A 106298-nucleotide genomic window follows, 5' to 3' on the forward strand; every position below is an offset into this window, starting at 1 on the left:
ATTCTAGTGTAAAAAAAAAAAAAACATCTGGAAGATCACAAGTTGCTCACCTCTGATGGAGACCCATTGGGTTGAAGGACAATTTAAACTGTACAGTATGAATGCGAAGTGTGCACTTGTAGGAGGTGGCCTACGACTGCAATTCCAAGTTCAACCCTAGCAAGGAAGCATCTGAAACTTGCAGCTATAGTGTGTGACAAGCATAACAGAACAGGCAGTGCCTCCTCTGCAGGGCCACCCTTTAATAAGTCTCAGATTGGGTTCAGATGCCACAGTAACCCACTTTGGGTTAAATGAGCCCATTGTGGATCATTTGACCCATCATGATTTATTGTGTAGTCTGGCAAGATTTAACCTACGGTGGCTTATTTTCCTGAAAGAATCCACTGTGATAACCCAGTTTGCAAAGTTGGTTCTCGTGTTGTCTGTTGGGCGCCATGGGTTAAGTGGCTCCCCCAGAGAGTCACGTGGCAAGAGCGGTCCAGATTGCTGCCAGGCAACCCTCTAATGAAAACAGAAGAAAGTGGCTCTACGACATATGTCTATATAGTTTTTTAAAAAATTGTAGCACCTACTGTTGTGTGGCAAGACACAATGGGCTATTATTATTATTATTATTTATTTATATAGCACCATCAATGTATTCTAAAATAAACTTGTGTGAAGCTTATTAAGCCATCGTGGACTAAAGTGACTTCCAAATGCAACCCTCAATCTAAATTTTAGCTCCAAATCACTTAACTGCCTTGTTAAACATCTTGTGGGAGGGAAAACAAAAACGCACATGTCTGATAATAGGAGTTAAACTCTTTATTCCATTCAGAGGCATCTGGCAAGTGAAGCTGCATTGGGGGCACATTACAGAGGAGAAATGATCAATACTTTTGCGAATACTGAAGTCATTTACAGAATCACATCCTAGCTATTTCCAAGTACTCCAAATTACCAAGTCTCAATTGAAAGTAAAAGACATGATTTTACCACACTAAAGTCTACAAATTTAAGAGAAATGACAATATTTAAATCAGCAGATGTAAATGCAGCACTTATTTTGTAAAATAAAACTGTAAAATAAAACAAATCAATCTTTCTCCAATATTAAGGGGGAAAATATTGGATTCAGACAACAAAAATTCACACTATGACCTTCTCATACTTCAGTAAAGTCAGGTTGCTTACCTGTAACTGTAGTTCTTCGAGTGGTCATCTGTGCATCACACTGATGGGCTCTGCGCCTGCGCTGAGCTTCATTCGGGAAACTTCCATAGCCTAGAGTTTTGGCGGGAACCCTGTTCCTTCTGCGCATATCCCCAGGGGTTCCCGCCCACCTCTTCAGTTCCTAAGTGACCGACATTGTGGCCAACTCAGTACTGAGAGGAAAAAAACATTCATAGCATACACTATTTGAAGAGATACCTTAATATACACCAGTGGGGAAGGAGGGTGGGTCGTGTGAATGCACAGATGACCACTCGAAGAACTACAGTTACAGGTAAGCAACCTGACTTTCTTCTTCGTGGTCTCTGTGCATCACACTGATGGGCGACTAGCAAGCTGACATACCTTGGAGGTGGGTTGGTGTTCTCAGCGAAGAATCTCTGAAAGGACGGCTCGACCAAATGTGCAGTCTTGCCTGGCACGAACATCGAGACGATAATGTTTTACAAATGTAGAAGGGTTTGCCCATGTAGCTGCTTTGCAGAGGGTTGGGAGTGAAACTCCTCTCCCAAATGCTACCGACGTGGCGACTGCTCTTGTCGAATGTGACCTGACCTGTATCGGGACAGGTAGCTTTTCAATGTCATATGCCAACTTTATAGTGTTAACAACCCAGGAAGCGAGTCTCTGGGACGAGATTGCTGAACCTTTGGATTTTCCACTATAGGACACGAATAGCCTCGGTGTAGTTCTAATAGGTGCTGTTCTTTCTTTATAAAAAGCCAAAGCCCTACGGACATCCAGCGAATGCAGAGTGGATTCAAGCGGCGTCGATGGAGCTGGAAAAAAAGATGGAAGGATGATATCTTGTCCTAGATGAAAGTCTGATACCACCTTAGGTAGGAATGCCACGTCGGGGTGGAGCACTGCCTTGTCCTTATGGAATACTAGATAAGGTGAATCTATTCTTAGCGCAGTTAGTTCACCCGCCCTTCTAGCTGACGTAATTGCCACCAAAAAGGCTAATTTGAAAGACAAAAGTCTGAGATCGGTAGTTGCAAGTGGTTCAAAGGGGGATTTTGTGAGAGCATGAAGGACCACAGACAAACTCCATGCAGGGACTATAGATCTAGACATCCCAGATGTGTTACGTAGGCCCTTCAGGAAACTTTTCACGAGTGGGTGAGATGAAAGAGGGTAGACGTTTGTATGTCTTTGATATGCCGCAATGGCTGATAAATAGACCCTTATGGAGGTAAGTTTAAGTCCAGATTGATGGAGCGAATATAGGAACTCCAGGACCTGAGGTACTGAGGCTGTCAGTGGTTGAAAATTTTTATTTTGGGCGAAGAGTGAAAAACTCTTCCACTTAGCTAAATAGGAACGGCGTGTAGCTGGTTTTCTGGATTCAGTTATTATTTGACGTATCGGTTCAGGTAAGGAGGAGTAATCTAACGTATGATCCTCCAGGCAGTTAATCGTGTTGTTTGAACATTCGGGTGCCTGATTTGTCCTTGGTGTGTTGTCAGGAGATCTGGCAGTTGAGGCAGTTTGCGATACCGGTCGGATAGGAGAAGTAGCTTGGTGAACCATGGTTGGCGGGGCCACCAAGGGGCTATAAGGATGCAATTTGTATTGTCCTCCTCTATCTTTGTTAGGACTCTGGTAATGAGTGGAATGGGGGGGAAAATGTAGAATAGAGTTCCCTCCCACTTGATGGTGAATGCATCTCCTATAGAGTTTGGGCTGTTGCCGGCGCGGCTGCAGAATTGTGCACACACTGCATTGTCGTCTGTAGCGAAGAGGTCTATCGTAGGGCGTCCCCATTGAGTAAACAGGCTGTTGACGATGTCGCGATGAAGCATCCACTCGTGGGTGTTTGGTGACGTGCGGCTTAGCAGGTCGGCCACTGTGTTGTCTAGTCCGGCTACGTGTATGGCTGTGATATGAATGTGGTGTCTGATGCACCAGGTCCATATCCTCTTGGTGAGGTGAAGGAGACGGCTGGACCGTGTTCCTCCTTGTTTGTTTAAGTAAAAGACAGCTGTGGTGTTGTCTGATTCTACTGTGATGTGCTGATGTTGTAGAGTCATTACGAAGGATTTCAAGGCCTTTTCTATTGCTAGGAGCTCTAGGTAGTTGATGTGGTTCATTGCTTCTGACTTTGTCCATAGAGCTTGTACCTTGAGTGGACCACAGTGCGCTCCCCAGCCGGAGAGTGAGGCATCTGTGGTTACTGTTTTGGTTGTATGCGGCTTTTTGAAGGGAACTCCTTCTGTGAGGTTGTGTATATTTTCCCACCAAAATAGGGAAGCCTTTATTTTGTGAGGAATTTGAAGTGTGGTGCGTTGATCGTCTAATTGGTTGTTGAAATTGCGAATGAACCATTGTTGGAGGTCCCTCATGTGGAGTCTTGCGAAAAAGAGGACGGCTGTTGTTGCTGACATATAACCTAACAGTTTTTGGATCTGGTGAGCGGATGCTGTGGTGCATCTTCGCAACCTTCTGGCAAGGGATGATAGCGTTATGGCTCTTTGTATGGGAAGAGACGCCCTGCTGTGCACGGAATCTAATTTTATGCCGATGAATCTGATGGTGCGCGTGGGTTGAAGGACAGACTTTTCTGTGTTCACACATAGGCCAAGGTTGAACAATATTCGCAACGTCGTAGAGAGATGTTGTTGGAGCTGATGATGCGTTTTGGCGACCAAGAGCCAGTCGTCTATGTATGGATAGACCTGTATGGCTAGAGTTCTGAGGTGTGCGCATACGGTCGCCATACATTTTGTAAATACTCTTGGTGCTGTGGCCAAGCCAAAGGGAAGTACTAGGAATTGGTAAAAGTTTTTCCCTATTGCGAAGCGGAGGTAAGGTTGACTGTCCTCTCGTATCGAGATGTGAAAATAGGCATCCCTGAGGTCTATGGTGACGAACCAGTCTCCTTGTGAGAGAAGCGGAATGATGGATGAGAGGGTGACCATTCTGAACTTTTGGGTTGTTATAAAGAAGTTTACATCTCTGAGGTCTAATATGGGTCTGAGGCCACCATCTTTTTTGGGAACTGTGAAATATCGGGAGTAAAACCCCCCGAGTATTTCGTTTTGAGATAGGTGTCTGATGGCTCCTTTTTGCAATAGAGCATTGACCTCGTTTTTGAGCACTGTGGATGGAGTTGTCAACTTTATTCCAGAGAAAGGAGGGAGGGTATCGAATTCGATTGAATAGCCTGTCTGTATTATTTTGAGTACCCATTTGTCTGTTGTGATCTCTTCCCAGGCGTGAAAGAAGTTGGAAAGGTGACCGTCGAAGTGGACCGTCGTTGAATCGTGAGTTTGATGCTGGCAGTCAAAGACGCTTAGTTTTTTGGAAGTCCTGACGTTTGCGATATGAGGGAAATTTTCCAGTTGAGTAATGGGGTCGTCTAGGTTGTTGTGACTGTTGCTGTTGTTGTCGAAAGGGGCGGTCCTGCAAGAAACGTGTCTGAGGTTGGTACTGTTGACGGTACCAGCGACGTTGCCTGGGAAATTGTTGTAAAGGGGTTAAGCCCATCTTTTTTGCAGTTGTTCTGGCTTTTTGGACGGAATCCATAGTTTCGTCCGTCTTAGCATGGAAGAGACCAACCCCGTCAAAGGGAAGGTCTTCTATTCTTGAACGTGCCTCTTGCGACAAGGTTGTGGACCTGAGCCAGGCATGTCTGCGAAGGGCAATAGCAGCCATCATAGTTCTGGTGCCACAGTCAGTCTGGTGCCTTGCAGAATGTATTTGGTGTTTTGCCATATTAGAAGCCTCAGCCTGAAAAATTCTGGCCAGGTCTCTGCGGTCATCTGGAAGTTCATCGCATAGAGACCCTACCTTCTCCCATAAAAATAACTGATAGCGAGCCATAGCTGCTTGGTAATTCGCTACTCTCATGGTGAGCGATGCAGAAGTGTATACTCTTCGTCCCATGAGGTCGAGTCTTCGACCTTCTTTATCCACAGGGGAGGCATGTATTCTTTGTGACCGTCCCTGTGACGACTCAACGATGATAGAGTTGGGTGCAGGGTGTTTCATAAGGAAGGGAACGTCCCCTTCCTGTACTTTGTACATGTTTTCCAGACGTTTAGAGGCTGGGATCATGGATGATGGATTAGTCCATGCTAGTTGCGCTGTCTCTAGTAAGGTTGGTAAGTATGGTATAGAAACCAGTGTAGGATTTTCAGCAGTCACAGCATCGAAGACTGGGTCTTTGGGTCTTTCGATCTGCTGTTGGGATTCTAGACCTAACGTTCTGGCCATGCGGAGAATATGCTCTGCAAAACTTACAACGTCTTCAGGTGGGGAGGGCGGCTCTTTTGATGCTACCTCTGCATCCGGTGACGGAGTTGAGGGCGTGATCGAAAGGGCTGATAACGAATCAGATTGGTAGTCATCGTCGGTAGGGGAGTCGCGCTCAGTATGCCGTAAAGCGAGGTTTGTGTCTGCGCATGGCGATAACGGGCGGCTCGGTATCGAGTGTGTCGATGTGCGTTGTCTCGGTCCCGATGGTGGTGGTGTTCGTCGGTATCGAGATGTCTCGGTCTCGGTACGGCGCCTATGTCTAGGTGGTGACGGTGAGGCATGTCGATACGGAGCCATGTCCGCTCGGTGTCCGTGTCTCGGTGGCGAAGGAGAGATGCGTCGGTAAGCTGTAGGCGGGTAATCACGGTATCGACGTGAGTCCTGTTCATAGCGGTGTGGGCGGTAGTGTTCCCAATCTAAGTATTCCCGTCCTCTGGTACGGGAGTACTGGGAAGATCTATCCCAGTCTGAACGGGGAGATCTAGATCTATGGTCGCGATGGCGATTCTCGTAGATCTGTGTTTCTCCTTGGGCGGAGTTTAGAGGCTCCAAGTGGCTTGGCGGGGCTGTTAGTATAGCCGGCTCTGCCATGGTTGGTGGTGACAGATCCACCAGCTCTCCTTCGGAGACCGAAGCGTTTGGTACCGAGGTAGGTGGTGGTACTGAAGCGTTCGGTATCGAGGTCGGTGGTGGTACCGACGGTGATAATCGAAGTGGTGCTGGTGATTCTCTCGGTCCCGAAATGGTTGCCGATGGAGATGGCAGTGTTATTGGAACGTCTAGAGATTGCGGTTCCAATTGTTTTCTTTTCTTTTTCTTTTGCAATTCGATGTTTTTAGTCTTTTTGGTCCTTTTAGGGTGTTTACTAGTTATTGTTGGTGGTTTAGGCGCGGTAAAAACAACCGGCCTAGTAGGTGAGACTTGAATTATATTCAAATCCATCGCGTCTCCTCGGTCAGGGGTTGCTGTAGGTCCCTTTTTGGTAGCGTTAGAAGGCGTGTCTACTGCTCTTAGGGCTCTGTCCCAAAGTAAGGATCTGAGGCGGTCTGCTCTGTGTTTTCTAGTTTGTTTAGTAAATGCCATACAGTGGTGGCAAGATTCCACTTTATGTCCCTCGCCTAAACATAAAACGCAGAGAGAGTGCCCGTCAGTGGGAGGAAGTTTACTCCCACATCGGACACATTTTCTAAAAGGGGCCTTAACGGCCATGCGGCAAGGCCCGGCGATCAAGGATCGCCGGAAGTAAGAACGCGAGTAAATAAAACGCAAAACAGATAGAGGAAAGATTAGAATATAGAAAGAGGAGATGAATAAAATAGAACAAATAGAATAATAAGATTTTTTTTTTTTTTTTTTTTAAACTCTAGGAGGTCTGACGAAACGGAGAGATCCCGAGGTGAAGTTGCCACAATGGCGGTCAAAGAAGAACTGAAGAGGTGGGCGGGAACCCCTGGGGATATGCGCAGAAGGAACAGGGTTCCCGCCAAAACTCTAGGCTATGGAAGTTTCCCGAATGAAGCTCAGCGCAGGCGCAGAGCCCATCAGTGTGATGCACAGAGACCACGAAGAAGAATTGTAAGTTATTGTAAGAAGAAGAAAAAAATCTCCTAAAGATTAGGTAAAGTATTGTCCAAAAAAACAAAAAAAAACACTTCTGCTTTTTTCCTTCTGCTAAACTACAACATAAATTTGTGGTTTTTAAACCAATTAGTAAAGAAATGATGCAGTAAAAAAAGAAGAAGAAAAAAGAACAGACCATTTTTCAAAAGTTATCTAACCTGTACAACAACAATCTTTGGGAAAATGATCTATTCTATGTAGAAATGCCTCTATTTTCATATCAATCTAAGAGGTAGATCAACAAAATGGTGAAACAAAGTTTTGTTTTTGCTAATTGTGCCCCTCAAATCAGTGCAGCGTAGCAGTTCCAATCTTCTCATGCACAGAAACATCACAAACAAAAGGGTCCGAGGTAATAGCATGGCTTGCGCACACGGGTAGGCCCATGCACGCACAGCAGTCTTTATGCACCATGTGTTGCCACATTGTTAAAACTGAGGTAGACTGAAGTTTATTGTAGAAACTTGAATGCATATTACCACAATCATGATTCAAATTACATTCTGAAATTAAAAAAATAAATTTGGTAAATCTCCTGCAATCCCTGCCTTTTGATACAAGTTTTCTCCCTCCTTTTTTTGTGGTTGGTTGCAGAACGTGCATAAATCCTGCTGTATCTATTTCATAAGCCAAGCTTGAGGTTGTATTAATTCATTTTTTTATTTTTTAAAAAACCTTTGAAGTGGCTTAGTCTGGCCCTTAGTAGCGGCTGGATATGTAAACTTAGCCTTTCATTACCTTTAAACGGGATCAAACAATGTCTGATCTCTCCTCCCCTGCCCAATATCATGGTAACTGAAAACAGTATGAAGCAATCTCCTGGAGAGCAGGGAACCCATGCCTCCAAACGGCTCTAGCAGATCAAGCATCCTATCAAACTGAAGATGAAGCTTGCTCTTTGAAACAGAATGGTAAAGTACAAATGGGCTGCAAATGTTTAAGTGTAGCATTAGTAGGTAGGTAGTGATGGTCAAAGGCACAAAGGGTTCATGCATTCAATCAAGTAGTATAAGAGAAAAAAAAGTCCAGTCTCCAAAAGACTTTCTAAAATTTACCCCCCAGCCTCTTGCCATCACTTCCTTGTTCTGTTCCCAACAAAGTACCATCAAACTTTTTCATCCCATCCTAAAAGAAAAAACAATGGCATTGCTACTATCAGAATGTTGGCATTTGTTTAGGTATCGTTTGAACATTCACTGATTTCCCCCCACCCCAAACAAATGATTGTGTTGACACCCTCAGATATAATCCGAGACTATATTTTTCCATCTTACTCCTGTCAGCCAGCAGCTAGAAGCAATCTACTATATATCTTCCACCTCAATAAATTCTGTAGTACTCCTGGCTGTTGGCTGATCAAATTTTACTTTTTTTAAAAAAATAAAATGCTCAAGAACTATTAGCTTTATAAAGTATACAAAATACCAAAGGAAAAAAAGAAAAGCAAAAAAAGGAACAATTTCTTACTTGAGGTATTAAATGCCTGAGGTAGTTTAGTAAAATGCATATTTATCTTTTCATGCCCTGGCCAACACCATTGAACGCTTCCCTTAGTTTATACATGGCAGTGTTATGTAAAAATGCAACCAAATGTAAAAGAAATGCCACTTGGTTAACATTGGGAGTAACACTTAACCTCTTTGTCAATGCCCTTGTTCTAAACCCCAAACCCTAACCCATAATCCCACCCTTCAATTGTCTTTTCTTCTTTTACAAGTGGACCTAGAAGAGCAATGCCTTTTCTTTTTAAACCAGTGAACTCAAAAGAGAAAGCTTCATTAAACCAAGTTCTAAAATTGCTGGGGAATAGTAAGAACAATAAAAGAAGACTAACACGTTTATGTTAAACTGTGAGAATAGAACAAAAGGGAAGTGAAGGGGTCCTTAGTTTAAAGCTGGGTTTTCAAAAGTAAGAGAGCCTAAAGAATACATTCTCGGAGACAGCATATGCCACCTGCGGCCTGGTCCTCAAACAAATGACTGGATTGGTGAAACTTCTGCATATTATTCCAACAGGTGCCCAGAACCTGTCCGTTACAGTCTCTCTCTTTGGTCGGGCCTCTGTCTCCGAAGGGTCTTTTCCTAAACCTTTATTTTCGTCTCTGTTGAGGCTGTCCACTTTGCGCTGTCTTTTGTTGCTGTTGCTGCCTTCTTACCTGAGCCAGTATTTCCTGAATTTTTCGCTGGGCAAGCTGCAGGCAAAGTAGTTGTTTTTAAGTGCCAGTGTTCACATGTCATGTTAAGATAAGACTTTCATACCTTTTTCTTCCCTGCACCCCGCTCCCCACACTTCAGTTTCTCAAATGCATTTTGGACTGTAAAAACCCTAAGAATTCTATGTAGACACAACAGATAGCAGATCTGCTTTCTGAAAAATGTTGCCATAAATTATTTAAATTGTTATGATGAAAACGTTTTTAGCCTACTGAATAAAAAATACCAGAACATACAGCAAACCAAGCAAACCAAATTACTAATTCACAAAAGACCAAATGACTATATCAAAATGAGCCTTTGCCTGCTGAAAGACATCAAGGGGCCAGGAAAGAATTCAAGATTTATTATTTTTTTAAAAAATATATATTGATAGTCCTAGTAATATTTGAACTAGCAAAAAATATTTCCCCCTCTTTTTCGTCTTATCAGGACTATGAAGGGAATGGGGACAATTATTAAAACGTATCTGGTGGGAAATTTCATGCTAACTTGTTAAGGCTGCAATCCTATTGGCCCTGGGACAGCGCGACAGAGACAGAGTTCTAGCCATGGAGAAGATCTGATTTTGGACTCCACCCCCCTCCCTGACCCCATAGACCTTTCTGCAGCCCTTCTCTCTCTGACATTGGAGTGGAGGGAAATGGGCAGATCAAGGAAGGCTCAGGATATGAAAGTGCTCAAGTCCTTCCAACCTTCTGCCATTTCCCCAACACAGGGGAACATTTAGACCAGCCAGGAACTGGTCTAAATGTTTCCCTGCTGCTGCTCACAATGAGAGCGAAATAGCTACAGAAAAACTGGGAGGAAAAAAGCAACGAATGCCACTCTTCCCTCCATGAGGAAATAAGATTGCTCTGTTACTAGAGATAAATGGACTTCATTAAATCCATTCCATCTCTGTTTTGTGGATTATCAGGGGTCTTTTGTTCTGTCATTTGCTAATTGACAGAATTATCTGCGCAGAATGATCAAACAATTAAAAACTGAAAGGACTCTGTATCCATAATATAGAAACATCAACCTACCTGGCATGCATAGAAATGGCCAGTAATTTTCACAACCACCTGATCATTTTCATCTGGTGTCTGGTCACGAGGAACAACAACTTCTGCACTTGTCAAATTCTGAAGCTCATTTACCTGTTTTTAAAAAACAAAAACTAAAATCATTGCACTGGCCTACCATACTTTATATCAAATATATCCAAAAGATATATTTTATATTATTCAACTTTTCTTCAGCTACTTGCCGTTTTGCCTCCTTTACCAATAACTCTGCCAGCAGCATAGGATGGCACTTTTATATGAGCTTCAAGTTTCACTTCTTCTTTAGGTCCAAAGAAATTTTCTTCCTTAAGTTTCCCATAGATTCTTCCTTGAGCCTTTGAAAAATATATGCCAACAAAATAAGTCAGACGCTAAATTCAAATCTTTTGTAAAAACAACATGAAACACATGAGATGCTACAGAAAACTGTGCCCAATGTACAAATCAGAGAGATTGGGTGAAAGAGACATTTCCCTGATTATTCCACTTGATCCTCCCTCCCCCATGTTTTTACTTATCAAAACAGCAGATGATATCTGATACAACTTTGATATTAAGTATTAGAATGTAAACGTTTCTGCATATTACTACAATGGTTACTAGAAAATGTTGCATGTTTATGGAAACCAGTCATGAAACCACCTCAGGGGTATTCACTGAATTAATTTGCCATAATGTTATTAATACACATGGCAAGCAAGCCAGTAAGACACGGATCAATGGAAGCCTAAGACAGTATCATTGAACAAAGTTTGTCCTCAGAGAGTACAAAAGTTTTTTAACATTGCAGAGATAATCTCCTACTTGAATGCAGTACCTTGAGACACTAAGTAGTACATTTAACGGTGAGATGGTCATAGTGAAGTACTATGGCTACATTCTGCTGTGCTACACACAGCAATCTCTATTATCCAAACCTTAATTATCCAATACTTAAATTTCCAGGGCCTGAGGCAGTACAATAATTATGGTTAATTCAGAAAAAACCTGCACAGGCAGATATTGGATTAGAGGATTTGGTTGTACTCTGGCTATTTTACTAAGTCAACTTGTATAGTTTTGACACTGCTTTCTGAATTTAAAAGAGTAGGTTGCCCAAATATCGCCACACATTTAAGCCTTTATAAGTCACAATGACTGGGTGTTATTCCGGGCATGCAGCTATTTTCCATTTCTAACTCATGTCATCCAAAATTCTGTTTGGGACTTTTAAGCCCATTATTTGTTTTAGAAGTTACAATCAGACTACTGATGGGATTTGTCTTGCCAGCAATTAGATCAATGTGGTCAGGCTATGTTCAGAAATGTGGCAATCCCACAAGTGCCCTTGCGAGTGCACAGAGCCATGCTCACATGGAAGCATTTTATGTTATCTGAACTGTCATCTCCAACTGAGGACTGTAAATAACACTGCCACATTTCCCCAATTGTGGCAACCCCATTTTTAAAAACTGCCATGGTTCATTCTGCTTACATTTATAGTTGCGTAACTGGCACACACAACATCAGACACAAACACACACCTTATTCTAACAGTGAGATGGACAGTTAGGGTTCGCATCTCCAGTGAATATTCTTTTCTTTTACTTCAACTATAATGACATTTAAGGTAGCACAGCTGTCCCAAGAAAGGTAAGAACCAGATGCAGCCTGTAGTGATGCATCTCCAATTACAAAAATGAATTAAGAACCTTAGAACATAGTACCTTGAACTGTGCCTCTGGTGGTCCAGTGATTATCACCATTCTCAGCTTGGCATCTGGTCCTTCAGCAGGTGCAATCTAAAACACAAGTGACAGATTTAAAAGTTGTTTGGATTTCCCCCCACACATTGGCTGGGTTCACACATTGCACTAACCCATAGTGGGTGGCAAGCTATGCTGGCTAAGTAGTTATGCAAACAACCTACTGCGCTCATGTCAGACAATGAGGCAAACAAGCTAAATAGAATAGTTTATTTCACCACCCCTCCTCCTCCTGCCCAGTTGGGCAGGTAACCCAGCTTCCTTTGAGGTTGGAATAGAGATCGCTTGAGAGGAGAACAGCAGCAGCGTTCTTGTCTGCTCTTTACTGCAGGTGGTGGGTTCTCAGGGTGATTTATTTTTTTTTGGGGGGGGGAATAACCCACCATTGTGGGGGGAGAGAGAGATCCCAAACAACACACTAACCCATCATGGGTTGTTCTGGAAAATAAACCATCATAGGTTAGCGTGTTGTGTGAACCCAGTTACTTTGATGAATAATAGGATTGGGGTTTTATCAAGGGAACACACATACAACCCTGAAATTCAAACACAAGTGCACTTGTTATATTAAGTGGAAATTCATGTTAATATTTTCCTATACATTGTGAGTTTGGGGACACAATCATTAGTGGTAGGTAGGTTTTTTAAATTTAAAAGAAGAGCTGTATTGCATCACTGCTTGTAGTCAAACTTACTTCTGTTTAAGTGTATTTGATTACAGTCTAGGCTATACCACTTTCCTGGGAAAAGGAAATGGAGGAAGTTGAAAAGTGAGATGAAGCTTTTGCAAGATTCTGTAGTATCGCTAGAACTCAGGGGAGGAATGGGGTGGTGGGGTTGGGGGAAGAGTCTGGAGATAAGATCTCTTATCAGAGATACACTGTTTGGCATATTGAAATCACTTGAAAGAATCCTTAATCATAAATGGAGAGATAAAAATTTTAACCAATCCCCTCAACTCCATAAAACCCAAACCACTTCTACTGCTGTGGAGCTGTTGCTAATTTGATGCCAAGTCTTCTCTTTATTCAGCAGTCAAAGGAAGACCCTGTGGCTGCTGATGCTGAAATATATTAAGACAGCAGAAGTCTAGACAGTGGACTTCTCAAATGGTAAAACTATTTGCTTTTCTTTATTTTGAACATTTGAAGCATCATGAGAACAATTAAGTTGCTTTCATGTTTTCCCATTAAAATCTCATTTTCAACTCTGTGCAATATGGCAAAATAAGCATCAATTCAAAACCGTGGCCTAGAGGTTTAAACCATGTTAAGAACAAACATCATCTAAAAACCATGACCACCAAGGTGGTGGGGGCTTTGAAGCTTATATTTCACCCCCTCGAAGAACTTTTAGAAACATGTTTGTAATTATCTTGTCTCTGAAGGAGTAAGATCCTTTCCGTAAACAACAGGCACTGTTTACTATTTTATATTCAGAGCAGGGTGTCTAAGGTAGACACAGCACTGTACCTGTAGAAACTTGCTGCAACAGTCATGAAGATTGGGAATATTTGAAGTTGATCAGTTTAATGTTACCTTAATAGATGCACCTGCAAAACGAGAAAGTTGTTTGATGTGTTGCCCCTGCTTGCCGATAATGGCTCCCACTGCTAACGCTGGAATGAACAGATGAACAGTCTCAGATTCTGGCTGTTGCTAGGGTAGGGAAAGAAAAAAAATGGGCAGGCAGTGAACAATCCGAATAGTAGCGATCAAGCTGTAACACCACAGTTGAAAGCATATTCCCTATTTCTCAGCACCATGCATAGTTGAGTAACTGCTTTGTAGAAAAGGAAAACAAAAGAGAAATTCACTGGATTGGATCCACATGTTCCTTCTGCAGCAGAAGCTCTCCCTGAGCAGAGTCCTACTCAGGACCCTCCAACTGGTGGGAAGGCGAACCTGCCAATTCTCTCCTCTCTCAGCAGCCCCAAGAACATCTCCCAGGCTGTTCCAGCTTGGAGCAGATTTGGTGGGGGACATAGGGGAATTGATGAGAATGAGTCCTCCAACAATCTGGCAGTGGAAATGGCTCTGCTGGATCAGAAACCTTCCATAGATGGAAAGAGTCTTTATGTCCTGGATGCAACCCAGTGTAAAACCGCAAGATTTCCAACAGTAGCAATTCTAAAATTTTATTTTTAAGGACTACTCATACTGAGTTTGAAAGACACCACAAAGCAAAGCTTTAGCATTACACAATGAACTGCAAGGATTCTAGTGAAGCCCATTGTGTAGGATTGTGTAAAACTTGGGATTCTCTTAGCAATTCCATAACAATTAGTACATTAAATACAAGATCAAGAGTTTTTAAAGACTGTGGATTACACATATAAAATACTAGTCACTAAGCGTGGTTTTAAAAACACAATTTAAGTCAAATGCCTAATGCAAGGTGACTACATGGTAACATGAAATTAAAATATTTACAGAGTTTTAAAACGACAAGTTTTAAAGCTGAGAATGAGCCGCGGCTAGAGAAGAATGCTAAAAGCAACAAAAAAAGCTTTCTTCAGGTATGTGTAGAGTAAAAGACGGAGGAAAGAAATGGTGGTTCTACTGCTTAATGAGGATGACAAATTGTTTACAAACAACAAAGAAAAAGGCTGAAATGCTGAATTCCTACTTTGGCTCAGTCTTCTCCCAAAAGCTGATCTATGACCCCCTTGGCAAAAGTGAAGTACAAACGGAAGGGGAAGGATTGTAGTTTGAGATTGATTAACAAATGGTCAAGGAACACCTAATTTCATTGAACAAGTTCAAATTTCCAGGGCCCAATGAACTGCATCCTAGAGTAATGAAGGAGCTGGCAGAAGAACTCTCAGAAACACTGCCTATTATCTTTGCAAAATCATGGAAGACGGGGTGATGTTCCAGACAGCTTGAGGAGGGCTAATGTCCCTATCTTCAAAAATGGCAACCACAAGGAACCTGGTAACTATAGATAAGTTAGATTTTTTTACCTGTTTTCAATGGAATTTGAGAATAGACAGCCATAGATAAATGCCATTGGTTGAGCCAAATACGATTTTGGGGCTAGCTTACCAAAGTTTCCTCAAACATCCTCAAACTGTCCTGCAGTTTGTGCATGTCCTCTGATTATGCACCATATAGTGCTGTCTGTGAGTAGATTGGATTGTAAGAATAGTAGTTTTCTATGTCAGTGTCAACTGTCAATAAGCAGAGTATGAATGTAGCTACTACATTGTCCCAATTTAACTTCTGGCAGTACTGCATTGTTTAAAGGACAGTCTTCTAAGAATAGGTTATCTTAAGGCCTGTTCTCATGATACTGCTTGTTACATTTAAAAGATGGCCACTCCCACATACTTATGAAAATAAATCATACATCCATATGGTCCATGACAGACCTGTAAGTACTGAAAATTTTGAAGTACTTTTGCAAGCACATGAGACAAATGCATGTTGTGGTCTATAGCCATGGTGGGTGAATAATCCTGTCTTTTGGACAGAAGTTCGGATTAGTTGGCTTTTTAGTCAGTACAACCCTTTCAAATCTATGATTGTTAAAGTACCAATCTGTGTTGGCAAAAAAGAACACAACTTCTTATTACTAGCATGTCAATTCTATAAAGAACATTGCTTTCTGACAATGCCAAAAGCTGCTCTGTCTCTTCAGTGGGTGTGACATCTTTATGAAGGGTGAAGATATTTAAATATAGGTGTACTGACTTTCAGTAGCATAATACAACTGAAAGTAAGTCCACCAAGAGATCTGCACCAAAGCAAAATTAATTATAGGGTGAAGTGAAGTAGCCAGTAATTGAGCATAGAGGAATATTTAGTATGAGAAATAGTATCTGGAAACCCAGTGCATCTTCAGGCTATATATAGTGCAGACGGAACCAAGAGTGACTTGAATCTGTCTTGGAATTGGCTTATAAGGGCGCTATTCTGTTCTTTGATATAGCAATAATTAATTCATTTACATTGACCTAGGGCAGAATTCAATGGGGTGCTTATGCTCCTGATGATTTTCTTACAACCCACCAATTCCATTGCACAAGCCACCCACAACGTTTGTGCAATGGCGATTTAGCGTTTCCAGGGCAGTTCAAAACTACTGTAAATAATTGTTTCTGGAAGGAGGCAGTTTGGCAGAGCTCATACAAGGGTGCTCTGCTGACTTGCCTCCTTCCAGAAACTAGGATTTCTGCTGGTTTCTGAGCTTCCTCTAGGAAGTGCTACATCTCCCTTGCCTAAGTGGTGGGTTCTGGCGGTGCAACTCCACAAGTGGGAACCACCACTTGTGGAAGGGAATCAGAAGGGATGGAAGCATCCTGTTGGATTCTGCCCCTGGTTTACACATAACAAGATGCCATTGTGGATGAATTTTCCTGTGGGGCTTCTTGCTGGTACCGCCCCCCCATTTTGGAAATTCAAAGTTGTGGCAAGGGCGCTTGTGTTATGCGGGAACCTGGCCAGGGTGGGTTGTAAGGGTTGTTAACGAGCCACCCAGAACGTATGGCTGTGGGCGGCTTGTTAGCCACCCCAACAACTCTTCCTGGCTAGGTTTGCCCCCCCACCCATTTTGAAAATGGCAGCCAGTACTGCAATGAGAAGCTTTGCAGGAAAATTCACCCATTATAGCTTCCCGTTATGTGTGAACTAGCCCATGTTTTGAGATGTTAGTTTGATGCCTTTATACCAGTCTTATACTTCCATTCCTACCCACTCATGGAAAGTTCACTCAAAACAAGTTGATTTTTCAGATATTTATTATCTCTCTCTACACTCAGTTGCAATTTCTAAAACAAATTGAAGCCATCTTTTAAAATAATTCAAGATCTTTACTGAAGTCAGATTATGCCTAAACAAATGACTTCAATTGTATTTTTTTAAAAGCACAAAGAACCCCAAATTACAAGGAAAACTGTGAAGCACCCCCCTTTTCCATGCTGCATCCACTGTAAGTATCAAGAAAAAAGCAGTCAGAGCCACTATAGCCAGGAATACAGTTTTAAAAGAGCCGTCCTTCTCTAAAGCTGCCAGTTGATTCATTCAACAGATGATCTTTCCCTGATTATTATTATTATTATTATTAGCATTTTTATACCGCCCAATAGCCGAAGCTCCCTGGGCGGTTTACAAAAACTAAAACAATTCAAAGTGTAAAACAAACAGTATAAAAACATGATATAAAATACACATTAAAACGAATTAAAACATACCATTCATGATTAAAACATCCTGAAAACATACTTAAATTTCGCTGGATAAGCCTGCCGGAATAGATCAGTCTTTATTGCTTTTTTAAATTCTAAAAGACTGTCAAGTTGACGAATCTCCTCCGGCAGGCCATTCCACAGTCTGGGAGCAGCAGAAGAGAAGGTCCTCTGGGTAACAGTTGTTAATCTAGTTTTTGCTAGCTGAAGTGGATTCTTCCAAGAGGACCTGAGTGTGCGTGGTGGATTGTACGGGAGAAGGTGATCCCGCAGGTAGCCTGAACCCAAACCATGTAGGGCTTTAAAGGTAATAACCAACACTTTGTACTTCGCCCGGAAACTAATCGGAAGCCAGTGAAGAGATTTTAAAACTGGTGTAATGTGGTCACCCCTAGGTGTACCAGTGACCAGCCTGGCTGCGATATTTTGGACTAATTGAAGTTTCCGGACTAGGCACAGAGGTAGCCCCATGTAGAGCGCATTACAGAAGTCAAGCCTCGAAGTTACCAGTGCGTGCACTACCGTCTTTAAGTCTTCTGACTCTAGGAAGGGGCGCAGCTGGCGTATCAGCCGAAGCTGATAGTAGGCACTCCTGGCAGTTGCATCTATCTGGGCCGTCATTTGGAGCGATGGATCCAGAAGCACCCCCAAGCTGTGAACACAGTCTTTCAGGGGGAGTGTAACCCCATCCAGAACCGGTTGACACACTGATGCTTTTAATAGGCCAGTTCACAGGTTAAACAACCATGCGCTGTCGGGGACAGGTAGGAGAGAGTGGGCATGCTCCTTGCAGTGCCCCAGCTATTTCCACTTTTAATCAACAACCTTCTGGTTTTTATCAACAACATTTTCTTCACTATGGTGGTGATTGTGCTTGCTCTTTATACTGATTTTGCAACAATCTTGAACGCCAAGCCTGCATCAGATCAAAAGGATATCCTTACCAGCCTGATCTAGATTCTAGACTTTGTCCCTGAAACTTTGTCCCTCTTGCCTAACCCCACAAAAACTTCTAGCCAAAATTAATCTTGGAATTAAATGTGTTTGAAGCTGCAAGTATGATGCTGAAGAATGTTAGCTCCTATCACAAATAATTAAAAGTAGTAATTGGGTGGAGGCCATTATCCTGAGCTTTGTCACCATGCCATGCAGTACTCCTGCTCTTTCTTGAATTCAAAGTAGTCTCTGGAAACTTCATATCATTTTCACAACAGAAGAATTAGAGTACTTTTATATTAAACACTTCCCTTCTTTGGTCTCCAGAATGCTCTTAGAAGGTCATGCACTGCATAATTCAAGCCCCAATCATATCCAAACCAAACTTTTAAAAATCTCATGTTAAAAACTCCTTTTGATGAACAGTGTCTGGCAGGAATAAGCAATATTTTACTCATTTAACACATTTTGAAAACACTCCTTCAAACACAATGCATGAACAGCACATGCTTTTAATACTAGTTAAAAAGCATTATAGTAAAGTATACCTACAATAAAAGGACAATGGTAGAGTTTAATAATTTCAACTTCATGTTTAACAAGATGTATAAGGACAGGCATCTCATAGATCAATCCCAGGACTCCATTTTATTTATTTAGGGAGCAATCTATGGCCCCTAAACAGCGCCTGGGGGACCATAGGGTATTTTGGATTCCTGGATCTGAGGTCAGAAACAGCACTTTGACCTTGGATCCAGGGTTCCATATTCCCTGCCCGCTTCCCCCGTAGCTGGCCCAGGGTGAACCATGCCGGCTGTCTTTCTGAGATCACAAAAGTGAAAAAGCCTATCTAGTTAAAATACAGAGCAGGAGGTGCAGTGGAGGTGACAATTGCCTCCACTGCAACTCCCACTCTGTACCAGATGCTCATAAGCCTCCGAATTCCAAGGGCTGATTTCATAGGATTGTGCCTTTAAAACATTTCTTGGCCATCTTTCAGGGCAGAAGCTCCCTACATTCATTGTTGATCCATATGGTCATATCCTTAACATATTTGCCACTCTTCCCAGTCATCTAATAAAAAGGTGAGTCATCTACCCAAGTAAGCATTTTGCATGCATTCTCATTCAGTTCTTGTTTATATATTGCTCAATGACCTCTCAGATGAGAACACATGCTGAGAGATAGCCTAGTTCCCCACTACAACCTAATGAAAAGCCAGATTATAAATTCCCAGTCACAGCTACTAGTGATCCAACATGTGAATGGACAACAGCTATAACCAACCATCTACAACACAAAATGACAGCTAATTACCCCAAATGGAGGGTATGAAGAGGCAGCAGCAGCTGAAGCAACACCCACTGTGGGAGGTGGTATCCCTGAAGAAGAAGGTGGGAATAGACCCAAGGCGTTCAGATTTAATCCTGGAATTAAATGTGCTTGAAGCTGCAATGACATAAGAGATAGTTAAGCTGTACCACTTATTAAAAATATTACAATCTTAAATAAAGATACCTTTCTTGTTCAGGGGGCAAATTTTAAAACGTTTAGCCTAGACTGACAGTTAACCCTGCTAATAATTCTTTTTTTAAAAAAAGTTTGACGTTTGTCACTATTCTGCTAGAAGGAACCTATTCCTGCAGTGGCACAACAGCAGTGGAAGCCTAAACCCATACAATTGCTTATTAGGGCATCCTGTGATGACTCAGAGAAGGATGAAGGTCCCTTGCCTGCAAGAACTGCTGTAGCAAAGGTCTTAAAGCAGGGGGAAAGTGCTCAGCCAAGAAATAGAAAATTCACGTGATTTTACCAAATTGTGATCACATTCTCTTTTGAAGCCTTGAAGATTGAGAGCTTTTTTTCTTTTTCTTTTTAAAGATGAAAGTTATAGGATGTTGCTTTTTTACGTGAAATACCAAATGTAAATGCTTTTACAAAGTAGTCAGGGGATACATGCAACAATCATACGGGGAAGAGCATTTTTCATGGACTGGTTGAGCAATCTCACCGTGAATGAATAAAATCAGGTTTGGTGCTTGCATGTCTTTAACGTTTATGTTCTGACCAAGCCTTACCACCAGAAAAGACAATTGTGCATAGCTTTCTTTGTGAAGCTGATGGCAGGGGGTTCATCCCTCACCTGCATGCCTCCTTCCAATTATCATATCTGGAGGAGGATCAGAAATATGGCCAACTTAAACCCCGACATAAGAAACGTACTTACATTCATAGCAGCAATATCATTTTCATACGACTCCCTGATTTTCTTCATTATTTCTTCCTCTGCCTTGGCACATGTTTCAATACTGCCTTTAACTGTAATGGTCCTTTCTGGATTATATAGCGTCAAGTCCTGCAATCTACAAAGCAGAAAGCAGTAAAGTGATATGCATGTAATGGGTAGTACTTACAGCTGAAACAGAAAGTAAATTATATCTAGAGGGCTTCAGGTTTACAGTCTGTCGGATGTACAAAACCCAGAAAAGCAGTACCACTATAAAGGAAACAGACTCCTCTATCCTTTACAGGAGTGGCAAGCCAAAGAGAGATGAGTGACAACAGGTTGCTCTCCTTTCTTCCAAAGGTATTCTGTTATTCTTTGGAAAAGGACAAGAGACTAAAGGGTCTGTCTGCTGCTGAACAGGGTTACGGAATTTTTTACAGAATCCTGTGCCCAGAGAGCACAACTATGGGGTGAAATTTATTTTATTAGCAATTTTATTGTGATGAACAAGGGTTGAGATTCAGATGTACTTGGTGACCTTATGCATGTCTTCTAGGGATGCTTGCATCAGTGGCTGTAGACACAGTGGTTCCCTGCAGAGGATATGGGAGGATTTCTTCTAATACAGCCTGTTTCTGTACTGATAAACAAGCACAACCCATCCCCTCATCTAATAGCCCAATGAGGCTTTAGAAACCTTCTTAATCTGAACTAACAAGATGCATCTAAAGCCAGAAGTGTGTCTGAGATAGATCCACAGCAGTCTATTAGCATCCGAGGTGTACCAAGCCTTCTCCCAACGATTGGGATAGAAGCCAGGAAGATGAAGTCCTTGGGATTTGAAAAACACAGAACATTCAACGCAAAGCACAGACAGATCTGTCTGAATGACCACTCTGTCCTTGTGAAAAACATGCACCTTAAGGCATGAGGTTTACAGCTCTGAGATTCTCTGAGCCAATGTAAAGAACTAAACTTTGAGGGTTAGGAACATAAAGGACAGGGTGCAGATGGGCTCTTGAGGAAAAACGCCATGTAAATAGCTGTTTCCCTGAAACACAGTTAGGATGGCGAGACAAAACTAAGATAGCCTTCTCCTTCACCCTTGAACTTAGGGCAGAAAATGGCATAACTCCCAGGGATGTTTGGATTGACCAAGAGTTCCCCTTAGCAGGCAAGTTAAGCTTCCTTAATAATGGTAGAGATTGGTTTTCTGGGAAAGGGGCTGTGCCATTTTTCTCTCAGCTCTGCTTCAAAAATAAATATATATTTAAAAATATCCAGGAAGGTGTAAATTTCACCCTAGGGAAAAGTCCTTCTGCCCCCTTGAGCAGGCACTGACCCATACTGTGAATTCCAATACTTTTAAGTGCCTTGATTAAGACAGGCGAGAATAAGGCTAGGAAACAACATCATGCTCACAAACACCAGTTTTGGGCACTTTTCTTGGTACCCTTCGAGGTGCCTTAGCCTCCCACGTTTTTTTGCTAGCAGTTGAGATTGTCAAAGCAAGTTGACTATATGTGAGTCTCAGAGACATTCTTAGAATGTGCATTGTGCAATGGATTACAAGTGTGCAATGGTGCCTCATTGCTGGGAGAGGCAGCTGGGAACACTTGTTTAGTATATTAGGACTTCACCTGTGCCTTGAAGTTGGACTTTTGGGCAGGTTACTCGTCCTTTGTGACAGACCATGCCAGCCATTTTGTGGTTGTGTCCAGGCCAGTTTCTCAAACTGCCAAATGTGCCCACAGGCCCCCAAAGTTCGCCTACTCCTGGGCTAGAAGTTATCTTTGGGAAAGTAACAACAGGCATCTCTCTCTTCCTCCATCAACCTCTCCAGTCAACTCAACATAGCCTGCATTGTTGACATTGTCATTATGTATTGTGGCCTGAAGAGACATATCCCCCCACCCCCACGGATGGATGACAGCATGAAAAGCAGTCTCTTTCTTCCCTGAGTATACCATGATCATGCCTGCAGGCACACACACAGGGATCCTCAACAAGGCTGGTTCCTGACTTCTCAAACATCTTTTTTTGTCCCATCTCCCTTTCTGCTAATTAATCTGTCCATAAAAATGCAAGATAAAAAGACATACAGAAAAAAAGAGGAGGAAAAGCTTGAACATTCAGTGACTCTGTTATATAGAGCCACCAAGGAAACAGACCAAAAAAAAAAAAAAATGGTATGAGTGCAGTTAACACTAGCTTTCAGAAAATCCTGTTGACCATTAAACTAGTTCCAATAAGGACATCATTTTGAAGTTACATGCTGCTCAAAACATGTTTTATGCTATCCTCTGACAAAAGTAGATTTGGTTGTTGATTTATGGACCTGCTCTTTGAATTGTTTTAGCTTTGCTGTTGATACCTAGAAGATGAAACTCTTAATGCATTATCTACACACACACACACACACACTAACATGCACCATTTAGCAATGAAATCATTGAACACTTACGGAGATATTGTGATTTTAGTGTCTGTGTCCTGTTCAATTTTCTTCAAATTCCGTCCTTCTTTACCAATAAGTCGGCCAACAAAATTGTTATGTGCTAGTATCTTCAAGGGGATTTCTTCTGTACTGTAACCAGTCCACAGAAATGTATGAATTCAGAGTCTCATAATTCACTATCAGCCAGAAATTTAGTTGAATCATTTCTCAATGAGTCAGGCAGAGATAGCTTTAACTATATAATCCTGATGCCCTCAAACTGTCATGATAAAATGGCTCAAAATCAAGAAAAAAAATGTTGATTTCTTCAAGTATAATTATTAGTATTAAACATAGCTAATGATAAGCCTGTTTTGCAGAAGGAATGTTTCTGCTGTTTCCTTGACCCTAAAGCCACTTTCCTTTGCACCTTGTAGCCACAGATTCTTTCCAACTCTGGCCAAGAATGGAAGCAGCCTGCATCAGTTAGGCTTCATATATTCCCTATCTCCAAAGAAAGCTTCTGTCTTCTTTTCTACCTGATAGCCACAGACTGTCTGGATTACAATTTATCAGGGTAGGGGGAGAAAGAGTAAAGAATGAGTTTGTTTGTATGTATGCACTCCTTTACACACCAACAACTACACTAGCTCCTTCAGCTTTGGTTACTATTTGTCACAATAGAGCTTAAGGAAGGCGAACACCGACATAATCCCACTTTCTACTTTATAAGGTAAAAGGTGGGGAAAAGAGAAGGTTGCCCTCCCACATCCTTCTTTCACATATACAAGATGGATTCTTATGTTATAGGGAGTAACATGGCTTTTGCATCTCCCGAGGTTCCTGCAAAGCTGCCCCAGTAACACAGGAGTGTTAACAACCAAAGAGGAGTTAAGTTTAATGCCTTTCCTTTTCCTGATCAGATTTCTACTTCGCCCACCTAGATTCTGTCTTCCTATGTTACTGAAAGGGTATGGGATGGAAGCACAGTCCTATGGTAATAAAGCATTTGGCCCAGGGACTACAACTTTGCTAAAGTGATTCTAAGCAATCTAAACAATCCATTTTCTACACATGGGCACATTAAAATGATAGCTTGTGTTAGACTTTTGTTTTCTCATAAAATAATTTTAATTAGCTTCAATTGTCATAACAAATGCACTCATTTTCAATTATATTTGTGTTGATGCTCAAATACAACATGCAAAACTGTTATTTTGCTTCTCAGTCATTAATTGTTTATACTATATCATTGGTAGGTGGACTGGGAATGATCCCCTGAATGCCTGGTACTGAAGAATATGGACATTATTGTTCCTTACATATGTTTTATTTCCTATTTCCAAGTGTTAGACTTTCTTTTGTTTTCTTTTTTGAAACTACACAAAACAGGAACTGAGAAGTGAAACAAAGAGCTTTGCCCTTCTATTTTGGAACTGCCCATCAACTACTTCCATCAGCTATTTTATCTTACAAACAAACCTAGCACAAGGATCAAGACCTGACATTCCTATAGGATCATCTACTGTTTTATTGTTGTTAATTATCTATTTCAGATTTACTATTTCAAAAACTTATACATTCGTAATAAAACATTCTTTACTCACAATTTAGTATCTTGAGCTTCCTTCTGCATTATCTCCATGATAATTTTGCAAGCAGTTGAGCACCCTTCTGGAGTAGAATGGATTGTAATTGGTTTTTCAGCAGCACCTGCATTTTCTTTACGATGAATATCAATTCTGGAAAGAAAGAAAGAAAGAATTTATTTATTTTTTTGCAATTTTCAGGGAGCAGTTCCACGTTCTGAACTAGCAGATCACAATTGACTATGAACCAGCATAAAACAACTTGTGGCCTGGTTATGAATATACATACCCCATTCATACCAAAAGATGCATCCAGTCCATTCAACGGGGCCCATATGTATATTGCAATGCAGATGGGGATAGCCATTTGCTATCAGCTGTGAATGCACGAAGGATACATCTGTATATAGATCTTCTCTGCTAGATCAGGCCAATGACAACTTCTGGAGAAGACAATTATATTTAACTTTCTGTAACCATCCAAATTCCATAGGATGGATCTAGGATCTGCCTTGTGCAAGAAGAAATGGCTTTCTGCAAGAGGAAGTGCTGTTTGCTCAATTTGGGGGGATATCACCTCTGCCCACACCACAGCTCACCTAATCAAGCAGGGTCTCCTGACACTGGGCCTGTTCAGAAGACACCTTAAAACATGGCTTTAACCATGGTGGTTAAGCCAGAAAGCCAGGCCGTGTTCAGAAGACACCTTAAACCATGGCTTTAACCATGGTGAATAAGGCTTTTTGCTTTATTCACCAAGGTTAAAGCCATAGTTTAAGGTGTCTTCTGAATGGGGCCTCTGAGTGGCATTTCCAGGGGGATGGAGAAGCTGTCATAAAGAGGAGTCAACTGTCATGAAGAGGAGTCAACTTCTGCCAGTGCAGTTGACCTGGTGTAAATCTGGATCGAACCCATATAAATCATATTCACCCACTACCATAGGACTACATTGCTAAATATGATAACTTCAAAGGAGTTTGGACAACTTCATTAAGGATTATAACCAGGCAGTGTTTACATCTTGCTGCACCTTCCTGCAAGCTCTTTCCTCTATTGCAAGTGCCAACAGAAAAATCCTAGTCCAGGACGAGATCTACTGCAAGCAGGTTAAAACACTTTATATGGAATGTGTCATGGGCCCCAACGGTTGTCAAAAATGTTATAAACCAGTTTAAAGCAGTAGTGTAGATCCTGCCCTGGTCGGATGCTTGTTACTTGTCTTAATGTTAGTACCACTGTTTCTCTAGCAGATCTACTAATTCAGGAAGTGTCATCTTTCAGTTCTGCAGCAACAACTAACTCTAGAGCACCAGCATAGCTCAGTGAATAAAAAGGTGCTTTACTTGGATTCAAAAGAAATAGACAGCAACTCCCAAAAGCTATTATCACAAAATGGATGTCAATATAAGCAATGAAATGCAGAGATTTCACTTGCATCAGTGAATGCTAACTAAAGGCAAAACATAGCTCGATACTACAGCTTGCTCCAACGTAAGATAGTACAGAGTTAAAATATAGTCTCAAGATTTCATTTGACAACTTCCCTATGCTTAGTTTTAATGGGAATACATTACAACCCACATTGTCCCAGTCCAGTCATCATACTGCCAGGTCAAACCATAGTTGAAAATTGCCAAGCACGCTGTAGGGTTTGCTATGTTCCTCCTCTTACAGACAAATTTCACATTTTATTTTATTATTTATTAAATTTATATCATGCCTTTCTCAAAAATAAAAATTTGGTGCTCAAGGCTGTTAACACTAATAAAATTGAGATTAAAACAGAAATGTAACTATAAAGCAACATAAAACTTAATAAATTAAAAATACGATAGAAGAAAAAATATCATCCAAACCATTACCACCTCTTTCAGCAACAGGATCAACTTTCATGCCAAAGGCTTGCCTGAATAAAAATGTCTTTCCCTGCTGGAGAAAGGGCAATCTAGTCACCCTCAGCAAGGAGTTCCAAAGACCGGGAGAAGCCACTGAGAAAACCCTCTCTTGTGTTCCTACCAAACATGCTTATGATGGCAGCAGGACCTAGAGAACTGCTTCCCTAGAAGATCCTAAAACCTTGGCAGGTTCGTATGGGAGAATGTGGTCTTTCAGGTAGCCTGGTGCCAAATCATATAAGGTTTTATAGGTCATAATCAGCACTTAGAATTGTGCCCAGAAACAAATCAGTAGCCAATGAAGCTGTTGTTGTAACAAGGGAGTCATGTGCTCTCTGTCTTCAGCCCCAGTTGACATCTTGCCTCAGCATTCTGGACCAGATGAAATTTCTGAGCACTTCTTCAAAGACAGTCCCACATTGAGCACATTCCAGTAGTCCAAACAGACTAGAACATGTGTCACTGTGGCCAGAACAGACATTTCTAAGCCTGGGCACAGTTGGAACAGTAACTACAGTTATGTAAATGTACTCCTGGCCATTGCCAAAGGATCCAGGTTCGTGGCTGAATCCCGGAGTATGCTCAAACTGTGTCTTCAAGGGGTGTGTAACCTCATCCAGCATCAGTTGAACACCTATTGCCTCATCTGCCCTTTGACTAACCAGGAGAACCTCTGTCTTGTCTAGGTTAGGCTTCAATATGTTCACCCTCATCTAGTCCATCATAGACATCAGACAATGATTTAGATATAGAATAGCTTCCTTGGATTGAAATGGAAAGGAGAGATAGGGTTGGGTGTCATCAGCATGTCACTGAATCCCCAAACTCCAAACAACCTCTCCCAATAGTTATGTTAATTAGCATGGAGGCCAAGATATAATCCTGAGGGACACCACAGGCCAACAGGTACAGCATAAAATAGGCGTCCCCCAGAACCACCTTCTGAAATAACCCCCTTCAAGAAGGACCAAATGCAGCATAGAACAGTGCCTCCAAGTCCCATTCCAGAGAAATGCCTCAGAAGATATGCAGGTTGCTTACCTGTAACTGTAGTTCTTCGAGTGGTCATCTATGCATTCACACATATGGGCTTTGCGCCTGCGCAGAGACCAGACCGGAATCTCCAATAGCTTAGGGAAACGCTTTTGGGCGGAAACCCCTCCCCCACGCTATCGCGCATGTCCACGGGGTTCCCGCCCTTCCCTCAGTTTACAGGAGTCCGACATTGTGCCCCCATAAACATGAGTGTAATTCATTAAAGAGGATAAAATAAATCCATAGTCAATCATGTCATTATTAAATATCACACCACCAAGAGGGGATGGTGGGTGGGTTGTGTGAATGCATAGATGACCACTCGAAGAACTACAGTTACAGGTAAGCAACCTGCATTTCTTCATCGTGGTCTCTATGCATCACACATATGGGCGAGTAACAAGCTCACATACCTTTGGAGGTGGGTTGGTGTACTATTTCAACACTTCCGAGAGCACCGCCCTTCCAAATGAACAGTCATGTCTGGATCGAGTGTCCAAGCTATAATGCTTGACAAATGTAGAAGGGGTGGACCAAGTCGCAGCCTTACAAACGTCCTGAAGTGGAACACCCCTGCTGAAGGCCACCGACGTCGACATCGCTCTGGTTGAATGAGCTGTCACAGGTCGATGTATCTCTAGTTTAGAGATAGAGTAGGCAAGTTCAATTGTCTCTACTATCCAGCGTGACAATCGCTGGCATGACACCGGGAGTCCCTTATAAGGCTCACCATAACATACAAACAATTGTTTGGATTTTCTAAATCCTTCAGTTCTAGCTCTATAAAAAGAGAGAGCTCTTCTAACGTCCAACATGTGGAGAGCAGTGTCTGTAGGCGTTGTGGGGTTTGGAAAAAAGGCTGGCAAAATAATGTCCTGAGCCAAGTGAAAAGGCGTCACAACCTTTGGTAAAAAAGATGGGTCTGTACGCAACACAACCTTGTCATTGTGAAAAATTGTATAAGGAGCATCTATCCTTAGAGCTTTAAGCTCACCTGCACGCCTTGCTGAAGTTATGGCCACCAAGAACACAGTCTTGAGAGTTAAAAGTCTTAAGTTCGTTGTAGCCATAGGCTCAAAGGGTTTTCTTGTCAATGCATGGAGCACAACCGACAAGCTCCACGACGGTACGATATTTCTAGAGGTTGGTATGGTGTTTCTCAAACCCCTTAAAAATTCCTTGGATGTAGGATGGGAGAAGGGGGAGAACCCTTCTACACCTTCATGAAAGGCAGTGATGGCAGCTAAATGAACCCTGATGGACGAAAGTCCTAAGCCTCCTTTGAACAGTGAGAGTAGGTATTCTAGAATCACAGAGACGGGACAAGTCTCAGCGATGTGATTCATTTGCAGTGCAAACTTAGAAAACCTACGCCATTTAGCAGCATACGATTTCCTTGTCGAAGGTTTCCTCGATGCAGTCAAAATACTGTGTACCGTCAATTGTTCGATACCGGAGGTTATGGTACTATTCTCCATGCCGTCATCTTGAGTGTCGAGAGGTCTGGGTGTCGAACTCTGCCTTGGTGTCGAGACAGAAGGTTCGGTATCGATGGTAGCTCGATGTAGTCCCTTCTCGACAGTCGAAGAGCATGAGGGAACCATGGTTGTCGAGGCCACCACGGCGCGATCAGAATACAGTTTGTGCCGTCTGTTCTTATCTTGGCCACGACTTTTGTTAGGAGTGGGAAAGGTGGGAAGATGTATAATAGTCCCCCCGTCCAAGTTCTTGCGAAAGCGTCTCCTAGCGAGTTCCTTCCGCTTCCTGCTCTGCTGCAGAATTTGGTACAGACTGCGTTTTCTGCAGTGGCAAAGACATCGACGGCCGGATCGCCCCAATACCGAAAGAGGTTGTTTCTTACTTCGGTATCGAGCTCCCATTCGTGGTTGACATGGAAGGACCTGCTTAGGGAGTCCGCTACGATGTTCTCCTTCCCCGCTACGTGGATCGCAGTCAGGTAAGTCTGTCTCTTTATGCACCAGTTCCAAATCCTGAGTGCAGAACGGGTTAAGGGGTATGACCTCGTTCCCCCTTGCCTGTTTATGTAGCAGACAACAGTGGTGTTGTCTGTTGCAATCAGAACGTCTTTGCCCTCGATGATCTGGGCAAACGCTTTCAAAGCATTTTCCACAGCCAAGAGTTCCAGATGATTGATATGATCCCCTTTCTGCCGAGGGGACCATCGACCTTGGACGGTGAGCGAATTGCAGTGAGCTCCCCATCCATCGAGAGAAGCATCTGTCGTGATGGTAAGCGATGGTGCTCCTTGCTGAAAAGGAATCCCTTCCAGGAGGTTTCCCATCGAAAGCCACCATTTCAACGACGCCCGAACCTGACTCGGTATCGAAAGGTAAGTCCTGCGAGCGTTGCGTCGAAGATCGAAGGTCTTCAAGAACCACCCTTGAAGAATCCTCATTCGCAATCGGGCGAATCTGATGACAGCGGTAGTCGCCGCCATCAAACCCAGCAATCGTTGGATTGTCCATGCCGAAGGTCTTGCTTGGGTTTCGACATCGAGAATCAGGTCTCGAAGTGTTTTTGCCCTCGCTAACGGGAGGTAAGCCCTTCCATCTCGAGACGACAGAGTCACTCCTATGAAGTCTATCGTTCGCTGAGGAGTCAGTATAGATTTTTCCTGATTGACCCACAGGCCAAGGGATTCTAAAAGTTCTAGAGTCGTGGTTATATTCTCCTGGAGCGTGTGACTGTCCTCCGCAACCAGGAGCCAGTCGTCTATGTATGGATAAACATGTATTTCCTTCTTTCGCAGGTGGGCACACACAACAGCCATCACCTTCGTGAAGACCCTCGGTGCCGTCGCGAGGCCGAAAGGGAGGACGTTGAATTGGAACTGCTCGACGCCGATGGAGAAACGTAGGTAAGTTCGATGCGACTTCCTGATGGCGATGTGGAAATACGCATCCTTCAGGTCTACTACCGCGAACCAAACCCCTGTATGCAACAGTTGGAGGATAGAAGTGACTGTTGTCATACGAAACTTCCTTGGGGTGATGTATTTGTTCAGTTGTCTTAAGTCCAAGATCGGTCGAAGACCTCCATCTCTCTTCGGGACCGTGAAGTAACGGGAGAAAAATCCCTGGTTGAGCTCCTCTGTAGGTACGGGAGAAATGGCTCCCTTCGATAGTAAGGTCTGTACCTCGAGCAGTAGAGGAGGGGATGGTGCTGTTATCTTCACTCCCGAAGAGAAAGGAAGGGCATCGAATTCGATGGCGTAACCCGTCTTGATGATAGTGAGCACCCAGGAGTCGGATGTTATGAACTCCCATTGATGGTACTTGGGTGCTAGACGGTCTGTAAAGGGTAGTAGGCCTGGTACGGAGAAGTCAAAGCCGCTGCCTTTTTGAGAAATCCGGCTGATGTCTGCCTTGTTGGTACCGACCTTGATAAGGTCTCTTTCTCTGCATCTGATGTTGCTGTTTTGGAGGTTGCTTGTCAAACTGGGGACGCTGTTGGATCTGCTGGTACGGTTGTCTAGTCCAGCGCCTTTGCTTAAATTGTGGTTGGGGTTGTGAGAAACCCATCTTTTTGGCAGTTGTGCGAGCCTTGTATATCGAATCTAAGGACTCGTCGGTCTTATTGTTGAATAGCCCCTCTCCGTCGAACGGCAGACTCTCTATTCTAGTTTTAGTCTCATTTGTCAAGTTGGCTGACCTCAACCAAGCGTGACGTCGAAGGGCTATAGAACCCATCATCGACTTGGAGTGGGAGTCCGTTTGATGTTTTGCAGAATTGAGCTGCAGATGGGCTATTGCAGTTGCTTCGGTATGGAAAATCCTCGCCAACTCCCTCTTATCTTCGGGCAGATGGTCAGAGAGAGAGTTTAATTTTTCTAGGATGAATATTTGATACCTGGCCATAGTTGCCTCGTACGCAGAGGTTCTTATTCCCAAAGAAGACGAGGCATACACCTTTCTGCCGAGATAGTCTAATTTTCTGCCTTCTCTGTCGGTAGGAGCTGAATGCACTTTCTGTGATCTTCCCTGGGCAGATTCCACGATTATCGAATTAGGTTTTGGGTGTTGGAATAGAAACTCGGCATTGGTTTCCTTGACTTTATACATTGACTCCAATCTTTTAGATGTCGACTGCGCTGCACACGGATTTTTCCAGGAGATCTGTGCAGTCCTCCGTAGTGTAGGAGGGAAGGGAATCGCGATGGTCGAGCTAGATTCCGTTCGAGTTACATCGTAGATTGGGTCATCATCAATCTCTGTTGGCTGATCGATGTCGAGACCTAAGGACTTGGCCATTCGGAGTACCTGGTCAGAGAATTTCCCCACATCCTCTGAGGCGGAGACAGGTTCATTACTATTTACAATATCGTCAGGTGAAGGCATAGATGGGGTTACAGACACTATAGAGTCTGAATCAGACCTATAGTCCTCATCAGGAGACTCTTGAGCCGCCCGCACCGTTTGATGCACTGGCTGCAAAGCTCGTTCATGTTGAGGTGAGGGCGCAACAACAGTTGCAGTCGGTATCGACCGGTGTTCAGTACGCTCAGCCCTGCTATCACGGCTGCGAGGTGTATAGGATCGAGGGTCTGGCGGAATTTGCAAGACTCTTGAATTTGGAGGAGGCTGTGCAAAATGCTCATATCGTCTGCGCTCAGACAGATAATATTCCTGAGGCCGATAATACTCCCAATCATAAGGGTAGTCCCGTTGATACTCAGAGTATTGAGATACTCGATCCAAGTCCGGGCCAGGAGATCGGTGTTGCCGACGTGGAACAAGCCTAGTCGAGTCTTCCAGCTCAGTCGTGCAAGGTACCTGAGCCGATGGTATGGAAGCAACCGAAACGGAATCCCGAATTTCACCCTCCGACATCGAACTCCTCGCCGCCGGTAACGGTGCTGGTAGCGGCAATTGCGTCGATACCGAAGTCGGCGCCGACCTGGTAGGCTCGGCGGGTATCGAAGATAGGGTATCGACCCTCGAGGTGGAGCATTTTTCTGCATCCTTCCTCTTTTTCTTCTTTTTCTTTAGCTGTTCCGCCGATTTAGGGGTCCGAGCCTTTTTTGAAATCTTCTTGGCTGCGGAAACCGCTAGGGATCGGCCTGGCGTCAGGGGTATGGCCCTGTTATCCGCCATCAACTCCTCACCAATAACGACTGATTGGACTTCTGGGCTAAGAGGTTTTTCCATTGCCCTTGAGGAGTGTTGCTCCTTACGCTTATGAGGCGAAGGTTCAGTTGCTCGCAGAGCTTTTTCCCACAGTATAGACCGCAGTCTATCTGATCTATTTTTCCGTGTTTGTTTGGTAAACGCCATACAATGGTGGCACTGTTGAACCTTGTGCGCTTCACCCAAACACAACACACACAGGGAATGGCCGTCCTTGGGTGGCAATTTAGCGCCACATTTAACGCACTTCCTGAAGGGGGCCCTTACGGCCATGCGCCTCAGGCGCCGAAAGCGATCAAAGATCGCTGGAAAAAAGAGTAGGAAACAACAATAATATATATATATAATTTTTTTTTTTTTTTTTTTTTTTTTAGATAGACAAGAAAAAGAAGAACAGCGCAGAAAAAAGAGTCAGATAGCGAAGCAAAAAAGGTAAGTACTACACAAGCTGGAGAGAACACGGTTTCTACGTCTGTGCACGATGGCGGACGACGAAAAACTGAGGGAAGGGCGGGAACCCCGTGGACATGCGCGATAGCGTGGGGGAGGGGTTTCCGCCCAAAAGCGTTTCCCTAAGCTATTGGAGATTCCGGTCTGGTCTCTGCGCAGGCGCAAAGCCCATATGTGTGATGCATAGAGACCACGATGAAGAAACCATAGTCACCAAGACATCCAGCAGATCTAGCAGGGACGTACTTGCAGTGTCACTGGTTCAGTGTTACTTCTATTAAATCCCTGGTTCAGTATTACCATCTGAACTGGCAGAACTACAGTTACTACTAATCACAGCTAGTTTCTAAGTCAGGCATTGACCTTCTAACCCTCGTTTTAATCTAAGGTAGTCAGATTTTTTTAAAATCAGCTATATTAAAAGTCCCATAAAAATAACCTAGTTTAAAAAGATGCCCTAGTGTAAGACAACCATTAAAATCTACATTCAATCTTTTAAAATTGAATTCATGATATTAAGTTGAAGTTCACTTTGCTAAATAAAAGAATGAATTGGGGCAAAACATGTGTGACAAGCCAAATTCTTGGGCTTATAGCCTCCGAAATATCTCTTTCCTCCAATCTCTTTACATGCCCAGCTCCATGATGGCTGAACTGGGAAACTGTGGCTTAAATCACTCCTTTCAAACCACAATATGCAGCCAGGATCAGTCCCTGGCTTGTTCGGAGCCCTTAAACCCAATTTTCCAGTCCATTGTCATGGGAAACTGTAATTTAAGAAACTAAACTAAATTAGCTTTGCTGCAGCCAAGCATGCATGCAAGAATAAGAGGAAGAACACAGGCACACAACTAAGGTTTACAACCCTTAAGGCAAGAAGGAAATTGCTTAACAATTTTAGGCAAAATTAACTCAGAGATCTCAAAATGTTTTCAGATGAGAGACTCTGCTTAATTAGAACAGATCTTTGCTATCAACTAGATCAGGCATGGGAAATTTGTTATGTCTCGGGGCCACACTGATGATCTGAAATTGTTCAGGAGCTGTACATACAGTATGCTTTTCCCCATTCTTCTTCCAGTACCAGTTTACCTTCTAGGAAACATTCTTTGTCTAGGTTATGGAACGTGAGCGGATCTGGATCACGAGCATCTAGATACCTTACTGTCTCCCAAGAGGCCCTAAAGAGGCTTTAAAGTTTTCCATTGTTGAACTTGCGTAACAGAATTCTATCTATACCTCCAAAACAAACGTATACAGTTTCTTCAACATGATGTAAAACCATCAGTTAAATCTATGAATAAAAAGGGCTAGACTAAGACTGGGTTCAGACGACACAATAGTCAACAGTTGGTTAAACAGTCCACGGTAGATACCATATTTCTTCGATTCTAAGACACACTTTTCCCCCCATATAAACATCTCTAAAAACGGGGTGCGTCTTAGAATCGCAGGTGCGTTTATTATTTCTTAGAATCAAAGCTTTTTTTCTGTTGGTGGTATTGAAATTAGTGTGCGTCTTACAATTGATGGTGTCTTAGAATCGAAGAAATAGGGTAAATAGTCCACTGTTAACTATTGTTTCGCCTGTCAAGGAAAAACCATGCCACAGCTGGTTATTTCCCTGAAATAACCAACATAAATAATCAACGGTGTGTAGAGTTGATGATTATCTGCACAACCATTGATTATTGTGTTGTGTGGCAGGTTCCGTTGATAATTTCCCCTGCCAACAGTCACAAGGCAAGAGCGGCAGAAACCCCCTGCCACTCTTGCCCAGTGGGGCTCTATACCTAGGAGAAATAATCCTGTCCAGGAAGCACTAGGGGAGCTGCCGATCGTGCCATCCCTCAGTGGGGTGCCACAGATTGCCATACCAGGGTAGTGCAACACCAGCTTCAGGACCCCAAGTGTTCCCAGGGATGTGCACATCCCTTTCTCCTGCCCCCACTGCAAAAGGAAAGTGCTGTCGACAGGGGATGCTAGGAACTCCTGCTGCTGCAACGAGAACCAATGGGCAGACCTCCAATAGTTATCCATTTCCTCAAAATTTGCAGTGAGCTTGCTTTCCAGATTATCAGTGTTACTGAGACATGCCTGATCAGCACCAGTCTCCTTGAGCAACTGACTTGTTGAACAAGATGATACGAAGTCAGATTTCTTCTCTTCTTATCCATTATTTCACAAGAACAGAGCCCCCCACAACACACACACACAAACACACACCAGCATTATCACACTCCAGTTTAAGAACTATTGATCTACTTCACTAACAGAAACTCACTAGCTATTGGAAGTGCAAGACACATTAAATCTGACAACAAAATTTGATAGGACAACTTACTTTGACTGTGTCTGCTTTGTGATGTTTCTGATGGTAGCTCCTTCTTTTCCAATAATGGCTCCTACAAACTGGGTGGGAACCAGCATCCGTAGTGGAACATCAGACTGTGGTTTCTGCCTCGTAGCTGCACCTGGCGAACCTTGTCTGGGAGGACCTCTCTGCCCAAATCCACGTCTCCCCTGTGGATGCTGCTGGGGTGGTGGTTGTGCTGCCATTTCATCAGGAATATATGCAACTTTTAATGAGTAGTTTTCAAGCTGGAATCCATTGAGTTTTTCTATTGCTCTGTATAGATTTACAAAGGTGGAAAAGGTATTGTAAGCGGGAGCTTGTAGAACAAGAAATCACTCAGTTATAAAATTTCATTCACAAGTAACATAGACATACACATCTTAGAACAGCCTTCCACAACCTGGTGCCCTCCATGTGCATTGGGACTACGACTCCCATCATTAGCAGCCAACATGATGGATGTGCATTAGGAGGATATCAGGTTGTGGAAAGCTGGTCTAGATACTCAAGTCCTAATTAGGTTATTTAGGTTTGATATGTCCTTCTTGCATCTTCCTTTCCACAGACAGGGCTCTAGTCTTTTATTCATTATTATCAACAATATTTTGTAAAAGAGAGTATGAACTTGGATCCTGTTCTTATGCCAAAAAAGAGAAAAAAGAATTTGAACTATTACATAATGTTTGCTGTCTTCATTATTAAACAGTCTCCAATCTCCAGTCCTGAGACTTGAGGACCTGACCTAGAGATCTACATCACAGAGATATTAAGACACCTGTGTTAAGTGACTTGTCTAAATTAACACCTTTCATGAAGAGTCCTCCTTTGCACTATGGATTATACTGGCTTTGTTAACTTTTATAAACCAGTAATATATGCAAACCTTTAAGTATTGAAGAATGATTATTTCGGGAATCAACTTATGTGTACTAATAGAAGTTGTTGGAGTTTTTTCTCTGTTTGTTTCTTACAATTTTCCACCTCTGCTAAACTCTTCCACATTTACATATGTGAGAAGTTTGAGTTGCTTTTCCCATCTGCAAAAAAAGTTATTTTTATTTTCCCTGACAAACATATTAAACAATAGCTTGAGAAACCCAACTACAGATTAAAGCGGTTGTAAAAAGAGCACACACACACATATTTTGGATTCCATTTTGTATAACATCCAGTTCCATGATGATATGACAATTATTACTGTAGCATGCCCACTTTTAAAGCAACATTGGGAATATTTTAAAGCACTTAAATTGTTACCAATGATAAAAACATGTTGAAAATATATTTTCCTTTTCCCAAAGACCATATTCTTGAAAAAGAAACTTTTCGTGTAAAAGTGGTCTCTTGAAAGCTTATTTTGGAGAAGTAAAGAAACAATAATTGCAAGTAACTGGTTTAATAAGCAACAGCAGTAAGATTCTGCAGGAATTTTTAACTGTAAAACTCTCTTTGAAATAACCGTGTGGTTGAAGTTATTATATTATATAAAAGGAGAAGGGACGTATGGAGATGAAGCGATGCCTCCAAAGTGTTTCAGCCAAAACTTGAAGTCTGAACTTTTGAGATATTACTGCTACTTCTAGATAACAACCTAATTCAGACTATGAGGTTATTTGTCCCTCAGTTGTTTAGCACACCAGAAGCCAGCGAGGGCATTTGCTCCTGAACAACACATGGCTAACCGTGGGAGCATTGGGAAAATTACAGTAGGGAGGGGGAGCCATCATGGCTGTTCCCCCACCCCTGTGCATGCGACTGCCATTTGCATTATTCCCCATGCAGCAGTGCAGGTTGGTGAGTCGTCTGGATCTGGCGTGCGGCGGAGCTTGGGCTTTGTACCCACCCTACAACCTCTACCGCATGCCCTAAGTTGAAGGGTAGGTATGAAACCCCCCTGCCATGTAGCGGATTGGGATGATAAGCTAACCCATGTTGCAGTGGGGGGAGGCAGCCACAATGCCTCTGCTGTGGTCGCCCGAACCCTGTCACAGGGTTGTTGTCACATCTGACAAGTTTTTCTACATGAGTCGAGAAACATTAGCCTGATCTTATGTAAAGTTTGGCACACCTAAGTCCACTGAAATCATAGAATTGGGCTTCAAGTTGACACTTCACAGTTGTTTTACATCTTACCCTGATGTAGAAAATATGCAATCACTGTGTAAAAAATAGTTTATTTCAAAGCATGGATCAAATACCTGTTTTTCCTGATTACACTAAGCAACTGATATTTCTCTCATTGTCCACAATGTACCTTTTTCCAACACATGCCCATGTGTACAAAGAAAGAAGGGAAAAGGCCAATCCTTCCTGGCTAGCTACATTCGGTTATTTTAAAATACAACTATATGGAGTACTTGAAAACAAATAGTCAAAAACATCTCCAAGAGCACAAGAAACCAATAGTGTTAATTTCATAAAATTAAGGAAAGTTAAGTTTCCATAGCAACTGAGCTGCTCCTGAGTAATGTGGATTATAATAGAATTTTAAAGTTGAACAAATGTAAGTGCTGCAATGAAAGATCATGTATAACTGCTCTTAGAATTCTTATGTTGGGGGGAAAATGTCTAGAGTTTTAATTTTCTGAGCCTAAAGGGTCAGGGTACAAGGCAAAATTTAGATCAAGTTAAATCTATTAAAAATTAACCTCCAATTAACAAGAAACAGTGCTAATCCTGAGCCAGCCTTGTAAATAAGACCACAGAAGTGATCACCCTATAAAATGCTATACAAACCTTCTGAGGATTGGGTAGAAGAAGGATGGAGGTGCAGAGGAGGGCACTTCCCTCTCCCATAATACTAGAATCTGGGTTCATTCCATGAAGCTGATTGGTGGGAGATTCAGGACAGATAAAAGGAAGTAGTGCTAGGAACATGCTATTGTCTCTCAGACCAAAATGCTCAGGGTGATCTTGGCATGGAAAACAAAATCAGAGAGACCCACAAGGAAGTGGGTGACTTCAATTATCCTCACACTGACTGGATAAATTCATATTCCAGTCATGACTAAGAAGTTAAATTTCTTGATGCCCTAAACAATTGTGCCCTAGAACAGTTGGTCACGGAACTGCGCAGAGGGGAGGCGACCCTAAACTTAATCCTAAATGGTGTTGCCCAGGTCCTAATACGAGATGTAAATATTGTGAATCAACCAGTAACAGTGACCACAGTGCTATCAGATTCAATATATATTTAAATGGAAAACTGCCCAGGAAGACAAACACAGTCACATTTGACTTCAAAAGAGGAAACTTCTCTAAAATGAGGGAACTGCTGAAAAGAGAGTTGAAAGGGGCAATCAAGAGGGTTAAATCCTTGCAAAATGCATGGAGCATACTCAAAAGCACAATAATAGAAGCTCAACTAAAATATATTCCACAGGTTAGGAAAGGTAGCACTAAGTCCAAGAGGTCAACCAGCATGGTTAACAAGCAGTGACAAGGAAGCTATTGTAGGAAAGAGGGCTTCCTTCAGAAAACAGAGGTCTTGCCCAAGTAAGGAAAATCAAAGGGAGCACAAGCTTGCACAAAGGCGATGCAAGCAAACAATAAGAGATGCAAAAAAGCATTTTGAAGAGCACATCATTAATAATATCAACAATAAAGAATTCTTTAAATAGATCAGCAAAAGGAAACCAGCTAGGGGAGAAGTTGGACTGTTGGATGACAATGGAGTTAAGGGAGTACTAAAGGAGGACAGGGAGATTGCAGAGAAGCTGAATGAATTCTTTGCATCAGGGTTCACTGCAGAAGATACAGGACAGATGCCTGTGCCTGAACTGATGTTTTCAGGAACGGAGTCTGAGTTACTGAGGAAAATTGTGGTGACAAAAGATGAAACCTTATTGACAAATTGAAAGCAAATAAATCACCAGGCCCATATGGTATCCATCCTAGAGTTCTCAAAGAACTCAAATATGAAATTGCGGATCTTCTAACCAAAATATGCAACATGTCCCCTAGCTCAGCCTCTGTACCAGAGGACTGGAAGATAGCCAATGTAAAACCAATTTTCAAAAAGGTATCCAGGGGAGATCTGGGAAATTACAGGCCACTCAGCTTGAGCTCTATTCTAGGTAAGTTGGTTGAATTTTTTTTAGTAAGCGTATAGAAGGGCATGTCCTGCTGAAGAAGAATCAACACAGCTTCCTTACAGACAAGTCATGTCTCACTAATTTTCTAGAATTCTTTGAGAGTATCAACAAATATGTAGACAGGGGTGATTCAGTAGACATGGTAAAGGCTTTTGATAAAGTCCCTCACCAAAGACTCCTGAAAAAACTTAGCAGCCCTTTTGTGGATCAATAACTGGTTAAAGAACAGAAAGCAGAGAGTAGGAATAAATGGTCAATTCTCCTGAAGGAGAGAAGTAAACAGTGGAGTCCCACAGGGATTGGTATTGGGGCCAATTCTTTTCAACTTGTTCATAAATGATCTGGAATTAGGAGTGAGCAGTGAAGTGCTTGATGACATCAAATTATTTAAGGTTGTTAAAAACAAAGGGATTGTGAAGAGCTCCAAAGGGATCTCTCCAAGCTGGTAGAGTGGGCATCCAAATGGCAGATACAGTTCAATGTAAGCAAGTGTAAGGTGATGCATGTTAGGGAAAAACCCTCCAACTTCAAGTATAACCTGATGGGATATCAGCTGGTGGTGACCTAACAAGATGAGATTTTGGGGTTGTGGTGGGCAGCTCAATGAAAATGCCACCCAGTGTGCAGCCGCTATAAAGGCAGCAAAGGAATTGAAAGTAAAACTGCAGGATCATATTGCCTTTATACAAATCTATGGTGCGACCACACTTAGAATACTGTGTACAGTTTTAGTCACCACACCTAAAAAAAGACATTGTAGAGCTGATTGGTGGGAGATTCAGGACAAATAAAAGGAATTGCTTCTTCACATAGCACATAGTTAAATTATGGAATTCACTACCACAAGTTGTAGTGTTGGCCACTAATTTGAATGGCTTTAAAAGGGGGGTTGGATACATTCCTGGAGAAGGCTAGCAATGATTTTATGCTACCTCCAGTATTCAAGACAGTTGCTGGGGAACATGGATGGAAGGGTGCTGTTGCACCATGTCCTGCTTGTGGGTCCCTGGTCAACAGCTGGTTGGCTACTATGTTAACGGAGTGCTGGATCAGAAGGACCCTTGTTCTGATCCAGCATGGCTCTTTTTATGTTCTTATCTATAACTACAAGGCTGATGCTTAAAATATAAGGCTGTCCTATGCCACAAAATAATTGTGTCATTTAGGTTATACACCATGTTCAGGAAAAGTTTAGATCTTGCAGTGTCTTGCAATAGCCACATTGTTCATCGCGGAATTCACCATATACACAGTACAAAAAGAGGTATCATACTTCAGGTACCTTAGCAAAGAAGTAAGTTAAAATCTGCTGGTAAAAGGAGAAAGTGTTTCCTATCTGTAAGCCAAAGACAATAAAGCACTATGTCACGCCAATATTTCATACCTCTATCCTCACTCTTAAAATATATTTCTTATCTTTCTTATACACATCTTTCTAAAATCTTTGTTAAATAGTGGGATTTGTGAAATGCCCTGAAATGGGTAATATTGGACCAAGCTATGAAATATGAAAATCAATTTTAAGAGCATGAAGTACCTTGTAAGAAGGAACTGTTTCCTGCCTGCAGTTTCTCCATGAACTTCATGGGAAGAGATGTGGCATGCAAGACCTTCTTGTCTTCTTGGGACATACTGGAGCAGTTTTAGAATGCTTCCTCAACATATGGAAAGGGACTGTAGCTCAGTGATATCACACATGCTTTACATGCAGAAAGTCCCAGATCAATCCCCAGCATCTCCAGTTAGAAGGATCTGGTACCAGGGGGAAACCTCTGCTGAAGAATCTGGATAGATGCTGCCAGTCAGACAACAGTACGCTAGATCAACAAAGACTTGGTATAAGGCCTCTTCCTAAGTTCCCACTGAGAGAGCATCACTTATGTTTTATTACTAACATACCCGCTGAAATCTAGAATGATTGTTCTTCTATCTACCGATGGCCAGAACTCATATTTTCTGCTTTTTGAGTGCAGTTCCCCATACAAGGACTGGCTAATATTAAGTGGATTGAAATCACTGAATTCTAGCATACTAATACAGACAAATATCCTGCTTATCTATGCAGCTTTAGGTTTTAAATTGACAGATTCCTCGTAGAGCTGCTTTCTTTAGATCTGGTTGATTCTTCTAGAGTAGATCACTGCACAAGTTGTAGCAGGATCCAGCCACTTTTAAATTCCCATGTATTTCAATAGGTTCGTAGCATGATCCAGCCACTTTTAAATTCCCATCTATTTGAATAGAATCAATTTAAGTACATGTTTGATTCTCCCAGCGAAATCAGAGCAAGCACCTATTCTTAAAGCCACCATTCTCAGCTTAAAAGTCTCCCTTTCTAATCCATGAATCCATACTGCAAAACCCACATGATCTATTTTACAGACTCTTCCTCCTCTACCTTATTATTATTATTATTAATTTATTTATATAGCACCATCAATGTACATGGTGCTGTACAGAGTTGTACCTTCTACAAATAGCCAAGTTTGAAAGAGTACCCAACAAACCAAGACAACCAACAGTCTAATCCAATATACCCCGAAGTCCATAGTCTCTCAAAGCTTATTATCTGGCATGTATCTATTTAAACTGAAAGACATGACCCCATAATTTGCTTTCTTAATGCACCAGGGTGTTTTCCCCCCATGACTCATTTTTAAATTAGTACAGCAATAAGGGATTAAAGTGATAACTTGTATATTATGAAAGCAGTCCCTCACCCTGCCCAAACCCGCTTCAGCTTCAGATGAGTGCAGATGCAGCAGTGACAGCACCCTTATTCTGTTTCTCCAGGCAGGGCAAGCAGCCAACCAGTCTTGGCAAACTTGCTCCTTTCCTCTTTAGCTGCTCACACGCAGCTGCTGTGGGGCTGCACCTGGCTGCCTGCAGGCAACTGTTACTCCCCCACAAGCAACTAGGCAAATACCTAATTACAATACTGCAAAAAAGGCAAATTAAGCTGTCAGTTGGTTAGCACTGACCGATTTGTAGCGTTCAAGAAGTCATGTCATGGTGTATCATCTAGAATAGAGCTCACAGTGGATGAAGTGGTTTTCTGCACACACACAACTGGTCCAAATAAACACCTTTGCAATAAATTATGTGGCACTAACTAAACAGTTCCTGTATCTTTCTAATGGCTCTCATCTTAATTCCTTCACAGTGGTTTTAACAAGATAAGCACACCAAGAAAAGTTAGCTAATATGTTCAGACTCTCACTTCAGTATTAAAGCTTAAATTATTCTAAACTAGACGATATCACACAATGGATGGAGGTTGGGGCACAATGTCAGGAGCAGCTTATTTTAAAGCAACAGTCCACCAGTAAGATGCTCAATACATGCAGATTTGGAGAGAGAAAGATAGCGGATTTCTGAACTTTTAAAAACATTACAAGTAAACTAGTCCTTACATGGAAATGGTCTTACAGACACAAAGTTTACGCTGAACTAGGCATCATAGCAGAAAACCCAAGGAACAGTAATTATAGGAAGGGACTATGATCTCCAACAGATAACTTTCAGCACTGAGGAAATGAAGACAAACCTGTAGCCTAGATGTAATAAGGAGTTTCTTATTTTAAGCCAAAAGCCCCAAAATGAAGTTGATAATTTCACTTTGCCACCAGGTGGCAGAAACTTCAAAGTTAAAACAAAAGCCCCAAATGACAATGGCGTCCCTTGACATTTTATACTAATATGAAGATGAGGGACAGGGTCATTGGTGGAGGGAAAAGAAGACATATCTAGTCTCCTGACAGTCTGGCTTCAAACTTGAGCACAATGGCAAGAGACACAGGATCAACTGCAACCCACCCCTCCCTCTCTCCGATGCTGTTTATCAGGTGCTGGCAAAGGGGACTTACAGGCCTCGTAAGCATGTGCATGACTGTTCCTGGGTGGTCTTTTATTTGTTCTTAGTAAGAAAGGTTCAAAGGAATGAGATAAGATGACTGATTTCAATTATTTCATCATGATGTTTCCTGCAATGTTTCATCTTAAAGGGGATGGGGGGGGGGGGGGAAGAGAAGAGGTATGTCCCTAGGAAAGATCATAGAGTTTGGTTCCATCATCCCATGACACACTTCTCTTGCAGCTCTTGCATTTTCCTTTATCTGATCCACATATTGCAAGTCTTGACAACTGCTTGATAACAGGTCTAGTCTAGAGGTGGGCAGCTGTGGGGAGAGCTACACTGGACCCTCTGGAGGCCGCACCCCTTCCCCACCACAACTGGAAGAGGCCGCACAGCAGCTTTCCCAGTGATTATCTAAGGAAGGAAGGCTTGAGCTTCCTACACCCCTTTGTTTTTCAGCACAACTGCACTCCCCAAGCCCATCAAACAACTGTTTGACAGACTGGGAGAAGCACAATCTGAACCCTGTGTCTCTGGTGCTGAAGAGCTCTGTATATCTGTAGAACTAGTGATTCTGCTGGGAAACAAGTCACACAGGAAGCACATCAGAAGAACCATTGGGAAAGCAGCCACATGGCCACAGTGGAAACCGCACTGTGGAGGTAGGGGATCCAGTGTGGATCACCAAATTCTCCATGGCAAGCCATATGTTGTCCACTCCCGTCCTCACAACTCCAAATTATTTAGGGTAGTTAAAACAAAGAGGAGCTTTAAAGAGTTCTAAAAGGATCTCTCCAAACTGAGGGAATAGTCATTAAAATGGAAGATGCAATTCAAAGTAAGGAGAAAATCTGAATTTCACATATATACTGATTGGGTCTGAGCTGATGATGACAGACGAGGAAAAGGATTTTAGGGTTGTGGTGGAAAGCTCCATGAAAACATCAATCCAGCATGCAGCTGCTGTTGGAAGACAAATTCCATGTTGAGCATCATTAGGAAAAGAAACAAAAATAGAATTGCCAATATTACAATGCCTTAGCACAAATCTATGGTGCCACCACACTTGAAACACAAGAGTATCAAAAAGGATATTGTAGAACTGGAAAGGCTGCTAAAGAGGGAAACGAAGACGTTCGAGAGGTTGGAGCAAATCTCCTGTGAGAAAAGATTACAATGTTTGGGGCTTTTAGTTTAGAAAAAAGTCAAGTAGCAGGGGTCATGATAGAAGTATATAAAACTATGTATCATGTGGAGGAAGTGGAAAGACAGGCATTTTTCTCCTTCTGTCATAATAGTAGAAGCTGGGACCATCGAATGAAGCTTGCTGGTGCAAGATTCAGGACAGATAAAGGAAGTACTTTTTGGCACTGCACATAGTTATACTATGGAATTTGCTCCCAGAAAATGTAGTGATGATCGCCAGCTTGGGTGGCTCTAAAAGGGAGTTAGACAAATTCATGGAGGGTTATCAATGGCTACTAGTCCTGATAGCTGTATCAGCAGGCCTCGGAATTCCAGGTGCTGTGGAACAAGACTGGGGGAGTGCTACTGCGTGCATATCTTACCGCTGGGCTTTCCACAGGGCATCGTTTTGGCCACTTGTGAAAGAAATGCTGGACTAGATGGGCTTTTGGTCTGATCCAATATGTCTCTTATGTTCTTGTGTAGAGTTAGAGAGAATACTACTCTGATCGTGTTCAGCCTTCTCTGGCCATGTAGGTTTGAAGCCTTGGAGTGTTCCTGGATTCAATGTTGGGCCAGAAAGCGGTCTGTAGCAGAGTGCAGAAGTATCATTTTTTTATCCCCCCACCCCCATGCACGCCTTCCTGTAACCCTTCTGCCAGACCTGACAACTATAACATATCTTTGTAACATGGGGGCTATGTACTAACACACATTTCCCTAGAGCTACAGCCCTTGGGCACAAATCAAGCTGTTGATTTTTTCCCCTTAAAAAGACAGCCTAGGCCTAGATACCTCAGAGACTGCTTTCTCACATTTGTGCCACTGTGACCTTTAAACGCACCCACTTGACTACTTGCCTATTTTAACAGCAAAGTCAGATAACCTCTTAGTGGTTGCTCACTACTATGGAACTCCCTTTTGCTGGAGATCTAGCCGATTTTGAATACTGGCTATTTTGCAGAAGGACTGAAATACCTTGCTTGGGGTAACATTTAATGGCAAATGTTAAAGGAAGCCTAATTACGGTTTGGAAAAGTTTTATATTTTAATGAGTATTTTCACAAATGTGCAGGAAAGCCTCATATACATGCTGGTATCCTCCCTCATTCAGAGTGACATAGAACAGACCCAAAATAATAATAAAAAAAGAATGTTCAGTTGTTTAAGCTTTCATTACATACAATTCTGAAATGCTCAAATATGTTAACTACAAATTAGAACAGATGTAAGCCTTCAAAAGATATTAAAGACCCTGGCCTGGTTCATACAATCGCCGCAGTCTGCTGTGGATTATTGAAACCATGGCGGCTTGCAGCACATGCTGATGGCCATTGTGAATATCCAAGCTCTGGTGGCTGGTCACTTATTGTGATATCCGAACCCAGCGAGGTGGTCTGTTACTGTGGTTAACAAACCATCCACAACTCATGGGAAGTTTATGGGTCTGGGGTGTTTGTTAATCACAGCAACAACATATCCTGTGCCAGAACATTACGATAAGCAGTGGTGACTGCCCATGTGGCAATTGTGGAAATTGGCCCAGAGTGTCAAACCAGAGCAATTAATTAATTTGTGTATATAAGCTGCAAGAAACTTTTTAAACACCCACAAATATCAATAAACACTTTCATTCACGTCATTGAAATTGTTATATAAGAGTTCCTGAATAATTCCCACCTATTTTATCTCAGTTTTGCCCTTAGCCTGCCAGGAAGAACACTTGGCTCTAACTGGCAGTTGCCCTGGGACTGCAGAATCAAAGGGGGGGGGGAATGCTCTGGCCCTACCCATTGCCCAAACGAACAAGAGCCACTAACTGCTGTTTGGGCAAGAACACCAGCAAGGGAAGATCAGCCAGGCCCAAACTGCATTTAAATGCCTTCTTTTAGTTCACATCCTTGTCCTGGCCTTGAAAAACCGATCTGCCTTCTCTTCCGTTCCCTTTCAACTCCCCTTCACTTGTGTGTCTTGTCATTTTAGTTTGTAAGCCTGGTGACAAGACCTATTTCTCTTTTTTTTTTTATGTGAGCTGCTTTAGAAAACAATAACAGAAAAGTGGGATAAAAATGCAGTAAATAGCAGTTTTGAATTTATGCTTTTGCAGTGCAGTCCTACAGTGCAATTACTCACACATACATCCCAGTGTATTTAATGGCCTTGCTCCCCAGTAAGTATTTAGGATTGCAGCCTTAGAGTACAATACATGTCTACTCAAAATTAAGGCTCACGGAGTTCAACGAGGCTTACTCTCAGGAAAGTGGATATATAGGACTATAACTTTAGTTATTCAAATACTATTTGAAAAGCAAAAATAAAGTGCTAAGCAAGTGACATAACAGAGTGAAGTGCACAGAGAGTCTTTCCTTCTGTAACTGTATCTAGTATTAATACAATTAGAACTTAAAAATATTTTGAAGTAGCACAAGAAATGGCTCGGACAATAAATCAAAGTAAATAAGCACTTACTGTCTGGCCTGGTCCTTATTGGCATATGTTACATTTACTACTGCAGTCTCTGTTTCAGTATTCACTAGGAGGGAAAAGTATATAAAGAAAAAAATTACATTTTGTTTACTTCCTTTAAACAGAAAATGGTTTCGAGTTTTGTGTGTTACCTTGCTCACAGTTCTCCACTGTCCCATACTGTGCTAGCAAGCTGTCCAACACCTATGAAAAAGGAACACAGATGAAAATGTGAAGTTTCTCTGGTAGCTATATATGAAAGCATAAAACCTTGAGCAGCCTGAAAGATTTTTTCCTAAAGTCTTTTCATCTTGGGTTCTGAATCTGAACTTCTGAGTTAAGCTTGACGGCTTAATATTCAAGCTGCAGTGGGGGCATATTGTAGCTTTTTGTTTTGTGTGAACTCGGTGAGGATGGGTTGTTGGGGTGATTTTAGGGTTGGCAGGTGGCTTTTGTTAACCACTCCAACCACCCTCTCTTGCTGAGTTCACATGTAAGAAGCTTTAGTAGCTCAAATAGTCAAAAATTTTGTGAACCGCCCAGAGAGCTCTGGCTATTGGGAGGTATAGAAATGTAATAAATAAATAAATAAAATGGCAGCCACCACCAAAACAAGAGGCCTCACAGGGAAATTCACCCATGGTGGCTTCCCGTTACTTGCAAATCCAGTCAGTAAGTCAATCAATTCTCTATAGAGGGAGCATCAGATAAGCTGTGGGTGGGTATGAAAATAATAATAAAAAATTGAAACAGGCAGATAACCCCCTTTTATATCCTACTTTGAAAATTTGGGAAAATAAATTAATTTCAAAAATATCCCCATTGCTTCCATTCTTATTGCATCCAGATTTCACCTCTATAGATAAACAAGAGCAATATGCACAATGAAAACATAAGGGACTTTATAGAATAAGAGATTTCAATGAAAATAAAATCCCCCTTATTTTGAAAAATTAGAAGAAAGGTTCCAGAGAATGTATGCTCCTTTGCTTTACTCTACATGAGAGTAAAGCAAAATTGCAGTTTCTAAAAAGATACTGACATTTCACAAGAATGGCAGGTCTTGAGTTAAAACACAATTTCGATATACACTTTTGCAGCAATATGAACTTAGAAAAAATCGGAGATTGAATTCTGCACATTTTGATACAAAGTCTCATTATTGCAGTTTCTAAAAAAATCAAAATGGAAAAAGCATGATTAAACAAAAACTGAATCACATAAATGCAACTCTTAAAATATTTTCATGTGCACCGTATGCACTCAGGAATGATATTTACTATTTATTGTTTTAAAAAACTGATGTGAGAAGTGCTTTCCAATTTTATTTCACTAACATGTTTACTCTGAAGTAAGTTCTAGTGAGTTGAATGGAACTTGCTTCCTAGTTGGCATGTTTAGGATTGCATTCCAAAGTTATAAACAAGAAAATGAAATAATTTAAACATTTTCACTGTTGCTAGATTAAGAAATAACTTTCAAGTCAGACAAGCAGCTTGAACAACTGCCATACTCAGACTGAACTCATCAGTATTTGTAAGAAATGGGGATTTTTAAAAGTACAATGGTAGAAAACTTACTGCACTTGAGCACATCTCAGATTTTATCATCATAAAAATACTTGTATTTTAGTTCTTTAACTTAAAGTACAGGGTTGGGTCCAAAGAGTCCCTTCCTTTATCCGAAGAAGACTCCTTCTATCAGGAGAAAGGTACTGCTGGATCCAAACCATAGCCCTGTGATACAGCTTTTTATCCACAAAACATTAGGCAATTCCAAAGCTTGCTATCTGGTTTAAAGCTGCAAGAAATGAAGGGCTGCTGAGAAGCAAAATCAAGAACCCAGGATTATATCACACAGTAGGCCTTTGCTCCTATTCTGATATATAACAAAGGGAGATGGAGGCAGCAGCGATTTAAAATACTTTGATGTGGGCTGGGGATGTCTGTGGCTGGAAAAGAAAGGAAGGGCATTTCTCATACCGCTCACCCACCCAGGATAATGCCGACATTGTTTACAATATATATTCAGCACTATAAAAACATGTCGCTGTGGAAAGCATCTTCAGCTCCTATGGAGATATCCACTACATGGTGATATTAGAACTTATTAAAACACAATCACCACACTTTTAAGCTCAACTCTCTTTATGGAGAAAACATATCTACTAGTAAGTAGATCTGCTATAATTTATCTCTTATAGAACTGCACCTCTTACTTCCTCCCCCCCTCAACATTAAAAGACAATGGGGTTTGCTAGGCCCAAGCCCCAAATCCCAGAGCCCTGTATCTATTTCCAGAGGCCTGATGTCCGCTGGTGCTGATGGTAGGGGTTTCCCAAGTTTTATTGTGGTGGTGGTGTTCACTGGAAACCGCAGCTTGCTGCATACTTATTAAGCTTAGGAAAAAGACTTTGACTGACGCCAACAGATCTCTCTCTAAACTTTATTGCTATGCAAGGGATGTTTTTTTGGTGTGGGGGGAGGCTACTTATTCCCTCACCATAAGCTGTGATCCCCATTGAAAATTGCCCCACTCATGGCAATTAAGTGTCCGTCCCCCCAAGTTTAATTACCATACAGGGAGATTTCTGGGGGTAAGAGTGCAACAGCAAGGGATGGAAGGGTTAACCATTCCCTACCTGTGTGCTGTGCACCCCCAGTTAAACTTTGAAAAAACTTTTCATTGGAAGTTTTTTTCCTATGCCTAATTGCTGGGGTAGGAGAGATTTCTCCGGGAGGGAAAAAGAGAGAAAGGAGGAAGGAGGGAGAGACAGAGGAGGAGAAAGAGGAAAAATGTGATTCTTGTTTTCTAAAAGGATAAATAATTTGGGCAGAAGGTTCTTTTCCAGGTAGCCTGTATGCATTTGCATGAGTGAGTGAAAGACAGCACACTTGATCCTTCCACCCCAATGCCTCAGCCTCCTCTTCCCTTTTCTCTTTCCAGACTTCTTCTGTCTCCTCCCCAGCTCTTGCTCAATTTCCCCCCTCCCTTTGATCTCCAAGTTAAACTGAGCTTTTAGAGGAGTAGAAGAAGTTGCCACCAAATATTTGGCATACTTTTCACCTGCATATATTGATGTGTTTATACATAGTACAATTATAACCATGCTCACCCTAGGGCAAGTGGGGAAATGCAAAACTAAAATTGCAATATCATTAGAGGAAACTAACAAGGAACCACCATGTCACTGAAAATCCCCCACCTCCTTTTTACTCTAGCCTCAAGCACCAAACGATTAGCACAAAAAGATACACATTTTAAATTGACTTGCATATCAATGCATTAGAGGAAAACAGCAGTAATTAAAACTTGCTTGTGTTCCAGCTTCTTTATACACTAGTTTCCTTATGCACTTTTCATACTATGTGGATCACGATTCCTGATTGATTTTATAATACCTCCCTCTCTTAAGCATTTTATTTTTTATTCTTAAAAGCCAAGTCTTCCAGTTCTATTTTAAGACAAACCGTTTTTGTCTAAACTGTTCATCTGCCTCCCTATCTCCACGTGCAGCCTTGATGGGCAACAAGAACAGAATTTCTAGCCAAGTTGGTAGTGCGATAGCAATCCTGATGAGCAGCTGAAAATAAAAGTTTGTTTGTATAAATATTTACTCTAGCTAGAAAATAATTCATTCCTCTTTTATGTAGGAATTCCACCATTTGTCGAAATTGGGTCTTCTCCTTTTGTTATAACACAGATGCCTTTCTTGCTCACAAAAAGCTGCAGTCTTACACTGTGGACTTTCATTCATCAGACTCTAAAAGCCAACTCTGACTGTGTTATAAACAGTGTTACCCTACACCAACTAATCCCAGTCAAAAATGACTTTACATCTCCAGCAGGAGACAAACTCTGGGAAAACAACACATTAAGCCTTAAGTATTCCAGTTCAAATCCAATAAATATATATTTTTAAATCTGATCTTTCATTTCTGCATCTGTTGTGTTATGAGCACGGTCTTCAGTTGAGTGGCTTAAAATTACAGCATAGGATTCACTGCATACGTGAACATAAATAACAGCTTTTAAAAAATGTTTAAGACTACACTTTCAAGCTACACTGCTAGTACAATATTGAAGATATTTGTCAATTTCTTTTAAGAAATTTGCACTGATATTTTTACACTAAGAAATTTACACTGACACTAGACCACAGAACGAAGGGGTGGTCTAAGAAACAAGAGTAATGGATTAAGATAATCTAAAAGTACTTTGTGAATGCTTGTAAATTAGTAGGAGGCTTGTGATGACAGAAAGAGGCAGTTATGGCAGGGCTACTTCCCACATAGCTGTTTTAAAAAATAAAGCAGTACTCCCAAGTCTGAAAAGTTTTGTTGAAATGATTCACACATGTAACAACTTAGGAGGCAGATATGGCAATTTGGATACTAGACAAGATATCTGCAGAAATAGCAGAGTGTGCTCAGCATAAAAAGTGTGAATGACCTGCTAATTGATATGCATCAGACCAGCTTTTTTATACTAAAGATAAATGCTTTTGATTTACGCAGAACTAATATTTAGGAATGAGGGAGAACAACTAATTTGCTTAGACAAAATGTGAAAGCATCAGTTTCGTCAGTTACTTCTGGCAACAAGTGATAAATCAAAAAAGGGGGGGAGAGAGAAATTAGGGGTTGGGGTTCCCCAGGCATGGGGAAGTGTGAAAAAAGATTCTCAGCCCCATTTTTGTGCAAAAATGAGGCTGACAACTTTTTTTTTTTTTAACGAGCTCCAACTGCAATTGCAATTGGAACAGGGTCAGGGGACTTGGCGGCAGACAAGACAGGTTCTACTGCGAAGTACCCTGGGATACCAGGCGGAGCTGGCTGGAGGACTGAAACTATGTATTGTGGCTGATGCACCTTGGGCACACCAACCACGCACTATGGGTTATTCACAAAATAAAGCACATTGCATAGCTTGTCACCCATCATGGGTTAGTTTGTCGTGCGAATGTGCCCATTGTCTTTGAACCTAATGTACTCCACGAGGTTGTCAGGAAGGTAAAAATAGGGAAGGGGCGAATCATGTACACCACTCCGAGCTACTCAGAGAAAGAGTGGGATGTACTATTCCTTACACAAATAAGTGGTTTTCAAACTGTGTTCTAAGGAACTCTTGGATTCTCTAGGTCTTATTTAATTATTACTAATGCAAGACAAGCTTGGCAGGAAGACAGCTTGTTCACCATTACTGATCTTCCCCTGCAACATGCAGTTCCAAGAGTGCTGGGTATGTTTTAGCACACACTTGCTTTCATAAATGGCAACAGTGGGGCCAAGAGGTCTGACCAATGCCCTGGGTGAAGCTGGATGTGCACCTGAGTATATGTCCCAGAACACTGCTAAGTATAGGTGTTCCTCAGCAGACAAGCTGAGGTGGAATGTGTCCCTTGGAGGTAGGAAGTTTGAAAATTACTGCTGTAAACTAAAAGGCAAGGTTTAGATACACAAGAATAAACCCACTTCTCCAAAACAACATTTGTGAAATCAAGTACATCAAGATGTTTTACTCACCTTTACCATATAACAGCATTCCCAACGTGGTGCTTTCCAAATGTGTGAATTGCTATTCCCACCATACCCAGCCAATCAGCCATAGATAACTTTTAATGTTGGGAGTAGTAGTCCCACACATTTGGAGAGCACCGCATAGGAGAAGGCTGCTATACACAATTATAGTAATGCTTAACACCCACCCCTCTGCATATGTTTAAAAAGTGCAACTTCTATTATTCACAGAAGAAAAACAAGACAAAATAGTTTACTGGCTTTGGCAATGAATGGTGAGCTTCTGTATGAATCACAAGGTAATTTAAAAGCAATGGTTCAATCATCAAACCCATCCATATGCACACATACAAGTTCACTGACTTCAGTAGGATTTAAGTGCACATAACTAGGAACAGGACTGGAGCCAACAGCTGTAATCTGCAACCTTCTTTTTCTAAAGTGTATGTTACTGCTAGGATAATGACCATCCTGGAGGCTAGGCAACAAATCAAGGATTTTGCTATGGTCTCATTCTTATAATTTACTTAACTAATGCCAACAGAGATAGGGATTGGCAGGGTTTCCACCTGGAAATCATAAGGCCAGTAATTCTAATACACTGTGCCTCGATTTAAAAGTTATCTATACCGATTATTCAAAAATCTATGCAAATATCACAACACCATTTACTTAATGATTTCCTTTATTTGTAGATTCAATAAATGAAATTAGTTAATGATTCTGTTTATTTTAAAGATAATATTTGGAGTACCTATGAGACACAGTTAAGACACCTTAAGTCAAATTCATGTCTTCCTCTTCGTCTTTCTTGTTATCTGAATATCCTGCCTTTTGGTCAGATTTGACATTATTCTGCATTGTTTTTACAAAGGCTTCTACATCACCTTTGTCTCCTGCATCTCCTGCCTGAGCTGGTAACCCAAATTGATCCATTAAAGGTCCCAGGTGCCCAGGCAGTGCCGAACATGCTCAGTGCCTACTGGAACTATGGAGAGGCCAGCAAGTTCTGGATGTCCTTTGCTGTCTGTGGCAGAGATTCCCCTGGAGGAGGCAAAGCAGCAAGAGCTGTATTTGCCCAAATGGATGTCACTGCTTCAGGGGCAGATCAATTTGCTGTTTGCCTGCTCCAGCTGGCACATAGACATTAAGATAATCCAGAGGTCACTTAGCTGGATGTTGTTGTGCTGCTTTTGTGTCCTGAACTTGGAGCAGGACGAAGACTGATAGCAGAGGCAGTTTTAGAAGCAATAGGAATGGACGTTTCCCATGTGGAGGAAGCACTGGAAGATGATGGTCACAGCTGCTGGGAGGCTGAGAGCTTGAAGAGCTGCTAGTGGAGGTAGTCAAAGTGGAGCAGGGGCATACCTCCTGTTGCCCTCACCAAATGAGGTGAGGCAGTAAGCTATAACAGAGAGGGTCTTTTCAGTGATGGCACCCCATTTGTGGAATGCTCTCCTCAGAAAGACTTACCAGGCACATATGTTATGGTCTTTCTGGAACCAGGGGAAACCCTTTTTATTCATCCAGAATTTTAATATGTTATTCTGCTAATGGTTTTAAATTGCTTTTATAATAGTGTAATGGTTTTATTCTTTGCTGCTGGTTTTATTCTGTGCTGTTTTTATTTTTATGTTAGCACTTTGTTTTTAATGTATTTATAGATACAGTAAATACTGAATTAGGTAGAGAAAGGAAACTAATATTCAATTACGTACGCCCTGCTTGATCACCACACCAAGGACTGGCAGTGCTAGCAAGGCAAAGTTTTAGGGCATCTTTTGACATGTCATACAAGATTAGCATATCCTATGAGTGTTCACTTGGATGTAAACCTAATCTGTTCAGTGTGGCTTGCTCCTAAGGACTGTATTGTAAAACTCATTGCTACAGTGAACCATTTGGTAACAAATAATGTCATCCACACCAGTGCTTTACTTGTTTTATATTCCATAGCTGACTCATAAAACATTCAGCAGTTACCAAACTAAAGTTTCAACTATTCATATAAGTATTAGCTAAAAATCTACAAGCAAATAGAAATTTCACAAAAAAGTATATTTTTAAAACAAAAAAGCTGTTTCCAGATTACTGTAATATATAAGCCACTTTTTGGAGAAAGCTCCCTGGTGTATACAGTGTAAATTAAAATATAATTACAAAAAAACAGGTTTGACAAGTTTCTACTCCAAGGGTCTTATAATCCAAAAACTGACACAGAGAAACATAGGTTTTGGGAGGCAGGGGATATCAGGAGAAGAATATGATTTCGATTATATCTACACTGGCTTAGCTACAAAAGGATACTGGTTACTGAAATACTTTCCTGGAAGAGGAAGCATTCTGCAGTTTTTAATGAAGCACAAGTGTTCAATGATACTTATCTCATTCCCCCTTCTTGCACCATCAACCTAGCAGAAGCCACTATAGAAAACAGAGAAAGATAACTTGACTCCTGAGCGCCTGTCACTTCCACTTTTACTCAACAACCCATGATAGACTTCTTCACCTACGAAGAAGCCTATCATGGGTTGTTGAGCATGATGTCTGAACCTGGTCTGGTTTTGGACATCACATTCAACAATCTATGAAGAAGTGACTGTGAGTTATTGAGTAACAGTGGAAGTGGCTGTTGCACTGCAGGCAATGCGCCCACTCTCTCCAATTTATCCCCATGGGCAGACATTACAAGTGAGTTGGCCCTACATGTTTATCTTGCCTTTTCTCCAAGGAGATCAAGGTTACATAGCTCTGCCCTCTGCCATTTTATCATGATTCAAGTGAAATAGGAGACTGAGAAAGTGTTGCTGGCCCAAGGTCACCCCTATAAGGTTCCTGTGCCTCCCTAGTCCTAGTCCCAATACATTAACTACTACATCTTCACTACACTACTCTTCGGAAAATGTCAATTCCAAGGGAACTTCTTATGCCACTTGGCAAGACAGACAAAAGATTTGTTAGTCCCCCTCTTCCAAGTATGAATAGAAAAAGATATCTGAGAGGAGTTTTTCCTTTATATGACATAGCCTCTCATTCTGCTATGCAAGGTAAGCAACAGAAAAGGAGAGCGAGCAGCCCAGGTGAATATTGCCGTTCACAGTGGGGTATACAAAGAGGAGGGGTTTACAAAGTCCTGTTGGCTTTCCCTCCAGAAAAGTGTGGCTAGTGTGCAATAGTAAGAAATAACCCTGAAACTGATGTCTGGGAGAAGAGGAGCATAAAAAAGACAAAACAAGAAAGTGCTTATAGTCTTGTCTCAGTCAGATTTCTCCTCATTTCTTTAACCCTAGAACCAAGAACTTCTCCAAAGGGACACTCAATATTCTACTGCATGACTCTCAACAAACCTTATCCCACACCTTCAGTTACAGCAAAGCAAATATTTATTGTTTAAAAGTCTGACGTTAACAATCATCCACAAGAGTATTTAACACAACTAACATAAACACAATTTAACAGGGCAGCAAATTTAAATTTAGTGTTAAGTGCTCATATTTAAAAAATAATTGATGGGTTTTTTTTAATGGGGCACTAGAACCTACAGGAACCTTTTATTTTATTTTTATTTTGTGTATTTCTAACCTGCCTTTGAATTCAAGGCACCATACATGGGGGTCTCAAGTAATCTCCCACCCAAACAGAGCCATACTTGCTTAGCTTCAGCAAGTATTTGCATTGTGTGACTTCAGACTACATGCTGGGACAAAAAATATGAAAAGCTTAGGTACGAAACAAAAATTCATCACAAAAAGCATTGAGGCAGTTTAAAATATCATTTTAAAGTGCTTGTTTAACCTATCCCCTTCTACTGGGTATTCAAAATGGTGAATACTATTAGTAGGCAGTTGAACTGTTCAATGAGGTGGTTTGACCTGTTCTTGAAGGGGTTGACCTCCCATCCCCAAGGATTAAGTTCAAAATCTAGGGGTGCTCATAGATCCGTTTCATCACTGGAAGCTTAGGTTGCCTCAGTGGCACTTTTAAAAGCAGAGGTTTGTGTGTCAATTGCACACCAGCCTAAGCAGGGATAGCCTGGCTCTGATTATGCACTCCAATTCTCTATTCCAATCCAGTCTTAATCTATGGGTATCATATTTACTTACTGGTACTAAATACTTATATATTTGTGCCATGGATCGACGTGTCAGTTCAGCTGTTATAAGTGTTTCTAACAGTGCTGGAGGCTCTGAAGCTGTAAAACCAACTGGACCAAACCTAGATTTCAGCAGGTGTTGCTGTTGCAAGTATTGCCATTGGGCCATTATAGCAGGGAAATTATGTTTAACGCACAAAGTTTCCTGGAAATATGTATACTAAATGGTGACATATACATTTACAGAAAAATATTGTACTTGTATACTAATTTTGGTTAAGCACAGTATTGCCTGGTCTTGAGTTTCTCCTCTATACCAACTTCTACTTGATCAATTGTTTATAAAATTCATTCTTGTTTAGTCTAAATTATACTTGAGGGACCCTTTTATTTCTAACTACAGTAAGGGTAAGAGGCACAAGAAAAAAAGGCATGTTCCCATGATAATCTATATGTTGCAACCTAGTTATTATTGAATTTTTGGAATTATGGCATGGCGCTATGGAATAACTAGTGACAGAAGAATAATTATATGAAAAGGCTATGGTGTTTCTGTTTATAAAAGTGACTATACTACTAATGTTTACAGGGAAAAGCACAGATGAGACTTCAAAAAGGGAGAGGGAGAATATGAATGAACCAGGAAGTTTCCGTTCTCCTAAGAATGTGTTGTAGTATCCTGAGTATATTCATCTCCAACTACCCATGATTAAAAAGGACAGTTGCAAGAAATATTTGGAAGGCTGTGTTATTCAAACTTGCAAATTATCCCCTCCCACCCCAGAATAAAAATTGTTCTTGTCAACAATTTGCATGTGTTAGGAGACCTTGAAGGGGAAGGAATGGAAGAACAAGAGGAGGGATATGAGGCAAAAGGTGAAAAACATACCACTAATTTATCCTCTTAAACAGGTATCTTGAAAATTTAAAGGTGAAAGCCTACCTCCCACTGCAAGTGTGGCGGGATGTTTCTGATTTGAAGTTTTCGACTCCTGGGGATGGAGAGAGAGAGCCTGTTATTTAACACAAAAATGTACACTGTATAAGACACCAAGTTGAAAATTATGAACAGGTCAAAATAAGTCTTAGGAAGTGGTCACATATAGTGAGTATGTGCCTCATTTCAAGCTACTTTAAAAATATTGAACAGTAGTAGTCAATTGAACAGACACTCTTCTCAAAAGATATTGCTCTTCACAGTATTTTCTAGACACATGGAAACATTTCTTGACACATGAAATGTATTTGCTTCAATAATATTACTCTCTCATATTGTTTAAATATATTAATTGCTTTTTACACCTGGGAAAGCTTTCCCTAAATTTTTAACCTCACTAAATGGTTTGCATGTGTGAGATTATGCTAATTCTGAAATTGTGATCAGTTTAATTAGCACTTGAATTCCTAAAATTCCACGCTTCTCAGATCTTGATTGGCTGTTGTATTCTCACCTGTGTTTCAAGGATGCCTCAGCATTCAGTGATTTATCATGTAGTGGAAGTATTTGCTTTACTGAAATATAGCAAGGCCTAGCAGCATCCTGAATGGATTAATAGGCAATCCCTTTGTCTCCTCACCTCTTCAGAACAAGCAAATGCCCCAAATGCTACACAACCATTGGGAACTTCAAGAATATGCAAACTAACAAGGCTCCATACACCACTCAGGACTAGGAAGGCTATCCTTATTAGAGTTCAGGAAAAATAGTTAAAAATGTTCTTGGGTTAATCAAAACGACACACAGTCCAATACAGAACATATTATATGTAATTGAAAGTTATCTGATCATCTGCATTAGGTGAATTACTATTGTTTTAAAATGAATAAATCTGGAAAAGATTTATGTGAAAGTAGTGTTTAAGTTGAAATTTAGTTAGATATATAGTGTACAGATGTAGTAGCAGTTTCCCCACTATATACAATCCAGCAATATCATGTAAATGAAGCTCATAAAACAAACAACGCACCAGAAACCCCTCTTAGCAAGCACTGCTAAAAGAAGAAAATCCTGGTAGATCATGTCAAATGTTAAATTCTAGGTGTGCTTTGCTTTCAGTGCTAATGTTTTTGAATTCTTCAGTTTCCCACTTTTACTAAAACCTGGGGTCTGCACCTCGTATACTAGAGATAGCAATAATCCTGAAGATAAATTCTATCTGTCATACATAACCATCTGCAGAAAAAAGCACTACTGCTTTATGTACAATGGAATCAATTCCATTTTTCCATGAAAGAAAAAGCACACACATTAAGCAATTCCAGGTAACAATGTTAACTCAAGGAACATCAGTTTTTACAACAGCCGAAGAAAGAGAGCCTCACAGTGAACATTCAGTTGCACTAAGATTCAACATGAGTTTGTGGCTCTATCCTATTAAAGCCGAAATCAGAGTTCTTTAACCTGATGCCCTCCAGATGTGTTGGACTACAAATCCCAGCATCCCCAACCAACTGGCTAGGGATGATGGGAGTTATAGTACAACACATCTGATGGGCATCAGGTTGGGGAAGGTTGACCTACACTAGCATGGAGTATAACAGACTGCACACAACTTTAACCCTCAAGGAACTACTTGATCAGCATAATGTATCTTTAGAAGTAAAACTTCATAGAACCTAATACAAAAGACACAAAATCACTTTAAAATACACACACACACACACGTGCCTAGACACACAACACACTTGCTTCAAGTAACAATAATGGAATTATACTTTGTAGGTCAAAAGGTTTAATTGCTACTCATAACACAACAGATCATATCACAGAGCATAAAAATATTTTAGTTATGAAAACTATAAAAAGTCATTTCAAATTTTAATGTATGTTTTACTACAAGTTAAATAAAACTTTAACAAAATAAGTTATTACATTTTTATATCACCCAATAGCTGAAGTTCTCTGGACAGTTCACAAAATAAAGTTTAAACCCATACAATATGAAAAGATAATCAAATATACAGTCAAAACCTAAAACTTTAAAATAGAATAAAAACCAAAGTAAAAAAATCTAGTTTCTCCCACCCCAAAGCCTCATGATATGTAACAATGGTCCAAGCCCTAACAAGGAAATCTTAATCACGTTTATTCAAAAGAAAGTCCCAATGAGCTGCATGGGACTTACCCTTTAATAAGTGTGTTTGAGATTTCAACCTAAGTAGGTAAAGATTTCTAAGGCTGATCTGGATTTATTCACTCATGTGCTTCAAAAACCAAATACAAACTCTTAAAAAAAGGAAGGATAGAACAATCTTGTATTTAACAACTTGTGTAGCAGCCATAGGTAACCACAAATTCCACACAGTGTTTTCTTAAATAAGTTCTTGGGCAAAAATTGCTTAGCTTTTTGTTGGAAGACACTCTGTAATATCTCCTAAAATCGACATAACCATTTGAAACCTTGGCTTGGTGCAATGGGATTGTAAACCGCCTTGGAAGGCCTTGTATCCTAGAGGGTAAAATATAAATGTAATAAATAATGCTAAGAAGGGTTGTTTCTTTGTTTTAAGGTTATTTTCTTTATTGTCAAAATAGCAACTGAAAAGCAATTTCCTTATTGTTGGTCATTTCTCATTAGAATTACAAAAATTTTAACACTCTTAAAACCTATGTTAGGTGTTACATTGTACATGGTACCCAAATCACATTTATGATCTATTCTACTACAAGAAAATAACCTTAAAACAAAGAACTCAGTGTTTGTTTGCATTATTTATTTCATTTATATTCCGCCTTCCAATGCAGCTTACAACTAACATCAAAACATACTGATGAAATCACAATTTAAGGTTTGCCTTCCCTCCAAAATGAAGTTTTATCATTAATTATACACTTCTCTTTCCAGATCTTCCATAACCAGGCAAATCTTATCAATTTTGCTTTAAACATTTCCCTTATAACATGACCCGCATGCAATTTAGCTTTATGCAGCAGATCAGGTGTAATCTATACCCTTAGATTTTTAATGGATCAAGAATCTTTAATTACACTATTAAGAACTAAAAAAAAGTAATCTTCCATCAATATTGCTACGACAGTTGGTGAAGGCAGTGTATGAAGGCACGTTTCAGATGGGGGGTAACAAGCTGAAGATTTGGGCAAGAAAATTGGTTACCAAGGAAACTTAAAATGAGATTTCTATTTGTCTTATATATTCTATGGTTACTATAAAGCATGCTGATTAAGATCATAATTATTGTTCTTGAGAGGTAAAGATCAATTTTTTATACCAGTGACACTCCACTATCTCTGGTAAGTTGTACCTCGGATGAATATCTAACAACAAAACTGTGTTACAGTAATATATGTTTTTTATTAAACGAAGTGCTTAATACTTAGTAGTCTGCATGCACTTCTCAGCTATCAGTAAACTGAAGAAAGCAACTTCACTGATTTTGTATATTGAAATGGTCATTTCTGTTTGGTAAACACAGTAAAATTAGCTTCTTTTGTAAAGAAGCAGTGTCCTGTTGAAGACACATGCATATGGAAGGTACATCCACACAATCAACCAGTGAGCACTGGTTGCCTAGTTATGCCAGGGACAAGACAGGGGAAGTATATCTCCACTGACTCTACTGCACCTTTCAGTGTCCAGTGACACCTTTCAGTGTTAAGCAAATCTTATTTTGCTTTTTCTTCTAATACCAAGGAAGTTGTTAAGGTTCTGAACCAGTGCCTAGAGGCAATAATAGGTCAGGAGTGTCATTTGTGGATGCACTGAAAAGGCCTTCACCATCTTATGGAAGATCTCCCATTCTTGAGCTGGTCTCCTGGTGGATTCCTGCAATGTGAAGCCAGTTATGACATCTCAAGGAGATAACCATAGTTGGTGATGTTGCGAGCTGTGTTAATTTGTTGATCTGATAGAATCATAGTATAGTAGAGTTGGAAGGAGCCTGCCATTGAGCCCAGCCCCCTGCTCAATGCAGGAATCCACCTTAATTAATCCACCTTCTTAATCCACCTGTCCAGCTGCCTCTTGAATGCCTCTACTGTGGGAGAGCCCACAACCTCCCTAGGTAACTGGTTCCATTGTGAACTGCCCAGAGAGCTTCAGCTATTGGGCGGTATAGAAACGCAATAAAAAAATAATAAATAATGCTCTAACAGTCAGGAAGTTTTTCCTGATGTCTAGCCGGAATCTGGCTTCTTGTCACTTGAGCCCGTTATTCCGTGTCCTGCACTCTGGGATGATCAAGAAGAGATCCTGGCCTTCCTCTGTGTGACCTTTTAAGTATTTGAAGAGTGTTATCATGTCTCCCCTCAATCTTCTCTTCTCCAGGCTAAACATGCCAAGTTCTTTCAGTGTCTCTTCATAGGGCTTTGTTTCCAGACCCCCGATCATCCTAGTTGCCCTCCTCTGAACACGCTCCAGCTTGTCTGCATCCTTCTTGAAGTGTGGTGCCTAGAACTGGATGCAATACTCAAGATGAGGCCTAACCAGGGCTGAATAGAGGGGAACCAGTACCTTGCGTGATTTCGACGCTATACTTCTATTAATGCAGCCCAAAATAGCATTTGCTTTTTTTACAGCCATGGCCTGTCAAGATTCCTGTACTGATGTTGTGGGCAGATTCAGAATAGGCGAAGATAATAACGGAGATATTGGAGGTAAAGTCAATGGCACTGATGGAGCTCGATGTTGATGGCACTGAAAGCTGTCGGTCTCGAGTTGCTGAATGCTCCTCAGGAGTCCAAGGTCGAGATGGAGATATGGCAAGTGGAGCTGACTGAGACTGCCCTATCTTTTCAGGCATAGAAGTGTGGTCTCGAGACTCCTCGATCAACTTTTTTGAAGACTTTCTCATCTTCTTCTTAGGCTCCGCAGTTTGCACTCTCAAAGACTTGGATGCTTTGGCTCTCTTTGATAGTTCTTTCACTACACTCACAGTCAGTGACTTGCCCGGCATATGTGGCACCTCTTCGGTTATTGGAGAATGTTGTGGTGATGTTTGTATGACCAGATCAATTGACTGTTGAGCGACATGAAGCTGTTGAGGTATCACCTGAGCCACTGGTGCATCCTGATCACCCACTGCCTCTATACAACAAGATGACTTTAAATCTGTCTGAAAGATGTCTTCTTCTGTGCTTTGAAAAAGCCTGACAATTGGGGCATGACTCTACTATGTACCCCTTGCCCAAACAAAGAAGGCAGCAAGAATGGCCCTCTGAAGGCAGCAACTTACTTCCGCACCTTGTACATTTCCTGAAGGGTGCCTGGAGGACCATGTGCCCTTACAGGCATTTGTGAAAAACAAGAATGGCAAAAAAGATAAAGTAAACAACAAAATAAAATGAGTAAGTTAGAAGGAAAAAGGAAAAACATCAAAAAAATGTACATAACTATGGGAGTTCCATGGAGAAGATTCCCTAGCAAGGCTGCCACAATGACAGTCAAAAGAGAACTATTGGGAAAGGTGGGAACCATACGGGCATGCATAGTATGTGGTGGGGGAAGGGTTCCCACCTAAAACAGCTTTGTCTATAGATGTTTCCCAAAGTGAGGCTCTGTGCAGGTGCAGAGCCCATGCGTGTGATGCACAGAGACCACAAAGAAGGAAGAGCAGATCTTGGCCTCTCCCCACCTATCAGATCTCCCCCCCCACACACACACACCTTTTCACCTCTTTGAGGTCACCTGAGGTCGATTTTATGACCCTGGAAAACAAGTGTGGAAACAAGCTTGTAAGAACTTATATTTGAAAAAAATGGAAATATACAACCCAAAACAGGTTTATTTCCTATTTCCTATTTGGCAGAGTAGGCTGCTATTTGAGAAAGCCATACCATAACCCCCCTTGAGCATTCACAATTCTTTTGTCTGAAAATCATTGGCCAGGATTTAAATCTATCAGCCACACTACTCTATAGTAAATTCAAATAACTGAAAAATTACCTGTTTCAAAGTAGATACTATGGAAGTAGACAAGTCATCTTCAATCATGAAAACTTGAGGTGAAAATGGGGTCAATACAAGGAAGGAAACTGTACAGGACCTGCCAACTTCCCCATGTCTGTTCAATAGTGAAAAGACACTCTCTACAGCACAGCCCCCGTACTTTTTCAAACTTTTATAAACATGTGTAGTTAGCGCAATTACACAATTACAATTACTTCAGATGGTTCTTTACACTTCTCAGACTAAAAGCTTACATGCATAATTTGACAATTCCCAAACATGAATTATGAAAGGGATTTAATACAGAAACTACAACTCTTATATGAAGTACTCAAATATATCTTTCAATTTTCCTACTGATCTTCATAATGAAATACAACAGAAAGCAAATCTTAGTTGATAGATGCTTTTAAGTGGTTTGTGATAAAATATCACAATCCATGAATACTGGACCATCATTCCTCAAGCCTTAATTCTGATTCTCAGAAAAATAGTTCACATCCTATTTTGCCACTTGTCTTTAAGAAGCTACCCATATTAAGAACTATGGATTGTTTTTTTCATTAGATTGCTATAAAATTCAGACAGACAATTGTACTCCAACCTAAGATTTCATTGACCAAATATTTCAAAACTATGTATAATTTAAACATTTATCCTGTGCCTCTTATTTAACATAATACTCAGAGAAAAAGTCAAACTACTGTCTTTAAAAAAATTTATTTGAAACCAGATGTCAGCAAAAGGTAAATGTACTCCAAAGCCTACTGAAGTGAATTTTATGCTGAATGTTTGGAGTTTAAAAGTGGTATTTCATCCAGAGGGCTATATGAAGATCCAAAACAAATGCCTTCAATTAAAATGTGTCGATTAATCTTTTTTTTTGTTTCCAAACACCAATGAATAAAAAACACTACAACGCAAAATATAATACATATAAGCAGACACACACAAAAATCAAACAAAACAAAACCAAAAAATAAAACCAAAAAAATGTTCTTCCAATATTCCCCCTAGCACAAGCATGTAACAATGTTGTTGTTATATTTTCTGACTCTATCACTGTCAAATCCAAATCTCTAATTTCTCTCTTACCATTTTCTACATTATTGGTTGAAACCGCAGATGTACAAGTCATCTTTTTCTCGTCCCTTCATAAAGTTTACAAAAGGTTCCCATTCAGTTATAAATCTTAAAGTCAAATTTTCTCTCATAATTGCCGTGAGTTTCGCCACCTCCGCTAGCTCAAACATCTTCAGTAGCCATTCCTCTGTTGTGGGCACTATTTTGCCCTTCCATCTTTGGGCATATAGTAATCTTGCTGCTGTTGTCATAAAGAAAAATATAGTCCCATGGTTCTTTTTCATCTGCTCATCCATAAATCCCAAAAGGAAGTATTCCAGTTTCAGTTGGATATTAATTTTTTGGATTTTTTGGATTTCAGAATGAATTTGTATCCAGAAAGTTTTTGCTTTTTTACAGGTCCATCATCCTTCTCCGCGAGCCCCTGCCAAAGGAAGTGAGGCAGGTGGCTACTAGGAGGAGGGCTTTCTCTGCTGTGGCACCCCGGCTGTGGAATGAGCTCCCCAGAAATATTTGCTTGGCGCCTACAGTGTACTCCTTTCGTCGCCAGCTGAAGACCTTTTTATTTTCTCAGCATTTTAACACTTAATTTAACTTAAATTTAAACTTTGCTGTTTTAATTCCATATGTTAACCTATATCAATTTTTGCTGTGTGGTTTTAATCCTGGTTGTGCTTTTTATATTGTATTTTGTATTCGGGTTTTTAAATTGTTGATTGTTTTTATGCTTTTCATGGTTTTAATTTTTGTGAACCGCCCAGAGAACTTCGGCTATTGGGTGGTATAAAATGTAATAAATAAATGAATAAATAAAAAAAATGCATGATAAAATGATCCTTCCTGCTCTTCACATTTCCAGCACAATCCTGATGCCCCTTTATACATTTTAGCCAATTTTAGCATATGCCACCTATACATCATTTTGTAAAATTTTTCTTTAAGGTTAGTACTTAACATAAATTTTAACCCTCTTGTCGATATATAATCCCATTGGTATACTATGTCCCATGTTTTGGCCCCATTTTATCATACATTTTTTCACTTGTCCTTCCTCCATCTCAAACCTCAGGAAAAGTTTATAAATTTTAACAATAACATATTCATCGTTTGTACATAATGCCCTTTCAAATTCCGACTTTGTTGTTTCAAAGCCACAAGCTTTTTTGTCCATTTTAAACCTTTCTGACATTTGCATATATTCAAACCATTGCTATGGGTACCCTTCTTTTATCAACCCTTCTCTTGACTTTAATTTATAATCCCCTTGCCACGGTTCTAAAATATCACGATATGTCCACCAATGATAACTACCCTATTTCTTCGATTCTAAGACGCACTTCCCCCCCCCCATATAAACATCTCTAAAAATGGGGTGTGTCTTAGAATCGCAGGTGTGTCTTTGAGTTTTTTTTTCTGTTGGTGGTACTGAAATTAGTGTGCATCTTACAATCGATGGCATCTTACAATTGAAGAAATACGGTACTTGTCCTTTCCCTTCTTTGGTATGCTTCCTGCACTGATACCCATAATGGTGTTTTTTGACATAGTCTGGGTTTATATTTATTCCATATTTTCAGAATAGCAATCACCAAAAATGTGTCATCAATATGCCCCCAAAATTTGCATTTTTATTTATCCCCTCCCCCATGACAAGTCATTTCTAAAGATTCCTGTTCTGCAAAACTCTAAGGTGAAACACCTCAAGTGTATCTGCTTGTCTGCAGTTAACAAGTTTGTAGAGAAAGGAAAAAGCACTAGGTAGGGTAGTTTTTTTAAAAAAAAGCTTTAGGTAAACACTCAAAGATTCAATTAGTTCCACATTCCCAAGGAGACTTGAGTTTCTTAAATAGCATGACTGCTCCTTATGCCCACTTTAAAAATAGCAGATTGTAATATATCACTGAAGAAAAGACAAAAAATGCAATGGCCATTCTGTGGTTTTTGGCATGACTAAAGCATTTCTTAAGATCTCAGGCATAAAGATGAAAACAAATAGGCTCCACTCATTTTATATCGCATATACAACAATGTGCCTAGTATGTTAAAAGGCACAAATGCCTTCTGAGTGACTGTTTATATCCAAACGTATAAAGCTAACTATGGCCTGCTAGCATAGGCTGCCTGTACGTTTTGAAGCTCGATTCAAAGTGCTGGTTTTAACCTATAAAGACTTAAATGGCTCAGGACCACAATACCTGACGGAGCATCTCTCTGGGCATGAACATACCTGTACACTAAGCTCAACGTCTAAGGTCCTCCTCTGGGTGCCTACTCTAAAGGAGGCTTAGAAGACAGCAACAAGGGAGAGGGCTTTCTCGGTGGTAGCCTCCAATTGTGGAATGGTCTCCCCAATCAGGCCCACCTGGCACTAACATAGTTATCTTTTCTATGTCAAGACAAGACTTTTCTCTTTTCCTAGGCATTTGGCAGCACATGATGAATTTTAATTGATCCTGGATTTGTTTTGTGGTTTGGCTGATGCCTCAAGTTGTTTTTAGATGTATGTTGCCTCTGTATATTTTCTGTGTCGTTTTATGTTTTTAAATTTTGCATATTGTATTTTTAATGTTTTAATATTTGTAAACCTCCCAGAGAGCTTCAGCTATGTGATGGTATAGAAATGTAATAAATAAATAGATAAATAAAGTACATAATACATAGGCAATGGGTTAGATCCAGATTAAATTAGTTGCACTTAGTTCCTACTGAAATCAATGACATTTAAGATTAACTTGTCCTACTGATTTTAATAGGACTTATGTGAAACTTCATCTGGATCCAACCCAATAAGTGTACCTTAAATAATAAAACTCATTGTCAAATGTATAACCCCTCTCCCCCTCTGCTCCCTATCTTACCCCAGCAGGACAAGCAAAAGTCTGTTTTCACGCTTCAGCCTCATGCACAACGCCTAGCAAACAAGCTTCTATACCAAGACATGCATGAGGTAGCGTGCGAGCTGCCATGTTACTGGATGAGGTTTACGTTTGGACAGTAAGAATTTATTGCTTAAACAAAGTCATTACAATAACCAAGTAAATAATATCAGAATCAACAAGAAAATGTGTGTTGTAACAGGCAACAGTACACCATGTTTGCTCCCTCAGTTTCTCATCCATCGTTGCACTGCTGCAGCAAATTGCAAAAGATATGTTAATATTAACTGGATATCTTCATTTTGGATGCTTAATATCAACACCAATTCCTTCTTAAAATCACTATGTGGAGCAGCAAAATGCATAATGACCTACATTTACAAGACATTATCTAGCGATGCATAACTCTTTTTATATTGCCCTCCCTGCAAGGAACTCTATTGGCATTGCTTGCAGTTGCAGAGCCAATGAACCTAACAGAGGAAGCTAGAAGAGAGATTGTGCAGATGATTCTCTGAAGTGCCTGTTGTTTTAATGAATTTATAAAAAGGAGAAAAAATTGAAGACTGAATTTCCTCCAAATCTTTTTGTATGTAGTATTCATGTACCTCAGCATTTCCTAACCCTGGTACCCTCCAGACGTTTTAGACTAGAACTTCTAACATTCCTGACCATATGCTATGCTAGCTGAGGCTGATAGAGGAGTTGGAAGTCCAAAATATCTGGAGGGCACCAATTTGGGGAAGACTAATGCATCTTGTTACCAATACAAATTTGGATTTTCTACTGAGGTCCAAGATACTACAATTTGTGGGTCTGTGCCGAAATGTGTACTTCTTGGTTTTGCACTGAGAAATTAGTTATTTGGTTTACCACTTTACTACTTTTCCGAAAGGCATTTCCAAGGGAGTTTGCTCATGTCTAAACATTCAAGCCATTATAGGTTGTACTGGAAGGTTACAGAAGCAGAAAATGGGGCCATTCACATAGCACCACAGCCCACCTTGGGTTATTTAACCCAGGGTGAGGCTTTGGTGTGTGTGACTGCCATTTTCTATAGGAAATCCCTATTTGGGGGTTGTCATGTCATGCAAACCCACTGAGTGTGGGTTATATGGGAGTTAAACCAGCTATGCATAACCCATGGTCTGTTTTAGGGTTATGTGAGAGTTGTTTAAACCTTGCCTAACTCACATTCACCAGGTTTCCATGACACAACAATGCCCAAGTGGGAGTTGCATATGCAACCTGGTGCCTACAAGCGGCATGGATCGTTGTGATTTAAATAACATTGTGTCATTTGAACCCGGTTGCTGGCTGATGCAGCTAATATTTCACCTCACCAGCCCCCTTGAAGTTGGGGTCTTCCTGAAACATGGGTTGTGTTGGGTTGGGTTGTGTGTGGGGAGGCTGCAATAGGATGGGGAAATCATTCAGAATCAAGTAGAGCACCTTTCGACACAACTCTATAACTGTTACAGAAATTAGCATTTCTTTAAGCATAAACCTAACTTCCAGCTAATGTAAAGTATGGGGCTCCTTGGGGTTATCTTAGCAATTTAAAAAAACAAAAAACAAAAATAGAAACAAAAACCTGGAGAACTTTGAAAGGTTCAGTTGCAGACATTTTGTATACTTCAGATCCATACATAGTCCATAGGATACGGCACTCAACCTTTGTGGGCATATCTGGAAAAAGTAAACTACCACAAATTGGCTGGTATAGAGGGGTAGGGTGGCTAATCACAAAAACATTGGGAGCACACTCCCACCCTCTGTGTTTAATGCGTGCATGAATGTGCATCTCATGTGTGCACTTCTCACTCTGGCTTCTTTCTTTCTTCCCCCATGCCCATGTAAATCCATGAAGCATTTCCCCCCATTAATTTATATGGGGGTGAGAAGAAGCTACCTGCTGAAAATTGCTGAAGAGGGGGAGGACCCTGTTGCCAAGAGTTTCTTTGGCAAGGGGTGGGCTTTCCTAACTCCAGAGCACCACCCCCATTCAAGGGAATGGAGAAATCATTCCATTCATTTGCACAGGGGAAAAACAGCTTGGCAGCACTTCAGCTTGGCCTTGCGGACACAGTGGCATCCATGGATGCAATGTCTGAAAACCCAGACGTAGGGGCACTTTACATTAAATAATGGAAAAGCCAAACATCTTCCTTTATCCCTGAGAACCCACCATTTCTTGAACTAATCTTGAGGCTTTCAACTGGCAAGTCCATCAATGGGTGACTGGCTTTCATAAAAATAATTAAGTTTTGTCCCCATAAAGCAAGTTTATCATACCATTTCAGAGAATCCATATGTTGAGACCTGTTTCAGCATACAGACTGCCTATTTAAATAAATCTTCGGTAGTAAGACATAGTAGGCCCACTGATTTCAATGGGAATTTATGAAACATGTTTGTAATCAAAGTTCTATAGAATATCAGGATGACCTCTAGTGAACGTCCAAAGACCTTGCTATCAGAAAACAAAGTTCATCAAATGCAACTCAGAACCTGGATCCAACAACTCCCCCACCACCAGAACATGGAGCCCTCCTTGGTGGTTCCTTCCACTTTTGCTAGCTGTGATAGTAAAAATCTTGGATTTCCCTGGCAATCGATTTTTATCCATCCAAAGAACTCAGGATTCACCACAATAGGCCAAGTGGGTCATGTAGTACTGTGTGATCTCTACAAAAAAATCCAGGTTGCACTTGCTCATCAGTCTGGCTGCTTCTGTTTCACCATTTTTATTTTTTTATCTCCACAAAAATATTATTTTTTATCTCCACCATTTTTATTTTTTTATCTCCTCCACAACTTTTGTAGGACGGCAGCTTCGTAACCCCATGAAGCAGACAGGCATAGTCAGTATGCCATTGCATGTTTCTTCATCCCAGAAATCCTAGGGACAGTACTAGATTTAACCAGAAGGTTCGAACATAGAAGACCGATTCTGGCCCGCTTGCATTGGCTGCCTATACATTTCTGAGCCCAATTCAAGGTGCTGGTTTTAACCTATAAAGCCTTACACGGCTTGCGACCACAATACCTGACAGAACACCTCTCCCGACATGAACCTACCCATACACTACGCTCAACATCTAAGGTCCTACTCCGAGGGAAGCTTGGAGGATGGTAACAAGGGAGAGGGCCTTTTCAGTGGTGGCCCCCCAATTATGGAATTATCTCCCCGACGAGGCTCGCCTGGCGCCAACATTGTTATCTTTTTGGCGCCAGGTCAAGACTTTTCTCTTCTCCCAGGCAGTTAACAACACATGCTGAGTTTTTAACTGACCCCAGAATAGTTGTTTTAAATGGATATTATTGTTTTTATGCTTTTGATGGTTTAAAATTTTTGTATATTTGTTTTTAATGTTCACTTTTTTAACCTTTGTAAACTGCCCAGAGAGCTTTGGCTACGGGGCAGAATATAAATGTAATAAATAAATAAATAAATCATCATACCACCTAGTAGAAAATAATTGCAATGCCTACTTCCTTCACCCATATTCCACCCACAGCTTCAAAATCAGTCAGCTTTTCCCCTACCCACCTACTCATCCATCGTCCTGCCTGTTTACAATCTAGGCTGATGAAAAGTTCTAGAGAACTCTAATGCTGCACACTATTTTATTACATTTTTGTTGGCATAATAAATATTAACGAAGTACATATTTTGGAATAAAGGAATATGTGATGATGGTAGCTTTAATTATTCTTCTAGAGCTGGTAAACAATACCATAGAGAAACAGAAGATGGAGTCTTGTTAGATCCCTTTAGGATAATGTATATAAGCAATATTTTAAGTTTTACAATGCTTTTGTGAAGGGTCCTTTGAAGTAGGGTCACACATACACTTTTTTTAAAAATAGTCTTCAGATTCAACAGTTTAAAAATGATTTTGAGAATAATTAAGGCTACCCTAGCATAGGTGGGCAATATTTCACACAACCACCCTTTAAAATACGATATCATCTTTACCACCACTTATGATTCAGTTTTACATAAACTCACACTGTGCATAGATTTCTATTAACGCACTTTGGCATAATAATTATTTCTTGACAATCCCTTATTGATTCATAAATTTTTACATGTAAATTCAATTCTTCTTAATTTAACTCTTAGTCTGTAAGAATAGGTTTTATTCGTTTCTCTCAAAAAGCACTAACAAAAGTAACAAAGGCCAGATACTGAGGGGCTTGTTTGTACAGGCGTGCACAGACAAGCAAAGCACTTCTATGAGCACATGGCATATATGGATGGTTTTTCCTTTTAGCAGCAACACCCTCACCCCACCAAACACACACACACACACCCCAATACTTCTGTAGAGGTCTCTTGATCTTTGGAGATAATTTTCAGGGCAGGGTAAGTTGAAAAGCTCCCACATGTGTGCAGATCAGTGGCCACAGAATCCAATTTTAAGAGCAGAATTTGTTCCTTCTATAACAGCGGAATAATCTGAATCAATAGCTAAGTATACCATTAAGAATCGAAATTCTTGGTAGCAGATTTGTTTGGATATTCAATGAATAGAGACAAACCCCATCAACTGCTGCATTGCGAGCCAAGGGCTGACATTTCATTGTGTATTATTTATGAGTACCTTTAAAACTAGTGTAAAGTAAACCCGAAAACATTGGTGTGTGTGAATTTTAAAGCATGTATTTTAATCACAGCTGTCCCTTGTGGAGGATTGTTTAGCTTGAAAGTATATCCCACATGTGTCTCTTATTTCAGTTGATATATTTAAGGGATAGTCTTAACTATGTAATGAAGTACTTCAAAACACCAACTGCAATATAACTTGATAGTAAATCAGTTTTCAATTTGAGGCACCAAAACCTTAAAATGACCAGAACCCTCCAACATTATTCTAGGGCAACAGCAATACCTCATCTTGCACTGACTGGATAGGGGCAAAAAACTGGGGGGGAAACTCACCAGCTGCCGAGAGCCCCCACATATAGGCTATTATTCCAATTTTACAGATGAGGAAGCAAGGCTGAGAGATACTGGCTGGCAACATTAAACCCTCAAGAGCCACCCAAATTCTTGATCTCCCCATGACAACCGATTGCCTTGGATACTGAACCAATATATGCTGACGAGGCAAATTGAGGACAAATTTCCACAGCCATTTTACTTTAGTGATTTCCCCCCTCAAGGCAAACCTAAATAAATATTCCTTCTGTAAAATAGTTTGTGTGAACTTTCAATAATTATGTATATAACACTAATGTACACTTTATTTTATCAAGTAATAGACAGAAGAAACAGGCTCAAAATCTGAAATCAAAAGGGCTTCCTGACACACAACAAGCAAAACCTCAAACAAGATGAATTAGTAAGAATTTAAAGTAGCCTTTCCTAGTCTGGTGCTTCTCAGATTTTTGTATTTCAGTTCCCATCAACCCCAGCCAGGCCAATGGCCAGGAATGCTAAGAGTTGTAGTCCAAAACTGGAAGGCACCAGGATTGGGGAAGGTTGACAAAGGATGTCTAATGCTCTTTGTTAATGTTGTTTTATTGACAACAATGACACTTCTAGCCTTACCCATAAAGCAGTTAGACTGCAATACTGGCATGCAGGCTGATTCAGAGCCAAACTAAACATTTGTTAAAGCATGCATCGTGGAGCTGTGCATGCTAGCTTTCTCTGCATGCATGTGCGGCCCCAATTCCATCCCCCCTTGGGGGGGGGGGGGAGAAAAATGTCTGCATTAGAAACAATTGAGGCTTTTTTCTTTCTTTTTAAAAACCCCTCCCCGACAAGTCGAGATGGTGGAATTTTACAAAAAGAAAACAGTTGGACGGTGGGGTGGGATCATAAATCTTCAGCACCAACCCTGGAGCGCCATACTCCCAATCTGAATAGCGGCCACACACGCTTACAAGATAGCTAGCACACACAGTTCCACTTGACAAACATTTAGTCTGCCCCTCAAATTCAGTGAGTAGATGGAACTAAGGCGAAGTAGATGGAACTAACTTCCTAGTATGCTTGGAATGAGCATGCAAATCTACTTAAACCAAAATGCTCCAGCTTAACTATTTTGTGAATTGCAACCTTACTTCATGAATAAAACTATACTTTTTTTCTTTTTCTTTTTTGCTACTTTGATGTTCAGGGATACAGTAATTTTTATTTATTTATTTATTTATTTGGTGCTAAATCTTAATAGTATCCTTTAAGTTCCAAGTTTTTAGATAATTATCCTATAGCATGGTCTAGTCAAAGTTAGACACTTTTAAATCCCATTTCTAAATCTGAGAGATTCAAACAGATTTTTGGTCACTTGTAACGTAATCAGTGAGACTTAAAAGAGCTTAACTTTGACTAGATTATGTCCTTATTTTGAAGCTCCAGCTCTATAACGTCTATCACATATCTACTGTTACTTTAAATTTAAAAAAAAATACAGAAGTGATATATCCTTTGGTTCTCTTTAAAGAATACAGTGATTGACGTAGTAAATAGCTATCTAATGCATGCTATTCATTTATTGGCAATTACTTTCACCTGCCATACACATTTTAAGAACTTTACAACACGACTAACATTACAAACTCTTCAACAAGTGGAGAATATTCACTTACCCATAGGCTCAGTTCAGATGACATGACAACCAACAGTGGTTTAAGTAGTCAACTGTTACTTAAATAGTCAACAGTTGGCTATTCTGTCGTCTGTCGGGCAAAACCCACCCCACAGTTGACTATTTCCACGAAATAACCAACAGAGATAGACAACGCTCTGCAGAGTTGACTATTCACACAAGCATTGGTTAGCGTGTCGTCTGTAGAGCTCTCTAGACCAGGGGTCCTCAACCCCCGGGCCACGGACCGATACTGGTCCATGGCCTGTTAGGAACTGGGCTGCGAAGGTGAGCTGCTTTCACCCACGCACTTCCGGGCGCGCCATTCTGAAGCTGCCCGCCCGCTCCAGCGACCTGGCTTCACTTCAGCTGGGCGCCCACCCAGCTGAAGCGAAGCCAGGACGCTGGAGTGGGGGGGGGGCACTCTTAGAGCCGCTGTGGGAGAGCGGCTTCTGGGTGTGGCGGCAGGGGTGGGGAGGCTGCCGCCGCCACAGCTCCACTCTTCCCTCTCGGGGACCAGGCGGGCGCAACCCTGGCCGCCGCTTGCAGGCAGGGACCCAGCCTCCCCCCCCCACCGGGGTAGGTCCAGGCCGGCCGCTGCGAGGTAGTTCCCGCCCATATTTCAGCGAGTGCAACAACAGCAAGCAGTAGCCTGGCTGCTTGTTTTCTTTTATTTGAACAAAATGAAAAATGTTTCCTGTGATATTTTTCATCTTAAAAACACACTTTTTTCAATTATCATTGAGAGTCTAGCTGCACTTCCTGTTTCTAATACAAAAACCAGGTATTAAAGGGGGTTGATTATGTGAAGGCATCCCCTCAACCCCCCCACCCCGGTCTGTGGAAAAATTGTCTTCCACGAAACCGGTCCCTTGTGCCAAAAAGGTTGGGGACCGCTGCTGTAGACGATTTCGCACCATCGAGTTGGCTATTTCAACTGGCTACAGAGTCCCTGGGCAAGAGCAGCCAAAACTGCGCCAGACGCTTTACTACAGCAGCCAGAACTCAATTCCAAAATCTGCCTAGCAACAGATGACGACCACCTCCCCATCCAGCCCTCATTGCACTCACAAAATGAGTGGCTTCTGACAGGCGCCCATGCCCTCCATTGCCCTCCTTCCCCATGGCCCATCCCCCCACCCCACGGAGAAGCAGTTGCTGTTCTGACCATTATCAGATGCCACATGACGACCAGGGCTGTTCAGTAAAGGCATGAAGAAATGAGCAGCCATTTCGCCATGGCATCCAGTGGCCAGGGCTCCATGCGCATCTTCAAGCACTCACCCCAAAAACCAAGCAGCCCTTCAGCAAAAGCATTGGAGCGGCACTTCCTGCCCTGGATCCCCTCCGCATACACTGCCGCAAGCCCCTGTTGTTGGCCGCCAGCTTGGCCTTCATGCGCCCCAGCCCCCCTCCCCCCTGCTCTCTGTGTGCCCTCTCAGCAATCCCCCCTGTTGCTGCGCTGGCCAGGCAGCCACCCTCATCTCCCCCAGCTTCTCCACCATCCTCTTCCCCAAGTCCAGCGGGATGCCCATTCAAATGGTGCATGCAGGCAAACAAGCTGAAGAACCACCTGGCTGTGCCAGCTGTGGTTGTTGTGTGAAACTTCTGAAAGAATGCATCGCTCCTGGACTCCTTCTTGGCCTTGCTGCATGGCCATGACCAGCCCACTATGATGGAAAGGATCATAGAATCATAGAATAGCAGAGTTGGAAGGGGCCTACAAGGCCATCGAGTCCAACCCCCTGCTCAATGCAGGAATCCACCCTAAAGCATCCCTGACAGATGGTTGTCCAGCTGCCTCTTGAATGCCTCTAGTGTGGGAGAGCCCACAACCTCCCTAGGTAGCTGATTCCATTGTCGCACTGCTCTAACAGTCAGGATGGTGCCAGCAAGCATGGCAATGGATGTGCTGAACAGGATACCTGTGCTGGTGACAGCTGCGGACCTGCTGGAGCAGCACACTGTGGCCCGCTGCTGGGTCCTTCCAAGGACTGACACCGTCTGGACAGAGATGCAGAATTTGTCCGACTGGGATGATGAGCGCTTCAAAAGCAGCTTCCACATGCCCTGTGTGACATTTGACCAGCTGGTGGCTGAAATCACCCTGATTTTGCAGACAAAACACTGTGATGCAAGCAGCGAATCTAGTCTCCTGGTGACTTGCGATGACACTGTACAAGCTGCTATTCAACGTGGGCTACCTGCCCCTTTCCACCATCTTTGGGGTGGGCAAGTCAATGGCCTATGAAGTTTTCTGCAAGACTGTGAGGGGACTGAACACTTTGTACCTGGACACTGTCATCTGAGTGGGTGATGAGCAGAAGAACATGTGTGGATTCCGCGCCCTGGGCTTCCCGGGGGCCATGGGCTCTACCCACGTTCGCATCCTGCTCTCCCCCCCTCCCCGGCGTGGAGCAACGAGTAGTATAACAGCAGCACTACTACAGCATGGTTCTTCAGGCTCTGGTGGACATGTCAGGGAGGTTCCTGGATGTGTTTGTGGGGGTGTTGAGAAGGAACCACGATACAGCCATCTTCTGAAAATCCCTCCTTGCAAACAAGCTGGTGACAGGGCACTTCACCTCCAGCCCTGCTTCTGTCTGCTGCCATGCCGTGGGCCCACTGGTTCTGGCTGACCAGGCGTCTGCCTTTCATCCGTGGCTGATGGCCCCTTACCACTTCCCCCACACCCCCATGAAGAAAAACTTCAACTACTACCACAGCCTCGCCCACATGCCTGTTGAGCACGCTTTCAGCCATCTGAAAGCTTGGTGGCGTTTTCTTTTCAGTCTGCTGGACCTTGAGTCTGACATAATTCCTGACTTCATTGTCTGTTGCTGCATTCTGCACAACTTCTGTGAGTCTCGTTGGGATGTGCTACTTGAGGACCACACTGACCTGCCTAGACCGGGTGTGGACAGCGATGCTATTCCAGTGGATGGGACCGACAGGGTGCTGTTTTCATGCCCCCAGAATCCAACTCACGAACAGGTGGCACGGGCAGAGGCGACAAGGGTGTGCCAAAGGATTGGGGAGTGGATCTAGGCGCACTACCCCCATGTGTGCTGGGCGTGACTGGACTGGCATTGCTTCCCGAGTAAGAGGGCTTCCCCTTCTACTGCTTCCCTTCCTGAAGTGAGGTGCAAGACTCTGAGAAGCCCTAACAGTTGTGCCTTAGCCATTGCTTTTGCCAAGCGCACAGGTGGCCTGTGTTCCTGACTAATATGCCATAGCAGCTAATAAAAATGCTTCAAAAAATTCCACAGCTCCCAGTACTGTTTGTGTGTAGGGAACAGGCCAATTTGGCTTGTATTGGGGAGACTCGGAAGCACGGAGGAAGCGCCAAGCAGCAGTGGGGGAAGGAGGAGGACTGCACAAGGCTGGCTTTCCTGCGTGTGCCATTTAAACGGGCATTCTGCTGGGCTTGGCAAAGAGGATGGTGGAGGAGCGGGCAAACAGAGTGGGAGAGGCACGAAGGGGGCCCATTGCCAGCCAAGTGCTAGTTTGCTATAGTTCCTGGCAGAGATCAGAGAGCGGGAGATCCACCCACAGCTGCGAAGGAGCCAATGGGGTTGGAGCGACAGTGTTTTCTGTTTGGCAATGGCGGCTGCCATGAATTTTGCCATGCAGACTGCTGGGATAGCACTGGGAAGACTGAGGGAGAGGAGAGGGCAGGGATAGGGGCGAAGGTTGTGTCACTCAAGCACCACGTTGACTAATAGTCCACTCAATGCGAGCTTCAACCACTCCATGGGGGTGTGGCAACATGTCGTGTGGGGAGCACCCTTTCAATAATCATCTGTGGAATTGGCTATTCCCCCTCCATGGACTACCATGTCTTTTGAATGCACCCACTATGTTATAAGCTACTTTGAAAAAAGCAACCACAAATGTGAACTAAAGACATCAAATAAGTATTAAAAGTGTTACTCAGCCTGTGTACCTGTATGGTGCCGACTAGAAACTTCAAATTAATAGATAAAAAAATCAAGTTTTTAACAAACACAACTGCACTGTCACTCTACCTGAAACCTTAGCTTGCACTTTGTAATAGATGGGAAGGCGCTCTGAAATCAAACAAGAACACATCCCAGAAGCTGTTTTGCCATTTGAAACCACAAACTGTTCAATTTTAAAAGATTTATTTTCTATGGAAATGTGTTGAAGACAAATTCAATGCAGATTTTAACACACATAATTGTAACACCCGGAGAAATCTGGGGATGTGAATTATTACAGGATTAAACGGCTTTAATTTTCATCTGAAGGGTAGAACTGAAATAGGTGATATTGAATTAATTTCAGATCTTTTATATACTGCAAGAATCTGTATAGCTGCAGAGTGGAAGGCAGTGAAACCACTTTGTTCAGATGATTTTAAAAATCTGTCAGATAGCACAAATTGTAAAGTGAATGAGATGTTAGAATAAGAAACAGGTAACAAAAAAACATTATTGAAAACTGGATGTTTATTCAATGCAATCCTTTTGTGTTCTTTACAATAATGGTTATGTGATCCTTAATACAATTAATTTTTATTTTCTAAAAAAATCCAGAATATAATTATTTTCTTTAAAAATCCAGGCGTTCAGTAATAAGTTCTTTACAAGAAAAAAAACTATCCAAATGGGTTAAATACACATTTTCATTAAAATACTTTTTGTCTGTTTATCCAATTTTTCAGTGCAAACACTAGCATAAATGAGAATACTATGGATGCAATAAACGTCAGTTATAGGTATTTCAATGTCCTCCTGTCAGCAGTGTTAAGTCTAGCCTACCCAAGATAGTCAAAGCTATTCTGTTTTGCATGCAAGCGACAAAGTGTTCTATTATACTAGAAGACTGAGAACCAAGTCAAGCCACTCTGTGCCATATTTCTGCAGCCATTGAAAAACAGACTGGAATGCATGTTTGACTGTACAGCAGTGTTAACGTTCTGATTTTATATTATTTTTCCTACTGCAAGTATTTATTCTCTGCAGGTGTAACCATCTTCCACAAAAGGCACCAGTGTTAACTTAGCCAATTCCACAGGTGGTCCTTGTTATCTACTACTGCATGAGCATCAGTCCTTGCACACATCCAGCTTTCATAAATCAGTTACCCAATTTGTTTCTTGTAAGACAATATGCACCATACTGGCTTCCTTAGCATTAGCTCAGTTGAAAGAGTTTTTATCAAATCATTTGTTTTATCAGAGCAATTAACTGATTATTTGCTATATAGTTGGAATACATAAATACATAAACCAGCCTTGCTGCCAAAGCGAGATTAAGCCCCCCAAAGCAGCCAGCAAAGCTGTGCGCTACATTGACTGGGAGTCCATGGAACTCCTGTCTCCCCATTCCCCGCTCGCAGACCCTTCCCCCTCCCCACAACCTAGAGGTGCTGCTGCCAGGACTTACCTGTTAACTGCTTTCTCCTTCCAGAGAGCCGAGTTTAAAGTTAAGATCACAGTAGGTCTGTTTTTACTATATCTATGGCCGCAGAGTACAGCAGCCAAAAGAGGAATCGCTTTCTGGGAGTATGACGAGATTTACAGGTAAGTCTCGGCGGCAGGAGGTGACCGCGGAGGGCAGGGAGACTGGTGAATCCAATGAACTCATGGCCAGCCTTGTGCTGGATTTCCCAGACAGGCAGGTATGGAGAAGTGGCCCAGCGTTGCTCCAAGTTGGCCTGAGGCACCCCAAGGCTGCTTTAGCCTTGGGCCAACCTAGTACTGACTCAGATCCAGCCTGAGGCAGGCTGGATTGGCCTGCATTGCATCAGATTCGTCCCGAGGTAGTGCACAGCCCTATTATATTGTTCTTTAGAATGTTTCTAGCAGCCTTGACCAAGAAAAGGACATATAACCAACAAAAAACTAGATTACAGATGTTTCTAACCCAACCTACTTATTTTTAAAGCTTGCAATAGATCCTTATCCCCGAGCATGCATGCTACTTCCAAGATAAAAAAGTTCTAGAAGCAAAAGGTATGCATTGAAGAAGTTTTAATCTCACATGTTTCAAAAAGAAAGTGAGGGCCAATGCATGTTACAGAATCTCAACAAACAAGGCACCTTGGGGTAGCTACATGATAATACTCATAGATACACACTACAGCTTCCAAGTGGGCATAAAGGTTGTGTTTTGATGTCATGATGGTCCATGGTTTATTGTGATGAAAAGAAAAAGCCTAGTTTCCCCCCAGGTTCAAGCATTCCACTCTCATCCTCTGGTGTAGCAATGAGTTCAGAGTCATTTATCTTTCTAGAATTAAAAGACTACAATACCAGTATGAAAGAAACCATTTAAAACTTTTATTCCAGAAGACGCAAGAAAATCTTAAGTTTTTACATGACTTATAGTATGGAAAGATGCTCTAAAATGGCTGTACTACATTTCATGCTTGTGTACTACCAAAGGATGATAAAATTTAATGTGCACCAATAGGCTAAAAAATCACAAACTACAAGCAGCAAAACATACTTCTTCTGAACATACCCTGTGTCCACACATAGCCATTTGACAGTCAAACAGAGAAAAAGGAATGCCTTATTCAAGATTAGAGCATGTTTTATTAGACCAAGGAGGAAAGAAATTCTATAGGAGTCATAATCAAAGTGTTCATGAACACAGACTCTCTTTAAAGAAGAATTTTTAATGAAGTGTTCCAAATAACTGCAAATGTACAGGTATCCTACCAAGAGAACATTCACATAGAGCTTCCAGTATTTTTTCATGCCAATTAAATCTCCTAGCTCTGAAGAGTGAACACCTGTCCAGCTCCATATTAGCATAAGAAAATTTAGCATTTGCATCTCAAATACTTCACAGTAGGAAGCTCACCTGACCATCACATAGGGACAACCAAGTTCACTCAACCAATAAAGAAATATGAATGACTGAAATATTTCTTGTGCTTATGGTTTGTATTTATCTCTTGTTCTACTGGATACAAGATAATGTGCCCACTGCTATTCCACAAGGACAAAGACAACCCAGGGGGAATTACTTTGGAAAACTACCACTAATATGCAAACTGCATGCAATGAACTTGTGTGGACATTTGTACTCAACCAACTTTAAGGCCATAGCTAGACGGGGCTTTATCCCGGGACGATCCCCGGGATTGAATCTGTGCATTCACATGACACACAAGGGATTCCCAGGATCAGAGAGGGATGATCCCTCCCTTGCCCTGGGATCTCGCCCTCCCTTTTAGGCCCTTTTTTCCACGGTCTCAGGCTGAGCCCAAGACTGCAGAATGTGTGGCCGGGCGGTTTGTTGCAATTCCTCACAAGAAGCCAGGACCTGCACACAGGGCACAGCTCTCCTCAGGAGCACTGTGCCCATTGGGGGTGGGGTGGGGGGAGCGGGGAAAGTAATAATTTTTAAAAAAAAATACTTACCTTTTGCGCACAAGTTTTCATGCACTGCTGTCCCCTTAAGAAAAAAGAAAATGGTGGGCGCAACGCCTCTCCCTCTGAGGTCGTCGCGCGCCACGTGTGTACTGATGGGGAGATCTTGCGATAAAAATATCACGGGATCTTCAGCCCTCCACCCTGCTAGACCGGTAGGTCTAGCTAAGGCCTAAGACTCATTGTTCCTCCTTTAAAAATGATGTGTATAAATACACCCAACAAGTCAAGCACATTCACAGTACTCAATGCACTGATTAACAAACATAAATATCTATAAAATAAGTACCCAATCCAATCAACTAGCAATACCTGCTCTGTAAACATCATGGTGTGATATATGTTGTGGAAACCTGTTCTTTTCTATAGCTAACTGTAGTCTTTACAGAGCTGAAAAATTCAACTTTGAGAGTTGGATAAGGGACTTTGGGTCCATTAATTTCAAAGATTCTAATCAAAATTACCAAATTGAAGATGGGGTACCCTGAAGAGAAGCCACAGTATCTTGAGAAGCCACACTCAAAAAGCTTAATGATTGCTTTGCTGTAGTGTGATTTTGGCCTAATGCAGCTCAACTTTTTAAAAATAGGATAAAAATTTTAAAAAATACCGGCCCAGTTGTTCAAACCATGAGTCTTCTGTGCTGCATGCTTGCCACTTCTGCTTAGAATCAGCTTTCACCTAAGTGGAAGTGTTTCATATGATGTGTGAACCTGGAACTCTGGGTTGTTGAGGAATAAACAACCCAGAGTTTGAACACATGGCTTGTTGTCGGGTTAAAACTCTGGGTTGTTTGCCTCTCAGTGTTCACATGTCATAGTGTTCAACCCAGGAATGCAGTGCTCATGATTGCTCAATGAGACATGAGAACCCAAAACTCTAAATTGTTGAGAGGATAACAACCCAGAGTTTTAACTCACCAACAAGCCATTTAACCCAATAAAAATCAACCAACAAATAGGGTGTTCCTGGGTTATTTCGCAATCTGGAAAGAAAGCAGAAGTGATAAATAGGTAAGAGGCAGCTTGCTCATTTGCTTCCATGTGGCCCCACCAATTCATGGGTCATTTAATTCATGAACTGGTGTTCATGTTTAATTTATGAAGCTCAGGAGAGGTATACCATGAGACTTACTTCCCTTGAATCTGGGGCTTACTATATTACAACGATCAACTTACTATATTACAACAATCAACATGGAGGATGAGTTTACAACTCAACATTAGCTAATAAATTTGGTAATTTATCAAGGTTAACACCTTAACAAAAAATCAGTTAAGCAACAAAATTCACACATTACTTTCATACATAAAGGTATACACAAATATACTGGCAGAAAGCTCTGCATCACCAGTCTGAACATAAATCAACAGGATAACTGAAAAATTGCTTTCCAAAAGTCCAACTTATCCACCAGGATCTGCAATAGTTCTCAATCAAATAAGCATGGAACAAATGATGGAGATAGCATCGAGAGGATGTAGCTATATGCTGACCCAAGATATTGCCCCTAAACATGAAGGCTCTATTTTTTTGCTATCAGAAAATAGCCACTAAGGGAACTACAAATTTGTCTAGAGTCTGTATACTAGCAGCCATTACAGCATTCCTTTAACAATAAGTTGTGTTACCTATTCTTTATCTTGAATCTACTACAAATTAGTTCTACCAGATGATCCTTACACATAGTGTTTTGAAAAGATAGGTAATTATTTTTATGAATATTGAGGAGAGAGAATAATCTTTACTGTGCCCTCCCAAATTGTCTCCCTCCCTCCCAGCCCTGGAAGACAAAACAATTTAAGTTTCCAAAGAAGCTTCAGTTCTGTTTTCTGCATTTTGTTCAAAGTCTTCAATACCTTTTTTGGGATGGGGGAGAGCAAAACTACACCTTTCTAAGTACTTGCACCCTACGTTAGGTAAGTGGGTGTCCCATTTATGGACAGGAAGTACACTGAAACAGGCCTATGAAAAGGGCAGGAGGGGATTCCTGCATACCAGCCACCCTCCAAGCCATTGAAATCAAAGCTGTATATGTACCCTGGCATTATACTGCCATGGAATTCAGGCCTTCAGCAAGCGGAGACTGTCAGGATGGAGAGAAGAAAATGTCCTGCGCTTCCTTCCCTACAGTCTGGGGCCTAAGAGATAGAGGTGGTTTCAGGGGATGTGCATCTTATCAAACCTAACATCCCTCTCTCCCCAGGATCCTTCAAATGGCAGGGGTGACCTCACCTTGCAATTTAAGAGAAGCTGTCCCCAAGAAACATGCACCTGTTAAGGCCACCCCCAATAGAATCACTTAGGGGCCATTCTATCTCACAAGTTAACAGAAGGGGAAGGGAGAGTTCACCTCAGGAGAGATATACCATGAAATTTACTTCCCTTGAACCTGGGGCTTAACAGAGAAGCTGGCAAAAAGGAGAGAGAATGAGCTCTCCTTTTCAGTAACTATGCCACTGTAGATCAGTAGATAACGTATCTTGCTGTGTTCCATTCCCAGTCAACTCTCTGATTATTTAGTGGCTGTGTGGGTGGTGGTGGAGTTCACACATACATCCTTCAGCTCCCAAAGCCATTGCAGAGGCTGAACAACTGCAATGCCTATGCTCAAGCAGAGGGCAGCTGAGGCAGTTACTGTCTGCAGAGCTTGGGAGTGAACGAGAATGGGAGGGTGAAAGTGCAATTTCCTCCTCTTTGCCTTGTCCTTCTTGTCCCCCTACCGTAACACTTTGCTATTTCCAACTCTTTTCCTAGCAATCCTTAACAGCTGACCTTGAAGTTTCATGGTCACAGCCCACTGTACCAATTATTTTACTATTACCCCAAGATCTCTTTCCTGCGTATTGCGTAATCACAACCAATTTAGACCCCATTAATGAGGGTAGTACACACCTTTCCACCAGACTTTTTGTTTAATAATATTGTCTTCTGTGGCTGTTTTATGTAGTTGTGATATTATAGTGTTGATTTTTAGATTGTATTTTTTGTTATATACTTGAATAAGAATCGTCTGCAAGTAACAGGGTCTGGCCCCTGTGCTAAGAGTGCAGAGTGTTCTACTATGTTAACCCAGATGGTGAAACTCAACTTTTCATGGTGACTGCCATGTCTGTGCTATCCCACTCGACCCGGCAAAAACAAAGCACGCCCAATCCAACAGGTTGATGTTGCTCTCTAGCAAGAAAGCCTACAGAAGCATTAACACATAGGCAATGTGTTGACAACCCTGCAAGGTAGGCTCTTGGACCAAACGTCCTAAACTCCCAAGCAACCCACCTCCCTAGCCTTGTCCACAATCGGGACGAGCCAGAAGTTCAGGGAATAACACACAGACACACATTTAGGGACCAAAGCAAATTTATTGCAATCACTAAAACTAACATGTAAGGCCTTGGTTGGTAAAAGCCTCTTAAAAAAGGAAAGGGGAAAAGGAGGGAAGGGAGATGAGAAAAAGGGGAGTAAGGAGGAGGAAAAGCTCTAATAATTAGCCATTACCCCAGTAAACAATCATATGTCCCCACACCCAGCCGAAGCATCGGCTGGCCTTCTCCAGAATACCCACAAACCTTTCTAACTCCGAGCAACCCCCTCCTGGTTGCCTCGGACCTGATCTTCCCAGTTGACATATGCACGCACCACCAAGGGAAGATGAAGGGACCAACCAGTGCCATTCCCGGGCTTTTGCCCACCCCTTCCCATAGGGGCCAGGCCCACCTTTTTCCCCCACAGCTGAATCCTGTTAGCTTTTTCACCACCCTGATAATCTCCAGGTGCTGTTAGACTGGCTCAAGGAAGAGATGACCTTGGCTGGCAGCCACCAACTCTCGCCTTCCCCACCCAAGCCTGGCACAGCCAGTTTGAAACAAAAGACCATGCATAGAGGGCAGATTTTACAACAACATAGCAACAGCAGTTTAGAGGCGCAGATTTGCACCCCTGTCCTTCACACTACCCATCTTGGCACCCTCCATATTTTGTTGGCTTTAAGGGAAGTAGAGCAGGACAATGGCAACTACCTCCTGAATTATAACTTGCAAGACTGAATTAATAATTCACTAATTTTACATCTGAATTCTTGTAATAATTCTCAGGTGAATTTATCCTGAATAGAATCCAATGCCATTTCATAGTCAGCAAAAGCATCCTATTCTAAACCATTATGTTAGGATTAGATTCAGTTTCAGAATCCAACTTTTCAGAATATTAGAATATTTTCTTTTCAGAAAATTAAAACCAAGGGATTTAGAGTACACAATGTGATCAGAGCAAAAAGTATAGGTTGCTGATGAAGGGGGAAAAGATGTAAATAGAACAAACAATTGTTAAATACAAATAAGAGCAGCGAAGTTCAGAACTGTTATCTTTTAATCAATTACAAAAGATGGTACAGAGGACTTAACTTCGAAGAAAATAGATTCAGGCGATATGTTAGTAATAAACTATTAACTACATGTTTTAAACTGCAGACAACTATCTGGAATGGATGGTTTAACTGTAGTCAACTCTGCTTCACTATATGGGCTTAGGGATGATTGTTCCCTGAGGATTCTCTTCCAACCATACTACCTTATTGGTCCATCTTCAGCATGTAACTCTACTAAAAATGACATTTTCAAAATACACTATACTTTACACTCCACTTTGGAAGAGTCTTCGTTTTGTAGAACCGTGTAGAAATAATACAAGTGTTGGGTAAAGTTTCAACTGCCTACATTTTAAAACTGGACAAGTTATCCACATTCTCTCTATGGATGTTTTACATAATTTTTAATTAATGTTACTACATTATCACAGGTTTTTAAGATTATCATACCTACACAGATCCTAAACTGTAAAATCTACACTTGAAAAATACTGTACTTTCTTTAGACAATTTTTATACTTTTTATACTGTATTTTGTAATTGTGCTTTTAACATGTTGGTTGTTTTATTATGGTTTTAATTTTTGTGAACCGCCCAGAGAGCTTCGGCTATTGGGCGGTATAGAAATGTAATAAATAAATAAATAAATAAACAATGTAGTTTTGATAGTTTTTTGGTATCAATGGCTTATGCACAATGTTTCAAAGGTATAAGGTCAATTTTTTAAAAAACATCGCATTTCTAATCTGCCTGCTTTAAACACATCTAATACAGAGTTTAATATATTTTGCAAGAACTGGGTAGTATGAAAGAGGAAGATGGGTGCAGCATGAAGGACAGGAAGCAAAAGACGTGATGCCACATGGAGGTCACAAAAAGATATGCTGTTTACAAAGTCATTTCAACTACCCCTAACACAACTGCAATACCTGCCTCAATTCTTCTTCCCCATCCTGGACCATGATTGAATTCACAGTTTCACCTACATGTTTGCAAAACCTTTATCCAGAGGGAGGGCTAAACTGATTTTTGTTTGTTTGTTTACAGAAAACCAAAATTTAGTAGGTGCTGTATGCAGTCCGGATTACAAAACAGCCCACATATGTACATGCCCCCCAATCACATATTTTCTTCCACATTTGTTTGGCAGTCTGTTGTGGAGTGCAACTTAAATGGGGAAGACAGCATGCAGAGAGTCATGCCTATCCTCCCCCATTGAAATCACACACCTCATTCCTGCTGCCTAGCTCATTGGCACTGGGAATTGCTGTTCCCATTGCCAATTGGCTGGGAGTGGGGAGAGCTGCAATACATTTTCAGTGCTTAGGAAGGAGAGGTCTAAACTTCTAATGCATGTGCAACGCCCTTGACCCATTGCTGCATGTTGCCCTTAGGGGCAAAAGGGTGGTCCACCCCTGACATAGCAAAACTTCTCCGTTGTGCTTCAGTATTTGCTGTTCTGTTTCTAAAAACCAAACTATCACTCCCATGTAGGGTAGGGCAACATTATATTTCCTTTTCAACCCAAAGGGGTGGTGGGGAAGGACCAAAAAACCCAATATGGATTAGCACCTAACCTCCAAGCTGGTACAGTACTTTCAAGCACATTCTAATTTTAGGTGAATAAATGTCAAGAATATGCGATTTGCAAGGATTAAAGAATACTCAAACTCCTCAAGGACCAACTAAATACTCAGCCCCCAGCTGGCCAGTATCAAGTCCTCACCCATCCCCCCAGCAAGCTAAACTATCCATCACATAACAAATGACATCAGTGCTATTTGAATAATCAGTCTACAGTCTGTATATTGCCCCCACAAGATAACAGCTGCTCTTGTGGCAAGCTGGGGAGTATCTAAAGGGCTTGCACACAAGTTTTCCAATATGCATGTGCTAACTTGTTTTGCATATTTTTTTCCAATTTATGGGAACCAATGATCACAGCTAGAATACTCCACATTCTTTTGTAACATATGACTAACAGCCAGTGTTGTTACAAAGCTATTTCCAAGTTTTGAATGAAATGATCTAAGCATCCATTAAATTTCTAGAGGTTTTCTATGATCCATGAGGTTTCCATAGTAAGTCAGAAATCAGCTTCAGGCTAGATCCATACTATAAACCGTTTGTTACTCTCCAATCCCCAACCCCAAGTACTCTTTTAGTCTCCAGACTGGAACATCTAGACCATTCCCTCTATACCACCCCAGTCACAAGATAGCCTATTTGCTTGTCTCAGTACTTCAGTGAGCATTCTAGAGCATTCTAGTCCTAAACTGCCTTTCACAGCAGATATAAAGGTTGCTTTTGCAAGTGTGGGTGTATCCTCTTTCGATCTAAAAGCCCAAACTGCTGGAATGCAGTGGCTGCTGGGCCTTAAAGCTCCCTTTAAAAAACAAACCAAGCTAGTTTTACAGGGATTGGCCTTTCAAGTGCAATTTAGGTTTGTAAGAGCTCCTGAAGCCATTATCTGAAGAGGATATGGATTAACAATACACCAGTGTCTACCCCTAGTGCATGGTCTCACCAAACTGAGAGAGGAAGTATCTGCAACTATAGAGCATGAACTAGAGTATTATATGGAAGTAGACCTATCATTAAGTGGATCAAAACTTTAATCTCAGCAGCACACAATGATACACATTTGTACATTCCTTTCAGCTTTTTGAAGAAAAACTATAAACACATTCTAATAAACATAGTTCATTGGACTTCACCATTTTCCCTATAAAATAATGAATGGTAAGATTAATTTGTCCAATTTCTTTTAAAATCTAATTGAAGCATTTATCTAATGCCATTTTCCCTATAAAATAATGGTAAAATTAATTTGTCCAATTTCTTTTAAAATCTATTTGAAAAGTTTATCTAACCAAGTCAATCCAAAATCCACCATTGCCAACAGCATATACATACGCAACAACACACACATGCAACAGAGAGGGGGCAAAGAGAAAGCTAAGCACTCCAGAACAACTTACATAATACTTACATCCAAAGATGTGGCTAGTACTTACTTGATCTTTTTAGACATCTGTAAATAACATTTAATTATGTATGTATCTTTTTCAATAATGGCTTTTTAAAAAGTTAAAAACAGTAATCTATTGGTATATGATACAGGACAGTTGATTACCACTGAAAGTCAATTCCTTACTTACATAAAGTGGTAGGATAGGGCCAACATTTCAAAAAGTGTACTAAATACAGCCATTCAGGCTACTATTTGCAGCTTGATGCATGATTCACTAGGAAGTCTCACTGAGTATAGTGGGACTTATTCCCAAGCGTGCATAGGACTATGGCCTATGTTTTAAATCAGCCTCCATATCAGAGATTGTTGAGTTTACCAAATACATTCACTTTTGCACTCTGTTAAGCATTTACATCTGATCTCCAACAGAAATATTTTAATTGATAAAATTTTAAGAATTTTTTGGTAGAAAGCTGTTTCTATGAACACCACCCAAATTATAAAATCACTTCAAACATTTCCCCCATGTTATTTTTTTAACTATATGCTTCTTGTAGCATTCCTGCAAAATATCTTTGAGTTCAAAACAATAAAACACCTAATTGAAAAAAGTAAAAATTCACCAGGGAGAGCTTTAACTTTTCAGGATAATATATTTTCATTACAAGATTTTTCTCATTTATGCATACAGCTATTGCAATAATTTGTGAAATTTACAACTTGTGCTATACAACTGAAGATACTTTCAAAATTTCTTGAGTTCACATAAGAATTTGTTATTAATTTCCTAGATCTTTTACATACACAAATACACGATAGGAACTACCAGTAAAGAAAGTGAATAACCAATTTTCAATGTAGACACATAAGTTACAAGCAAACATAAAAGCACAAGTCTTACTAAGCATACCAAATTAAAGCCAGTAGATCTATCATGCCACAGATATGTCAAGTGAGTTTGCTTTTTTATTGTAGTAGTCCCTCCCTCTCCAAGTCCATTAATCACATATTTTTCAATGAAATTTCCACATCATGTTTAATAATCCTTGTACATTTTAATTCTCAAAATTAGATATGAACAATCAGCAGATAACACTCCCAAACATCTATTTTTGCAGGCCTCAAAAATCCATGACTCTTTAAGAAAACCTATTTCATATGGACAGTACTCAAGCCTAGATGTGCAATTAAAGTTTAAAAATAAGCATGTTCTAAATTTATTTGTACTCTCAAAACAATAATCTTACAAATGAGGAAATAGTCAGATCAACTGTTCCAAGCAACTGATTCCTTTGATACATTGAATCAAGCACCATTTATATAAATAAAACCCATAAAAGCTATTTTTCTCAGCCTGAAGTACTCTCAAAAATAGAACTATGCAAAAATTGTATCACCATAAAAAAGATCAGGCTCTCATGCTATTATACAGAAATATCTGTTGATAAGGAAATATCTCCACATTGTTAAAGGTCTTCCTATAAAACAGTGTCGTACACTCCACAACTTCATGTAACCAGACTTCAACCCCCAAAGAAGGCATGTATTTATAGTTTGACTTCTTTTTTTACATTTTAACACAATGATTCTTTAAAAAGTCTACTTTTTTTTAAAGTGCTATCCAATCTTTAAAATATTTTACATTTTCTTCTATTAAGTTCAACTTTCTCTACAGTGACAGCTATTTGACAGCACTCCTTATATTACAAAAGCAATATTATTGAATATCAACAAAGTAATGAGTGGCTTTAACATTCATTTTTAGCCACCAAGCTGTTAAACATCAAATTAAGCTTCTTTCTCAATTACTGTTAAAGCTTTCATTAGAGAGAAAAATGTAGATATATATAAAAATAAATTACCTTTGTCTTTTGGGAACTGAGTGTTCAACTTCTATGAGTTTACCCTGCAGTTCAACTTTACCTGCAAACAGCAATACAATTGATTTTAGAATGAATTATGTGCTCGCCTGCTCCTGCCACACCTTCCAAGCCCCCTCCTCAGCTGAATTTGTGATAATGTAAGGTAGCACAGGAAACACACATAAAAGATGCTAATTTGTTCATCAAAGTTGCACAGCAGCAACAGAAACATAGAGGGATAACAACCACAAGCCAAGAAGCTGACTTTTAACTAAGCCAGTTGAAAGATAAATTCTTAAAAAGATATTAAAGGTTTCCTTATTTGGGGAGGGTTCGTCATTTTAACCTTTATTACTTTCCAAACTGATACTTTAAAATGTTAATTGCATACAAACACATGTATGTCTCCCTTGACGAGATGAACAGGCCTCTAATAGCTTGTCATGAGGAAACAGGAACTGCTGGTTTGAGTGAAAAATGAGTGCGTTCCCCACGCGTTTGTTCCTGGAAATGCACCCCTTTTTAAGCCCTCTTTCATACGCCCACTCCTACCATCACTCGCTTGGGCCAAATCCCCCCTCCTCATCGACTCTGAGGGAGAAGAGAGCAAAGCCAGGACACAAACGGGGCCATTCAACCTAACGAGCCTCCCTAGTTCAGCCCGCCAAGTTGCCTTTCGCACAAAAACAGGATGTAAAAGCCGAGGTCGAGATGCTTCCCCAGTGCGTTGAGGGCCAAAAAGAAAGCGAAATAAGTGACACCCAAAGAGAAACCGTGAAGCAGGCCTCGACCTCTCTCTTGAAATGAGAAAAACGCGCCGAGGGGGGAGGAGGAAAGAAAGGTGGTGGTTTTGTTTTAAGCGTCCAAAGTTTGACTTTTGATGTACTGCCTTCTACAGAGAGGTTTGAAGAAGTCTAGGACGTTGTGCACCCTCCACTGGAAGATTCTCCCTCACCACACCGAAGCAAGTGACGAGGGACACATAATTTACTTCGCCGAGCAAGACCCTCCGTGCATATGCCATTTGCGCCCAGTGTGCCTGACAACGCGGCACGTCGACCCGCTCGCCCCTGGGATGCCCCCCTTCCTCACCACCTGCCCTTCGAGCAATTGGGAGCTCTCCCGGCGGCCCAACAGGCCACAGTTTTCCGTCTGGGGTGGGTGGGTACTGCCTCTATGGAAAAATGAGTCCATTCGCCACGAAATTAGTAGCTGCTGGCTGGGCCCTGGCGTGTGTGCGTATGCACGCCTCCGTTGTCGGTGGTATGGGAGATGTTTTGCGCGCTTCGCCTCTCTCTCCCTACTACGAATGCTGTCTTCTCACTCCCTCACAGATTTAAAATAATAATAGTAATGGCGGAAGGGGGGGTGGGGAGAGAGAGAAATAACCTCTTCTGAACGGCGCGGCCTTATGGCACCCATCCCGCTCTCGGTTTCGAGCGTGAAGGGGGTTTCAACGCCAACAGTTTGCGCGTTACCTGACAGCGTGTCTCGGAGTTGCAAACAGAGAAACCAGGTCGCTCAGGCCAACCGAGCTGCAGCAACCCACGAAAGGCCCTCGGTAACGCCACTAAAGCGCTCCAAAATAAGTGAAACCTCCTACACACCAGACTGAAGAAGCGCCCCCACCCCCGGAGAGAGAGAGGGCTGGCGAAGGATTAAAATTCAATGCTGAGAATCTGAAATTAAAATGCCGAGGGCAACCTGCGGGGAAGCGGCGGAAGAGTGGATTGGGTTTGAGCAGGAAAAGGGAGAGGATGGCACCCAGAAAGAGAGGATGGGTGGTGGGAAGCCAAGACTGAGACGCCAGAGGAAGAATTACCCACCTGAAAGTGCCTCGATGGCCTTCATAGCCCAGTTCTCATCGGGGCAGTCCACGAACGCGTATCCAGTCTTCACGAGGAACTGGCCGGTGAAAGGGATCTTGGACTCTTTAAAGAGACTTTCGAGGTCCAGAGGGCTCACGTTTTCGCCCAAGTTCCCTATGTACAGCTTATTCATCTTCTTGTTTAATTAAAAATAGAGCTTTGCTTAATAATAATAAAAAACCACGCACACGTTGACTTGAACAACAACAAAAAAACACCCCCTCAAATGATCCAGAGTAAAATAAAATAAAAGGCGAGAGGGGGAGGGGGTTAAAAAAAATCACAACCGCAGCTCGTATTTGTCCGTCCCCCACCCCTCTCCTTTCCCCCTCTCTCACGCACACTCTCACACGGAAGCGATAGTGGAAATCACGTCGCTTTTGGAACTAGGATGGCGGTTTAAAAAAAAAAAAAAGGAAAGGGAGGAGAGACGGGGGAAACTACTTTTTTGTCTTGCCCCCAAGCCCCTTTGGCAGCAGCAGGCGGAGTATGAAAATGTTACAATACGTGAATGTAGGCACCGCCTCTCTCTCTCTCTCAAAAAAAAAAAAAAAAAAGCCAGAGTGGGAGGAGGGGAGAGGGGGGGAAATCGCTTGAATATTCCGGCTTTTTGAATGAGCCACGTGTTCAAACTACAAATCAACTTCTCACGTGAGGAATCCCAACGCCTCAATTAGATAGCAGCAGATTTAAGCTCACACACTCACAAAAGGAGGAGAAGCGAAGCTGGCGTTGGCGGTCCAGGACAAGTTTTTAAGAAAGGGAGGTTTGATGGGCGCGGAGCCCTGACCGCGTGGTCTCTCTCCCCTCCCCCTGTTTACTACTTTCTGCTGCGGGTTTGGTTGCTCCACAGTCTCACGTACATCAAGCCTTTTCTGGGCTTTCGACATTCAAACTCTTCCTCGCCCGGATGGGGACTACTGAAATCCTACAGAAAGGGCTGGGAGAGGCGAGATTCCTACTGCTGTTTTGCAGCGCAATCCGAAGATGGGGAAGGAGAGGAAGGCACAGGAGGAGGCCGAATGCCCATATAATGGCCACCCATCCGCCTTCCACACAGTCGTTAGGATGGCTCATAAGGCGTCGGCAAAGTCTCCAGAGCACTACTGAGTGGGTGGCTGGGTGGACTCCCAATTACAGCTCTTAGGGGATCTGGGCGGAATAAATGGGGGCGATATTCTTATCTCAGCGCGCTGGCCCTCCAACACGATCCATGTGCTCGGCGCGACTACCGCTACTTTTGTCTGCGATTTCGTGTTTGGTGGCTCTGTCTGCTTTCTCGTTCGCAATTGGCTGCATGCCAGAGAAAGAGCGAGGGGTCTCACAGAGGGCGGGAGGAGGGGGAAACGAGGGTCTCCTTGAAACAGCTCCCACCCACCCCCTTCCTTCCTTCCTGCATAGTAATGTTTATGGCGGTTTGATGAGCGTTGGTTGCAGCGATTCTAGCGCTCAACATTATGAATTGAAGGACAAAGGGGGTGGAGGCCAGTTGGAGGGTGATTAAAAAGTGGGAGTGCGCAGTGGCAGAGAAGAGCGTGCTCCTCCGGACATCTCCCACCCCACCCCACCAAGCTGTTTCCTTCCCCCTTTCTTTTAAATTTAGTTAATGGTGGCTTCTAGCTCAGAAAATGGGAATGATTAGACAACATAGCCCTAGGATTACCATAGCACACAGAGGAATCCACCCACCCACCTACCCCCATTCCCCTCCCCTCCCCCATTTGGTTCAAGGAACCATTCATAATTTTCAACATTTGTAAAGAGCACAATGGTGGGTTTGTGGGGGGAGGGGTTAGAGTGTGTGGAGCCTGGTTCCAGTGCAAACAAAATGTTGCCTGAAAATGAAGAAAGGATACGGAAATGAAAGCCAGCACTGTATTTAATATATAGGAATCCAGTAGGTTTTGTTTAAGAATTCACTCTAGTGAAAGGGTTCATTTATTCTGCATAGATTGGGAGGGCGAGATTATAATGGGTATGGTAAAGCAGTTAAGTACTTTTATTAGTTAATAGAGATAACCATATTTACTATCTATTTGTGGGAATATACAGAAAATATATGGGGGATTTAACATTGATTACTAACTCCTGTCTTACAACTAACAAGAAAACACAACTAATTCAAGTCTGCAAAAGTATACTGAACGAATTTCAGTCAATGTCTTTGTTAGAGCTATGGTTTTGTCAAAAGAAAGTAGTATCAAACGTTCGGGGGTGGGTGGGTGTATATATATGCATGTTTTACAAAAGGAAAACAGGATGATACTTGTCGGAAAAAGGACAAGATGCAGAAAGGTATTTAAGTATAATATGAAGTGTATTGATCCAGGCAACTAAATTGTTACAGTCTAGTAACTTGTCACTTTGCATACACAAATAATTGAATGAACGTATATTGATAAATTAGCTTGAAATCTTTAAGTATTTTAGATCAACATTTCTAATTTGTGAAAAAAAAATATTTTCTTAAGTTGGATCAACTTTCAGCAATCTAAACCCTTTCTTTGCTCTTGTAGGAAAATATAACCCTCCAACAATAGCTTCCAATATAATATTTATGAATAAGAATGAGAGAAGTGTTTGAAATTAAGTTAAATGGGTTTTTTAACAGTAGTTTTGTCAATAACCAAGTTTGTACTTTTGGTCTGCAATTAGATTGCAAAATAAACTGCATGAGTGCTTCTCTAAATGTGGGGTACAGAACTTAATAAATACTTTCAAATGTTTTACAGTAATGTGGCTGTTTTTTAGGGTTGTTTATTCACAAATTTTAAAATAACTAAACTGAAATTTAAGTTAAAGATTGTTCAAAGTGTAGATATAAAGTATAAACAAGTTGCAATCCTAATCACATTTACTGAGTAGGTTGTCTTGAAATTTGTGAATCTTCGTACATTTGAACAAACGTGTTTAGAACGTGCAATTTTCTAAAATAAGCAAATCATTAAAAAATTAAGAAAACAGCAGTGAATTACTTTTTGTAAAAGAAACAAGGGATTTACGTGTTTTTATCAAATTAAAGTCCTAAAAGAGAATATAAAAAGTAGTTCTGATAAGAAAAAAATAGGATAAAATTTGTCAACAAATCATATTTCAGTTCTCCTAAAAATTAAATTATAGGTACACTAGAGCAAGATTTTGTTAGCTGTGAGTTATAATCTATTTCAACCTAAAATTGTTAACTGTCTTAACTATTTGATAACTGATACTTTGCATTTAAAAGATATAACTTAATACTTTAAAACAGGTTTGAGTACTTTTTGTATGGTTGTTTTTGAAGTGATCACTGCTAATAAAAGTGTTCATTGCGGATTCATTAAAGTTTATTATGGAATTAAAAATACATCCAAAGATTCTGATTGTATTAACTGGTAAAAGTTTCCAATCAGAATATTTACAAGATGTCAACATTAGAAATGTGCATTAATGTTTTAAATAGTTGCTGCTATACTTCATATTAGCAATTTTTTTGGCAGAAATGAACAAACAAAAAGACTGGACATTAAGACTGAAGCAACTCGAGTTTTAAACGTTACTTCACTGTAGTAACTTAAAAGAGGGATCTTCTTAAATGTTTAATGAGTTTGGAAAAGTTCCATTTATCGCCTGTTACTAGAGTAAAAAGATACAATACTGGAGAGGATTTTGAAAGGTTATTACAATCAAGAATTAAAACTGTCAGATGTTTGTGTCAGTCGATTATGAGCAACTATACATTTGTTGTAAGAAGACTAGGCTTGTTATGTTTACTACTGTTTTGAAGACCTGGATCTGATTTAATGTACTCTGACCTTTTTTCCCCTTTCTTTTTGGCAGAATTAGGTCTCCTGGATTCTCTGTGCCTGTAATATGGAGAGCATTCCTTTTCCTCTTAGAAATGCAGCAGAGTTATATGTAACAGTTGAAAGTGCTGGTGTGGATAGCTCTGCTTTTCAACGGGGGTGGGGGCGAGAACTGGAGAAAATGGATGCCTGGAATTGCAGGAACTCGGGGAGAGGGAGGTTATACAAAAACCTACTAGCAGTACTACCCCAATGTTAGGGAAAATGTCATTGGTCAGCATTGCAGTACGCTTCTGCCTCCCTCCCCGCCCTTATTTCCCTCCCCGCCCCCATCTTGCCTTTGGCATAACGTATTACTTCCTATAGCATGCCATGGACACAGTTTTAATCGACTTGAACACATCCACAGCTGACTCATATGTGAACACCCTTTTAAGACACGTTTCCTCCTTCTTTCCTTGTGTTGTGGCGCGTCATACAGCGCAATCCTGTACTCAGAAATAACTCCATTGAACTCAATGGGGCTTACTCTGGAAATTGGCTAAAGCCGTAATCACATACTATGCAGGCACACGCTTCCCTCCCCCCTTTCATTAAGAAGCAGCGGGGGTGGGAGGCCAAGAGAAATTAAATGCATGTAGCATTACACGTAACACGACCCTTCTGGCTAGTAAACCTTTTCAAAGCTGTGCCCACGGCCAAGTGGAAACTGCGAAGCCGCCGCCGCCGCCCCCCTCCTCTTCCCTACCTCCCTCGGAAAAAGCAATTCAGCCCCAAGCGCGGCTTGCCTGGGAGTATCCGTAGTAATCATAGTAAGCCGCGCGTGAGCTCAGCGATGTGACTCGGCTCTGTGTGTAACAGGGCTGCAGTCCCATTGGTCGAAGGCTGCACCTACCAGCGCGCTCGGCCTCGTTTGCGCTGGCGCCCCCGGCTCCCTGATTTGTCGCCGCTTCTCTCCATTCACGGGCTTGGGCAGTCGCTGCTGCTTCTCTGTCTGTGGCGCGAAACTAGTCCCCCCCACCTCCTTCCTCTTACCTCGCGCCATTTCATATTTGGACCTCTTTTGTTTGGTAGGGTGGCTTGGTTTCTTTCCTCTTGAATGTGCTAATGGGCCTCTTTTAAATTTTAAAGGAGAGGGGGAAGGAAACGAGCGGGTATTTGGGAAATGCAGCTATTCTTGCCATGCTTTCCTTTTCGCTCTTTAATGACTGGCTGAGGAGGGTTGTCTTTGGAGTTCAGGGACAGAGGGTTGTAATTTCCTATCAACCTGTAGTTCTGTCTTCGCAAAGCTTCTGGACATTTCCGTTCTTCATCCTCCACTAGCAACTTTACGTCTCCGGTTCGCACTTTTCTCGTTGTTGTGAGTTCCTCCTACTCACCCACCTGTTTTTAAAATGTATTTTGAATGTATAATGTTCAAACGGTTTCTGGTGAAAAAGCGATCACCTTTGCTAAGCTATTGAGGCTGAGTTTCTGGCCGTATTTGTGATCAAGAATGTTACAATATGGACAAAGAAATGCCCACAAATGTGATACCATGGTTGAATTAAATGAAAGTGGGCTCTTTTAAAAGATTTGAGACCAGTCGATTCTTGCTAAAACGTTTTAATATACAAAGTTTTCAAATAAAATATTAAGTTTTTTTAAAAAACGAAATAACTGAAGACTCAGAAATACTGTGAACTGTTCAGTTTAGAAAGTAATATTTCACTCCAGCTTTCTGAGGTGGTAATTATCCGGAGGACTGGAAAGGAGGTAAAGGTAAAACCTTGTAAAATTGTAATTTAAAAGAAAGGGTTTTAAGAGAAGTTGTGAGTTTAAAGTGCTGCAACTGAATTTGTATAAGCTCTTTGACTAACATGACAACAGATGCTAAGAGGAGGCTACCTTTCCTTGCCTGGCTTATGTTGCTTTTAACAGCTGCATAAGATGGAAACACTAAGCAGGTGAAACTTGCCCAATAAGTGCAGCTTCATACCAAGGAATGTCATGCAGCTGTCAGGCACACAAAAACCCTGTCAGAAAGAAAGGTTCCTAGTGTTACCATTGAATCAGTTTCAACACAAAACACTTTGGCAAATTCTCTGGAATATTTTTCATTTGTTCTCAAACACATAGCATGTTCGTTCACATAATAAATATTCATATTTTTATTTGGGGCTATTTAGAGTAGGAACACAAAAAACTCATACATAATTTCAGATTTTTACTCACTATAGAAATTAAAAATTACTAACCTGTTAAGTTATTATACCTCACATATTTCTATAACTTAAAAACATGGAAGAAACTGGAAATGAAGGCCATTTATAGGAATCAATATAAACTAACATTCTCAGTAAACAATATGGTTTTCTATTTACATGGGAAGCTACTATATGGAATAGTGTTTGATTAGTCCATTGATATTTGTTTATTTACTGACAGTACAATCTTATGGACATCTACTTGGAAGTAAATCTTACTGTGATAAATGGGGCTTACTCCCAGATAAGTGTGTATAGAATTGCAGCCAGAGTTTTGTTATTAAGGATGAAAATAAAAATGTTTGAAATAAACTTTGTTTATATATGTGTGCTAGGTTCATGTTGCAAACGAAAAACAAATATTCATTAAGATATTGGGCAAAATAGATATGAAGTTTGAACTCAAATGTATGTTAATAGATTTAAAGATGAAATGGAAAAATATGTTCTACAACAATATTTGTAGTCAACAAGGTTGCTATAAAGCAGTTTATTAAATGTATGTAAAGCCAGTCATCCTGATGCCCTCCAGATGTGTTGGATTACAACTCCCAGCATGCCCCAGCTAGCCATTGTGGCTGGAGCATGCTAGGAGTTGTAATCCAACACATTCGGAGGGCACAGATTGGGGAAGGCTGACCTAGATACTTAACAAGTTGGATGATCAATGTGTTCATATTACAGTACTAAGTTTACATAGCTTTCAATATATGCAGAATTTTTATGGACATTCATAAATTGAAAGAAAAACAAAATGTTCATAGTAGTTACAAACAATACAACTGTGTAGATTAATCTGAATGAATTTCATTTGAGATATTTGTTTTTCGTTGGGCTAAAATAAAATTTATAGTCAAGTAAATTGTTCTGTAAAAAGTGGAAGACATATTTAATAGACTACAACGAGTTAATAATCCAAACATGAAATCCCACTATTATGATTATTCTGACATTCAAGATATCATTGAGCATCAGAAATATCTGATAGACATAGTCTCACAACCAGTGTTAAAATGTTTACTTGGAATTAAATCCCACTGCTTTCAGTGAAACTCTTCCAAGTGAGAAATTTTAGGATTATAAATACTGCATAATCCTATGCATGTCTACTTAGAAGTAAGTCCCACTGTGTTCAATGGGGCTTACTCCCAAGTATGTGCATAGGACTGCAGCCATGACGTTTGTTTAATAACTGAATTAGGGCTATGTTGTTCAGTACATATTCTTAAACTACTTCTTATTTATTATTATTTAGTCAATTTATATACCGCTTACCATATCTAAATAAATGAATCTCTTGAAGCAGTTTACAGAAATAGACTTTAAAATACAACATCAAAATACAGATACTCATCAGTTAAAACATTTAAAACCAAAAAGTTCAAAACAAACATTTATTGTTTGCTTAATTTATCTTAGAATTAATATACCTTCAGGACATATTCTTCCATTTCAGGAATTAAAAAATGATATGCTAGATGTTTTATGTGTTTTCAGAACAATGCTCATGCAATTAACAGTCTTGTGTGTTAAGTATTTTTCTACTTGTTAAAACTGCAAGATCTGTATTATTTCATGTCCACAACAACAAAAAGAGTGACACGGGTTGATAAGAATTTATAGCTACATAATTTGCTAATGTTTGTTGTTTGCACATTTATTCTTGAAATCCTAACCACATTTACTTGGAAGCAAACCTACTGTTTTCAATGGGACATATTTTCAAATAGGTTTATAGTTGTAGCCTTTAAGAGATATGATGGGTTGAATCCAAACCAAGTTAGTTGCACAGAATCCATTTCAATCTGAAAAGTAAGTTGCAACTTCCCCAATTAGTTTTATGGGAAGCAAGTACAACTAACCTACAACACTATTCTATGCATGTCTACTACTCAAAACTAAGTTCCACTGTGTTCAGTGGGACTTACTCCCAGGTAAGTGTGTATGCTATACATTGTATAGGATTGCAGCCTTATTCTGGATCCAACCCATTATATGTTCATTCAGTTCAGATGTATCAATCCAAATTGTTATTTTGTTATAACAAGATTTGTAGTCACACATGTTCTGGGTTCTCTCATGAAAAACTATATTAAATACATTTTCAATTATTTCAGTCTTCATTATCAGCTACTGTTTATACTTGACAATAATACAAAGTAATTCATTAACTTCATCCTAATTCAATTATTATTTTAGTACTCTACTCAACAACAATTTATTGCAGTCAATAGACCATTCCAACAAAAGTTACATACAAAAACACTGTGCGTACACACTTAGCTTTTAAAAATACAATTAATCAAATTGATCACTTGACACTACAAACAAGAATGCCTGAACATCAAATTTAATATCAGTTCTATTATTTTTCGGTAGTTTCAAATGCATTTCCCTAAAGTTGTTCTTGTATTTGAATTGGTCTTCTTTTCATTTAGTTTATTTATTCTTATTTGAAGACGTAAAGGGAGGGGGAATCCAGATACAAAACCAAAAACTGTATAACCAGCATAAAAACAATTGGCAAGAAGACGGTTTAATGACAATATATAGCTTTTAAACTTGAAGCTGGCATTTTAAGGGTTAAATAGGTCGTATCAATTAACTTAGGTTATCAAATATAAAATATTTGGTTGTATGTCAAACTTGTTGACAACTGGATGCACCTAAGTAACTTGAGCTCCATGAAAATAATTGCTAGGGAGGCTTATCTCAACCAGCTTCCAAACAGTAAGGGTTTTCCTGTCTAGATCTTGAGAAAAGTACATTTTTTTACAAGATTCTTCAAGCACTTCATCTCATAGATGAAAGCTCTTACACATTTCTTTCCCCCTCCAGTAATTGTTTCATCACAAACCAATTTTTGGTTTTAAATCTGTAATGAATATGCTTATTTCACTTGTGAAAATGGGAGCAATGCCATACTTCCATTGGTGCATAAATTAATGTTAAGATGCCTAAAATGCAGGTGCCATAACTTTTAAAATATAAGTAGTACCAAGGCAATACAATACTTTCATTTCCACCACCCCACCTCTCATTTGCATCTTAATATCTGTAAGCGTATAGCTGGAAGATCACAGGAAAATAGTTTCAACAGCTAATTTAGCTAAACTTACATTTCAAATATCCTACCTAAAAGTTTCCTGTTAGCTGGGGTTTGCAGAAGAACCTTCTCTTTCACATAAGCCTAGTCACTTTTCAGAATGCAAGCTAACAAAGTACCATAATAAGGGTCACAGAGGGCAGAGAGAAACTCAGTTTTGTTACAGCAGACCTCCAGTAAAGCTGTAACCTATCAGCAAACAAGAATATCCTGAGAGAGAGCAGTTAAGAGAAAGCCAATATCCATGCTACCTGCTGCATCTAATCTTTTCAATAAAACTCTGCTGTACACATTGGGGGAAAAGAAAATACTTTTTAAAAAGTATCAAGGAGGAAGATCTTCCTCTAGATGGGCAATTTTAGTTGCTATAAAAAGCATCATATTCACATAGGCTCCTAGTGGGGGTGGGGTCTAACTTTGAGTGCAGACATTGTTTCTACAGCCTTAAAGGCATCTAAAAAGTTCTTAAATCATGACACACTAACTGCAGCATAATTTCCATCTTCCTGTGATGGGCTTCTGAAATGTTGATTTTCAAAGCTGGTGAAAAATATGACTCATTAAGAGGAACTCATTTTGTTCAATGTTTAATCAAAGTCAAGCTATTTCAAGAGGAAAGGTTCCAAAGACCCTATTAACCATAACATCCACACCCTCCTTCACCTAAAGGGCACTGAAACAATGTACAACCTTAAAAAAAAGAAAGAAAAAAGAACTAACGTCATGTTCAAAGAAACAAACTTAATTTAAGATGGCTGAATCTTCGGAGTTTCTATTTTGTGGGGCTCTGACTGTGAGCAGAACGTATATTGCAGTCTTGTTATAGTCTTGCTTCCAGACTTGTGAATACATGTAGAACAAGGACAGAGATTAGGGGTGGGGGCTAACATAGAAGAATAAGACAATATTTTTCACTGATACTTAAAGAAACAGAAGCATCACGTAATATGTAGGAGATAGCACTTCTCAGAACAATCTTAAAGTGCTCATTTAGTGTTCTTAGCAAACTTTTACAGTGAATTCTTCTAAACCAAATATAGTTTTATTACTTGGGTGGGGGGAGGCTCTTGTCTCTTTTGCAGTTAAACAAGAAGCAGAAATTCAAAAGTTTTAGTGTTCCCCAGCATGAAGATACACCTGTTGAATTTCTACTGCTCATGCAGCTGTTAAAAACCCATGATGTGGCAGCTTTAGATTTCATCTTCTTTCTGCCCTACTCCCTTCAGAATCCTTTATGTGTAAATGAGGACAAGTTATCTTTGAGGTTTTAAAGCACATCTGTTTATAGTGATGGTGCAGTGCAAATGGTAACAAGTTATAGGTATTAGAATAAATACTATGGTCTCTATATACATTTCACTTCCAGTGAGCTTCAGCTATTAGGCTGTATAGAAATGTAATAAATAAACTTTATCGCTCTTGAGCTGATGCTTAGTATTTTGAGTCTAAAAGAAGTTTCACAAAGTGGAATATGTATAACAGAAATGTGAACATTATTTAGCAACTATCATTTAAAATCCAGAACAGTAAAAATGGTTTGTTCTTGTCTATTATTATTATTATTATTATTATTATTATTATTATTATTATTATTTTAGTTTGATTACATTAGTATAATATAAATACAACTTGTCTTTGGATCACAAGTTAGAAAAACATGATTTGATTCTTTTTCAATCTCTGTGATTCTCTGTCCACGCTGAGGTCTTGTTACTAAACAACTAATGTTTGTACAGTTCAGATAGTAATACTAACTTCTGAGTATCTTGCAGGTGTAACTGCTTTTATACAGAGACAGTAAAACAATATCTTTATTAGCATCAACCAAGATACAAAATGTGGTGTGTGCATTTTTATTGTACACAGACCTCTTCCTCAAGCTAAATCAGCCTTCTCCAACCTGATGTCTTCCAGATGTTTTGCACTACAACTCTCAGCATTCCCCAGCCAGCTATGCTGGGAGTTGTAGTCCCTTAATACATCAGAAGGGCACCAGATTGGGGAAGGCTAAACTAAACATTTTTTTAATGGTCAGAAATAGGGAGAAAAATAAGTTCCCGATAAAAAGCCATCTCTGAAGTTTATGTCAGTCTTGGGATACTAATGGAGAAAGCCCTTCAAAGAAAAAGTCCTAATAAAGTGAAAGTTTTATGGCAGGGATGGGCGGAAGATAGACCATTATCGCTGAACTATTCAAAGCCTACTGGTTGCTGGGATTCTTGCAAAGAATGTTGGAGTAAGTGGACCTTGATCATGAAACAGTTATGTTCTTGTTTAGCAAGTGCTACTTAACACAGATTAGTTGTTCTGAAACTATTAAGAGATGCTGAGTAGACATTCTGGCTTTGTACACTTAAAACATGGTGGATCATTGGGATTCTAGTTTTTAAAAATCCTTTACTACATACATATTGCTATGCATTGTTATATTACTGCTGTAAACTTCCCTGGACTTCAGTAGGGGAGCGATAGTATCTTAATATTTTAATTAATTTAGGGTGCAATCCTATGCATATGTAAACAACAAAAGTTCTACAGCTCCCAGCATTCTCCAGCCAGGTTTGTTGTTGTTTTTAAAAAAGAGACCACCCAAGATTGTATTTAACCCACCTGTTTGGGTTTTTCCTACAGCATGTGTGTTGTACATGTGTGTACGTGTGTGTTGCCTTTCTACAAGTTTATTGCAATATTATCTACATGCATTTCCTGTGTCTATTGTTCTTTTCTTAAACAGACAAGTACAATTTTCTTTGAACCTCAATGTTTAAAACAACATCAATGAATTAGATCTAGTTTATATTTAGGGATATATTTGTTCAAATTTGATATCTTTGCTAGTTCAAAATTGACAAAGATAGGGGGGAATATTATGCAGATAACAAAAATATTCTGCAAATAAAAAATATTTTCATAATGATCCTGGAAATTCAGTCACTGTGATAATTAGTGGTGCCACAGCTACCATTCTATTACTGTAGTGGTGGCACATAAGCAGGGAGGGAGGCTTCATTTTGAGCAGTCACTCATTTTGTGTTTTAACTACTGTATATTGGCAATCATTCTCTTTTAGCAGTCTGTTCCTCAACTCTCTGTTCCTCAGAGCCAAGGCTGTTCCTATCCTTTAGAACACACCACTGTCAATTATCATTTTCTGATGTGACATATTATGAATTAACATTTTTAAATAAAGTGCTTTTCTTAGCTTTATTGTATTTGTCTTGCAACAGCCCTGCAAGGTAGGTTGTTCCCATGTTGCCATTAAAGAACAAAGGCTGACAGTGATGGCCCATGGCCACAACTTGGATCTGGTGATACTTTTAAGTTGGGTCTTCTAAAGTTGAAGCGAACTGTTGGTCTAGCAGACTTCATTGATTCTTGGTGTATCTCAGTGGAACTCAACATCACACTTAACAAGCAATACTTTTTGAAGAAGGGTGCTAGAATAAAACAGCTATCCATTTTGCACTGATAGATGCAAGCTGCTAATTTTTAAACACTGAAGAAACTGTATACAGTTATTGTAGTCATGATGCCTTTCATTAGCTATAAAACCACAACTCTTCCATTCCAGATTTACTTTGGTCACCCCTGAATAGAGGCTGAATTGAGATCTGCACTAGATGCTAAGATCCAACACACTTAATGACATTTACAAGCTCATAAAACAGGCTAAGCTGTTTTAGGGCCAATTCAACGGATAATCTAAGGGGAGTGGTAAAAGTTGGTTTTAGGGACACGGGATTCCCTTGGATGTTTCCAAACAAAAATAATCTACACTGTGCTGTGGAAGTGTTGTGTGCATAATCACAAATTTGTAGTAAACATGAAATGACTAGGAAAAGGACAGAGTTTGTGCCTTTCCTAACAGGTTGCAGTGCATTTGATGAGTTTAAATGCTGTGTTTGAAATCTTTCACTTAAGGAGAGCTGCTGTAGCATAACAGTGCTATACATGTTTCTGCAGAAGTCCCACTGTATTCAATGGGACAGACTCCTAGGTAAGTATGCATATGACTGCAGTGGAAGGATACTTGCAACAGAGTAAATCTCATTGAAGCCAGTGGAACTTACTTCTAGGTAAACATCTTAAATGGTTCTGTGTAAGCTGTGAACCAGGAAGACTTAGGTTCAAATACTACCCCAACCAGGGGTTATTCATTTGGTAATTTTAGACTAGCCTTCCCCAAGAGCCCTTCAGATGTGTTGGACTATATTCCCATCATCAGCATGTTGGGATTTGTAGTTAAGCACATCTGGGGTGGGGGGTAACAGGTTGGGAAAGGCTACTTTAGGGAAACCACTGTATTCTCAGACTCTGTGCCCAGCCCTTCTATAAAGAGAGAGCCAGTGTGGCATAGTGGCAAGAGTGTTGGACTAGGAGTTGGGAGATCTGGGTTCTAGTCCCCACTCAGCCATGGAAGCTCACTGGGTGAGTTTGGGCCAGTCACAAGCTCTTAGCCCAACCTACCTCACAGGGCTGTTGTGAGGATAAAATTGAGAGGAGGAGGATCATGTACCACACCATGGGTTCCTTAAGGAGGAAAAGCAGGATATAGATGAAATAAATGAATAAATAAATCTGATCTCCTTTACAGGGCTATTAGAAGAATCACTGAGCAAATGTATATAAAGTGCTGTCAGG

The 106298-nt window shown here is 40.9% G+C and overlaps 1 protein-coding gene across 1 annotated transcript; it reads right to left on the minus strand.

Annotated features, from left to right (window-relative positions):
• Positions 1–7055: 7055 nt before the first annotated feature.
• On the minus strand, positions 7056–92899 carry IGF2BP3 (insulin like growth factor 2 mRNA binding protein 3). The gene is made up of 15 exons (XM_063123750.1): positions 92482–92899; positions 90656–90716; positions 57523–57571; positions 47120–47171; positions 46971–47034; positions 35355–35639; positions 24502–24636; positions 22922–23044; positions 20458–20593; positions 19548–19679; positions 13645–13764; positions 12068–12142; positions 10565–10696; positions 10341–10454; positions 7056–9290 (listed from the first exon to the last, which is right to left on the minus strand). The coding sequence occupies exons 1-15, from the start codon at positions 92654–92656 to the stop codon at positions 9189–9191; spliced, it is 1755 nt and encodes a 584-aa protein (XP_062979820.1). The 5' UTR covers positions 92657–92899; the 3' UTR covers positions 7056–9188.
• Between the last annotated feature and the right edge of the window lie 13399 nt (positions 92900–106298).

Source organism: Elgaria multicarinata, chromosome 1, assembly GCF_023053635.1.
Source record: "Elgaria multicarinata webbii isolate HBS135686 ecotype San Diego chromosome 1, rElgMul1.1.pri, whole genome shotgun sequence".
Taxonomy (NCBI): domain Eukaryota; kingdom Metazoa; phylum Chordata; class Lepidosauria; order Squamata; family Anguidae; genus Elgaria; species Elgaria multicarinata.

Coding starts and splice junctions, on each gene's coding strand:
- IGF2BP3 (XM_063123750.1), bottom strand. CDS start 92,656: ATGAATAAGCTGTACATAGGGAACTTGGGCGAAAACGTGAGCCCTCTG. Junction 57,572..90,655: donor TCAGTTCCCAAAAGACAAAG/GTAATTTATTTT, acceptor CTCCATCCCCAG/GAGTCGAAAACTTCAAATCA. Junction 23,045..24,501: donor GAAGCTCAAGATACTAAATT/GTGAGTAAAGAA, acceptor GACTGGTTACAG/TACAGAAGAAATCCCCTTGA.